Source organism: Megalopta genalis, chromosome 4 (assembly GCF_051020955.1).
Source record: "Megalopta genalis isolate 19385.01 chromosome 4, iyMegGena1_principal, whole genome shotgun sequence".
Lineage (NCBI taxonomy): Eukaryota > Metazoa > Arthropoda > Insecta > Hymenoptera > Halictidae > Megalopta > Megalopta genalis.
In genome coordinates, this window is record NC_135016.1 from 16,138,335 (window position 1) to 16,266,530 (window position 128,196).

Genomic DNA, 128,196 nt, shown 5'->3' on the forward strand with positions numbered 1-128,196 from the left:
CAAACGAGAAAAATTTGCAAAAGTTACCGAGTATGTAATAAAAAATTTCGGGAAGGCAGTTGATATCTTGCACGATAGAGATATTCGACGACGGGCCTTAAAATCATATGAGGATAATAATAGTAATAATAACATAGAATTTGCAGTTTCGAGAACATGGCTATACAGGATGTCCCAGGTTTTAATGTTCAAACTTTGTTAGTATATTCTATGACACAAAGTAAGAAAAAAATGTTCTATAAACATAGGTCATATAGAGCTTTATTAAGAAGTTATAACAAAAATTCAGAATAGGAATAGTAATCAACTAAAAAAAAATAGAAAAAAATCTTCGATCGATGTCAATCATGTATTGTCAACAACGGTTATTAATACACATTTCGAAATGTATTAATAAACACAGCTTACATAAACACACGGCATGTGCTGATCTATTCAAGCCAATGCTCGCAGTAACAGCAAGTTGATTACTATTCCTATTCTGAATTTTTGTTATAACTTCTTAATAAAGCTCTATATGACCTATGTTTACATAACATTTTTTTCTTACTTTGTGCCATAGAATACACTAACAAAGTTTGAACATTAAAACCTGGGACACCCTGTATAATTTTAAAGAAACTCATCGCATTGTTTCTGGAGAAGTAACTAAATTTGTTACACGAAAAGCAAGAAAAAGTAGTTTACCCCTTGTCAAGGATGACTGACAATAAGAGCAGTATTGACCCACGCAGATATGCAACAAATTAAGTTTATAACAAGTTTGATAATAATTCTTCAACTAACTGTAAGCGATCAACTTCGAGGGGTCGTTTCTCTCCCTAAAGAAGAAAACAAGTCAATATAAAAAAATACGTATGCATTATTTTCTAATACTCTATAACATATCCAAAAACCAAAGCAATCGGTGGCAGAAATCCTTCGTAATCTCATTTCATCGATGCCTAATCGAATCTTCCACGTTATTCGACAAAAATGACAACTATACAAAAGAGTAATTTAGGAATAGAGAATAAATTGTTGTTAATCTCGGTATTATTCAATTGAAAAACGTGCGGCTTTATGGAAATTTCGTACTTCGTTTCTTGTTGAAATGCAAAACTTTACGTTTTTTTCTATAAATAAATGTTACATCTATGAATATGATCATGCATGTAGTATTTTTATTAATCCTAAAATGCTATCATGTAGTAGTTTCTCATTACTATAGCATAATCATAAAATTTCACCAAAAAATCAAGTGGTTTTATGGAAATTTCGGGCAGTGTATAACTATGGAACCCAGCTAACTTTCCAATCTACGTACATGTTGTTTTGGGGGGGGGTCCTGATTCCCGCAGTAATGATACAACAGCTCAGTTTGTAAATTGATTGTAAAGTGGTGTCGAGCATAGCCCAAACACCATAAAATTGTTGCTTCATGAGAACAACAACTGACGATTCGTTCACCAATATATATGTTACCGTGAATGACCGAAATTGGAGAATGTCGACTTTCACCGGTGAATGTCAACAGATACCAAATACGTCGGTGAAAGATCGAATATTTCATTACATTGTTGTACATTCGGACCCTCTCCGGTGTGTGTCGACAATCACAGATATGCTCTGGTGGAGGTCCAAAACCTGTCGTTGCAAATGGAAGTGTTCCACAAATAAATGCAGTTGTAAAAGCAAGGGACTCTTGTGCAATTCAAAGTGTCATAATAGTTTAAGTTGTTGCAGTAAATAAGATTTGAATCACATAAGTAAGTAATTTTTTATTACTATTATTTTCTTTTTTTCATGTAGAATGTACCGTGTATTTTAAATTCTTGGTCATTCCTTTCAGAAAGAGAGGCGAAGAAGTTACGTCACCCTTGTGGCGTTTTATAGCGACTGAATTACGGAGAAGAAAATATAAATCTCCAACATGTTCAACATTCACCATTAGTGCATGGTGAATGTCAACATTTACCGGTGTAAGTCAGAAATAAGGGTATTTAGCAAATATTTCGGACATACACCAAGCGACTATGTGAATGTTGACATTCACCGGTGAAAGTCGACATTCTCCAGATTTCGGTGTTTCACTGTAACATGTACATTCACGCGTATGTCCGATAGTTTCGTCTGGTCCATTATTAGTTTTGTCCTGTAGCACATTCAGAAAATATTTCACAGTCTTTCAACGTATTTGGGTCTTAATACAGCATTAGGATGTTCACTGTCAATGTGCTAATTCCGGTAATTAATAGACTGGGACGTTGATGCTATTTGAAAATCAAAATTGCCTTGTTCGTTTATGTGACCGGCATCTGTCATTATGACATCACACAACGAACTATTAAATGTATCTTAATTCAAAATGTTATTGCTCGCGGTGCTCCTTGTGAGCTTCGAGCCTTGTAGTATCTTGCACGTGGTGTGCCGACAAAAAACTATATTCGCTAACCGGGTGTTCTAACAACTAGCTTCCCGGGAGACCTCTGTATCCACTGACGACTCAGGGTGGATGAACAGCTCAGGACTGGTGGAATAACCGTGTGGCATCCACGAGGTCACCTCGGTTATCCCTACCTTTACTTAACCTAGGGTGGGCGGCAAGGAATTACGGTCCAATCACGGCAATCCCAAATCAAGTGAGACTGCCCCAAAACGGTGGGCCGGGAGTGGCGGGAGAGTGGCAAAATGACTCCCGCTAGACCTCCCGCGCTGATGGGCCTACGTGCCCGAACAATGCCAGACCCAACCGTAGTTGACTGGACCGTACTTAAGGACCAGGAGACGTTATGACGGTGCCAGATGTGCCCGGGAACGGCCCGGGACAGACCCATACCGTCCGGGTACCCAAACACATGGCCCCTGCCATAAATCCTGGCCACTTGGCCGTAACATACCGCCCACCTTGAACTACCCTAGTTCAACAACAATTGATTATAAAATCGGCGGTGGCTCAACGGTACTCGATCCGGTGAGCTCGTCTTCGAGAGGCAGCAAGCAAATCCTGGTGGTGGGCCTCTTCAATGTCCCCTGGGCTGTACGGAGGGTGACCACCCTGCAGACACCATCCTGACCGGGATGCAGCTCCCAGATGCGACCTAGGGCCCACTTCATGGGGGGTAGATTGTCCTCCTTGATGAGAACCAGAGCACCGACCTTGGGAACAACAGCGCATCCTTGTCTCCATTTCCGACGTTGTTGGAGCCCATGCAGATATTCCTGGTGCCAGCGCTTCCAGAAGTGCTGAACCATCTGCTGTAACAACTGAAACCTATTCAGCCGGTTTCGCGGGGTGTCCAGGAGATGGACATGAGGCAATGCCGTCAACGCCTCTCCCACCAAGAAGTGACCAGGCGTCAGTGGGTTCAGATCAGAAGGATCGGACGACAAAGGATGGAGGGGACGGGAGTTAAGACAGGCTTCAACCTGTGTTAGTACCGTACACATCTCCTCAAATGTGAGCCTCTGCTCGCCTATCACACGTCTCAGGTGCGTTTTGACGGAGCGGACCGCCCGCTCCCACAATCCGCCAAAATGCGGCGCGCGAGGGGGGATCAGCTGCCATTGGATCTTGTTTTGAGCCAATGCCCCTTTAACCTTGTCGTTGTGAGCGGGGGATGCCAGTAAGTGACCCAGGTCCCTTAACTCATTTCGCGCTCCAATAAAATTCGTGCCATTGTCCGAGTGTATGACACGACACATTCCTCGTCGCGCAGTGAATCTACGTAGGCAGTTCAAAAATGAATCAGTGGTCAGATCCACTGCCAACTCCAAGTGAACTGCCTTGGTCACAAAGCAAACAAACAGGCATAGATAGGCCTTTCTACTAGTTCGAGAACGCCCGCTGTCCACTACTAGAAACGGGCCGGCATAGTCCACGCCACACGTAGAAAAGGCCCGAGCAGGAGTAACGCGATCGGCTGGTAAATTACCCATTTGGGGTTGCGCGGCGCCAGGCTTCGTCCGGAAACATATCATGCAACTACGCAGAACCTTCCGCGTGATTCGTCCGCCTGATGGAATCCAGTAGTTCGCGTGAAGAGATGCGAGAGTTTGTTGGCAACCGGCATGCAACAATCGGAGATGCTCGCGCCGAATTATCAGGACTGCCAGAGGACTGGAACTTGGTATTAAGATCGGATGTTTTCGCGAGAAGGCTATCGGAGCATTCCGCAGGCGGCCGCCCACCCTAATGATCCCGAGTTCGTCCACGAAGGGGTTTAGGGACAATAACGAGCTTGTTCGATCTAACGGCTGCCTAGCTCCTAGCTGCCTCATTTCCACGCTATGGTGATGGTTTTGCGTGACCCTGATTACAATTCGTTCGGCTGAGGAAAGTTCCGTGACTGACGGGGAACCCTGACACTTGCTTCGCGAAGCCTTATCCGTCCGTTGACTCTTGGAGCAAAATCTAAGAACGTATGCTAGGATTCGTAGCAATTTGCTGTAGCATGACTGCCCTTCAATCAGTTTCAAGACTGGGTGCTCCGGGCTAACCGAGGTTGTCAATTTAACTAACTGAACCGATCGCGCCTCTGGTACTTCTACGGTGGATATTTTGACCTCCCTATGGGGCCAGTCTCGTTCCTCTGATATCAACCAGTCGGGGCCGTGCCACCACAACTTATTGCCTTTCAGAACCGTGGGACTCGCACCGCGTGACAAAAGATCCGCGGGGTTGTCCGACGAGATGACATGTCCCCAACTGGTGATCTCAGTCAAAGTTTGCACCTCGGCGACCCTATTCGCGATAAATGTTTTCCACCTCGAGGGGCTGTCCTTGAGCCAGGCAAGAACCACCTGGCTATCGGTCCAGCAGTGGATCCTTAGCGCCTTGATTTTTAAAGCTTTTCGAACCCTCGCAATTAGCCTAGCCAATAAAACTGCACCGCACAGTTCTAAACGCGGTAGGCTAACTGTTTTCAACGGTGCCACCCGAGACTTGGCACACAATAAAAATACGACCCAAGAACCGTCACTTGCCCGGGAGCGCAGGTATACGGCAGCCCCGTATGCTCGTTCCGACGCGTCGGAGAACCCGTGTATGGATACGTCCCGCTGCACCTGCAACACGCGCCGCGGAATTCGCAATTCGGAGACTGCGGGAATCTCACCACGAAACCTTTGCCACTGAGCGTGCAAGGATTGGGGCAAGCTTTCGTCCCATCCAAGCCGAATCTGCCAAAGCAGCTGAATGAACATTTTTGCCTTCACGATCACGGGGCCAATTAATCCTAGCGGGTCGAAAATTTGGGCAATTTCAGCTAGTACATGCCGCTTAGTTATACGCGAAGGTTTCCCATGCCCTACGTCGTACCCTAATTTGTCATCGGATGTCGACCATAATAGGCCCAAAATCTTGGGCTCGCGATCTAGTGATTTGAATGTCAAGTTTTGGGCGTTGTCTACATTCCGATCTGCCAACCTGAGATCGTTGCTTGCCCATTTCCTGAGCGGAAATCCGGCCTTGGCTAACACCGAAGAAAGCTCATTTCGCAACCCTAACGCCTGCTCATAAGTTTCGCAACCGGTCAGCAGATCGTCGACATAGAAGTCGCTCAGGATGACTTCGCTAACATCTGGCAGCGAGTGCGCGCAATCCTTCCCGATCTGCTGAAGGACCCGAGTGGCCAGGTAGGAAGCGGACGCGGTGCCGTAGGTGACGGTGTTGAGGCTGTACTCCCCTATGGCATCGTGTTCTGAAAAGCGCCACAGGATGCGTTGGTAGCTTCGGTCTTTCCCTCTAACCGCGACCTGGCGATACATTTTGGCAACATCCGCGGACACAACAATGGCATGTTTACGAAATCGCAACAGGATGTCAAACAGCTCATCCTGTGTGGGGGGGCCTACCCTTTGTGTATCATTCAACGAAACGCCCGACGAGGTTTTCGCTGAACCATCAAAGACGACCCGAAGTTTGGTGGTCGTGCTATTGCCCTTCATCACTGCATGATGAGGCAGGTAATAGCTACCGCTGACCCCTCCTATGTCCTTCGGATCCAATCTTGACATATGGCCCAGATTTTCATACTCGCGAAGGAACTCCTTATACTGCTCTTGGAGGTCGGGCTGCTTCCTGAATTTGCGTTCTGGATTCAGAAGCCTACGTTCCGCCTGAGGACGGGACTCTCCCAATTCATGGATCCTATCGTTGAACGGAATCGCTACCACGAATCGCCCCTGCTCGTCGCGCCTAGTATTTTCAACGAAGTGCTGCTCGCACGGATCGTGGTCCTTGCCATTGACTTCCGCGTTACCGACCTCTTCGACCTCCCAGAACCGAGATAGGCCGATTTCCAAATCGGAGTTCGTCGCAGTGTGACACGACATTGCCCTATGCCGGGGCGTCGAACCCGGTAAACCACCACCTAACACCCAACCGAGCAGCGTTTTCTGCCACATCAGATTCCCCACGCCTACCCTAACACGGCCGATGCACAACAGGTCCCAAAACAGACCTGCCCCAATTAATAAGTCGACAGGGCCCGTGGTCTGAAAGTGGGGATCGGCCGGTAAAATACCCGGAGGTGTGGTGATCCTGATTTTATTCAACGCAACGTTGGGCAGCTCTTCCGTGATGGTGTCCATCACCAAGCACGTGAGGGCTGATTTAAAGTTCCCTATCCGCGATTTCATTGCCAGCTGGGCAGAAGATCGGATCGGGTTCTTCGTCAGTCCTAAGCTGCCGACCGTTGCGTCGATGGCCCGTCGAGGCAGTCCGATGCGCTCGCAAAACGCGGTGGTCACGAAATTGGCCTGGGAACCTACGTCTAACAGTGCCCTGCACTCGTGATACTTCCCCTTGCTGTCGCCTATCAAAACCGACGCCGTAGACAAAACAGTACATTCAGTCAACACGTTAGCGGCGTGTGACTGCAAGACATGGGCGTTGAATGACCCGGGAAGTTCCTCCTGGGGTGAACTCTCCGGAGCTGCGGAAGCTGCTTCTTTGTGCAGCAAGGTGTGGTGTTTGTTACCGCACCTTCGGCAATTTGAGCGAGTGCAGGCCCTTGCGCCATGATTTGGCGCCAAACAGTTAAAACATAGGTGCGAACTCCTCACAGCCCCGTGCCTTTGTTCGACGGACATGGCCAAGAACTCGGGACAGTGGCTGATCACGTGGATCCCGTCACATAGCCTACATTTTTCTGTCTGATTCGCGACGTGGGTCGCGGGGACGAAAGGCTTAAAACCCCCCTGCCGCCGTGGGGTGTTTTTTGGGCGGTCAGAACCTACATTGCCCATGACCGATTGGTTCGACTCCCTACGCTCGAGATATTGAGCCCGCTGCTCCAAGAAAGTCGCAAACTCCTTGAGAGTGGGCGACTCGCTTGAATGCATAGAGCGCTTGTCCCACTCGTCCAGGGAAACCGGGTCCAGCTTTTTCGCCAGGCATTTGCTAATAAGCGCGTCGCGGAATTGCTCAGGGGTAAGAAGAGACTCGAGGGCGCGGATGTTGTTGATAGCGGTGTCGGCAAACTCGCTAAGCCCCTTACTGCACGGCCTTTTAAGTTGCTCTAAGTCTAGAAGGGAGTTTAGGTGGTGGTTCACGAGCAATCTGGGGTTGTCGTACCTTTCCCTCAATCGCTCCCAAGCTAACTTGTAGTTGCTTGCCGACACGCTGTAAGATTCTATGACGCGCGCGGCGGATCCCGATAAGGCGGACGTCAAGTAATTAAAGCGATCGATGTCATTTAACCTGTCCGAATCGTGAACCAGCGAAGTGAAGGTGTCGCGAAAACGGATCCATTGCTCACAGTCCCCTTTGAACGTGGGCAATTTTATGGTAGGCAGACGAACCGCGGGGAAGGTGTCAGAAAGCGAAGGCGTGGCGCTATGTTGAGTATTGGTCGCAGTGACTGAGTTTCCGCGAGCTCTCAGAAGGAGTGTCTCGGCCTTGGACATGATCGTGTAATAATTGGTTTCAAAGGACTCGCGCTCGGCAAACTGCGCTTCCTCGTGTGGGGTGTCCATGACAGCACATTCTATTTGGGTCTGAATGCGGCTGAAGGTTTCGTAGAGACCCTCACTCGTTCTCACGCGTTTCTCAAAAGCTATTACATCTGCTGTTGCGCCTTCAGACTCGAGGAATTTTTTGAACATGGTGAGTCTGGCCTTGAGAGTCCGGCGCTCACTAACGCATGACTTTACAGTTTCCATGATGTGTAAGGCTAACACAGATTAAAATAATGGAAATGACTCACGGAATAGGCGGGTTGGATTAGCGTGACCACGTGGCTTCCTCAAATCGTCCCTTAGAATGCCTGCTGCGTCCTGGCGGCTAGAGGTGCGTCCAGAGTCCCAGTAGACAATGACGTCCTGGATGCTGTTGCCTCGACGATGGAAGCTTACGTTGCGTGGCTCTTGCTGCAATCTCGAGTGGTCTTGCGCTCGAAGCGTGGACCCTGATGACGACTGTCTCTTGCTCCTATCACGTCCAGGGGTGTGGTGAGCCCAGTTCTCACACACGGCAGCCGCACTGGATGTACAAAAGACAGCGGACTTCCAAGAGGTCGAAGTTCTTCCTTTTCCAAAATCCGTTGGGGGACCAAATGTTATTGGTTGTATTAACCCTTGAAGATGCACGCCGCTTGCTGCTATCACGTCCAGGGGGGTGTTGAGCCAAGTCCTCACACACAGGCGCCTCACTGGATGTACAAGTCGACGGCCAAGTCTTCCAACAATGTTACAGTACTGTGTGGACCTTTCCACACAGTATCCGGCTCGAAGGACCAAATGTTATTGGTCGTGCAAACCCTTGAAGATGCACGTCGCTTGCTGCTATCACGTCCAGGGGGGTGTTGAGCCAAGTCCTCACACACAGGCGCCTCACTGGATGTACAAGTCGACGGGCAAGTCTTCCCACAATGTCACAGCACTGTGTGGACCTTTCCACACAGTATCCGGCTCGAAGGACCAAATGTTACACTACTGTGTGGACCTTTCCACACAGTATCCGGCTCGAAGGACCAAATGTTATTGCTCGCGGTGCTCCTTGTGAGCTTCGAGCCTTGTAGTATCTTGCACGTGGTGTGCCGACAAAAAACTATATTCGCTAACCGGGTGTTCTAACAACTAGCTTCCCGGGAGACCTCTGTATCCACTGACGACTCAGGGTGGATGAACAGCTCAGGACTGGTGGAATAACCGTGTGGCATCCACGAGGTCACCTCGGTTATCCCTACCTTTACTTAACCTAGGGTGGGCGGCAAGGAATTACGGTTCAATCACGGCAATCCCAAATCAAGTGAGACTGCCCCAAAACGGTGGGCCGGGAGTGGCGGGAGAGTGGCAAAATGACTCCCGCTAGACCTCCCGCGCTGATGGGCCTACGTGCCCGAACAATGCCAGACCCAACCGTAGTTGACTGGACCGTACTTAAGGACCAGGAGACGTTATGACGGTGCCAGATGTGCCCGGGAACGGCCCGGGACAGACCCATACCGTCCGGGTACCCAAACACATGGCCCCTGCCATAAATCCTGGCCACTTGGCCGTAACACAAAAGTTCAAACATTTTTAACATTATTTAAATGTCACTTTTCTGATAGATCATTCTCGAAAGAAGCGAATCAGATGTTTTGCGAACGGCGAACCTCTGTAGCTTGCCTTTATTCCATAAAGTTTGAAGGTAAATAATTATATATTTCGAATTTGTTAATTGTCTACCATTGTCTTTTATAAATAACGTAAAGATATTAATACAGTAAAACAAAGGCAGGAGATAAGAATAAAAATAAGAATGGCGAATCAATAAATTATCATGGGCAAATATTTTTAATGTGTAGAATGGCAAGTTTTACAAAATCAGCATCTGCACTTATTTTACACACGTAAAACCGTCCTAAAATATTGGATATTTCGTATATAAAGCAAATTATTGTTCACCTCTATGCAAACTTGAAGGGCCAAATATAGTAAATTCTCTCGAATTGTCCCTCAGCTTGTAAACAAAAATGAATAATTTGGGAAGAGCAGATACGATTATTCGAGTCTCGTGGCTCGTTCTCATAGCCGCGGGGCTCGAGTAATCGTATCTCGTCTTCCCAAATTGTCCATTTTTGTGTACAAGCTGAGGAACAATGAGAGAGAATATATTGTATTTGTTTCCAGGATCTCGCTTGGTCAAATACTTTTTTCCCATCATCGTTTTCGTTACTCACTGTATTTTTCATATGAATTATGCGTCGCGTATTTATTCAATATATGTCCAATTTAAAATTGCCAAGACTTTTATATTTATGGTGTCGAATTTGAGGTCCAAACAATCTAGACTTTAAAAATTTATTCATTACTATTGCTTCTGGCTAAATATTTATTACCACGAGTTGTATTCTGTAAAATGTATCAGCTATTTGTCTTCAGCTACTTATATCATTGCTGTGTTAAATCTATTTAATCAACCTTGTAACATGTTCGTTGCCATTCGCCATTTTTTTTACAGAATTATAACATTCTAAATATTGACAATTAGTCAAAAATCGAAAATGCAGTGTACGAATACTTTTTACGCTGATTGTACATCTACAGGTTACATATTCTTTAAAATACAAAGAAACAATCCCAATTTGTAAAACGTATTAACACTATGCCGTCCGATGGCACCACGCTGGTGCCATGCAAAAACTATCTGTTGTATGCCGGTGGTACCACTTTGGTGCCATTTTAAAAAACTGAAATAACATTTGAACTATATTTCTTGGGTGTTAAAAGGCAGCAAACTAACTATAGCATTGTGCTTATTCAACTAACAATTAAGTACGAAAATTCTTGGATGACATATTTTAATTTTAGCAATTTATATTACCGCTATCTTCGAAATTTTTCTTTTAAATCTAAAATTTCCAAGCTATTATGCCGGCGTCAAACAAAAGAATCATATCTAAGATCTGCGGACCTAGTGTTAAAACGGATCTAGTGTTAAAAAAAAGTTGTCATGACATTAATCCTTTTAAACATGCTGTGTACTTTATATGTTACTTGGTATTACTTAATATTACTTTCTATTATTATATACTATTTTATTTTTAGAAGACCCAATATCGATACTAAACCTATACGCTGCTATATGTATGTAGACGAAGAATTAATTACAGTAGTGGCAGCAGTTTCTTTGTAAACATTCTCGGTAACTAAAGGCAAGTGACGGTAGGATGCATTAGGAAAAGTTATTCGAACTGATACCTTTGGCAGCACATTTCAAGTTCGTTCAAATTAGAAGTGGGTTTCCTACAGTAAATAATTACATCTCATTTAAACAGTATGTGCATTTATTCGTCGGTGTTTAAACTGCAAAACCTTAAAACTGTGACGAATCTCGGAAGATATTAAAACAAATATGGATCCATCGGTATACCTATGCCTAGACCGGCACACACGAAAATATTGTTCGTTATTTTGGTATTTGCTTTTTGTGATAGTTTATTTGGTGTTTGCGTTTTCGCATATACACTTCTGTAGCTTTCCTCTCAATACTGTCTGGGACAAGAAAACGAGCCAACAAATAAATACACGTAAAAATACAATCGGTAACAGAGGTAATGTTTGACGTATTGCATGCGTGTACGTATGCATATGTGTTAATATCAATAACAAAATTAGAGTGTGTTAAGACGCGATTAATTTTTAGAATTTTTAGAAGATAAATGGAGTGTGTTTTGTTTGAAGCAAGTAAGGCGAATAAATAACATAAATAAATTGCTCTTTCATGATGTTTCCAGTTCTTTACACAGAAAATAAACGTTTTACGTTATCGATCACATTTTCAGTCACTTATAAACGAAATTAATGTCTTATATTATCGAGAAAAGTAGGTACATCGTACAATAAAGAGTTAAAGAATAAAAACTGCTTATTTGCAACACTACCACTTGGAATAACATTATTCTTGATACTATTCTGTGAAATATTATTTTCTTATATTTTAATAAAATACTTATTTCAGAATAGTATTTCTGTGAGTAGCTAATATAAATAAAATATATATTTGAAATATATATTTTCACATGTAATTGCTATTTCGAAGAAAGTATATTTGCCAAATTCCGTATTACGTGTGAAAAGATACAAATACATATGTATAGTCTATTTACTAGTTCGAAAATCTATTTTTTCCCAGGAGCAAGATTCAAGAAATGTCAGAGACTCATTCATCACTCGTATAAAAAAATATATTGAAGTTGCTGGACATCATTTTGAGTATCTGTTAACACGTTGAACGCCACGTCATCCATATCTGGGTGACGGCTATATTTCCGCAGTCTTCGTCCAATTAAAGTAGGATTTTGGAGATAATTTATAGTAATTTTATTCGTAACACAACTATGACGAGTATAGACAGTATATGGTAACAATAAAGTATAAAATAAACAAAAACAAACATTAAAAATATACTTATAATAATAATAAAATAAAATAATAAAATATAAAATATACTTATATTTAAATTTGTTTTTAAAATATTATAACATTCCTGGACACTCAGAACAATACGTTATAGTCTTTTGCAAACTTTTTTTTGCTTCGTGGCGCCGGGAGAACCTCCACCGATTCACGCAGGGCGTTCAACGTGTTAAAACAAAATTTTCTTCATTCATCCTTCTACCAGAATTCTTTCATTATCTCCGTGAATTTCCTAGTGTTTATGTTTAATTTTTTGTACCCAAGATCACGCAAAGGTCACAATATTATAGATATTTGGATACCTTTTGATCACAGTTATCGCATTGCGATGATGAAAATATGTAGTTCCATATAAAAAAAACTTCGAAGACCTTGAAGTCTCGAAAAATATGACCCTGAGAAAAACGTATATCCTATCACAGAATTTTTTCCTTAGGACAAAATAATGTTTCTCTGTCATTTCTCCATATTATAAAAAATAACCGAAATACACAAGACAGTCAAGACAGTCAAGATATCGCACTGCATACTGGGTGTTCCAATTAAGTAGATCCTACTGAATATGTTTCAAACTATTGATAATACGAAATAATATTGCAGACAAACGTTCGATGGAAGAGACAGACGTTTGTTCGCAACAGGGCAGTTTCACATTACAGCGACTTGATTTGGAAAAGTCAGCGTAACAATACAATAATTAATTAGTAATTAATTAATACTATAAATAACAAATGAAACGATATTCATAAAGTGCGTCTTTCATTGCGCTATTTAATAAAAGAAAGCTATGAATGGTTGCATTGCTGCAATTTCGTACACAAACTGTATGAATTTATTTTAATAAATCGAATCTGTAATTTTACATTCCTGAATTGACTGTTTTTCGAAGAGTGCTTTATAGTAAAAAAAAAAAATTAGAAATATTTAACTTCGAAATTTTGAAATAGGTAAGTGATAAAAACGATCGGATCATGTAGTAAATAGCATTCATAACAACGAAATTTTTGCCAAAGTTATTACATTCAGAGTTGTCACTTCACTTTATTTCTTGGATATCTCTTCTACAAACATCCAAAAATTTTACGATTACGTATATTGATCTATTCTATTATTTTTTCTCGAAGTACGTATCAAAGTAACTGTAGACAGCAATTTTTTCTCTCTTAATATAATATAAAATTACAATCACAAAATATGAATAGAAACACGTTCCGTACCACGTGTACCACCGATGGTACACGTTAATCTTTCCATTCAGTCCGCCTGTACCACCGATGATACACGTTAACATATTTATCGAATGCTCTAACAAGATGTATTTTATAATAAGTTTAAGATATTTTATAGTATGTTCAAGATTGAAGAATATATTTCTACTAAAAGCAAGAGGCATTATATATGAAAAATGCAGTATAGAACAAGTCAAATAAGTTTTTTAATTGTAATATGTACAATAATTAATAACACATGTACAATAATAATATATCAATCTTTGACCAAAACATCAAATGGCCTGAATAAAAAGTCGAGATGGGTCGACAGGAAACTTATTAAAGCATTTTTTGAAAATGGACATACAGTTACCCACTAAAAAACTTTATAAAAATCAGACTAAATGATTCCAAATTTCTTGAAATGTTAGAGATTAGTTTACCAGACAATATTTGATCAAATATTTGTAGAAATTGGACTCATTTTGGATGACAACAAAAAAATTGTTTTTCAATTTTTGTATTTGACCGTAGAATGAAAATTTTAGCGGTGCATTTTGTAGGTCTAGATAACTTATAAACAGAGAGATGTATAAAAAAAAGTATTTTATGAAATAAATGACTGCCCAGAATAATTCATCACTGCTCGGCCTTTTGTAAATATATACGCAACTTAAACGACCATAATTCATTCTGCATTTTTGTACTGGTTTATGTATTTATTATTGCATTGCAAGGAAATTTAATTTTCAAGTAATGGATAGCATATAGGACAAAAACATAAGAAGTTCAAAAAGTCTATATTTTTTAAACATCATTTATTAAAACAAATAATGAACAAGGGAATAAATAACTGAATAAATAAACATACAACAGCTAAAGTTAGGTCGAAAAGAATCTGTATTCGACCCGCGGGGATTAACAATTAAATCGATTGACCCAATTATCGAACTTCACCAAATAAGTGACATTAAATTTGTCCCGACACATATAGAGGAAAGTTGCCAACATCGTACGCCTTGAAAAAATTGTAGGTCCGCGGATAAATGAATGCTCTTTTTTTTTAAAAAGTTACGGTTATATCTTCATATAAGACAAGAACTTGTCTAAGATAATGTTCCGAGTTCTGTGAACTCCCCGCGTTGCGGCATTTTATCAATAACAGCTTAAATGGTAACGATACGCAACACAGATTTCGAATTAAAGTTAATCTCTCGACGATCTATCACTTCCGCTGGACGGTCATGTATCGACTGCTGATTATCTGTCGGTACTACAGATCCGTGGCAACCCGTATCTTTTATTATTTCCTTAGGGATTGTACACCACAGAACAGTTTTATATTAGAGAGACTTAATCTGAACCAAGGCATCGTAAGATTAACTAAGTGATTCTACATTTTGAAACTGTCTAAAAAGATACGGTTTTTTCTACCGGTAACATAGATCATATCGTTTTGTCACAAAAATCGTAGCCGATTCTAAAGTAGGACAATTTAGTTTATGAACAATAACTAGTTGATAAAAACTAGATTACTAAATTGGACACTGGATTTTATGTATTCATAAAACATTGAATTCATAAAATTTTATGTATTCATAAAACATTCAGTGAAAACATTAAAAAATTTCAAAATACTATTGTATTATTTTCAATTCAACAAAATCATTAAGGATAAAAAGAATTGTGTATACAGATTCATTATCCCGCAATTAATGTAAACCATTTAAACAAAATCATCTGTAAAAAGAACAAAGACATGTTAACAGTAACTTGATTTAGATATTTAAGATCCTGTGCAGTACCCGTAATACACTGCAACTTGCATATTACATATTAACGTAGTACAACTTACATATTACATAATTCTTAACACATTCTTCCTGTGCCACTGATCGTAAATTTTTTCTTTGACTTGTTATCGTAAAAAGGCAAGAACTTTTAGTTACTCAAAATTTTATACAGAATTTCTCCACATTGAAATGATTTAAGAAATCGTATATACAGTGGGCGTAGAAAGTATTCGTACATCTTTTAAAACAGAATAACTTTTTTATAATTATATATAATTATTTTCATAAATTGTAATTTGTTGAAACGATAAAAGAATAAAAAAATGATGTTTTCTTTCAACTTCTTTATCTGAGGCTATAACGAAAATTTAAAAAATGCATTTTGTAGATCTCGGTAACATGTATGCATGCTGAAAATTTCATCAAAATCGGTCGACGCATCGTCTAGCTACAGTTACTGAAAGATGTAAAAATTTCTTGCTTTTGGTTGAAATTCGTGAAAAACTGCGATCTTTAATCCAGACAATTCATGTCAAGGTCAACCGATTTCGACGAAATTGTCAGCATACACATAACTTACCGAGATCTACAAAATGCATTTTTTTAATTTTCGTTCTAGGCTCAGATAAAAAAAATGAAGAAACATTATTCTTTAATTTTTTATCATTTCAACAAATTGCAATGTTTGGAAATAATTTTTTAGTCATTATCTAGTAGACTAATCCCATTATCATCCCAAAAACATTTAGACCGCTTGGCCTAATTATAAAAAAGTTATTCTGTTTTAAAAGCTGTACGAATACTTACTACACCTATTGTAAGTATCATGTAGGCCATATTTCGGAGTCTTATAAAATGATTAATTTACCTTGATATAAGAAATAATAGAAAATATCAGAAATTTAATTAATGTACAAGAAAATATAATGGAGACATTTTTGACAATAACATTGCTTATAATTAGGCTACGGATCTTCATTCAAATCGCAATTGTCATATATCATTTCATAAAAATCTGAATGAGAGGAACAAATTCAATTCACCAACTAGAAAATATTTTATGGTGAAAATATGATAGCTATTGTTATTAATGTTTGTTAACGTTAAAACTAATTATCCTATTTCGTGCAATCAAGGTTACAAATGTATCTTCGTTCTAAAGCATTACTTCTGAAATGATATTATCTTTATGTGTTTCTGACCTGTTCTATTTATTCGCTCTGTTGAAAAATCGACTACATTCACCACATTAATAAAGTATAATATTAATTAGAAAGTGTATTCTATGAGGCAAATATGTACACTAAAACTATCAGTGAATACGTACATCTTTCAATCATTTAAAAAAAGTGTAAATGTCATAAATGCACGAAGATCTGTAGTCTACTTATTCCACATATAATATACAGGACACTAATTACATTAGTCAAACGTGACCATTTGAATTCAATCTGGAAGGTGCGAAACAGTAGACTGTTAGGGACAAAATTGTTGTATTATGAAATCACTAGACTGTAAATGATATATACAATACATAATAATAAATTAATACACGGGCTACAGTTTAGGTGATTGATACACATTTGGCAAATTTCCTCTACTTAAATCCCTATAATATCGAAAATCAACTGTTGTTCACATATGTATATTTCGTTACATATGAACAAGAGAAAGGAGAACCTATCAGTAAGAAGCTCTTATCCCAACAATACACGATTTAACCACGTACTTTCCCTAATCAGAAACACTATTTTTATCGATATTTTATATGCATCTATTTTTATCAAATGATATTGATATCATGATTATTCAAAGTAATTTCAAATTAACATTTTAAAAAGTGTCTCTTAAACCTCTTCGATAAAAATAGTTTTACTAGTGAATTTAACAACAAAAGCTCCACAACCCCGTATCGTAAGATTTAAATACATTATAAACGCGACTACAGTTTATGCACTCCAAATTCATTTTTTGCGAATTATATTCATCGTTTTTCATACCAAATTTAGTCTTTAGCGGCATAATTCATTTCAAATGAAATAAATTCTTTTGCAAATCAAATTCATCCTTTTGTAAGTCAAGTCCACAATTTTACAAAACAAATTGACAAGTCGGAGTATCATAAATGATTGTCTTATATATATCCAAAAAAATGTATTTGATTTAGAAAAAAATGGAAAATGTGATAATGACCTACAAAAGCTGTATAATTAATTAACGTTGACAAAATAGTAACCACTTGGGCGTATTACGAGGACAAACTCTAGTCAATGTTATAATATAATACATTCTCTACACATTGATTCGGCTTTAATTCATCGAACAAAAAAAAGAAACGATCCGAACGGTTCGTATCTCTTTTAAGAATTTTAGTTCTTAATCCATTCCACTTTGAAACACATTTAATACTGTTGTTCAGGCCACGCAAAGTAATTGCTCGTACACGAGACACATGCCAATATTGTCCTCTAACGTGGTCCCTGTGTCCTGTCCAGGACCAAAAGCGACTCTTATGCGAAAGGGCGTTGCCCAAGTCTCCACGCGGCACTTTCCCTCTTCATCCAGCTCGTTTTGATCGCACAGAGAGTTACCGCAGTGTTCAAGATTGCAAATTCCGGCCTCGTTATTCCCTGGCTGTAACAGAGAATTTTCGTGATATTATTCACCGATCAAAAATGCAAGAGTAAGCCGCGCATTTAATCCACGTATTATACCTGGAAGGTATTATTTTAACCCTTTAACCCTTTACAGTTCTACATCAAGCCAAATCGACATTGGCTTTTGCTCTAATAAGGTAGATGTGTTAGTGACTGTGATTGCGTACTCTGACTATTATTGTGCACACACATACTCTGGTTACTCTTAAATCTAATAAGATTTAACCTTAAGAGATCGAAGAGTGTTAATTTTCTTCAACAAGAAGAGGGTGCAATTACTGTGCAGCCTTCCCCTCTCCACTCCACTTGATTACTGTGCCCTAACTGTAATTTTACTTACATTTAAAAATAACATTATTAAATTAAAGCTATTGAATTTGATCTATAATTTTTATAATTGTATCAAAACTTGAATTTCTTAAGACCCATGAAATGTAAAAATTGATTTAAAAAATTTCTGATATCGGTTTGACGGATTTTTGCCTTGATCTTGTCGAAACAGTTAAGAAGCATGTTGCACATATGTGTGCAACCTACATGTAATATCGTAGATGCATTTAAGTTTTATACATAACCATATAATTAAATGAATGTTTATTTGACTCTTGAAAATAATGACGTAATAGATTTTTATTTAGTTGCACATGTGCTCTTCTTTGTTGTTTCGTTTCGTAGACGTCTTCGGAATCTATTCGAATCACTGAGACTCTACCATAAAGTTCGAATCATCTCGAATAATGCAGAACCTCGATTAAACGGGACACAAATAATTGAGACTCTCATGTGATTCAACAACTGAAACTAATTTAGGACTTGTTTCTATTTTACTGTGTACTGTAACCGGATTAAGTTTTCATGTCTCTTTCGATGTGTGCGTTGATTACTGAGCCATCTCATGGCAAACCACGTATTACATCTAATCTTACTTGTTGGATCCGTAAAATATTTGTTCGTTTAGACAAAAGCAATCCGATGTTATAAACAGTTCACACCGAGCCTTCGACAAATAAACATGTTATAGCTTCGTTTTTGAATAATAAATTTGCCACATCATTACCTACAATGGGAATATATAATAATTAACATTTGAATAAGAATATATAATAATAAATAATGCTAAATTATTTAGTACGGAATATTTCATGTTTTTACTTTTAATTGTCATAGGATTAATTACCTAAAACTGATCACAGTAATTAGGTCAGTTATGAAAAAATTCGTACTTACATAAAAGACATCAACATATAATTTAAATGTTTTAAAAAGTGCGATATAGGTACGAAAGAATATTTAATTCCTCGAAAAATTCAGATTATTAATTATTATAGGTCTAAGCGTTAGAATGTAAGTCTAAAGAAACAAAAAATGTGTGCAGGATATTTTCAAGCGGGAAATACGGGTCCTTGAACCATTTTTATTTGATACACGATCGACCGCATCGCGAATCCCGATATCCACTCGATTCAAGATAAAACAATAGAACATAAAAATGCACTGGGATCACGAACACGAATGCGAATACGGATCTCACCCTCTGTGCTGGTTTTTCATTTTATTGTCCGTTCAGGCGCCCCTAAAGGCATACGGAATTGGAAGAGGCAGTCATACTGTATCACTGTATGCAGGCACAAGCTTCGTGATGCCGATACACTGTTCCGTTGACGATGAATAAAATCCGCAATAATAAAGTATATAGCTCGGACAATGACAGGGAAAAGCATTCCAAGCGGAACCTTGTCCACCATGGGTATGACGAATGAAGAAACATCAAATCAAATAGCAGAAAGTGCAGCTATAAAATTCTAGAACGGATTCTTGCACTTCGGATCTGTTGGCGCTGGTATAATCAGAATCTATATTATATTTAAAATATACAAAACAATTGCAGGTACAATAATACAAGGATATCAACGATCACAGATATAACGTCGACATAGTCAGCGATCCCGGACCCAGCAGCGTAGATTGCCAAACACAAACAATCAGATCAGAAGCTGTCGCACGAAAAACAACCATTAGAAATCTGGGACAAAGGGCCTGCCGATTTTTCGCCCATCCCCCTCCTTCGGTGACTTTTTAACATTTTTTAAAAAATGTGGCTTACTTCGCACATCAAGCTGCATATCAGAATTTTTTCGGATTTTTCGGTTGCAAACTGTGGATATTAAAAATGGAAAACCGAACAAAAATCAGAAAATTGAAAAAATCTCGAAAACAAAAATACTATGCCACTCTGATATCAATTCTCTGATAAGGTACTATCACAAGCAGTGTGCTCAATTTTTCTCAGATGTTTCGTAGAATTGTGTCATCGTCAAAAAAAGAAAATGAATACCGAATTTGTCGACGTTTTTGTTGTGAGGAAGAAGGTTATTACATGTTATTATACTCGATTTAAGAGAAAGAAAAAATTGTGATATGCACATTGCGATATATGTACACCTAAATATCGACGCATACTTCAACATCTTCGGTTGGAGGAGTAGATAAGATGGCCGACTACGCATACACTACGCTTGGGGTTCATCTCTCGTTGGAGATAGAATTTTTCTTCCTACATCACACTTCATTTTTCCAATTTCATATTACATGACTTTAGAAATATTTTTTCACTGTTTAAAAAATTTTCCCCTCATAGGCAAGTTACAAGGTTGAAACTTTGTACAGATGAGTTTTTCTTGATCAGCTATCGAACGGTATAATACCCATTAAAAAACCTCTAAGAGCAATTTTAATCATTTTAATCGGCTAGAATTCCCTTAAAAATCTGCTATCTAAGGGGAGAGGTGTCACGTTCCACGACTAAGACACTCTCGAAAACTGTCACAAACGAATTCTCGAGATTAAGTTGTCGAAAGCCTACACCCGCCTCCGATTTCAATGGTCTTGAAATATGTTTCAAAAGCTGATATTCTGAACAACTCTCTCCTTTTTCATTTAAGGCCGCTCAGTCTTAGTTTTCAAGATATTGTTGCGAATCACTCAGTTTCTCTCGCTTCGCGGCATTTTATTTACAATAAAGAATATAAACTATAATACAACTCAATTCAATAATATTACAATTTGAAACGTTGATCGTTCGACGGTACGATCTCGACTTCTCCAATGGAAACAGGAAGACGCTCTTTACCAAAAATCGGTAATCTCTGACCGGAGACTGAGAAAATCTTCACTCCTGTCATGCTCGTTGATCTATTCTGCCTTGCAGCATAATTTTACCATAGAAGGTTGACCGATGAGCCCCTATCGAAGATAATTTTCCTCTTCTTCGCTCCAACGATGCCTTCGACGAAGAAAATCCCTCGCTGAATAGATTCCAAACGCAGCACGACAGGGGGAAAACGGAAGATGAAGTCGGACTGTCCCCCTTTATTCCGACTTCTTGAAGTTTCTCTGCAAAGTCTCACTTCCTTGATTTCTTTAAACAGTCCCGTTGGAGGTGGACCTTCTTTCCACAGCTCCAGCAATGCGGCAACTCCCGTTGATGAAATGTTCAGAATGCCGTTCAGCCGCACGTTCCAGCATTCTCTCGGAGGTAAATGGACGTTTTAAGTTCCGTTCACACGTTTGTGTTTCTGGCGTTAATTTATTAAGAGCTTCCATCTCTAGAGCTCTGGTCACCGTAGCTCTGAGAGATGTAAAACCTTCATATCGCACCATTCTCCTTGAGGAGGTTGTGGATTCTAAATGTCCCGTATACGGAAAATTGACTCTCACTGACGACCAACCTCGTATTCCTCAATTATAATAATATGGACTTATATACGAACGTATAACTTAACCAAGACTCGACGTGGCCGCACTGTTCTGACCGAACTGTTCGAACTGACCCGCGGCATCCGATTTTTGCCGCTTATATCGCTCCGGCGGAAACATCGTCTGTCTCCTCTTCCTTTGTCACCAAGGTGACGGTTACTCCTAAGGGTAAATGCGCGGCCAGGTAGCCCTGTAGCGGTAAACGGCCGGTAATTATTTTCCAGCAACATCTGCTGTACCCGTGGGGTTGTTAAAAAAAGTCAATAAAATCATTTTCGACTTGCAACGGCCAGGGAAAGTTTATTACTTAGTCCTTGGCCTCTGCAAGCGAATCCTCTAACGGTTATTATTGTCACCGGCCGTGTACCGCTATAAAATTGAAAGTTTTTCTAGGCGGGCGCGTAGTTGCAGCACAATGGCTGCTACATCCTCATCTCTTCATTGGCCAATATCATCACAAACTGAGAGGCGGCCAAATGTTTTCGAACATCAATTGGACATTCCGAGAAAGCGCTTTGTGCCAACCTCTCAATTTCCATGGCCAATGCAGAGATTGACTCCCCTTGCCGCTGTTTATAATTTTGAAACAGCACATAATTTAGTTTCGAAAAATTTTTTTGATCAAAACGAAACTCAATTGCCGAAACTATTTCTCAGAAGTCGACATACTTATCGACGGGAAGAGAAGTCTGTACTCCTCGAGCCGGACCATCTAACTAAGCAATTAAGCTTTCTTTGCTTCGTCCAAGCCATTTGTTTTCGCGACCATTTCAAATTGTATACGGTGTTCTTCCCATGACGTGAAAGCGCCATAACGCGTCGGCTTCACAGAATATCCGGATTCAGTTACGAAGCGCGTAAATTCTCGTAATTCTCGACACACTATTAACATTATTTACAACAGTGTACGAATTATTTACACGCGCCTCCGAGTGTTCCACCGACGAGAATGCTGCAAAATTTAAAACAGAATTTCGCAATAAATCCAATAGCAGCTGACATTGATTCTCTCTTCCATGCGGCCTCTGGTTCGGACGCAGCAGCCTCTTCAAGTTCCTCGCGCTGAAGCCTGTCCGCTTCCAGTCGCGCCTCAAACTGCCTCTGCTGCTCTTGCAGTTGCTCGCATAATTCTTGTCGGAGGTTTACAAACAGGATCTCCAGTGCCGGTGTCACATTTCCGATCGATTCTTCGATCACGGCTGGGCCCTCAATGTTGCGAATCACTCCGTTTATCTCGCGTCGCGACATTTTATTTACAGTAAAGAATATAAACTATAATACAACTAAATTCAATTGTATTACAATTTGAAACGTGAATCGTTCGACGGTCCGATCTCGACTTCCCGATTGTCCGTTGGTAATACACTTCCTTGGCAACCCCTATCTTCCATTATTTTCTAAGGACTTCGTCACAATGGAACAGTTTCACATTACAGCGACTTGATTTGGACAAGTCGCCGTAACAATATTATAAAAAAAATTGTTGCTACTGCTATTAGGTTGGCCAATAAGTTCGTGCGGTTTTTGATAATGTTTATCTTCTTGCAGTCTAGTTCACAAGTAACTTCACTGCAAATCATTAATGTGCAACGCCAAGTAATAGTGAATGCTTAACCTGTATTTTCAACTTCAAATTGTTAGGATCGATTTTGATTTTTACAATTAATTATTGTATCGAAGATGGACGACTTCTGAGAGCATCTACGACATATTATGTTTTTTTATTACAAAAAAAGGGAAACGTGACCTAAACATGCAAAAAACTGTGTTATGTGTACGGGTTAGATACGGTTTAAAGAACGTAAATGCCAGAAATGGTTTGCAAAGTTAAGTGATGAAGATTTTTCTACTAAATATGCATCACACGCTGGCCAACCACAGGAGATGGATAATGATCAACGAAGGAATTTAATTGACTCGCTATTTAACCCTTTGCACTCCGCTGTCCCCTCTCTTGGCTAAAAATTCAATGGATGAGATTCTTGAAAAATGAACCTTATAAAATGTTTTATAAGACTTCTTTAGATGATTCTGAATTCCAAGTTTTGGATCTTTCACCTAAAAGAGGAAGACCAAAAATATACGAAAATATTCAATTACTTCCATTATACAACACACCACTAGACCAGTAACGGAAGAAAAACATAAAGATCTTATGTGTTTACTACCATACATCCCTCCAGTTTTTCAGGAACATTTTAAAAATCTTAAAAACTCGAAATTATGATAAAAATGGATTACTTTTTAAAAATGATTGATAAATGTTTATGAATTATTTCGTTGAAGTTGTTGTTTCAAATGGACCGTTTATTTTGAAAGTGGTATAAGTTATTTTTTTAAAAGAAATTCAAAATGCCGAATCTGAGCTTGTATTGTCTAAATACCCCACGCAACGCCACTTACAACTTCTTTCGATGACATTGGACTTACACCACTTTCAAAATAAACGGCTCAAATAAAAATCACAATTTTTTATTACTTTAAGTCAATTATAGGACATTCTTGAAAAATAATATATATATAGGACATTCAGTTAATTTTGAAAATGGTCTAAGTCAATTCAAGCTTTGAAAACAACATTTTCCTATGAAATTCACACAAAATTTCATATCTATAATAAATTTCCATTAATCAAGACTAATAAAATTATAAATTAAAATGTCGCATAATGTAAAAATATTTTTTAATTTATTCAAATGCGAACGCCTAAGGCAAGGGCCCGCTAGCGGGTCCCCGACGAAACGTCTTCCCCTCTCCTTTTTCTCCCAAACATCGTCACATTCTCCACCGCCAAAAAGTAAAGATACAAATCTTGGATCGTCTCTTGAAAGGAGAAAAAGCATCTCACATTGGAAAAAGCCTTAATTTGAATGAAGCAACAATTCGGACTATCAAGAAAAATGAAAAAGAAATAAGAAGTGCAGTTGCTGCAGGATCATTGACATTCGTAAAACGTGCAGCTCGCCCCCGGGCGCCAATAATTGAGAAAATGGAAAAGGCACTCAGCATTTGGATTGATGGTTGCTGTCAAAAAAGAATTCCATTAGATGGCAATATCATCAAACAAAAAGCGCTAAAAATTTACAAACATCTTAAAGAACAAGGAGAATCCTTTGTCAACTCAGATTTTGTGGCAAGTAAAGGTTGGTTCGAAAAATTCAAACAGCGTTTTGCAATTTATAGCATAAGAAACCAAGGAGAATCTGCGTCGGCTGATCATGAAGCCGCTAGGACGTATCCAGAAAAAATTCAAAACATTATAGAAGAGCAAGGATACACAGCAGATCAAGTTTTCAATGCCGACGAAACTGGGCTTTGCTGGAAAAAAATGCCCAGTAGAGCCTTTATACCGAAAAAAGAAGACACAGTACCCGTATTTAAGGTGTCTAAAGATCGTCTAACGCTTCTTTTGTGCAGTAATGCCTCGGGGGACTTTATGACAAAACCCTTGTTAGTTTATAGATCTTTAAATCCTCGTGCACTTAAAGCCGTAAATAAAGACCCTTACCTTATTGGAATGCAAATCCAAGAGCTTGGGTAACTGGAAATTTATTTGAAGATTGGTTTTTAAATTGTTTTGTGCCAAACGTTGAAGGCAGAAAAATTTGAGCTTCAAGGCGTTATTACTATTAGATAATGCTCCCACAAGATTTGAATCATCCAAATGTCAAAATACTGTTCCTACCACCTAACACTACTTCGTTGCTCCAACCATTGGATCAAGGTATTATTTATACCTCTAAAACGTATTACATAAGAAGAGCATTACAGTGGATTTTAGACGTAACCGATTCAAAATCAATTAATGTAATGGAAGCTTGGAAGAAATTTTCAATCAAGCACTGTATCGACATCAAGTCTTTGTCGCTGAAAGAAGAAGTTGACGAAGCGGATTTGATGGAAATGGCATCCGAAGCTGAAAATCAAACAGATTCTGAGGACACTAGCACTGATGAAGATTGTGCAGTTAACAGTTTAACATTAAAAAAATTACAAGAAGGCCTAAGCTTATGTCAAGGTTATCTGAAAGAAGCCGAAAATTCAAAAGGGAGCTGCAAAACTGTCTAGCTCAATACCGAGATATTTATAATGACCTGGTAAGAACCAGCAACCAAAGTACAATTACAGAATTTTTTAAGAGGGAAGAAGATGCAAGAACTTTCAATGAAGAAAAAAGTTCTGAAAGTGAAGGCGATATCATTCCACCGAAAAAACGTTCTCGGTTGATTATACTGAGCAGTGGCGACGAAGAAATTTATTAAATTAGAGTTGCGTGAAGTTAAAATAATATTTTTGGTTTTTGTTTTGTGTTGTACATACATTTATATTTTTAATAAAAATTAAGTTGTTTATGTAGAATTAAAAGAGATATTTGTTTTTAATAAGTTTTCGGAACGTAACCCTCTTTTTGTACTGGCTCTGGGTCTCATACAACACGGTTTCACACAACACGGCATTTTCTAGGAACCTATCTACCGTGTTATAGGAGGGTTACCTGTATTTATTTAAACAAGTGCAAGTGCCTTTTCTGTGTAACAAAATTCAATTATACCTACTAATAGTGACATTGAGATCATTATAATTCAAAACTTGAATTGAAATGCGGCACGGGTTGCCATTATCTAATTACGCTAAAATTTTGCAAGCATCATTTTTCCATCAACTATCAAATAGCTAAAATAGCAAAAGAATTTTTGAAGCCTAGAAGTAAGGATCACCCTAATGCATATATCTTGCGTAAAACATCGCTGCCTCTAATCACGACCCCCAACGTGTTAGAATCTGGTCAATCGAATATATAAGAAATATGTAGAAATAAGACAAATGTATGCAAAAAAATATGCAATATACAAAACATAAGTAAAAAGAAGTTATATTTTCTGGAAACCTCTAGTGCTAAAACAAATATCTGCCAGAGTCCTATAAATTTATCCCTTCCCTACAAACATATGCATTCGCATAAACGTCCGAAGTTTAGTCATAAGACGCAATGCATACTGTACTTCGCGAACAATAACTTCAAGTCAACGTTACACAACGATACCGACGAAAACGAGGAAACAGCTCGCGACGGTTAACACGGGACAACAAACTCTGTACATCTCGAGAAATGTCAGAACTTCAAAGAATACAACCTCGCATGATCCCGTAGAAAATAAAGCAAAATTTCGACTTCCACGCCCGATATTTGCTACCGCTGCTGCGAATAAACAGAAATATTACCGTAATAAATTCCTCAAAGTCGCAAGGGATGAGCACCCTGTTTCTGCACCGTTCTCGTCCGTAAGGCGATACATTCGAATCCATGCCTGCCTCCATGAGATTCGATACGTTCATCGAGGTACCGGTGTCCTGGTCGATGGGATTCGTTCCTGATCCTTCGATATCCGCGTCAGTATTATTCACGGAAGCCGCGTTGTTCGCAGGATTTTGCCCGAACGCGAATCCGGTCGCGTTTCCCGTCGCGTTACCGACCGATGATTCGGCGACGACGAGAGACGACGCGTTCGCGTTGGTGCCGTTCGCGTCGCCGATCAGCATTCTCGAAGGACCTATTCGAAATGAGTCCCTGGTGCAAGGTGCGTAGGAAATTCCGCACATTCCCCTCTCTTGGCGGATGCAAAGCAGATAATCCTGGTCGGCGAGGAATCTACCGTTCGACAAATAGTTGAGCGTTTTCAGGGTGCCGTTTGCCCCCTGAAAATACTGCAGACAGCCAGACGGTGCACGCTGCTCGAAAGCCAGCTGAATGATCCGGATCTCCCACATACGCGGCTGCAAGCTATTCGGCAGCCTGATGTCCAACGTCAAGGGCTGGTCGTCCTCGTTGACGTCGATGTACACTGTAAAAAAAAGCCGATCGGAACGGATCATTTCATGCCGGGGAGTACACTCTCATCGGTATTTACGTTGACACGAAAGGTTCTGTTATAAATGACTAAAAATAAAGTCAACGAGACAAGTATAAGAAGTTATTTATTGTGCAGATGTGTTTGTTGAAGATTAAGAAAAAGAAGAAAATACACGAAATGCATACTAATTCCTATACAGACACAAAATTGTGTAACTAAAGCCAAATTGTTTATATAACCGAAGACGGGGAATTCGTTGATATTGCAATTTAATGCACATCTTACATTATTGTAATTTTTTTAGTATGAAGTTTGATATAGTTTGGCACTTGTTACTTCTAAAAAGCAACTTGTCATACTTGTAATTAACTTTTTCAGCGCAGTGGAGCGTTCCATTTCTTCTTCAATGCTTCTACAAATTTTGACTTTGTGTATCTTTCAGTTATAATTATTCGACGATATAATTCCTCCCACAAATGCTCGATCGGGTTCAGATCGGAGCTTTGAGATGGTTATGGAAGCAAATTTATATTCTTGGTTTTAAAAAATTCTTTTACAACCCTTAAGGTGTGCTTTTGGTCGTTGTCTTACCGAAAGACGAACGACCTATTTCTATGAAATATAAGCATCAAGGGTAAGTTTCCCTTCAATTATTGCTAAATTTCCAATTCAATCGTTATTAAAACAGCCCCATGTCATAAACGCATCATCTCCCACCTTCCTTCAATTCAAATTTTGATTCATCGATCCAAATAAACGTATCCCTGAACCATATTGGCTTTTTATGATAATCCTAACCAAATATTAAATATAAATATAAATATTAAATATATAATATATATTATTATTATTTATCATTTATATTTAATATTTGGTTAGGAATATATATATATATATATATATATTATATTTATATTATATAATAAATATAAATAATAAAAATAATAAATATAATCAAATGCTTCGCAGCACCGACTTTCGAAATATATGGCCTTTTTCATATACATACTTTTAATGGGCAAATATAAATTTTTTAGTTATTCGTACGTTTTTATATCAAAAAATAATTTTATATAAAAATTATAAATTTATAATTATAAAATTATTTTTAGATATAAAAACGTACGAATAACTAACTACAAACCTAGTATTCTAACCAAGAAATGAAAATTAATACATGTCAACTTACTTTCCGACGGAAGAACAATTGAAGAATTATACTTTTAATTGAAAAATCTAAGAGTAATATGAACAGTTCTGCTTCGCCTTCAATACCGATGCATTGTCGATGCGGATGAACAAAAGAGTGATTGATACATAACAGAGATATGTAAGAATGCCAACAAATTGAAGGTGTCAACATAAATATCGACGCGAGTGTGTGCACTACGAGGAAGATTGATTAGCTAGGAAGCGTCAGATTTTCCTGACGGTCACGTCGGACCAACTCTCTGGAAAGTATCGTCTTCCAATACTCGCTGAACTTTACTCTACTCTTTCTTTCTTGCTCTTGCTTTTCTTTTTCAGTTAAGCACTACCCGGAGAGATTGATTGTTACACGCTTTCCCGGGGAAACGTTATTACCGAGATTTTAATCACAAGTTCCGAAGTACCTGCCGAGACTTAATCCGCAGTTCCAATGTATTGATTCCGAGAGGATGACGTTCGAATGTAAAACTAGAGAACTAACAAGAGGAAGAGAGTTCAGTATTAATCGATTCGGAGATTCGTCTGGATTCAAAGGTGTATTTTAGGGTTAAGTGGGTGCATTTTTAACTTTGTTAGGGAATTTTTTGAAGTAAATCCTTGGCGTAACATTTTCTTCATAGTTACAATGATTACAAGTATTTCGATTGTAATAATTTCTAAGAAGAAAACGGACAATTTATATTTACTATGTGTATCCATTTACTTGAATGTTTAAATATTGATGACAAGAAATCAGAATTTTGTTCAGATTAAAAAGAACGGAATAGCATTCATACCGAACAGGATATTACTAGAAATCTCAATTAGTATGAATTTGGCTATAGTAGGTACTAGAACAAAAAAAAAACTGTCGATATTTAAAAAAGTTGCGATACATTGAATTTTAATTATTGATTTTTGCATGTATTGTTAAACTTCGGAGGCATAAAAACAAAAGAAAAAAGAAAAATATTTGATTAATTTTAGTAGAGGCTGTAGTCACATAAGTACTAAATGCGTGCTTAAAATTTTCAGTCAGTGGACACCGTTCTGAAAAACATAGTTTCCGGAAAAATGCTTTTAAAGTTATATCGATAAAGATATAAGGTCGTCGCGTCCTTCAAACAACCATAACTTTGTTAATTTTAGGAGCTCGCATATACACTTACTGACAAAAATTAAGAAACAACGTGATTGTTTGATACATTTCGGTATATTCGCTATCTTCTAAGATACATAGGTTGGAACTAAAAATAACATAATGAGATAGCATTCCATACATCAATGATTAATGAGTTTTTTCTCAAACATACTTGTAGAAGAGCCATAATTAAATTGAATCGAAGAAATAAGGCAAAAGCTGCGCGGCATAAGTTAAGAAACATACATCGCGTAAGTTATATAATCACTTTTAATGAAAATCAGCGATGTTTCAATGTCTGTAGTTTTCATAACAGTCTAATAAGATGTTAGATAACCCTTGGATTTGAGGACTGCATTGCATCTGCGTGGTATAGATTCAATTAATCGAACACAAAGCTCAGTCGGTATTTCTGACCATATTTTCGTGATTGTTTCTGTTAGGGCCATACGAATGTATCGCACGGTGCACAGATTGAAGGTTGCTCCTCCAAATGCTGCGCCTCCAACGTCAACTTAATGGCGGTGAAGTTGATTTGAAAAAAAGGTTTAAACTATGTTGCAACGCAAAGCAACACAGTTTATTTAAAGAAGGTCCAGGGATTTACAAGTGTGTGTGAGAGTGTTTGACCATCTCTCGTGAGAGTTACCGAAATGTCAATAACAATAAAAACCGGCAGCAAGGCTCGATTAATAGTACCTCATTTTCCCAAATTGTTCATTTTTGTTTCTAATATTATCCTTCAAGAATATGCAAAAAAAGAATTGATTTTTTTCAAAAGTTCACAGTAGAATACCCCCCTAAGAATTAGTCAGAATTATTGCTCTTTATTATTAAAATACAGTGGACTCTTGTACAACGTGGGGAATACCAATTTATGTAACTTCAAGCACACCCAGCCTTGCTTGTCTTCAGTGATGCTTGAATAAAAATTTTTGTTCGGGGTTGAAACTATATATTATTGCTTATAGCCACTGTTCACAGGCAAGCCAATAAAAAAGCATGGATTACATGCAAAATATTTCGAAATTAGTTTTATAACTGTTTTGTACCGGTGCTGGAGGATTAATTGCAACGAAAAAGTATTAGTTTTAAAGATCTATTACTGATGGATAACGCGCCAGGACATCCTATAAATTTAAATTAGGCTAATGTTAAAGTGGTTTGTCTGCCACCCAACACAAGATCAATTCAGGAACCACTGAACCAAGGGATAATGCAAACATTTAAAACTTTTTATTTACGTCGTACATTTGAAATGTTTTTAGAAAAAAATGATTTTTGTTGAAATTTTAGCCTCGAACAAAAATTAATCTATAGTTTACTTAGTAAGATATCTTCAGTTAAGATATCGGTTTACATTTCGCCGGCTCCGTCAGCGGGCAGCGACGGTGATGTAAACTGTATATATTAGATGCCACGATACATCATCGCCGGTACCTTTTGATATACATCGTGCCCTGACTGTTTGAGGGTCCCAGCGTCACGTATACAATGTAAAACGCGACAAATAAAACGTCTCTGATTGGTGGACACGACGAACCCAAAAAGGGTATAAAAGAAGCGTTTCTTCTTACCGGACTCTCAGTAGAGTTTGGTCGCTCGATCGGTTTCGCTCATATACCTTCTCTCAATAAAGGATTAAAATAAAGTCTTCTAAAGCAAAGAATTAGAATCATTTCCATTCCATAATCCCAACAATTTTAATTCGAATGCAACGGTTCCGCAAATTTGGAAAGAATTTTCAATACTAAATTGCGTAGAAATAATATACAAAATTATTACAGCAAATTCTCCAACTTTGACAGAAACAGATGTAAATCGCCTAATAACAGTTTGACAAAATATTGATGGAGAGGGTTTTGTTGATATGACAGACAGATATCACCGAATTAAATAATTACGATAAAGATATTGATGAAATCGAATTAATTCAATTAGCAAATTGTTGTCATTCTAGTAATTAGGAGGAAAACTTAGTCCAGACATTTAATGCGCAAAAATAACCTTTGAAATTAGAATACATATATAAAGAGTTACAAATAGCCAAAACGTTAGAATACATTTTATGAAAATAGATCCGTCAATAGAGCGGCAAACGCACAACTGTTTCTTTCTCTTAGTACGACATTGACAGTAAGCATCGTTAGCCCGTCGACCGGATTTATGGCCATAGAAAACGAATTACGGTTTTCCCCAATTCATGCGACTGTCCACCGTGGGTCCTATCGGCAGACCAGACCACCCGCGGGCCACGTGAAAATATTGGAAATGCGGTCTAATTATCATAATACAAAATATTTAATTTTATTGCATAAAACTACTGAAAATTTAAATATTCTAAATTTAAAAGTCCAATTTTAAATTAGTATTAAAATAAATTTATCCAGTTAAGTTAAATTATATTACAACAAAGTAATAAAATTGTTATGAAATACAAATCATTTAATTTTACTGATTAATATTAATAAAAATATAAATCTTCAATTACCATAAATCTAAACTTAATTCTTTACACGACTTTAATACTTTATACGACAATGAACCATTATTTATTTCAATTATTATTGAATACCCTAAACTAACCAATTCAATTTGATGTAGGATAAATGAATAAATATATTTAAAAGTATGAAATAATAATATCCGTAAAAAAGAAAAGAAAAAAAAAAGATTCCAATAAAAAATGAAACAACTAACAATGCCAAAGTTAGGATTTTCTTCCAACATAAACTCATCAATTCATTATTAATAACTATTATGATACATAACAGAAATATTAAATTAACCCTTTTACTTTCGAGATAATTAAAAACACTAACTTTATTTTAATTAACCCTGATACAAAAAGTACGAAAAAATCACTTTTACTTATACTAATATTACTTTCTTCTTCTACAACACACGCACACACATTTTAAAATCATTAAATTTATTCGTAAATAAATACTATAACTTATAATCATGTAATTCCCTTTTTCAAATGTATTAAATTAAGAAATCAATAATATTTATAATTTGTGCAAATAATATAATTTTCCTCATTCAGAATCCTTTCAATGTAAATGAAACACTTATTGTTAAACTAAAATTTTAATGAAAACATTGTCCCATACTTTTACACCGTTACGACTTAGTCCATTTATAATGAAAGCGACGGGCGATTTGTACGGTTCGCATAAATTTATTCAACCTAGATAATTACTAAAATTTACCATCGAGATAACTGCAGCCCCCAAAAATTCTTAAAATTAACGAACAACAGCAGTCCAACCGTTGGTGCTGGCGCACTGAATTTTTACCATTATTTAATTTAAATTTCTTATTCAAACTTTCATGTAATATTAACAATTAATCTCTACTTGTCACTCGTATGAAGACTATCTAAATTTTTAGATGAATTCATAAATGGTATGTATGAAAAATATTTTGCAGCCAATTTTTTAGCCGCAATTAAAATAATATATATATATTCTCACTCCAACAAATCAAATTAATTCATAATTAACAGTTCAATATAATTCAATCAAATAAACCTAAGTAAAATAAATTATATTATTACAATCGTAGTACTAATTAACTATATAACCCAATTATTTATTTCTAAGAAAATTACCCCGTAACTGTATATTAGAAATCAAATTCAATTATTCAATTAGATAATTTCATATCTCTCGAACTGAAATCAAAATAAAAATTATATTCAACTCAATTATAAATTAATCCCACATATAAGTCTAAGCTCTAATATATAATATTATATTTTTTAAATAATAGATACGTACAATAAATTTTGATTGAGCTTAGATTTGTGCTACATCATTACTGAACTCCAATGGCGCATTAATATTATTTTACTTCGTGATAGTCAGAGATAACCACAGCTTGCAACCGGGTTGAAATTTTGCGCTGCTAGGTTTTTGTTGACCGGTGGGCCGTATTGCTATGCAACAAATCGTTGCTACTTGTATTGTCATCGTTATCATTTGCAAGTGTTCAATTAAAATGGAAAGATTGAACGGCTTACTCCAGGTTATGATTCGAAATGGTTGCAACGGCACAGTGACTGGCTCACATTATTTAATTAATAATATCAATCTATTTAGATCGAACGGTATAGTACTCATTTGAAAAACCTTTATTTTTGTTTGTATATTTTGCATTTATAGAACTCAACAAGCTGCAGCGGTAAGGAAGATGCGCACCGAGAAGATCGAAGCAGCGGAGGTCAGTCAAGAAATGCTCCATTTCATCATCGAGGCAGGAACGCAAGAGCAATCACGTGCACAGCCAATCATCGAGGAAGGATTAACCATTACGGACTTCCGGTTCGTGGTAGAGCAGGTACTACTGATAGGGTACCACTCGGCAACGTTCGAATGCACCACGTAACATTTGCAAGTGATCGGGATGAAGCGCTCGGGATTGTTAGCAACGATAACTCTGAAGTGCAAGATGTGCCAATATGAAGCGGAAGTGCACAGTCAAACGGCAGACAATAAAAGAATGGACTTGAATTATACTACGACCCTCGCTGCAATCACTTCTGGAGGTGGTTACGCAAAGATGGAAGAAATGTTTGCAACAATGAACATTCCATGCATGTCAAGGATGGAATATCGAAGATGTCATGACGACATTGTTGAAGATTTGTTGAGTCTTGCTGAAGCAGAAATGCTAGCAGCGGCAGAAGAGGAGAAACAATTAGCCGTCCGAAGAGGCGACGTTTCAGTTTCCGGTATCCCTTTCATCCCCGTCGTGGCTGACGGCAGCTGGATGAAAAGATCGTACCATACTGGAAGGCATGACTCCTTGTCCGGTATTGGTGCAATAGCGGGATACCACACAAAAAAAGTGTTATTTGCAGGTGTGAAAAATAAAGTGTGTTTGATTTGCCACAATGCTTCGAAGAGGAAGGAAAGCCCCAGAGAACATAGATGCTTCAAGAACTGGGGACGAAATGAGACATCCACGAGAATGGAGAGTGCTGCAATTGCTGAGGGTTTCCAGACCAGCATAGAAAAAAGAGGTCTGATATATAATATATCGATTGCCGATGGCGACAGCAGCGTATATAAAAGGATTTTGGATTGTAATCCATGCAATTTTTGCAACAAAATGAAAGATGTTGTAAAGAAGACTCCACCTGGCATTTATCGAAAAGCCGTGGAAAATAACATTCGCAGATTGCGCACGGATGTTGTGAAGGCTGCAGTTTACAGATCGAAGGAAAATCTACTGACCCATCAAAGAATAAAAAATTTGCAAACGGATCTACTAAATATTCCTAGCCACGTTTTCGGAGAGCACAAGGAGTGTCGCAGACTAGGATATTTCTGCGACCAGCCAGAAAACACGGGAGAAGACAACTTGATACCGCATCTCAAGAGAATCGGCACATATAACCGGATGCATGAGATCTTCCGTCCATTGATGGCTCATGCTGAAAGTTTGTTACATAATACTACAAACAATTCAGTTGAGAACCTCAATGCAATCATTGCAAAATATACTGGTGGGAAAAGGTTAAATTGGGGCCAGAGAGGGTCATATTCTGCGAGATGTGCAGCTGCTGTTGTACAGCACAACACGCAAAAACTAATATCAAAGGTAATAGAGGGCAAGGGTGTGAAGCCGCCGAAATTGATAGAACAATTAGAAGAAAGAAGGAAAGGCATTAATGAAAAAGGAAACGAAAGGAAAAGAAAGTCTCCGAAGAAGGTGAGAAACCCGTTTTGTTCAGCAACGGACCCGGATTATGGAGGTAGCGCAGAGAAACCGGATATGGAGCAACATCTATTTAGCTTTGAAAAAGAAAGGCACATGGAGATGCTGCAGGACTGGCAAGCGAATCGAAAGAAAATAGAGAGGGATACGGTAGAACAAAATAAAAGCCACGAGTGGCATACATACCGATCCAAATTACTTACAGCGTCGAACTTTGGCAAAGTGTGTCGGCGAAGGAAAACAACCAAGTGTGGAAATTTGGTAAAGTCACTGCTGTATCCAAACATATTGCGGCTGCCTGCCATTGAATATGGTCGGCAGTGTGAGAATATTGCCAGCGAACAACTTGCGAAGGAGGAAGACGTGGAAATCCGCAAATGCGGTCTCTTCATTGATGCAGAGATACCATTTTTGGGGGCAACTCCGGACGGCATAATTGACGACGACGGTATCGTGGAAATTAAATGCCCGAAGACGGCAGAAAAATTCTCGCCAGAGGAAGCGATAAAAAATATTCAACCACTACGAAGAATATTTGAAGATGATGCAGGTACTGCATTACGCAGAACCCATCACTATTTTTACCAAGTGCAGGGACAACTGCACATAACAGGTCGACAATATTGTCTGTTTTGTTTGTGGACACCAAAGGGTATGAAAACTATAAAAGTAACCAAAGACGACACATTTTGGCAGAACGAAATGAAATCGAAATTGTCGCGATTCTACGTCCATTGTATGTTGCCCGAAATATTGGACATCCGCTACATTAGGAACATGAGTATCCGAGAGGCCACAGAAACGGAGTACAAAAAACCAATTGTGATTAGCACAAAACTAATTAAAAAACCTGAAGCGAACCCACACAATGTCGGGTTGCACACTTAGTGTGCGCCTTCGCTGATTATTTCAGCGAAGGAAATTTAAAAAAGATCTGAGCTCGCGAGTCATTAGATTCGCTCGAGCGTACTCACGCAATGTCGGGTTGCACACTTAGTGTGCGAATTGTTCCTTGCATGTTGCAGATGATGTTCACGCGGATCGGCAGTGAGGTGTGCTTGCGATGCTACCATTGACAGCGCCACTGCGGTTGAGGGAACGACCGACAATGTTCTGGCCAGAAGGAAAGAAGTCGCTCTGGCATTCAACGCCGGGAAAACTGTATGTATTTGCAATATGTATGTCCGATGAAATGCTTATTCATAATGTATGTACTTCTAATTCCACGTCTATGTTACAGGCAAGTATGAAGATAGTTCTGGCTAAATTGGCTCGGTAGGCGGAAACCACCATCCATTTGACCGGAGGGAGAGAAGACGCTCTGGCATTCGACGCCCGGAAAACTGTATGTATTTGCAATATATATGTACGATGAAATGCTTATTCATAATGTATGTACTTCTAATTCCACGTCTATGTTACAGGCAAGTATGAAGACAGTTCTGGATAAATTGGCCAGCGGAGATTTCCTCGGCGCCGACAGCAGCAACCGCAGCAGCGGAAACATCCTCCGCGCCGTCAACAGCCACCGCGGCAGCGGGGAATGCAGAGGAGTCACTTGACTCTATTCTGACGCATACGAGTCAGGGAGGGCTGTAAGTATATGCAATATATGTGTACAAAATAGAATGTATATTTATAATATATATACTTATAATTCTGCTGTTATGTTACAGTCACAATGGAGGAACATACTAGGCCAACTGGCCAGAGGGGTGGCCAGGCCAAACCTGGCAAACCTTGTAGCGGCGAATGTAAGTAAATGAAAAATACTTTTATATATAATATAATATAATATAGTAATATGTATAATATCTAATAATAATAATAATACATGCTTATATGTTGCAGAGAGAGCTGAAGAAGCTACTGAAGAAGACTATGTATGGCCCCCAGAAGAGGGGGGAAAAAAGGAAAGGGAGAGGAGGAAGAGGAGGCAGAGGAGGGGGGGGGGTAGGGGGTAACTCCAAATATATACTCAATTTTTATTGAAATCGTTTTCATCATTTGTGTTCATTTTATTTACCAATTGCCCCATCGCCATCACTTCTTTCCTGATGTCCTATAATTATTCATCCTTACGTTTTTATATAAACGTAGTATATAAAGTACATGTCATTAAATTATTATTATTATAAAAAAATCCATTATTATTTTAATATATATTATTACTCACCTACCCGATTACTCGACGAGCGTTCTTGCTGCAACTGCCGCGCCGCTCACGACTGCCCCGCACGCCACCTTCCCCTGGTCAAGTAACCTAGCGCGCGGCAGAATATCTTCGTGACAACTGTTCGCATCAAGTAAGATGGACGTGCCAATATTCGAGTGAGCAGTTCGTAAGTGGAAAATTTAGATTCCCAAAAGGATAAACTGGGGTGCTTCGGATGTAGAAATGTCCATTTTTTTATTATTGTTCAGATATTTACAGTATTCGACGAGCGTTCTTGCTGCAACTGCTACGAGTATGGGGACTGCCCCGCACGCCACATTCCCCTGGTCGAGTAACCTAGCGCGCGGCAGAACGGGCTCATGAAGCAGGAATCAGTTTCATGAAACTCAGTTTGTGAAACAGTTTTGACGACATGGCAACATTGCGGGGAGGAATGAAATGTGGCAACCATGTTTAGTCGTCTTTTGATTCAAAATATTTTGGATGGAAGTGTAAAACTATGTAATTTGTCGAACTGTATTATCGACTGTAAGTAACTATAGTTACCGGCAAGCTCGCTGTGGTGCATCTTTTGCTTGGAAGAGAACTGTGACGCTAGTAGTGGAGAATGTCGGAAGCTCGAGATGGTGTTTCCGATACACAATTCACATCAAGTAATCGTGTGTCTTAATTAACTAAGTAATCTACTGAAAATACACTCCACTGCCTTTGTATATGCCTTATCTCGGGGTCTTCGGATGCGAATTTTCGATCCGAGCTCTATATCTCTCGATATTTACGAAAAACTGTTAGCGGCGGCCATCTTGTGTCGTCTTTTTTGTGAATTGTCACCACTCTGGCCGAATATTGCAAATATCTCCGCAATAACTGCAAAACGGATATTTCTACATCCTAAGAACCCCAGTTTAGTCTTTTGGGAATCTAAATTTTCCACTTACGAACTGCACATTTCGATATTAAAGCGTCAGATTTACTTGATAGAAACCTCTAAAACTAATATACGTATATGGCTTTCCTTCTATGGGTGGGTCGTCATAGTGTGCAGTCAGCCGCAACCTTAAGGCGTAAGAATGTTTGGACGAATGGACTGGGCTGCATGCTGTGCGTTAGCGTCGAGCGAATGTCTAGACGATTGGTTTGAGTGTCGCGTAGAATGAATGCGTCTAGCCAGGATAGAGTGAAAGCGAACCGTGAGAATGAGAAAGAATGATCTGGATGGGATGCATCGGTGAGCGAATGGTTAGTTCAGTAAGAACCCTCGTCGAGAACGGTACGCGAGCATCGCGAGTTTGGTTCCGACGCCAATTGTAAATAAAGATAGTCTAATTGTAACCGGGTTCAATTCTCTCTTCCCGTCGCCGATCCCACCTCCTCAAGACTATCTGGAAAGACAGTGACTAGTATGTCAGTGTATATTACTATGAATACATTGTAATGCTAGAATAAAAATACTATTTCTAATCCTTTATACATGAAAATTAGAACACATTTATTCATTGTATATAGCAAGTACCTTTTCCTACTGTGAAAAAAGGCACTAGAAAAACCAATTCTTAACTACATATGAAATATTAAAGGCAATGTCAAAGAAGATACATACATGTGTCGTTAATATAAAAAATATAAAATAATATAAAATATGAAAATAATACAAAATATACATAGAAAATATCAGTGAATGTATGCTATTCAGGTCTAACGTTTGACCGACATTCCTAGATCACATGCCTTTATTAGACTGACACTCGTGGACCAGATGTCTTTATTCGATGGACTCACGCAGGTCAGATGAATACTATCTGAAACTATCTGAACTATCGTAGTTCAGAATTATAATTTTCCTGCATACACTGAGCATGATATGCATGTTGTACCAGGGGCCGATAACGTTAGTTCATGCCATAGCACAAGTGTTGTATCAACGATCGGTACAGTGTTAAGAACAACAGAGAGACTGATGAGTCCATAAGAAGTATGAATGGCGGAGTGGATAAGGAGACACTACGCTGAGATTCGTATCCCACCCTTTCTGTATCACTTCCGACTCTCCTTTTGAACCCCGCTCTACGAAATACACATCTTAAATTTTCAGCAAGAACTCAACCAGAAATGCTTGCTCTTACTAAAAATAATCAAGTATGATTTCCTTTACAATAGTAAAATGACCTTTCCGAGTGAGAAAATGGGAGGGATACCTGCCAAGATTCCTAAAACAATGCATTCATACCTCAGGTAGTCGATACGGGTAACGGTATGGATCAGGCGCTGCGGTACAGAGGAAGCTAATGGTAAGCAAAATTTAAAGATATGATGTATTATGTTATATATTATAGGAAGCAATACATCGACGTTCCTAATATATATTTAAAAAATTGTATTCTTGTTTAAAATAGTAGTTCCATATGGTGACATCAACCCTACGATAATGGCATTCTCATTTCACAGTATGCGTGAATGCAAGGTTATATTTTTAAAAATTTTAAATTAATATGTGCAGTCGCGCGTAACCGCTCCTGATTGGTCGAGTCACCGAAGCGTGAAGCGTGACCACGACTATATATACCACAAATTCTGACAAATGGTTCATTCGACGTCTTGTATCTACATCAGCAACATGGAAAACTTCAGAACTTTCCTTGATGTGATTGGAGTGCTCGACACTACCAAGGTGGATTTTATTTCTGAACTTCCGCCGGAGGTGTCGCAGTTAATCCTACGCATGTTGGATCCTCGGTCTCTGCTTTGCGCTGCTAGAGTGTCAGGTAAGTGGCTGAATGTCTGCAAGGATGATCCTATCCTGAGACGAACCGCGAGACACTATAAACAACGCATAATGCAGAGACGAAGAGAACGTTTTCCTGCGGCAGCTGTTGAAGAACCAAGGAGGACGGTACGGAGGGCAGTTCCAGTTCCTGCACAGGTGAGAGTAGTTGCACCTCATGTACAAGCTCGGCCAGGTTCGAGAAATTCGACGCGTGGCAGATCCATTAGAATGTAATTTTTTGTATTAATAAATTATTTAACTTGACGTGCTTCTTCCAGCAAATAATTATTATTATGTTTTAGTTAAGTATCTGTAATATAACTTCTAATTTTTTTATGTATCTTGACCAGCTTCTTTAATAGTAGCAATATTTTCTTAGTTTTAACATAGCACAACTAATAAGTTGTATCTTGTATATTGTATCTTGACAAGCTTCTGAAAAAGTAGCAAGTTTTTCTCTAATTAGTTTTACTACGATGTAACTAAGAATAATTTAATAGAATAATACATTATATTTGACGATCTTTGCAGCTAATGCGAGTAAAGTACAACTATAATAGATTTCTACAGGATGTCCTAAAAATGTCTCGCAACAAGGAAATTGGGGATAGTCGAGGTCATTTGAATTAACTTTTTCCTCAGCAAAAATTCAATCTGCAGTTTTCTTTACGAGTTATTAACGAAAAACCAATGAGAGGCGAACGCGCGAATTGCAACGTGGTCGATCACTCGAGCACAATATGCTCCGACCGCGGAACTTGACAGAAGAAGGAGCGCACCGTGTCGCGTTCGAATCAATGAACAAGTCACGGAGCTTTAACTTTCTGATTTCTTTTTTACCATGTGACAATGATAATTTTAAGAAAAACTCCGTTTATCATTGTTTCAGAATGCCTGAAGAATATTTACTACTTTTTCAGACCCGAAATAGTAAGTAGTTTATATATATTATGTGACAGCCGTTTAAATCTCCTTAAATGCACACGACACCTTACGACGTCGACTGTAGGTTACTTAGCAAGTGTTTGATACTACTTGACGAATTAATTACAATTAGGAATTTGAAAAACGCGTTTCGTACGCTTATTTCGATCGCAGACATTCTGAAATTGAAGATCAGCAACGTCACAGATTTTAAACATAGCACCGATGGATGTCATCGATATGCTGTGGAACAAGCATCTAACGACCAATATGCATAGAGAATGTGTCACGATTGAAATATGATTCCTTTAAATTGGCGATAAGTAACATACAGTCGAGCAGATTTAATAAACTTGACATCAGATTTACCTGTTTGAAGGAATACACTTTTAGCTTGGGAAAAAGGACGTGACAGAAAAATGCTCTTTGCACTCCCCATGGTATGGAGAGAACCAAGTAATTGTGAAGCGGGGGCTTCTACCTGAAGATAATTCCTAGACCCTTACGTCACCTCCTGAATTACCTATAGTAATAAATTACCTGAATTACCTGAGTTACCTGTAGGGTTCAACCTCGAACTTGCACATCAGCTCTCTGGCTCACCACTCATAAAAAATGGGCTTTAAACCTCAAACTTCTTACATCCCCCACCCTGATTTGTCAATAACTATATAAGATCCCAAAAAACGCAATAAACAGAGTCATTTTAACCAGAAACCTACGCGCCTTAACTTCGCTCTCCGAACCCATCCCTTAACGTACGCGTACGTTACAAGTATAGTTTCGAGTGTCGCGTCCCGTGACACAATCATGTTACCGACTGTTACTTTTGCTTATGTCAAATCGATGGCTTTAATAATATAGTCAAACGCCAGATAAAATATCCTAATATTCTTTCTGATATTCGTCCTATCTTACATTCAAAGGAATTATCTGTGCCGGCACTAACACCAATCGACACAAATGTTAACAAAGATATAGAACCGGAAGATGAAAAAGAAACCGAATTTAAGATAGAACCAACCGCGTCAAAGGAGCCACATTTTATTACGCAAATCGATTTGAATGATCTTGTGCGAGATTTGAATTTAATTTGAATTTATTGCATAAATCGACGAACGTGACATATTATAGGAAACGAAACCAGGCACAGGAAGAATTCTTCAAAATGTGTGGAAATCTTTGCATATGTGATGATATCGATGCATTATTACATAGTCTTGGATTTAAACATGATCCACAAAAATGAAGATTGTTTATCGATGCATCGAGAAGCAGTTTAAAAGCCGTTCTATTGCATATTGGCATCATCAATTCCAATTGCGTACACCAGAGAGATGAGAGAATCGTATGATTCTCTTAAATTAATTTTGCAATATATAAAATATGAACAATATAATTGGTATACATGCGGCGATTTGAAAGTAATGGGTATGTTACTTGGCCTGAAAATAGGGTACACAAAGTATTGTTGCTTTCTCTGTGAGTGGGACAGTAGAGCAAGGAAAGACCACTACAGTAGAAAAAATTGGACCCCGAAGCAACAATTAATTTCGAGCCAAAAGAATGTTATGCACAAAAATTTAGTTGATCCTAAAAATGTTTATTTGCCCCCTTTACACATAAAGTTAGGGCTTATGGAAAATTGTGTCAAAGCCATGGATAAATCAGGACCTGGATTTGCTTATTTATCCGAAGCAAAAATAAAAGAAGGCGTATTTGAAGGACCTCAGATAAGAAACTTAGTGGCAGACAATGAATTTATAAACAAATTAAGTGAAATAGAAAAGGCAGTATGGATTTCAATTAAACTGGCAATAAAAAATTTTCTTGGCAAGCAAAAGTTAATTATGTTACCATCGTGGATAATTTACTAAAAAACTGTGAAAGACTTGAGTGTAACATGTCCTTAAAAATGCATATTTTACATTTCCATTTGGATTTTTTCCCATCGAATCTTGGTAATGTGAGTGATGAACACGGTGAACGATTTCATCAGGATATAGCCACGATGGAAAAGCGATACCACGGAAAGACACTAACTACGATGTTGGCGGATTACTGTTGGTGCCTTAGGACAGATGATAAGGACACAACGCAAAAACGAGAAACAAAACGAAGGCATTTTAACTATTTTTGCTACAGGTAACTCTAAATTTAACACAAAGTATTTTTACTTTGCGATACTAAACTTTAAATTGTAGCGGCACACGGTCGGCGATCGTAATAATCATTAAAACTGTCCGCTTGCAGATGCCAAGGGTTCGGCACAGAGAAAACGTCCTTGACGTTTGCAAGCATCTAATGTCTACGATTTTGAGCAACGGGGCCGAGGTCGGCTCTGACCGGGCGAAGCAGAGCTTGCTTATGCCGGTTGATGTTAAAGCAGCTGAAACCACTGCGAAGAGAGCGGTCCGCATCCGGAAACTGCGGACGTCGTGCTTGGAAAAACCCCTTCCTCACCGTTGACCAGTTCATCGGAAGGGAAGATCGTCCCTCGAGGGGGGTAACTCACTTAGCCACATTCCCCCGGCGACTCGGCCCTGAAGGGCGTCGGGCAGGTGGTGTGTGGTGTGTGGCGGGGGGTGGAGGTTTTATGGGCGAGACTGCGGGGGTTGTTGCGAGGGGGGTTGAGGGGGTCTGGCTCTTTTGCCAGTCAGGTTTTTGCCTGGAGTCTTCCACACATAACTCCGTCTGGCTCTGGGGATAGTCTGCGCGGTGCCCGGGTTTGAGCTGGCAGTGGGTTGTCTGCCACTGCGGGTGCTAGGGCCTAGGGTGGCCGGGGGGGGGGGGGGTCTATGGTCTATGGTAATGTCATCTCTGAGCTTCATTACTTTTACCGCGAAGCTGGCAAAGTGCGGAAAGTTTTCTTTGCTGACTAGCTCGTGGAGATGACATGGCCAAGTGGTATTATTTACTCGCAGTTTAGATGCGAGCTCTAGTCTATGGTCCTGAATGGTGGGACATTCGAAAATGATGTGTCTGACTGTGTCTGTGGATCCACAGAAACACACATCGTCGGATGCGATTCGGAGGGAGTGTAATTTTTTCTTAATGCGCCCATGCCCCGTTAGGAGTTGTGTCACATAGAAATTGAGCGGGATGGATTTGATATCCATTCTTCTATGGGTGCTGTTAAAGAAGTCATGGGTGATTCGACCGTTGGTCGACTCATCCCATTCCTTCTGCCAACTGACCAGGGTTTGATTCCTGATCGAGTTGGCTGTCTCGGAGGTGTCTGTCAGGGCTGCGTCGGGCGGAAGGGGGGTGAATTGAAGTTCGCCTATGGTGAATGGTTGGTTGTTTCGGAGGTGGAAAAAGGCTTTGCGTTCTCTTAGGAGGAGATCTATCGGGGGAGCTCCGGCAATTATAGTAAGGGCATCGAGCGAAGTGGTACGGTAAGCGCGGGTGGTACGAATTAGAGCGTACCTCTGGGATTGCCTGAGTTTCTTTGTGTGCCATTTGTTGAGCCTGTCGGCCCAACTGGCAGCTGCATATGTGATTATTGCGACAAAGAGACCTTTATAAAGGGTTGTCATGCTGTGGTGGTTAAGGCCCCAATGGGTCTTAGCGATACGAGAAAGCTGATTGAAAACGGATTTACTCTTGTTCGCGACGAAATTGACATGCGGGTTGATGTTAAAGCGGGGGCCGAAATGTACACCAAGATACCGGACAGATTCCGGCATCTTGAGTGAGCAGTTGTCTATTTTGATTGTGGGGGGTCTGCTGATATCTAAAAATCCTTTGGTGAGGAGGATTTCAGACTTGGCTTTTGACAGTTCAAGTTTGTTCTTCCTACACCAAGCAGATATGATACTGGTGATGATGGAGGACCTGTGCTCGATTTCTTTCCTACTATTGCCGGAAACGGTGACCGCGAGATCGTCCGCGTAGGCTGTTGCGTCGTAGCTGCAGCGGTGAATGGAACCTAGGAGGTCGTCGAAGACGACGTTCCAAAGGTAAGGGCCTAAGACAGATCCTTGTGGGCAGCCTTTAGAGACTGCCTTGGAGGAAACGGAATTATTGCTGATAATTTTGGCGGATCTGTTGGACAGGTAGTCTTGAATGAGTCTATAAATATTGCTTGGACAGTTTCTTGATTTTAGCTGTTGGAAGATAGCGGGCCACCAAACATTGTCGAAGGCGCCGCTAATGTCAAAAAGAAGGGCTATGGCGTATTTTTCGTTCTTGTTATGTTTGCAAGCATTTATTGCAAATCTGGCCACCGCGAAAGTGGCGCAGATATGTTTCCTCGCCAGGTCTGGCATACACAAGAAATTTAGTACCCACCCCCCGACGGAACACCTACGAGGGGTCCGAACGTGGGTAAACCAACAGCCTTCTCTTATCGGTCATTAGGCCGGGTACGGAAGACCCAGTCTTAACTCCGCGTCCGTGTAAGGAGTTTTGTGGTTTGCTTTGCCCCCAAAATGCCACACGACAGCAATTGTACAGCGTGTCAGGCTAGGGGGCAAGTAGATAGGGACAGTAGGGAATCTCGTTAATCCATTCACGCGCGTCACTAATTAGATGACGAGGCATTTGGCTATTTTTTTTTTGCCTAGGGGGGGGGGAGTAACTATGACTCTCTTAAGGGATGCGCAATATAGACCTCTTGTTAGGTCCATTAGCCTCTCCCGTCCAAGTCTTCCCCACCTCCTATAGGTACCTGCCGGGTCATGCCAACAGGGGTTCAGGCGAAAGGCTCGCTTTAAGGGCCTTTGGGCCCATGCACCTGCCCCCCGCCTTCGGGCCGGAGCGAGTCGGCGACACGATTTATCGGGTGGAGCTCTTTAGCTCCCCGGTGCGACGGGCTGCCACCCCGTCGCGCTGGTTTTGTCTACAGGCCCAAAAAATAGAGAAAGGAATTATAATCTCCGGCGAGGGCCTCGGCTCGCCGGACCATCAGTGGTATAGATCCAGGGCCCTCTGGGACGCGCGTCCCGCTGACCGGCACATTTATGTGTCCGGACTGTTGCCGCACCTTCCCCTCCAAGATTGGATTGGGGGTCCACCGACGTCGCATGCATCCGGACCAGATGAACGCGGAAGTCGACATTGAGCGAGTCAAAAAGCGTTGGAGCGCTGAAGAACTGCGCTTGATGGCGAGGGAGGAAGCACTTGCCGCCACCAGGGGAGTACGGTTCATCAATCAACACCTGATGGCCGTGCTCCCCATGGGACGCACCCTTGAGTCAATCAAGGGTGCGAGGCGTGGAGCGGACTACAAAAATCTTGTAGCCCAAGCACTCCACGCCCTTCAGGTAGCGTATCACCAACCAAGTGATTCCTCCCTCCGTTCTGACACGGTTGAGATCCGTGATGATCCGCCGCGGAACGAGGATGTGATGGGTCCAATACCACCTTCGGACCCATCACACCTGCCATCACCTCGCTCAATGCAGGGGAGTGAGAGCCCGCATGATGGATTTCGGGCGGCTATCCGGGAAGTCCTTCCCGAGGTCGTCCGTATCCAGGGGTTCGGCGCACTCGCGCTCGTTGGAGTCGCAAACAACCTCCTCCACGGGCGCGATGTTGCTGCCGGACTCCATGCGTGGCTCCAGGGAGTTTTCCCTGCCCCTCCCCTGAGACGACCGCGACCTCCTTGTCCGGATGCATCCATCAGGGTGCCGAAGAAGCGGCAGCGTCGCCGGGATTATGCCCGCGTGCAAACGCTCTTCAAGACAAATATGTCTAGAGCGGCCAGGGAGATCCTCGCCGGGGACCTGGGACACGTTCCCCAGATGTCGCGGCCATGGCTGCGCACTGGGGACCATTCGTGTCCCAGGAGTCCACCCCCGTCGAGCAGTCTAGGCGTTTACCACCAACGCCCTCCCTGGCGCACGTGTGGCACCCGGTGACCTGTGACGACATCACGTCTGTCACAGTTGCCAATTCTTCGGCACCCGGTATTGATGGCATCACGGCGAGGCAGTGGAAGGCAGTTCCGACGAGCATAAAAGCCGTCTTCTTCAACATCGTGCTCGCATCGGGTGGTTTCCCTCCGGAAATGCTAATTAGCCGGACCGTGTTCGTTCCCAAGAAGGATGGGTCTTCTGACCCAAATGACTTCCGCCCACTAAGCATCGCTTCAGTCACCATACGCCATCTCCACAAGATCCTGGCCAAACGTCTACGTGCGGCCAGGCTTGTGGACATTAGGCAGCGATGCTTAGAAGATGGGTGCGCGGAGAATATAGCTGTGCTGGCTTCCCTGCTCGAAGACGCGCGGAGACGTCTAAGAGAGATCCACGTGGTCTCATTAGACGTCGCCAAGGCGTTCGATGCGGTGAGCCATCACGCTATATCCTCCGTGTTGGGACGAACCGGTCTGCCGGAGGGATTGGTTAGCTACACCACCCAGCTATATGCGAATAGCACCACGGTGTTTGAGGTTGACGGCGCTCGTTCGGAGCCCTTCCACGTAAGCAGGGGTGTGAGGCTGGGGGATCCCCTCTCCACACTCCTGTTTTGCCTCGTCGTTGATGAGGTAATAAGATCGGTACCTAGCGACGTCGGTTACGAGATCGAGGGCTGTCGGGTGAATGCGTTCGCATACGCCGACGATATAGTCCTCGTCTCGTCGACCAGGTTGGGTATGACCGCAGCCCTACGTGAGGTTGAGGCCCGGGCTAAGGAACAGGGGCTCTCGTTCAATGCACGCAAATGCGTGAGTCTCTCCATCGTGCCTGCCGGTAAGCAGAAGAAATACAAGGTCCTGGTCGATCCCCAGTATCGTCTTGCCGGTGGCGAGGAGATTAAACAACTCTCGCCATCCGAACAATGGCGGTACTTGGGGGTCGATTTCAGGCCTGTAGGACTGAAGCGAGCCGGCAGTGTACTTAACACCGAGATGGAGAGACTAACGAGAGCCCCCTTGAAGCCGCAACAGCGGCTTAAGATACTTAGATCGTTCCTTATCCCGCGGTTTTACCATGCGCTTGTTCTGTCGGGGACAACCCTAGGGAAACTTAGGGCTCTCGACGGGCAAGTTCGCGTGGCCCTCCGTAGGTGGCTGCGGCTCCCGCACGATACCACCGTTGGATACTTCCACACTCCGTGCAGGATGGGAGGCCTCGGCATCCCATCCTTTACCACCACCGTACCGGGACTCATGTACACGCGCCTACAAAATCTGGCGGCCTCCTCCTCTCCAGCAGTGAAAGCTATTGCCGGGTCCAGCTGGGTCGATAAACGACTATGTCCAATAGTAATCATCAATCGTGATCATTCTTGTTTAGTGACACATTCTAAACCAAATATTTGTCTCTTTCTAATCAAACGGACAAAAATATTGCTCCACTCCGTCGCGCAGCGGACTCGGCATTACAACCCGAAGGATAATTAATATCGCGGAGTGGCAATATCGGGTGTGGATACGACGCACCCAAACACTCTTCAAAGAGTTAACTCGAAGGACTGGCTCAAAGCATATCAGAACGACGGCGTGCAACCCAGCAGCTAACGGCATGGTCGAAAGACTCCAGCGGCAATTAAAAGCCGCCATAAGGTGCTACGATACCGACGACTGGACAGAAGCCTTACCACTTATATTACTAGGGATAAGGACGGCAGTTGTTCCGTTCCGGAAGACCTCCCGTAGGCCGCCTTCGCGAAGGTTTATAGCGTGGACCAGCGAGGATCATAAAGAGACGGAAACCTTTTTCCCATCTGCAGAACATCGGTGCAGGGTCTTCCGTTTCTTTAATGACCGCGACGCGTCTTAGGCACGAACGGCCCGAAAAAACAACCCCGTCGTAAATTTGAGAATTTGACGGGTCTTGAGAAAGTTTAGTCCCAACCGTCGCGGGGACGATATCTCAGGCCCCAGGGGACCTCCCGACCACGCAACTACGCAACACCCCCCTCTCCTAGACAAGGCTCGTGTAGGACGATACGAGAGGGTGGTGACGAAAAGCTTAGAGGACACTGATTGGAAATTCGCAATCTTCGAGAAAAACCAATCAGTGCGTCCCGGCGTGGAGGTGGAGGTTCCTTCAGGGATCTCAAACGGGGGTGACCAATATAAAATAACGCGACCAGTCGGGGCGCGGACAGTAATACAGTAATACAGTAATACAGTAAAAACGCAGAAGTCACAGTCGAAAACACTTACACGCGCTCCTTTTTCTCGCCCGAGCTCTAGCTCTACCATACAATACAATCGGACACTCTCTCGAGTTCACGAGGCATTCCGTAGAATCCTCATCCGCGGCATTACTTCGCTAACGAGCGAACGCAATCGCGGGTCGAAAAAGCTCGACTCGCTTCGCACACATTTTCCGCGACACATTCGAGTCTTTCGAATCGGATAAGTGCGAAACAGCAGTGAAGGAAAATATACAAACAACCCCAGCAGAGATGGTCTACGGCAGCAACCTCCGACTTCCAGGAGAATTTTTCATATCAAACCCGGAGACCGACATCTCAGAATTCGTAAACCAACTACGACACAAAATGCAAAAATTAAAACCGCGTCCAGCAACACACCACGGTCACAAAAATATATTCGTTCACAAAGATTTAGGCACAACCAAGTACATCTTCCTCCGACACGATGCAGTAAAACTACTATTGCAATCCCCATACGACGGACCGTACAAAGTTTTTAAACGCGGAGATAAAAATTTTACCATACTAGTAGGCAATCAGGAGAAAACCGTCTCAGTAGATCGCTTAAAACCGGCGCATATAGTGAGCGATGAACACGACGATTGAAAGAAAAGCAAACAAGCAACCCACCGCGAAGTTGCTAACGCGCCGCATAGCATTCTAAAAAGCAGCTCAGCACTGATTACTACACGATTCAGCCGCACAGTTAGATTTACAGACCGATACATCACGCGTTAAATTATAATAAGAAATATCGCGAGCGGACACAAAATTTGTACTTTACCTTTAGTCATAATATAGCGTTTACACTGGCAAGGGGGTGATGTAGCGGCACACGGTCGGCGACCGTAATAATCATTAAAACTGTCCGCTTGCAGATGCCAAGGGTTCGGCAGAGAGATAACGTCCTTGACGTTTCAAGCACCGGAAATTGCTTTGTTCCTTTATTTTTTATCACCGCCACGTGCACAGCAGACCTAGCCGCGGAGACCTAGTCCCTATAACGAAAGTTGGAAGATAGCTGTTGTTGCGACGGCAACACCGAAGGTCGAACGTCCCTGGCCATCCCTTGAGCAATTAAGCGATACCTGCGACCGTAAAAAATGCACCCAAACGAAAATACCCTTCGACCCGACGAACGGACAACACGACTCATAAATTCCATATTTCCCAAAACGGAAAATTTACAACCCGAACTTTCGAACAGTTTCCCACTCCTCATTTCAAGTTCCTTCCGACACACCCATCTCCAATCAAAAACGCTTCATTTCCTCCACCAAAACCCACCATACACCAATCAACAGAATTGTCAGAACCACCAGAACTGTTAGAACTGTCGGAACTCGTAGAACTCTAAGAACGCAGATAACGCATCGCTAAGACTATAGCTGTACTATAATATTAAAGTGTACATAAAGGCAACCAGCGACTTCATTAAACTTAATTCCATTTGGAAACATCGCGCACATACAGCTGTTTCCCCCGCCAAACTGAACGGGGGTGAAAGAAAGACAGTAAGTCTCCCAAAAAGGCCACGCCTTTTGGGGGGAAAGAATATAAATAACGGAGGCATGAAACTGCACTAGCTTCTTCTTGTTAACTATTCCGTCGCACATCCGCACCGCGCATCATCCGTGTACCACGCAAAATAAAGACCAGTTGCGTTTTACAAACACCCTGTGTCCTTCCGTTGCAACCTCAAACAACACGTTACAGTGTATTTGCCCTCTTTAGACATAAAGTTAGGGCTTATGAAAAATTTTGTCAAAGCCATGGATAAATCAGGACCTGGATTTGCTTATGTACCAGAAGCAAAAATAAAAGAAGGTGTGTTTGTAGGACCTCAGATAAAAAATTTAGTGGCAGACAATGAATTTATAGACAAATTAAGTGAAATAGAAAAGGCAGTATGGATTTCAATTAAACTGGCAATAAAAAATTGTCTTGGCCAGCAAAAGTTAATTATGTTACCATCGTGGATAATTTACTGAAAAACTGTGAAAGACTTGGGTGTAACATGTCCTTAAAAATGCATTTTTTACATTCCCATTTGGATTTTTTCCCATTGAATCTTGGTAACATGAGTGATGAACACGGTGAACGATTTCATCAGGATATAGCCACGATGGAAAAGCGATACCACGGAAAGAAACTAACCATGATGCTGGCGGATTATTGTCGGTGCCTTAGGACAGATGATAAGGACACAACGCAAAAACGAGAAACAAAGCGAAGGCATTTTCACTATTTTTGCTACAGGTAACTCTGAATTTAATACAAAGTATTTTTACTTTCCTCTTTTTTCTTATTTTGTGCTATTGATACTAAATTTTAAACTATACAACAATTTTCAATACAAGTTTTGTTAATTGGAACCAATTAAAAGGTTCTTCACAGTTTGGTGATTATTATCCACAGAAATATGTAAAAAAAAAACAGAACATTGAAGTACTAAAAAAAATTCAAATATTATTTACGAAGAGTGGGTGCCCCATCGGATCCCTCCATCAGTGTTGATTACGCATAGCTTTGGCCCTGTCGGACAGAGAGAAGCGGGCAGCAAAGCACATGGCGGCAAAACATAGTGTACATGTTGCTCACGAACATTTTCTCGACCTACTCAAAATGTAAAACGTTCCGATACTTCTATCGGGCCGTTTCTGCTTCAGAAATGTCTACAGAATCCGATCCTGGACAGAGTTTTCGTGCTGAACAAAGAACTTTTCGTAAAAATACAAAAATATTGCGCAGAAACTGCACAATATCGTTGCGAGCACATTATCGTTAGAAAAACAAATGAGAACATAGCAAATTCGACGAATAGAGTGACGATTCGTCAAGAGTGTAACAAACGAACGTCGAATGTTCATTTGTTTTTCAAACGATAATGTGCTCGCAACGCGAGAAGAAGGGCCAGAAAGCATTAGACAGTGCCAAAGAACTCGTCGCGAGGTTTTTCAAAATGTATCAACCGCGGGAGCAGTATCAAATATTTTGGGTGTTCGCGCAGTGCGAAGGTAATGCTGCCGCGACAGTCAGGAGATTGCGGGAAGAATTCCCGAACTTACGTACACCAACGGAATATGCCGTACGTTCATTGGCACATCGCTTCTATTCCCGCGGCATTTCATCGTTAAATGACGAGGGGGCGGGTAGAGCATTCTCTGCGCGAAACCCCCGATCAGAAAATGATGTGCAGGCGCTGATAGAGGAGGACGGCACAGAAAGTGTGCGAGGAATCAGTCGCCGCTTGGGGTAAGTCACAATTAAAGTAACCATGATTTTTAATTATGTAAAAAAAAATGTTCTTGATCTGTAAATGTTTATGCATTTGTATGTATTTTTTTTCTAGTGTCAGCCGTAGTACCGTACACCGTATCCTGCAGGACAATTCTCTGCACCCATACAAGTTCGTACGGGTGCAGGAATTACTGGATACCGACTTTGATCAACGGATTCAATATTCAAGGTGGCTTCTGGGAGAAGTAGCGCGAAATCCATCGTTCTCCAAATACATTTTATGGACAGATGAAGCACTCTTCACAAGAGAAGGGTGTTTCAATGCCCATAATTTGCATCTGTGGAGCGACGAGAATCCGCATGTGCTTCGGTCACATCATGCGCAGGTTCGCTTCACGGTAAATGTATGGGCCGGAATTTGTGGCAATTTTATCGTTGGGCCGTACATCCTTCCTAACAGGTTGGACGGTCCAGCGTATAAAATTTTTTTAAAACATGTTCTGCCAGAGCTTTTGGAAGACATTCTTTTGGAGTTCCGGCAGAACATGTTTTATCAAATGGACGGTTCTCCGGCCCATTTCGCCACAGATGTTCGCGCCCATCTAGACGAAACCTTTTGAGACAGGTGGATCGGTCGTGGCGGACCTGTGCCGTGGCCTCCACGGTCACCTGATTTGAATCCGTTGGATTTTTATTTCTAGGGATACCTAAAGGTAATTTTAGAAATGAATATTTTCAAATTATTATTGCATTTTTTTACTGTTTCTTTAGATTAATTTTATCTACTTCTAGGATGCGGTGTACAAAGAAGCGGTAAACAATGTCGATGACATTGTCATAAGGATGCACACAACTGTCGCAATGATAATCAATGATACATTGGAAAAAGTCCAGCGACAAGTTGTAAGCCGTGCCGAATGGTGTAACGAAGTTGGAGGAAGACACTTCGAGCAGCATTACCGCTAATTGTAATCGGCCCTTTTCAGGGCCACCAATTTTTAACGAGGGATTATCCATAAAAAAACTCTACCCTTCCATAGGATACCTCACGGTGTTTGGAAGATCGGCGACGGGCATGGCGCCATATTAAATAAACAAGGTGTGTAGGAACGTAAACTGCGACCGACCCGCTGTCACCGACGGTACTCGGCGCTCTTAGGATATAATTAACGGCCGTTCAAAGAAAATGGTATCGGGTGTCATTTCCTCGGACGGCCGAACGACGAACGACAAGGGCCCACCCATGGTCGTCTAGGCTTGGATTTTTCGGCAGTGAAACGTCGACTCCCGAACGAACGAGTCGCATAAACGATTATCCGCGAACTAGTCTCAGTGATATTTCGTTATGTTTCCGGATTATCAGTGATTCATTAAGTGGTCAGTGTTTGGTGACCGTGCAGTGCAAGTGAATTTCATAAATATCCATACCAGAGGTTCCTCCGATAGTATCCCTCGAATGGTAGCTCATCAATAGGGTTGGCCTCGTCCCGGTTAGGAGTACCGGGGCGTTTACTTTCGAGCGGGGGAGTCAGCGCTCCCTCATCGACTTCATGTTTTGTGGCAGGGGCGCCTATGCTAGGTTGATGGAGAGCAGTATCCTCGACGTTGAGACTGCCTCCGATCATCGGTATATTTTACATAAATTTGTAGAGTGCGCTGCCGGGCGGGGACCGTACAGTGGCCCTCCGCGCCGGAGCGTAGATATCAAGCGTTTTTTGAAGTTGTATTCCAGGTTTGCGCATGAAGCTAACCCTCTCAGTATTGTTACTGTTGAGGACGTGGACGCGTACATAGACATGATCGTCGAACTGGCCGGACGGGCATCTCGCACTCTCCACCCCGGGCTGCGCGATAAGCGTCCCGTGTGGTGGTGGAGTAGCGAGATCGCGACGGCCAGGAAAATGGTATGTAAGGCCAGACGAAGCCTTCAGAGGGCCAGGCGCGGCCGGGACGCCTGTGTCCTGGAAGTAAGGATCGCGGCTTACAAAACACTCAAGAAGGACTTGGCCCGCACTATTGCGACAGCCAAGTCCGTTGCGTGGAGGTCCTTCACGGATAGCGTAGAGGCGGATGTTTGGGGCCGGCCGTACCTTTGGGTCAGGGGCAGGGTCAAGGGACGCTCCCCGCCAGCATCCCTTAGCGCCGACGAGGTTGCGGGCGTCGTCCGCAAACTTTTTGTAACGGAGCCTCCTAGTGGGGCTCCTTTCCCTCGAATTGAGGATTTTTATGTAGAGTGCCCTGCCTCTTCTAGGCAGTTTTTTACAGAGGATGAGGTCGAGGCGGCCATCAAAAAGGTCAGGAGGAAGGCGGCCGGCGTCGAGGGTATCGCGTCCTGCGTGGTCTGGGCTCTTGGGAGAGAGGCACTTAGCCACATTGCCCACCTTTTCAACACATGTCTCATATTGGGATATTTCCCTGAGGCATGGAAGGTGGGCCGGCTTGTGCTGATCCCCAAGAAGCCTGGACCCGGGGGCGGGGTGTCGTGGCGCCCGCTTTGCCTCCTCTCGAACTTCTCCAAGGCGTTCGAGTACTGTCTCAAGCAGCGCCTTGCCTCCGGGGTTACCTTCGCAAGCAACCAATTTGGCTTCGTCAAGCGCAAAAGCACGGTCGATGCCATGTGTCGTCTCATCGACACATGGGACGCTGCTAAGCGTACAGGGTTGCATTGCGTGATGGTGGCCTTTGGACGTCAGGAATGCCTTTAACACCGTACGGTGGGACGGTATTCTGGGCGCCTTGGCGGGGAAAGGGGTCCCGACTCCGCTGCTGCGCGTGCTGAGTAGTTATCTCAGCGGGCGCGTGGTGGAGGCGACGACCCCGACAGGACCTGAGCGTTTTTCAGTACATGCCGGGGTGCCTCAGGGCTCCGTTCTTGGCCCCTGGCTCTGGAACGCCCAATATGATGGTCTCCTCGAGATGCCTCTTCCCAGGCACTGTAGTGTTCTAGGTTTCGCTGACGACGTCGCCCTTCTCGTCGGCGCGCGTAGTGCTGACCGCGTGGTTGCGTTGGCCGAGCAAACGCTCGCCCGCATCCACGCGTGACATCCCTCGGAGGAGAAAACCGAGGTCCTGCACCTGACCAGCAGGAAGGCACCTGAGGCCCTTCAGCTGGCCCTCGGTTCGGCGTCCCTCCGTAGCGGCGGTTGCGTGCGCTACCACGGGCTGCTGATCGAGGGAAATCAGTGCTTCCGCGCGCATGTCAGGCGAAACTGCGAGAAAGCAGCCAAGTACGCGGGCCTGCTAGCCCGAATCCTTCCCAATATCCGGGGCGGGGGCTACTGGGCTCGGCTGCTCTACTATAGGGTGGTCGAGTCGGTGGTCCTCTACGCGGCCCCTGTTTGGGCGCACGTGGCGTCGAGGTGCGGCAACGACAAGGCCATCAACGCGGTCCAGCGTTCGATCCTGGCTCGAGTAGCCAGGTCGTACAGGACCGTGTCCCTCGACGCCGTTTGCGTTCTGGCGGGCGTGCCGCCCCTGGTGTTGGTGGCGGAGGAAAGGCTTCGTATCTTTCGCAGGCTGTCCGTCCTCGACATGGGCTCGGAGGGCTTCGTGTCGGAGGCTGGGCGGGTGAAGGCTGAGGAGAAGCGTGTCACGCTGCAGCGTTGGCAGGCGAGATGGGATGCTGCAAGGCATGGACGCTGGACCCACCGCTTGATCCCCGATATCAGCGAGTGGATCAAGTAGGGCCCTAAAATACTCAGCTTTCACCTAACCCAGTTTATCTCTGGGCACGGATGCTTCACTGAGTACCTGACGAGGATGGGCTTTTCGTCTAGTGATCTCTGCCTGGCATGTGGGCGGGGGCCTGATGGCCCCGTTCACGCGCTCCTGGAGTGCGGGCATTTTGCTGCCGAGAGGGGCGCCGCCGAAAAGGCAATGGGGATCGCCCTTAGTCTCGGGAGCTTTATGTCACTGTTGAAGGACGACGCTACAAGGACCACTCTCGTCAGCTACGTCACTGACGTGGCAAAGCAACGAGAGGAAATAGACAGGCAAGATAAACGACGGCACCGCAGGGTGCGAAGCAATCCCATGAGACACAGGCCTCAGCCTCAAGGCTAGGCGTTTTTCTATGTTTTAGATCTTTAGGTTTCTTTTTTTTTTTTTTTTTTTTTTTGTCTCTAGGTTTAGTATAGGCTTACCGTGGCCTTTGTTAAACGGTCCTGACTCGTGATCCAGACACCCACCGTGCAGGAATCCCGAGAAGGGACACCGCGGTGGGTGTTCTGCGCAAAGGCTGACGCCTGAGGAGGGGTTTAGTGGGTATACTTGGTATTGCACCCTTTTCGCCAGGGAGTCCCACACTCCCGCCCACCAACATCTTAGGGCGGCGTGCGCAATGCATTCCCCCCCCCTCCTCCTGAAAAAAAAGAAAAAAAAATCCCTCGAATGTTGCGGTCATCGACCTGGAATCAGCTGTGTGTTGTACGAGGTCAGTGCCCTTCGACATTGTGAGCCACAATTCCAGCCAGCAAATGCATCCTCAACTAAATGGGTGAGTGTCTTATTGATAATATTCTTCATATTTCTCTAACAAACATATCCCTTATGTCCTTTAACGCGATTATTATTTATTAAATTAGCTTTGCGCATCGTTCGTTGAATTCTGTTCGGACACGGAATTATTTAAATTCAAATATCATTTATGTACTTCGACTGGGTTGCTTATTGTTAATCTTCACTGTACATATCGCATACAAATTTCATACGGTACACGTGAGAAAATTAAAACGGTTGTCACGGTTAAACTACATATTATTTCGGGACCGAAAATTTAGTAAACATTCTTCAGACATTCTGAAATAAGGATGAATAGCGTTTTTCTTGAAATTATCACTGTCACGTGGTAAAAAAAAAATATCAAAAGTTCATGCTCCGTGACTTGTTCATTGATTCGGACGCCGCACACAGTCCCTCCTCCTTCAACTGTCAAACTCAGCGGTAAACGCACGTGCCGCTCGGCCGATCGATAACCATATGATTCGCGCCAATTCGTCTCATTGGCCAGTGTTTTTCGTTAATAACTCGCAAACGAAGCCGCGGATTGCATTTTCGCAAAGGAAAAAGTTACTTCAAATGACCTCAGCTACCCCTCATTTTCGGCTGTTAAAATAATTGTGGGACACCCTGTATACTTTTACCTAAAACTCTGCCTTCAATTATTTGCAAGCAAATAATCAACAGTTATAGACAACTAAAGAGAAGCCAAAAGTGGAACTGCAGAAGATGCAAGCACAGTTCAGAATGGGTACTGGCCAAAACCTCAGCTTCCACGCCAATAAAAAAGAACCAGTCGATTTTCTTAAACTGTTTTTCAACGATGAACTCGTGGCAAAAATCATTTGTGAGACGAATAACTATGCAAAAATGAAATTGGGAGGGAAGACGCTATCCGTAAATTCAATATGGCGAAGTTGGCGTGATGCGAAGAACACAGAATTCTGTGCATTTACTGCTGTTGTAATCAATATGGGCACAATGCCGTTGGCCAATTCGCATGAATATTGGTCGAGGAATAACATCAGTTATATTCCTTTCTATTCAGAAACATTTACAAGAGATAGATTCAGTCAAATATTCTGGATGCTACGCCTGACGATGCTTCCTCTTGAACATCGGCCAGGTGTCTATATACACTGCCGCATAATAAATAACGATGGCATTTATTAACGCTTCCCTGGGAGGTTTCAATTCGAGTATTATTCCGCGCCCTTGCGCCCATACGCTGATCGAAGCCGTGCTCCAATTTTTATATACAAATTTACGTGGACTCCGGCTGTTACTTTGCGCCGTGCGCGACAGAATGCGAATCCGGGAATACGCCTACAACGAGCAAGTTGCTTTTTAGACTACGTGAATTCAAAATTCTTGGATTATTTTATACCGGCCGAGCAAATATGTGTAGACGAGTCGACGGTAAAATTCAAGGGCCGAATTTCGTTCATCAGAAGAAACCGACAAAATTGGGTATCAGAGTTTATTCTCTAGCTGACACAAACGTTGGCTACATTTGTTGCATTTTACCATGTTATGGATCACTCACAACCGAGCTCTTAGTCAGACCTGAAGTGTAGTCATTCAAAATTCCAAATTTCTCGGTACTAGCTTTTAAATTTCCTTTAAGTATTGTGGCGTCGCATCGCTCGCCACTGCTCACCCGCTACCTGAGCGCGGCGGCTAGCAAAGTAAAGCATCTGCCTTCCTAGTCCTCTAGCGGATCCCGGACGAAACGTTTCCCTCTCTTTTTCCTGTCTCCCAAACATGGCGTCATAACCGCCAAAAAAGTACTATCCACGGCAGTTGTAACAGTTGAATAAAATTGCCTGTTTATATTTCTCGTTTTAGAACGTTGTTTAACACATTTTAGTTTTCATTCTAGTAATACTAAAAGCAGAATAAAGATCGCACGTTCTCATTTACCACGAACCGCCAGAACATATTTTGATAAACAAAATCCTTCCATAGACTGGAAGAAATTTCCTCCTTGCCCATTATCTTGATGAACGTTTATTTTAGAAATATTGTTTCGAGACAACAGAACTTTATATAAAAGAATATCCGTGGTATTGTATATCCCAAACGGTGCATAAAATTTTATTACATAGATCCGTGCATTCACGTCTTCTTATTAGGCAATTGTCAGAACAGGCGCAGGAAGCAACGAATAAGACAACAAAATATTATAGAGAATGTAATATGAGGAACTGTTCAAAAAAAGATTGTATAAAATTTAAAAATGTAATAACTAATTTCCGTCAGACGTATTAAGCTTGTTAAAAAATATAGATATAAACTAAATGTAATAACTTCGCTAATTCTATTAATAGTAATATTTATATCGATAAACGTAAATTATTTCTTGTATTTGTATGTATATAAATGTACGCGTAAAATTTTAAATTACACATAACCATAACCGTTACCATATACATAAAAAATTACTATATATTCTATATTCCATATTATTATATTATTATTATTTTTTACTCAGTTTATGCGTTATTGTCATATTAATTTACAAAATGTATCATTTTTATTTAATTATATCGTCACGTTAGTTTAGGTAGAATGTGTATCATTCTAACCACGTATTCTACCGTATTTTTTTTAAATTTAAGATAAGGTTAATTTATACTTTTACGACCGTTTCTAATGCTGTCATTTTTTAACATTAATATTTCAGTTTCTACTTTCTATATTTTAAATTTTTAAAGAAAACAATTCTGTAAAATTATAGTCATCAATAGTTCAACTTATTTTCTAAGATTTATTTTTGTCCAGAACTGTACATTCAGAGAATGTAACAAAATGTTGTGGAAATGTAGTGGACAATTACTTTTATTAATATTTACTATTAAATCCAATTGTATGTGTAAGTACTACATTGATCGATTTCGATTAAATTTTCGATGTGAGTGTAAGTTACCCTGATCTACAAAACTCATTTTTTAAAATTCCGTTATAACCTCAGACTAGAAAAGTTGAAAAAGCATTAATTATTATTCCAACCAATTAGCAACTTTTACAACAATTAGTGCACTTATTGTCTAGTAAACTAAGCAGTCTAATGTCTGAAAAAAATTCAAAAGTCATTCAGTCCAATATGTACTGCGTTTTAAAAGGTGTCAGCGCGCTTCCAAAGCCGCGCGCGCGATCAATACCCCCTTCGAAATCATTTTTTGTAGAAATATGTCTGTTGAATCCTTCCACGTTCAGTGAATATAAAGGTATTGAGAAATGCAAAATTGAAGCACCGATATCCACGTTACGTCAACATTCCTATTCTATGCATATTTGAACTACGTACATCCATATGTAACTATACAAACGATTTGAAATTTTAATTTATACAGAGATTTTACTTACAATGTTGGCCACTGTTCCAGCCGCACATTTGGAATACGCTCTTGCCGTTTCTGATTTCCATGATATCTCCGTCACATACGCCTGTCCTAGCGTTAGGTTGACCCTATAACGATCCACAAGAGCCAGCATTAGCTTTATCCAGATTGCACCATGTGGAGGTTGTATGGTCGGACTTTACACTGGCGGCACCGTAATTTCTAAAGATTATAACTCAGGCAATTTTTAAAAAAGTAAGCCATATTGCAGTTTTCTAGAAACACGCTGAAAGCAGTTTATATATCGCAGGATCAAAAGTCAGATGTTCCATCTAAAAAAAAATTGTTTACCTTCATGTGACATTCACACCCTTTCACCCAAGGATGGATGGAATATTGTAATGTTCCAATAGTGGAACATTCGAAACCTGAAAACTTTTGAACGAAACATTTTTTTTCTAAAATATCCTGTATTTAAAATATTTGACCGTTCCAGGACTTTTGGGATGCACTGCATATTAAATCATAGATAGAAATATTTATCTTTTTTTTCATTCTTCGCCTGTAAATAACATAATTTTTAATAATAAGGATTCTAAAACAGTAGTAGAACTATTGTGAAATATTTAACAATTTATCTAATTGCGCTTCACGGCACTTCTTGCATTTGTAAACACATGTGTTTGTATTACCTTTATGTTATTTCAGTAAGAAAAATATGTTATCAGAACACTACGCATTCTATCTTCTCGGAAAATACTAGTATTAAAACCTGAGATACAAAACAATTATCTCTATTCCATGTTTATAGTGATTACCACACTGGGGATTTTATGCGTTTATGACCAAACCTTTTAGTCACAATTCAAGCCAGTGGATAAATTAAAATAATTGATTAGTCACAGTTTTAATCGTATCAAAATTATGAACGAAACAATTAATTGTACGTCCAGAAATCATCTCTTGCAATGAATACAGAAAATTGATATTTTAGACAACGATCCGCAATCTAATGATTACAAATTGTAATTGCAAAGCAGGGTGTTCTATTGAACCAGGATCCATACCGTACTCTCTGGTCATGTTCTATAAGTGTGGGGAGATCTTGCCTTAATTGGCTGAACCGCAGGGATGACATCTCTATAAAAAATACCCAACCTCAAGCTGCCCGACGTGGCAACGGGATATCGTTCCGTCTTGCATCGGGGGATGGCTGGTGGGTGTACCAACTGTTAGCGTCCCAAACATGTGGACCTGACCCCCTCTCCACAACGGGATAGTTATGCTCAGAACTTTCAGACATCTGAACGCTTTACGACTATCTTCCAGGGAAATAAGAGTGGGAGAATTAACCATCAGAAATGGGATTGGATGATTCCTTCCACTTGTGAGGTTTCACACACCATGACTATACACCAATGGACCTATCAGTGGGTGGTGAACACCCTCAAGGGGCGACACCTGCCGACGGTCCTCGGCCCGGCCGAGGTCTTCGCCGAAGTTGAGAGGCTCTTCGCGACCTCCCCTCCAGCTGAGGAGGTTTTTCAGCCTCCCCCCGATTATTGTAGGGGCGAACACGACGTCGATCCTCCCATCTCCGAGGGGGAGGCAAAAGCGACCATTGCCAAAATTAAGAAACGGGCGGCGGGGCTCGACGGCATCCCCTCAGCTGTGGTCTGGGCTCTTGAGCGTGAGGTTCCCGGCCATATGGCCCACCTTTTCAATGCGTGCTTTTCTCTGGGATATTTCCCAGACGCTTGGAAGGTGGGTCGGCTGGTTCTGATCCCCAAGAAGGCCAGGCCTGGCGGGCCGGAATCGTGGCGCCCCTTGTGCCTCTTATCAAACCTGGCCAAGGCCCTGGAGTACTGCCTGAAGGATCGTCTGGAGTCCAGGGTCACCTTTGCAGAAAACTAGTTTGGTTTCACCAAAAACAGGTGTACTGTTGATGCGATGCTGCGCCTCATGAATTTGTGGGACGCAGCGAAAAACAGGGGCCAACACTGCATTGCTGTTGCCCTGGATGTAAGGAATGCCTTCAACGCGGTGCTCTGAGGCAATAACCTCAGGGCTCTGGTCGCTAGGGGCGTCTTTCCTCGGCTCTTGGCCCTGGTAAGAAGCTATTTAAGCAATAGATTTATATCCGCAGGTACAGCATGTTTCGCAGTATATGCTGGGGTCCCTCAAGGCTCGGTTCTGGGGCCCTTACTGTGGAACGTGCAATATGATGACCTATTAGTGGTTGACACTCCTCAAGAAGTGCAACATAATAGACTATGTTGACGACGTAATAATTGCAGTTTCTTGCAGGTCATCGGAACGGGCGGTGAGTCTCCTCACCATGGTAGTGAACAAGGCCCAGGGAGTGGTTCGCCTCGAACGGGTTGTTCCTGGCAGTGAAAAAGACCGAGTATATACATCTCACGAGCAGGAGGGCGCCGGATTCTTTACGGGCACTGATGAGTACGGGCGATATGTGCTGCGGATCTTCTGTCTCTTACTTCGGGCTGCTGCTCGAGGGGAGTCAGATGTTCTGCGCTCACGCCAGGCGGCATTGCGAGCGGGCCATGAGTTATGCGGGTCTGCTTCCGAACATGGGTGGCGCTGGGGGGGGGGGGTATTGGTCTCAGCTGTTCTACTATTACGCACACCGCCCTAAGGATGTAGAATGGATGAGAGTGTGGGACTCCCTGGATAAGTAGTGGAAGGCCCGGTATACCCACAGGGTGGTCGAGTCCGTGATCCTGTATGCAGCTCCCGCCTGGGCGCACGCAGCGAACGGTCGTGAGGTGCAGAAGTCTATTCTGGCTCGCGTGGTGAGGGCGTATCGTACCGCCTCCCTCGGGGCTGTGTGTGTTTTGGCTGGCATTCCCTCCTGGTGTTGGCGGCCAAGGAGATGCTTAGAGTCTTCCATCGGCTGTCGACCCTAGATAGGGACTCGGCGGGCTACAGGCTCCAAGTTGATCGTGTGAAGAGAGAGGAAAAGCTTGCCTCTGGAACTACGTGACAAGCGCAATGAGACTCCGGAAAGGATGGACGCTGGACTTAACGCCTGATTCCGATCATAGGCGACTGGGTTGAGTGGGGTCCGAAAATCCTTGATTTTCACACGACTCAGCTACTTGCGGGGCACGGGTGTCTCTCCGAGTTCTTGTGCAGGATCGGGAAAAGGCCTGACACAGATTGCCTGGTGTGTGGGCTGGGCCCTGACGACCCTGAGCACACTGAGGTGCGATGTGGGGGTTTCGCAGAGCAAAGGGCGACGCTGGAGGCGACTGTCGGTCCTATCAATGTTGACAGAATCGTACCACTGTTGAGGGACAATGGAACTAGGGGCTCTTTTATGGTATTCGTTAAAATGGTTATCTCACGTAAAGAGACCCTCAACCGCGAGGATCACAGCCGGCCAGCTAGACGCAGGCGCCCACCTGATCGCTCGAAGGTAAGGAGTAGTGGCTAGCCGCGGCCCTCGTCAAACGGCTTTAGGCACTTGTGAGTGCAGCTCACCCCTCCATGCAGGAATCCCGAGAGGGGACACCGCGGAGGGGATTTCAAGAAGCTTTGAGGGCTGATGCCCGAGGAGGGGTTTAGTGGGTATACCGGGCCTTCCACTACTTATCCAGGGAGTCCGACACTCTTATCCATTCTACATCTTTAGGACGGTGTGCGTAATGCATTCCCCTCCTCTTGAAAAAAAACTATACACCAATGGACAGAATATACAGCAATGCCCACACATAAAAAATCTCTTATGCAGCACAATATTAACAAAACCAAGAATAACAAAAAAGAGAGGGGGATGAAGAGGAGATGTGTAGTAAACACGACAAAACCAAGGAAAGGTAACACCTGCACTAAATAGATAGTGGTAGGTGGTAAATTCTGCAGCAGCAAGCCCAATACATGAAGAAGCCCATACATGAATTTATTTATTGCAACCTAGACTGCCTTTTTGATCCTTATGTTTATACTGCTTATTTTACCAGGTCGAGCGTGGCATTGCGGCAAAATGCATTCTGCAGTCACGATCATTGCAGTCAGGAAAATTATCTACGCAAAGCGATCCATGCTCAAGAAATCCTGCATCAGAGCCAGTTTGACTGTCGTTCAGAATTGCAATTGTTTACTTCACGGACACACCTCACGCTGCACACTGAGCGAAATTCATTGACATTCTGTTAAAAAATGAACTCTTTCAAATTGATAATAAAGAAATTTGTATTGCTTTACGAAGACCAATGGACCTCCGAAATGAAGAAATTATTGAAATTGAATAAATATTTTAGTTACTATAGCCATTTAAAGTAGAGCATTTTGAAAGTAGGACATTTCACCTGACAAAACTTCTCATCTTGCTCGTGATGTTCTGATTACTGTGTACCATACTTTGAGCCTTTTTATACAATGAAATATCAAGCCTTTCTAATAAGAGTACCTCTTTTTAGTGGTTATTAAGAATAATAAACGATACCACAACCTCTATCTACGCCGAACATGAAAATACCAAAATCATCATGTGTAGTACACAATAATACAGGAAAAAGTCATATTGTGAGTATTCTGCTGCAGAAAGAATTCGTAGAATACGAAACGTAGTAAATCATTCTTCTTTAAAAGAATTGTTAGATACAGCGAAGATGAGTTTTCGAAAATACGAAATACAAAAAGAGCACATCTTCTGAGACAGTTGCAAAATAGCAAACATTGCAATTTTTGTAATTTTTTCAAAGGATATAATAAATCAAAAGCAAGAACTTTTACAGCCGAAATAGTATTAACCACATTTATACCCAGTAAGCAGTTTGTCCTAAATTTGACATGAATTTGAGCTTACGTTATTATATCAAATTTCGGCCTCAAACGGCCTCAACGCCTCATACGTGCCAAATCCGAGCCAAACCATGTAGCACTATCTTTCGTTAAAAGGGGGCAGGTCAATCGCAATAAAAACTGTCCTCAACGTTACCCTGAAAGAAAATCTAGACCAAAATGGCAAGGTAAGCGGGGAAACAACATCTAAATTATGTATTTCTAAGTTTAATTTATTTGAAATAAAAATGTTTACGCATTACTATTATATTAAATTTCTACTTTTAAAAATCTGAAAGTTTTTATGTATGTCTAATTCTAAAACATTGAAGCTACGTCACAATTACTTAAATAATTTAGCACTATCAACTGTGCTGTTTTACTGCATATTATAGAAAAAGAAATTGGCAGGAAAGAGAGAAACATTTTATTGGATACTGTTCCGGCCGAATCGCGGACCGCGGGTCAACGCACGTTCGACTTTCGATGTACGCCGTCTCGCCGTTTTTGTCGAATAAACGGCGAGGCGGCAAGACAATAACACGATCGACGTGCGTTGGCCCGACCGTCAAACGCTCGCCTCGGCCTAAATGTATACGCGGTGTTTTTGCATTAGAAGGCAATGACCGGCCTTCGACGCCTGACGATGCTTCTCCTTGAACATCGGCCAGGTGTCTATATAAACTGCCGCAAATTTGATAACGAGGGATTCTCTAAGATATCGTTATCGTTAATAGTCAAGTTTTATTTAGTGCCCCTTGCGCCCATACGCAGCCGTGCTTCAATTTTATAGTTCACACGAAGCCGTGCTTCAAATCTTATACGTCGAACGCAGCCGTGCTCCAAAGATTGTAAACCGAAGGACTGTGGAGTCCAAATCAATAAATCGTGTCGTCTCCTCACGACTTCCGGCGGTTTAATTTTGTGCCGTGCGCAACAGATACAAAAATCATGAATGAGGATGTTTCCAGAGGAAGGATATTTAAATGAATAAGAAGAATATTTAAAATAGCACTTTTCAGTGCTACACTTTTAAAAAAGATTCACGCCAGGTTCAACGTTAAATAAACAACAATTATTAACCCCTACGACCTGAAATAGATAAAATAATTGAATTTTAAAGTCAATGTGTCATGAATTTTAATACTTTCAAATTATGCAGTTTCTCAATAATGGAGTTTTTATTTCACAATTTTTTTTTCATATATTCAAATTATTGAAAAATTGTATAATATCCAAATATTTAAACAAAAAAATGTATCATTTGCAAATTATTTCAATTGAAAATAAATGCAACTTACATACAAATCCCTTTTCCTTCCTAAAACAAATAAGGTTTACTCTGATTTCACCCTTACTCTTACTAAGCTTTCACTCTTACTCTTACAACTAACTCACAGTTGGGTTAGTTATAAGAATTCTCAATACAACAGAGAATATCATTTACATATGTCTATGTACCACATGAGTGCGCCGACCTGCTCGCTTCAAACGAATCGTTTCGCTACAAGATTTCGCCAGGTTTGCTATTGATTTGTAATTTGTCGATCTGTATTATCGACTGTAAGTAACTATAGTTACCGGCAAGCTCGCTGTGGTGCATCTTTTGGTTGGAAGAGAACTGTGACGCTAGTAGTGAAGAATGTCGGAAGCTCGAGGTGGTGTTTCCCATACAATTCAAATCAAGTAATCGTGTGTCTTAACTAACTAAGTAATCTACTGAAAATACACTCCACTGCCTCTGTACATGCCTTATCTCGGGGTCTTCGGTTGTGAATTTTCGATTCAAGCTCTATATCTCTCGATATTTACGAAAAACTGTTAGCGGCGGCCATCTTGTGTCGTCTTGCTCGTGAATTGACACCACTCTGGCCGAATATTGCAAATATCTCCGCAATAACTGCAAAACGGATATTTCTACAACCGAAGCATCCCAGTTTAGTCTTTTGGGAATCTAAATTTTCCACTTACGAACTGCACATTTCGATATTAAAGCGTCAGTTTTACTTGATGTAAACCTCTAAAACTAATATACGTATATGGTTTTCTTCTATGTGTCAAATTGATCCCATAAATTTTCAATCGGATTTAAATCAGGCGATTGAGGAAGAGGATGTATTTACTTTTCAACAATTGTAAAATAAATATTCCTGTACAATACTGGCCTTGTGTTTAGGACCATTGTCCTGATAAAACTTAACCCTTTGCACTCCGCTGTCCCCTCTCGTGGGACATCGTAATTCTAGCATGTCACTCGGATGTTCCCTCTCGTGAGACATTAAAGTTTATTAGTGATTACGGGGAATTGAGTTATTTCAGCGCAACTTTTTGAGACATGCATGTTTCCCTGAAGTTTTCTCTTGAAATGGCACAAGAAATCAAATCAAAATATAGTAAAATTACTAAGATATATACAAGAAATGTCAGCGAGTTTTGACGAGAACGTGAGAGACGTGCTCACGACGGTCCGAGCACTTCAAAGGCGCCACTTGAAAAGAGCGATAAGGCAAGTTTGTAGATGAAAGATCGGTATGCGAACATAGCAGGCACTGTATAGTGAGATTTATAATCATAAAATCTGGAGGAAAAGATTTTCAAAGCTGATCTCAGTCTGGTTTGAAGCGTCGAGCGGTATAGATAGATCTAACGAGTGAGAAAATCGGAAAAGTGATTCTTCTCTTGGTAAATAAATTGTTTGGTAAAAGTTTTTTTGGTAAATATCATCTTGTGAGTTAGTAATAACAATTAGAAATTTTCAACCTATGTATTTATTCATATTGTTTATTAGAACAATGGCAAAACGTTCAAACACGAATGAGTCTCATGACGCAAGTAGTAGTGAAGATGAGCTCCAGATAGACGTTTATACAGATATGTTAGAAATGTTACACAGAAATGTTACTACAAATATGTAGAAGGTTTTCTTCTACAGTTAGTCTATCGTTTTGATAGTAGTGATAGTGATATCGTCCAAGTAACAAGGCGACGAGAGAAAGAGTTCGCATAGATAGTAATTACAACAACAAAACGAAATTATAAAACAAACGATAACAAAATTATAAAAAATAAAATATTGATTTTTTTGCAAATTTCTCGATTTCAGGCAAATTCATATGAGTCCAATATCATTATAATATGTTAGTTAGTTCCAAAATCATACTAAATAATAAATACGAGGGTCTGTAGATGCCCGTTTCTGCCGAAAAGTGGCGCTGAATAGCTGGTAGCCAACGTCCAGAGTGGTTCGGAGTGCTAAGGGATAAAACTGTACGTATATCCATATTTATAGCACTTGTAATTAAACTTTTTTAAAAATGCCCAAATACTTCATTTTGTCGACAATACACACTATTACACTCCTACCACCGTGCATCACTGTCGGTCTTCGATTTGGAATGTTTAATTTTGTATTTACTTTACGCTACAATTTGCCCAGGATCTTTCTTAATTTTTCTTATTATCTTGCGTTGGTCGTGAGAGTCGAATAATTTTTGACGACCTTTCTGAGGCATTAAATCAATTCGATTCTCGCGAATGTACCGACGTAGAATATCTGTCACACTACTCTTGCTTATATTTAATAATTTGGCTATATCTCTGTATGATTTTCCCATTTTCTTGTGATAAATAACCAACTGTCGGCTTTCAAAAGACGTATTAAAAAATATCCCCATAATGCATAATTTATTCACTAGTAATTAATTAAACATGTGACTTATTATTTACTATGATCTTTTCTACCGTTATTTTATTGTTTATTATTACGATGAAAGTAATTCCGAATACAATAGTAAATCTACAGTTTAGAATTTGTCCGAAATGCGCTTATGTATCTAAACGCTGTATTTCATCATCATTTTTCTAATTGGTTTCTAATATCTGATATAAATGCCCAGACGAAGATGGATGCATTGGCGACCACCACGAGATCGAGACAGTCGCCCACTTAGATCGCCCTGATCGTTCAGATCACCCTGACTTAGGTCGTCCTGACTTACGTCGCCTCAACGATGATTGTCCTATCGATGGTTGCTTTAAAGCAGCCCATCTCCAAATAGTCCTAAACTTATACCATCGTTTATAAATATTTTGTTCTTCGAAAATAAATAATTTTTACAGAATTTGACGTACTTAGTGTGTACTTAAATTATGTCACAGGACACTTTATTATCTACCACATTTTTTGAATTATGTCTAATTGAATATGTTGAATCTTCATTTCATTTTTTAACCCCTTGACATACAATGACGTCTGGTAAACGACGTCATTTATTTCATGCGGCATTGTAAACTTTGTTAAAAAGACAATATTATAAATATCAACTTCCAGTATCAAGCCTCTTGATTTTCGAAGATTAGAAACAAATACAACACGTCTGTGTTATGATAATCAGAAAAACAAATAGATATGCAGCTCAAATGAAAATAGTACAGAATACGAAAATGAACGGAGAGTGGTTTCGAGTAACAACTGATGAAGTGAGAGCAAATTTTTTCTTATGCATTATAATGTAGCAGGTAAAAAACTCTAACTCTATAACGCACTTTCTTCATTTTATGGACAATGAGAGAGAAGACAGAATGCGGAAGGTTCGATCTATGGTCCACACAATAATTTCAACAATTATACATTCTAGAAAAAAATGTGGTCATGGACGAATCCCTAATGAAATCTAGAGGGCGGCTGAATCACGTACAATTTATCGCATAAAACCAAACGAGATTTCGAATTAAATTTTACAAATTATGTGAATCCAATTCAGTATCTGCACAGAACAGGATAAAACTGAAGGAAGTGATGTACCTGTATCGCAAAGTGTAGTCATGAAACTAGCCAAACATATTTTAGGAAAAAGTATTATATTATCAAATTGGAATTCGCTATCAAAAGTATTCCAAATTTTGAATAGAAATAATATAAATGTTATTGGAATGGTCAGAAAGAATCGAAAAAATATGCCAACGAAGCTGGCATCGTACAAACTAAAAAAGGGAGATATAAAAACATTATGTAATAAGTACTAAACATTCAAGTGCAGAAATGGTTGACACAGGAAAAATAAGAAGAAAGAGGGAAGGTAAGGAAGAAAATGTTTTAAAACCCAGCTGTGTAGTGAAGTACAACCGTTTGAATGTGTGTGAGAGGTGTCGACAAGCAAGACCAATTTCTTGCATGTTTCCCTTTCACACGAAAGTGTGTCAAAGAATATACAGATGTTCTTTTATATATGTTTGATATAGGTATCTATTATGCTTTTGTGAGCCGTTTATTTTGAAAGTGGCATAAGTCACTTCGTTTTTAAGTCGATATATTTAAGGGTTTGCATTTTAACACGTTTAAGAATATGGATGCTAACTTTCGAGAAGATTTACTTGTATTTGTTATCTCAGGATACTGATATTTTTCTCAGTATAAATAATTTCGTATAAACATTCAAAAATCACCACTTTTCATTACGGTAAAATGACTTATGCCACTTTCAAAATAAACGGCTCATATCCTATGTTCTAAGTTACCTAATTCACTCAAGCAAACAATTGTAAATTTTCAGTTGAATATATATATTGCAGAAGATATGCTTGATTGCTTTATTGCAGAGAATGCCCAACTCGATTACAAGCAAAACATTCAGCACATGTTCCTCGATATATGCTATCGACTGATAAAAAGAAACATCCTACAAAGAAATGCCACGTGTGTGTGAAACATAATTATAAGAAACGAAACAACTTGGCAGTGTCAAAAATGTCTAGTTCCTCCACATGTTCCAAAATGGTTTGAAATGTATCATACTTCAAAGAAACACTAAATTATTATTTTACAATATTACTCTTAATTATTGTTCATTAACATTATATATCAGTCTGATTGAATATTATAAAGCAGAGCACATTTCAAAATAAAACGCACTGTTTCTAAGCGTACGAAATTGCGTTTTATTTGTATATCAAGGGGTTAATTATAAGTTCGGAAGAGTTCAGTGTTCGCTTTGGTCGCATTTCGAAGAGCGATGCCTTACGCTAATAACAAAATAAAAATTGGCTGCTATTAGCTGCTATTGGAGAAATCATATAATAATAATGCCAAAATGATACGTGCCACAAAGCATATCGTGATATCTATGGGTTACCGACTTGCGCGAGATGTTTTGAATAGATCGAGTAAAATATCAATATTTCAACTATTCGCACTCTGTAGACACCAATATGGATAATTACAAATTTTTTTTTTATTATATGCAGACTATAACTCATGAGCCGTTCATTTTTCGTGTATGAGCAAAAGAACGATCAAGAAATCGAAACCATTTCTCAAAGAAACAATCGAACTACTGGTTTCGGATCAATGTTCACAACATGAAAATAAGGAGAATGTTCAATACAATTTAATCTAAAACAAAAATTGTATTTTAAAATGTAAGGCTTAAATATATGTAATTTTAGTTGTCATATGTCCTCTCCCGCTTTTTATATGGAAACTTTATATGGAAACCGACTACTGTGCGACGGTCGCCCTAACAGCGGCGATTGCCAATGTGTGAGAAATTGTCGGAAAATAAATAATATTAATTAACCAACCGATAAATTCGGTCGGTCTCACCAACACGTTCAACGAAATCCCGCCATTCCAACTCAGTACGATGTTGGAAAAGAGTAAATGAATAATAACGATAGTTATTCTTCGTAGAGTTATGTAAATTTTTACACTTTTACTGGTACTTAAATAAAGATCAAAAGGACATATATATTTGTATATTTTTATTTTATATTATTACTAACATAGAAATATACAAATCTGAAGTTCTGTTCAAATATCATTAAAAGTGTAAAATGTAGAGTGTATAATTATTCACATCGTTTTATACTTAGTGGCGAGCATATAAATAAGGAACTGCGTATATGTAATGCGTTTCGTAGACCTCGGTAATTTATACGAATGTTGAAAATTAAGCTCAGATAAAAGAGTTAAAAAATGAGTTCATTTTTTTGTCATTCTAAACAGTAGCAAAGCTTAAAACAAGCATTTTGTCCCTATATCATTTAAAAAAAAAATTCGAATCGTTATGTCCAACTCAAAAAAAGCTATTCCTTTTTAAAAAGAAGTGCCCCAATATTTTCGTTACCGATAGTATATCTGTGCCAACATTTCTGACAATCACTGCATGCCCGCGAAAACTAACAAAAACTACGTCGCCGCCAATATATTCAGAGACCACCAAAATCGGAGCTGTATATTCTGAAGTGAAGGACATTGATTTTTTCAAAGCTTGAGACAGGAATAGCCTTTTGAAGATTCACCTCCTCCCCAAAGATGTTCGGTTAATTTACAACAACGTAATTTCATGCGTCGTCACGCCTGAATTTTACATATTCCCCCACGGAGCTCTTACAATACGAACCGAGGGACATTGTCGGTGCAGCGGGAACGGTAATTTCGGTTGGTGAACCCTGTAGCCGCGGCAATTAAAGGTCAACACTTCCGTCCCGAGGACGCATTCGCTAGTCTCCAACGTTTACTCATGGCAGGAAAAAGGAAGAGGTAAAGAGGGCGGTAAAAGGTAGGTAAACCGGGAGGGAAACGGGGGAGGGTAAGGCGCAAGGGTGGGAAGCGTGTCGCTGAAATCACGAATGCGTAGTATTCCGGGGTTAATATGCTGTTAGTGGAGCAAAGAATGATAAAGCTGCGTCGCTTACTATGTTGAAGTGGACGAAATCGATCCTCAGCTGGCTGACCTGCCTATCGATCTTCTTTACGGCCACTGAACAGTTCATGGGCCAGTCAATGAGGTTGGGAAATCCGGGGCTGATCACGTAGGTGAGATTATTTTGCACCTCCTCCGCGCAACCTGCCGTGACTTGCGATAACAGAAAGAAAACAAAAAGAAATAATGAACGATGCCTACAAAAAAAAAAACGCCGCAAATCCTGAGAAGATCGCGAACCTGTTCCGCATGCAACGCCAGAAAATATTTGTGCTACGAAGAATACCGGCTCGAAAATATTGATCCAGTTTCAGCCTGCCCTATGACCGGGAAACAACGAATTCGAGTGCGTTCATGTGGTCAGACCGTGTCGCGAAACGACGCGGTCGCGCATCGATAAAGATACGCTTATTTCTTTTTTTTTATCTGTTCGCATCGAGTCCCCGTTTCGAGTCCCCTCCATGCGGTCGAAATTTCGCGGCTGGATAAATTCGTGAGTCGATTACACGAAGAGTATTTAGAGAACGATCGCGCGTTCCGAATGGGATCAAATATGTGTACTTTTAGGGCAGTGTAGTTTAAGGTATATAGAGAATTGTATACAAGGTGATATTAACGGAAACATATTTCATACACAGTATATAAATTAGCAAGTTTTACTTCAAGTCTAACTCATTTTCACGTGTACACGTGTAATTAATGTACACATGTTTTGATCCGTGGCATTTTTTGACACACGCGTACACGTGTATTCCACTAAAAGTGTATGAAAATATACATGTACACGCGAATTTCGGTACACGTGCATCCGTCTATTTCAATAACTAATTCAACATGTATGTGCTACTAAGATATCCACATTTTATTTTGTATGATTATTATGTGTAGAATAAACCTTCAACATTTTCAGGTACAGCGGAAGACGGAACCACAAAACAGAGTAATTTTTTTCAAATTACCTGCATAATTAAAAAATAAGTACTTGAAAAAGCAGGTTTTTGATTCTACACAAAATAATTACGCAAAATAGAAAATATTAGCAGTACACGTGTACTAAAATATACGTGTAAACATATATCGGAATACACGTGAATTACACGAATCTATACACGTGTATTATCAATTACACGAATCTATACACGTGTATAATCAATTTTTTTTAACATATTGCTGATAGTTTTCTGATTAAAATGAGACCAAACACGATATGACGTTTTTTTTACGCAGACTATTCCAACGTTCACTTTCACTGCATTATCACTAAACATTGATCGCATATCAATAATATATACAGAAGAACTTTCCTGGGTTAATATGTATGGCCCTGAAAAGAACCAATTTTTTGATGCTGCGCGTTCAAAGTTCGTATCGTTAACAACACGTACTGCGTACGAACTGCAGAAGATTGGCACGATGGACGACAATGTTTCGTTCTCTTACGAGCGAGTTTCAACTATTTTCCATCGAACGCGAACATTGTCGGCCATTCTGCAGTTCGTCCCGAGCATTAATATGAAAAGGACGTCGCGAGAGAATTTTCTTAATTATTCTTGTACGGTGCGATCAACTTGTTTACTCCAAGGATGCTGCAAAGGGTTCAGGAGAACATTACGAAATGTGTCAACGCGGTGCGTGTTGTTAACGGTGCGAACTTTGAACGCGTCGCATTAAAAAATCGGCTCTTTTCGGGGCCATATATATTGATGTATGTATTAGGTTGTCCCATAAGTTTCTTCCGCGCCACGCTATCAGTGACTCTAAGTGGCTGTGTTTATATAAACATGCAGGCTTATCTCTTAGCCGTTTATGGCATCGGTTTCAGTCGTCCCAGAGCTCTTTCAAAGTACGTTTCATTGGTGACAAAGTCTCTTTTAAAATCTTTTCTACACCGTTCAATATGGAGAGCCAAAAGATGTATTTGCGGCATGTTATGCTTCATGGCTTTAAAAAAGGCAATAGTGCAAAGGACACTGCAGACGAAATTTGCACCGTTTACGGGAGTGGTACTACCACTATTAGGACCGTCCGCGATTGGTTTAAGAAATTTAGAGCTGGCAATTTCAAGTTCAAAGATGAAGACCGCAGCGGCCACCCAGCAACGACTAATACGGACATTATCAAGACTGTGCTCACTGAAAATCCACGATATAGTGTGCGTGAGATAGTGGATGCCACTAATATTCCCAAGACAACGGTACATAAACATTTAATCAAGATGGGATATGCGAATCGATATGAAGTTTGAGTTCCACACCTATTGACGGAGACCGGCCTTATGAACCGTGTCTCTACGTGCGATTTGCTTCTCCAGCGACACGAAAGGGATCCTTTCTTAAAGAGGCTTGTCACTGGAGACGAGACTTGAATTTTATACCAAAATGTGCATCGAAAACGCACTTGGTCCAAGGAAAATAGACCTTCAACTGTTGCGAAGCCTGGACTTCATCCGAAGAAGGTTCTTCTGTGCATTTGGTGGGACTGGAAAAGCGTAGTGTACTACGAGCTCCTTCCTCAAGGTGATACGATCAATGCTGACAAATATTGCAATCAACTGGATCAACTGAAAGCCGCCATAACAGAAAAACGGCCAGAATTGGCAAGACCGCATGTTGCGTTAGCCGTAAGGCTATTATTACAGTTTGATTGGGACGTTCTACCTCATCCTCCATACTCCCCAGACCTTGCTCCATCCGATTACTACTTGTTCCTCTCCTTAAAAAATTCTCTTCGTGGTAAATTTTTCAAATCCATAAGCGAAATAAAAACGCACCTAGATGAATATTTTACAAGTAAGCTTCAACAATTTTGGAAAGAGGGCATAATGAGGCTTCCTGAAAGATGGAAGAAGGTTATAGAACAGAACAGTTCATATATAACATAATAAATCCATCTTAAACAAAAAATATCGTGTATTCATTTCGCATAAAAAAGGGGGAAGAAACTTATGGGACACCCTAATATGTCTGATAAGTGATCAGTGTGTACTGATAGTGTAGTAAAAGTGATCGTTGGAATAGCCTGCCTGGAAACATCCTTCTGTTCGTCGCCGTCGGATACAGATCAGCTATGCAGTTCATCATACATTGTACGAGGTCGATTTACAACTAAATGGGTCAGTTTCTCATTGATATTCTTCATATTTCTCTAACAAACATATCCCTTACGACCTTTAATGCGATTATTATTTATTAACCCTAGAAAGATAACCATATGACAACGTACGTAAAAGATAACCATACGCTTCAGAGGCGCATGCTTTTCTAAGGCGTCAATTTTATACTAACAATGGATATTTATTTAAGTTAATCTAGTCATTTTAAAGGTTTGGCATTATTGTAAAAATAAAATGCATTTATATTATATTTTTTTATATTTTAAGTAATTTTAAACTTAAATCACTAGACCTCGATGAAAAATTAACAAAAATCAACAGTCTTCGGTTTATGGGAACAAATCCCGTAAAATATCACAAAAAGTAGTGTTTTATCCTTACAAACTAGTAGACTATAATATAATCAGTGTAAAAAAAACTATAATATTATAAAAAATTTCTTTAGAGACAGTCATGACAAACGCCTTTCTTGTGTTCACCACAAACTGTCTTTTTGCATTTGGCACAGGTCATCTTTGACATTCTTTTCTTTTTAGACGTGCAAAGACTGCAATAACGCCTTTTTTTGGCTGAGGGTTCTTCTTCATCATCTGTGGAAGCCTGTACAGCAGATTTTGGAAGAATATTTTCAATGTTGCTTCGCACATAGCTTGGCAAAGTGGGTGCTTCCAGTCTTTGCGTCATCCACGGTGCAGTCAGTTGTTTATTTCGCAGGCGCCTCTGCGACGTAGGTTATCTTTCTCGGGTTAAATTAGCTTTGCGAATCGTTCGTTAAATTGTGTTCGGACACGGAATTATTTAAATTAAAATTTAATAAATTAACATATATATATCCGCAATCTGCTCCTTTGACTCCTCCTTTTTATTAAAAATCCTAAGCTCAAAAACAGCCGTGTCATAAAGAACATTAGTGTTGTGCACTAACAGGTGCAAAGGTGTCATTGTAGCCTATGCCTTCTCTCTGAGACTATCCTCTTGCCACCAAACGTGCTCTATATCTATCGATATTTTCTGTTGTATTTCCCTTAACTACAAATACCCATTTGCTGCCTATCACTCTCTTACCTGTCGGTAATTTTACCAGTTTCCAAGTGTTATTCTCCTCCAGGGCTTTTATTTCCTTCTCCATTGCCGCTTTCCATTCACTTGTTCCGGAACTCTTGATCGCTTCGGTATAGTTGATAGGCCCAGCATCAGCGATAAAAGTTACAGGGATGCCAAATCTATCTGGTGCAGAGATCTTACTCCTATTTCCTTTTTTATTTTTTTATTTTTTTTGCTGTTGCAGTCGTCCTGGCGAGGCAGTGAGCCGTCTAGAATCGAGCCGTATATGCTCTGTCCTAGCGTGGCCTCTATCATCTGTGAAGTGTCACGGCACCTCGTGATGTCCACTGATTTGCCGACAGATCCACGTCGTCGCAGGTCCAGGAATCTCGCCTAACTCCAGGCGATGGCCACACTAGGAGTGGGATTACGCAGTCTCGGCCTAGTTGAAATCCTCCCGGAATCCTCGGTTGTCGGGTGTCGTCTCCAGGCAGCGCCTCTGCCAGTGGATGACGATATCTAGGTGGTCGATCCTTTTCGTAGATCCCAGGAGGATGCTCGGATCCTCCCTCACTCGACAACGATGTGCTGCATTTTCTTACTATCGAGTGTCGCTCGTTAGTCTTCTTTTTTTCTTCCCCACCCCCCCTCTTTTGAGTTTTTCTTTATTTTCTGCTGAGCTGAGGCTTCATGAGGCTTCGATATTTTTCTCCTTCGGCTTCAGAGAGTCGTTTATCCTCGCGGATGAGCCTGGCAATCAGATTTTCATTCTTTTGCTCCGCTTTTGCAGTACATTCCCATGCCATTTCCCATATACGGTATGAGTGTTGGAATTTGCTAATTGTTTATTTACTAATAATGCAATACAAATATGATACAGTGTTTAATAAAGCATCTAGCGGATATAAAATGTACTTTGTGTGAAGAAGAGTGACTGTATGTGAAGTCGCGGAGATACTGTCTGACAGATCGTCTTCTAGGCTGACGAACGCCTCTGTAGTTCTATGGGAAGTAGCTTCTCGCACTGGAACGTGCAGTCCTTTTATACTATTCCTTCAGAAGGTCGGGCTTGTACCTGCATTTATGAAGCTCTGGGTTGTACCTTTATTTATTGCCCCTGTAGACATGTGTATGTGAGTATCGTTGTATATACCAACAATGAGTTTTCGTTTCTCCAGGCCGTAAAGTGTTTTCTCTCTGTAACATAAGCTTGTTATTATCTAAATGTAACGAGTCGTTTGTGAGCGAATAACTATAATTCTCGAGCAATGGCAGTCCGAAAATTCCATGCTCTATTATCGGAAAGTCTGACTCTACTATATAAAACGTGTTTTGTTTTCCGTAAAGTTTAATATTAGTTCGCTCGTTAACTTCATGTTTGTCGTTTCCCATAAAAAATACGCGTTTTTCGCAAGGTTCCGTCTTAGTGTCTCTGTGTCGTTTTATTAAATTTTTTGAAATTATCATATTATAAAGATTCATTATAATATAAAAGTCTGAGAATAATAAATACATATGATTGAATGATTGAAACAGATATTTCTAAAATGATTAATAAATTTTGTATGACAATTAAAATAATAATAGATGAAATATTTATAGCTGATCCTAGTAAGGATAATAATAAATGACCTGCTAGTATATTTGCTGATAATCGGATTGCATTCCTGAGCCCGAGTCTACTAAAAATCGTTCTCTTCGTCCACTAAGTCGGTTGACTCCATCTGTTGGCAATCTTCCTGTGGTTGTGTTGACTCGTTGGGGAATTGTCTGGCATATATATGTGGTACTAACTCGTTCGTACTGGCTTCAGGTTTGGCTATGACTCTTCTTGCACACCATGTAAGTCTGTAATTCAGACCACGGTGCACCTCAAGTATACTACCAACAAGTTGTGCCATCGTTCCAGTGACGTTATTGAAGTCAATAGTCTTTAGGGCACAACAACACTTGCGTGCGACACATTGCAGTAAGTCCTGGTACCTGACAACCATGTTGTCATAGTTTACCATCCTATTCTCGTCAACCAGTTGACGTTGTTCGGCTGGACAGACAAAGGGGTCACCGGCATACATATTAGAGACGTACATCCTAGATCCCCGATACACAACATCAGTTCTAGTGTATCCCTCGGGAACTTCATAAGTTGGTGGAACAAGAAGTTTAGGAATTAACTTCTGCTTTTCGTTCTCCACGACACCTAATTGTTCAAGGAACAATTTATGACTGGCTATGACCTGGGTCAGGTGCTTCGCCGTCTTTTCAATGTACGGATCATCACCTGCATATGCTGCAACCGGCGTAGTTGCTCTTGCTTTTGCCACCTTTGTACGAGCCTGGAAAATTGTGACTTGTTCCAGAACTTCACGGTCTTCAGGACGGATTTCTACCTTTTGATTACGTAGGTAGTTTATTGTTTCGTTCGTCAAATCCGGAATGACGTCGAGAGACGCCAAGACCTCCAAGGGTGGATGATTGATATCATCTCCGCTGATAATCTCACGGAGTGTCTTTTCATCCATTGGATGCAAAGATTCGCAAAGACTCGAGTCCGTGCTGGTGTACATGATCGACTGACGTGAAGATTTGTGCACTGGTTGGCTAAATGTCCGACCTGATTGCACTTAAAACATTTATGTTGAATTTTTACAGGCAACGCAAATAATTGTAACAGAGTTAATTTTTATTGAAAAAAAAGAAAATTAAACACACATAAAGCTAATCGATATTAAGAGGGCCGTAACGGATCGTCGCGCTGCAGTTGTGCGAACGGACATTAGACAAACCAAATTAGAAATATTTTCGATCGGCAGGTGTCACACGCATATGTTTCTGTGATCACGGGTATCGGTAAAAATGTAACGGAAGAGAGAAAGCAAGCTAAAAGAGAAGGATAGCGACTAAACATGGTTGCCACATTTCATTCCTCGCCGCAATGTTGCCATGTCGTCAAAACTGTTTCACAAACTAAGTTTCATGAAACTGAAGGTGGCGTGCGGGGCAGTCGTGAGCGGCGGGACAGTTGCAGCAAGAACGCTCGTCGAATACTGTAAATATCTGAACAATAATACAGAAATGGTCCTTTCTACATCCGAAGCCCCCCAGCTTAGACTTTTCTGAATGGATATATCCAACTCCCGAACTGCTCACTGGAATATTGGCACGTCCATCTTGCTTGATACGAACAGTTGTCACGAAGTTAGGGTGGATTGGGGTTTATTTCATCTTGTTTATTAATTTATTATCAAAATAAAAATTGATTAAATTCTGGGACTCTAACAATTTTAAGTAATCGGGTAGGTGATGTAGGAATTTTAATATTAATTGGTATTAATTCTATTTATGGTTCTTTACATTTATTATTGTTGCCACGGCAACACTGAAGGTCGAACGTACCTGGCCATCCCTTGAGCAATTAAGCAATATACCTGCGACAGTAAAAAACGCATCCGAACGAAAATACCCTTCGACCCGACGAACGGACAACACGAATCATAAATTCCATATTTCACAAAACGGAAAAATTACAACCCGAACTTTCGAACAGTTTCCCACTCCTCATTTCAAGTTCCTTCCGACACACCCATCTCCAATCAAAAACGCTTCATTTCCTCCACCAAAACCCACCATCCACCAATTTGTAAATAAAATAAACAGCAGATATGGTAAAAACGATCCTTTTATAAATAGAAATTTAAAATATACTTTGAACTCCCCCCTCCTCTTCCTCCTCTTCCTCCACTCCCTCCTCTTCCGCCACTCCCTCCTCTTCCGCCACTTCCACCACTTCCTTTTCTTTTTCCCCCCTCTTCTGGGGGCCATAAATATTTTTCTTTAGTAGCTTCTTCAGCTCTCTCTGCAACGTATAAGTATATATTATTATTATTATTTGTCATTATACATATTACTATATTATATTATATTATATATAAAAGTATTTTTCATTTACTTACATTCGCCGATACCAAATTAGCCAGGTTTGGCCTGGCCACCCCTCTGGCCAGTTGGCCAAGTATATTTCGCCATTTGGACTGTAACATAACAGCAGAATTAGAAGTATATATATTATAAATATACATTCTGTTTTGTACACATATATTGCATATACTTACAGTCCTCCCGGACTCGTATGCGGCAGCGATTTCTGGTGGCTGTTGGCGGCGCGGAGGATGACTCCGCTGCCGCGGTTGCTGCTGTCGGCGCGGAGGATGTCTCCGCTGCCGCGGTCGCTGCTGTCGGCGCGGAAGAAATCTCCGCTGCTGCGGTCGCTCTCTCCGTGGCGGAAGTTTCCTCCGCTGATGCGTCCGTAACTGTCTGCAGCGTAACTTCCATAGTTCTAAAAAAAAAAATAATATTATTTAATCAGCAACAAGCAACCAGCCGCAAATATTTCTGTTACACAACCATGGTAACGAAGCCTCTCGCAATCGTAAGTAATTGTAGCGAAACAAATGAATCATTCCAAGAATGTAAAAAATCTTATATAATAAACAGATATGTAAACTATGTATAATATATAGTATTATTTAAGAATACTAAATGCAAGTTAGAAATGTGCGTAAACGTTTGTAGAAATTTGTTCTAGTGATTTTAACACATTGCGGACGAGGCTCTGCGCATTTGACACGCCCTCAAAGACCGCACATTTTCGTACGGTCCAAAAACATGCTTGGCAAGTAACAGGAAGCGGATACGCGCATTTCTAATTTGCATTTAGTATTCTTAAATAATACCATATATACATAGTTTACATGTCTGTTTATTATACAAGATTTTTTACATTCTTGGTATGATTCATTTGTTTCGCTACAATTACGAATGCGAGAGGCTTCGTTACCATGGTTGTGTAACACAAATATTTGCGGCTGGTTGCTTGTTGCTGATTAAATAATATTATTTTTTTTCTTAGAACTATGGAAGTTACAAGTGAGATGGATAAAGTTACGGACACAGCAGCGGAGGAAACCTCCGCCACGGATAGAGCGACCGCAGCAGCGGAGATTTCTTCCGCGCCGACAGCAGCGACCGCGGCAGCGGAGACATCCTCCGCGCCGCCAACAGCAACCGCGGCAGCGGAGTCATCCTCCGCGCCGCCAACAGCCACCGCGGCAGCGGGGAACGCCGAAGAGTCGCTTGACTCTATTTTAGCGCGGCAGCGAGAAATCGCTGCCACATACGAGTCCGGGAGGGCTGTAAGTATATACAATATATGTGTACAAAACAGAATGTATATTTATAATATATATACTTCTAATTCTGCTGTTATGTTACAGTCCCAATGGCGAAATATACTTGGCCAACTGGCCAGAGGGGTGGCCAGGCCAAACCTGGCGAATTTGGTAGCGGCGAATGTAAGTAAATGAAAAATACTTTTATATATAATATAATATAATATAGTAATATGTATAATAACAAATAATAATAATAATATATACTTATATGTTGCAGAGAGAGCTGAAAAAATTGCCCCAGTAGAGGGAGGGAAAAAGAAGAGGAAGAGGAGGAAGAGGAGGAAGATGAGGAAGAGGAGGGAGAGGTGGGAGAGGGGGCGGAAACAAATATATTGTTAACTTTTATTAATTTTAAATGGTACTGAATAAATAAAACATCATTTTTATCATTCCTATTTCCTTATTTTACGTATAACATAAAACAAAACGTTTTTATATGTTGACACTAATAATATTCGTAAAAAATAAAAAACAATTGTCTTTGAAGAAATTCACTTTGATAACGTCTACTTTACTTCACGACTTGCTCACGAATAATACACTAAATGTTCACAAGTGCCATCCTAAAAGTGCATATTTTATTCCTGAATAAGCAAAAAATAGAAAGAGATCGGAGATAAGTGGAGAGTAATAAATAAATTAGTCATAACAAAACTCACAAAAGTGCCAACGCTAATTAGATACGCAATAATGGATATAGATAGATAGAAACAATTACCAGGTCAGAGATGCTTATAAGTGTCACCCTAAAAGGCCATATTTTATAATCCCAAATAAACAAACTTTACAGCTTACAATACAGAATTACACGATGAATATCAATAAATTGAATGTTTTCCTTGGTTTTTATTAAGTTATTTTTAATGCCCGGATATATTCGAATCTGAACATTTTAGCGACATAAGTTGCGACGCCGACCGTATATATACGGGCTGCACATTTTGGCCGGTTTTGCACGCCCGTGTTAATACGTTTCTGGGGTTAATTTTAAATGGTACTGAATAAATAAAAAATCATTTTTATCATTCCTGTTATTTATTTTACTTCCGCACGCCACCTTCCCCTGGTCTAGTAACCTAGCTCGCGGCAGAATATCTTCGTGACAACTGTTCGTATCAAGTAAGATGGACGTGCCAATATTCGAGTGAGCAGTTCGTAAGTGGAAAATTTAGATTCCCCAAAGACTAAACTGGGGTGCTTCGGATGTAGAAATGTCCATTTCTTTATTATTGTTGAGATATTTACAATATTCGACGAGCGTTCTTGCTGCAACTGCTACGAGTATGGGGACTGCCCCGCACGCCACCTTCCCCTGGTCAAGTAACCTAGCGCGCGGCAGAATATCTTCGTGACAACTGTTCGCATCAAGTAAGATGGACGTGTCAATATTCGAGTGAGCAGTTCGGGAGTTGGATATTTCGATTCAGAAAAGTCTAAGCTGGGGGACTTCGGTTGTAGAAATGTCCATTTTTTTATTATTGTTCAGATATTTACAGTATTCGACGAGCGTTCTTGCTGCAACTGCTACGAGTATGGGGACTGCCCCGCACGCCACATTCCCCTGGTCTAGTAACCTAGCGCGCGGCAGAACGGGCTCATGAAGCAGGAATCAGTTTCATGAAACTCAGTTTGTGAAACAGTTTTGACGACATGGCAACATTGCGGCGAGGAATGAAATGTGGCAACCATGTTTAGTCGTCTTTTGATTCAAAATATTTTGGATGGAAGTGTAAAACTATGTAATTTGTCGATCTGTATTATCGACTGTAAGTAACTATAGTTACCGGCAAGCTCGCTGTGGTGCATCTTTTGCTTGGAAGAGAACTGTGACGCTAGTAGTGAAGAATGTCGGAAGCTCGAGATGGTGTTTCCGATACACAATTCACATCAAGTAATCGTGTGTCTTAATTAACTAAGTAATCTACTGAAAATACAGTCCACTGCCTTTGTATATGCCTTATCTCGGGGTCTTCGGATGCGAATTTTCGATTCGAGCTCTATATCTCTCGATATTTACGAAAAACTGTTAGCGGCGGCCATCTTGTGTCGTCTTTTTCGTGAATTGTCACCACTCTGGCCGAATATTGCAAATATCTCCGCAATAACTGCAAAACGGACATTTCTACATCCGAAGAACCCCAGTTTAGTCTTTTGGGAATCTAAATGTTCCACTTACGAACTGCACATTTCGATATTAAAGCGTCAGTTTTACTTGATAGAAACCTCTAAAACTAATATACGTATATGGCTTTTCTTCTATGTGTGGGTCGTCATAGTGTGCAGTCAGCCGCAACCTTAAGGCGTAAGAATGTTTGGACGAATGGACCGGGCTGCATGCTGTGCGTTAGCGTCGAGCGAATGTCTAGACGATTGGTTTGAGTGTCGCGTAGAATGAATGCGTCTAGCCAGGATAGAGTGAAAGCGAACCGTGAGAATGAGAAAGAATGATCTGGATGGGATGCATCGGTGAGCGAATGGTTAGTTCAGTAAGAACCCTCGTCGGGAACGGTACGCGAGCATCGCGAGTTTGGTTCCGACGCCAATTGTAAATAAAGATAGTCTAATTGTAACCGGGTTCAATTCTCTCTTCCCGTCGCCGATCCCACCTCCTCAAGACTATCTGGAAAGACAGTGACTAGTATGTCAGTGTATATTACTATGAATACATTGTAATGCTAGAATAAAAATACTATTTCTAATCCTTTATACATGAAAATTAGAACACATTTATTCATTGTATATAGCAAGTACCTTTTCCTACTGTGAAAAAAAGCACTAGAAAAACCAATTCTTAACTACATATGAAATATTAAAGGCAATGTCAAAGAAGATACATACATGTGTCGTTAATATAAAAAATATAAAATAATATAAAATATGAAAATAATACAAAATATATATAGAAAATATCAGTGAATGTATGCTATTCAGGTCTAACGTTTGACCGACATTCCTAGATCACATGCCTTTATTAGACTGACACTCGTGGACCAGATGTCTTTATTCGATGGACTCACGCAGGTCAGATGAATACTATCTGAAACTATCTGAACTATCGTAGTTCAGAATTATAATTTTCCTGCATACACTGAGCATGATATGCATGTTGTACCAGCGGCCGATAACGTTAGTTCATGCCATAGCACAAGTGTTGTATCAACGATCGGTACAGTGTTAATAACAACAGAGAGACTGATGAGTCCATAAGAAGTATGTCAATTCCCAATGGTCCAAGGCATTGTCAACTGTCCGTACAGTTGTAAACAAGATCCCGCATGCGAGAGTTAATTTCCTATCTATGTGTTAGGTTTTAATAACGTATGTTCAGATAACTAATATTTCACGCATCTATGTATATTTGAATTATCCAAAAGTTATCTTGTCCCCTGGATTAAATTTGACACCTCCTGAGGTGTCAAAATTCGTAACCGCAATACATCATTGTACGAGGTCAATGAATTATCCTCAATCACACATTTGCGAGCATAAAGTGGATTCAGGATAACATAAGCTCCTTAGTAGTAATACGTAGAAAATGCGTCAGAATATTGTACTACTCTTCGCAGAAAATATTCAAATTTGGGAGAGAATTGGGAGAATTGGGAGAATTATTGATTGCTTTCTCATTTCACATCATGTCTGAATGCAAGTTTCTTTTAAATTAAGTTCAACTCAATAGAATTATGGGGAAATTATATGTCCAATCGTAACCGTTCCTGATTGGTCGAGTCACTGTTGCGGAACGGTCACCGAAGCGTGAAGCGTGACCATGACTATATATACCCCAAATTTTGACAAATGGTTCATTCGACGCCTTGTATCTACAGTTAATGTCTACGATTTGAGCAACGGGGCCGAGGCCGGCTCTGACCGGGCGAAGCAGAGCTTGCTTATGCCGGTCGGTGTTAAGGCAGCTGAAGCCACTGCGAAGAGAGAAGTCCGCATCCGGAAACTGCGGACGTCGTGCTTGGAAGAACCCCTCCCTCACCGTTGACCGGTTCATCGGAAGGGAAGATCGTCCCTCAAGGGGGGTAACTCACTTAGCCATTCCCCCGCCGGCTCGGCCCCGGGGAGGGCCGGGCCGCCGGGAGAATGTTTCCAGCGGGGGCCACGGGGAGGCGGAGTTACCAGCATGGCGCTCGATCTCTGACAGGCTCTCCATTCGAGAGTGTTTGCGGCGGCTATCGTCGCGACTCGCTGAATTGCGGCTCGCGAGGACTTTTGCCGCAGCTCGATCCTGGATCACCGCTTGTTGATGGACAAGGGGTGCCGCCTGCGCATCCAGGAGTGGGAGCCTTGTATCTACAATAGCAACATGAAGAACTTCAGGACTTTCCTTGATGTGATCGGAGTGCTCGACCCTACCAAGGTGGATTTTATTTCTGAACTTCCGCCGGAGGTGTCGCAGTTAATCCTACGCATGTTGGATCCTCGGTCTCTGCTTTGCGCTGCTAGAGTGTCAGGTAAGTGGCTGAATGTCTGCAAGGATGATCCTATCCTGAGACGAACCGCGAGACACTATAAACAGCGCATAATGCAGAGACGACGAGAACGTTTTCCTGCGGCAGCTGTTGAAGAACCAAGGACGACGGTACGGAGGACAGTTCCAGTTCCAGTTCCTGCACAGGTCAGAGTAGTTGCACCTCATGTACAAGCTCCTTCCAAGCTGTTTCCAAAATGAGGCTTCGTGAAGGTAATTAATCCACGCTTCCTCGTTGAACGTTTCTCGTGGGGTGAGTTCGTCCAGTTCTTGATTGGTCATGTTCACCCTGGACAGGGGCTCATCAGCCAGACCAGTGCCTTGTGGTCGGTTTCAATTTTAAATTTTCTTCCTAGCAGGTACTGTCTGAGGCGACGTATCGCCCATACGACGGCGAGCATTTCCTTTTCTGTTGTCGAGTAGTTAATCTCGGCAGGGTTCAGCGTTCTCGAGATGTAGCAGCACGGGTGTCCTTCCTGTGAGAGGACTGCTCCGATACCATAGTTGGATGCATCGGTTGTCAAAGTGAACTGCTTCGAGAAATTCGGGTACCGTAATACCGGGCTCTTCGTGAGATGTTGCTTTAGTGTGTCGAATGCGTGTTGGCATTCTTCTGTCCATTCCCACTGTTTGTCCTGCTTCGTCAGATCTGTGAGTGGTTTGGCTATTTTGGAGAAATCTTTAGTAAACTTACGGTAATATCCAGCCCAACCGAGGAAACCCTTTACTTCCTTTGGTGTACTGGGCTGTTTGTAGTTCCTGACAGCTTCTATCTTGACTTCATTCGGTTTGACACCATCTTTGGTTATAGTGTGTCCGAGGTATTCCAATTCGGGTCGCAATAGTTCGCATTTATCTGACTGTAACTTTAAACCGGTGGCTCGCAAGCGCTCCAGTAGTATTACCAGATTTTCGTAGTGTTCTTAGATCGTAGATCCGTACACCACTATGTCGTCGAGATACACGAAGCACGTCTTGCCAATTAAACCTCGTAAGGCTTGGTCCATCATCCTCTGGAACGTGGCGGGCGCGTTCTTCAGTCCTCGGCTGTTGAGAAAGCCGTGTATTTTACGCTTTCTTCGTGCATTGGGATTTGATGAAATCCGGCGGATAAATCAAATGCACTAAAGAATTTTGCGTTTCCCAGATGATCGAGAATATCTTCGATGACGGGCAGCGGATAGGCGTCTTATGCTGTTCGTTCGTTTAATCGACGGAAGTCTATGACGATTCTCCATTTTTGTTTTCCTGTTGCATCGATCTTCTTTGGTACGACCCAGAGCGGAGAGTTTTGTATGGCGACTCCGAATTCGCGATGATTCTTTTGTTCATCATTTCGCTCACCTGCTTCCTGATCTCGTGCTTGTGGGCTTCCGGTGGTCGGTAGCTCTTAATGTTGATCGATCTCTTGTCCGTCAACTCTATACGGTGCTCCGTTAGTCTCGTCTGTGGGAGTTCATCCCCAGGGAGGTGAAACACATCGGAATAGGAGGCCAATATCTTCCAGATGCTGTATCTTAGGTCGGCTTCTATGTGTTGTAACCGTGTATTGTCTCGTAGGAGCTTGACGCGTCCGGCTATGCTGGTGTCAATATTCTTCTGGTGGTCTTCTTTTACGTCTCTTTCGCAGTCACTGGCGTTTGTCACGTATGTGGAGATTTGTCCGTTCTTTGCTTCGTGAAGCGAGAGGTCTCCAGTAATTAAATTTTCGCACAGCACGATGCCGTTCTTGGTAGGCGTCGTAACGCAAACCTTAACGCTCGTGTGTGCCGGGATCTTGGCGTTCTCGGTGTGCAACTTCAGGGATTTATTGTCCAGCTGAAGGTTTTCCTTGGTTAGTTTCCCGTCTTCCACCAATGGACATTCTTTAGTAATGACGTGAAATTTGGAGGTCTTACCAAATATGGTCAATTCCAATGCCTCCCTGCAGGTGTAGGTGCTGTTACCCATCGTGAATTTCTTTTCCTCGGCGTACCGATAATGAGCTCGGATGGTCGTGATCGGACTGGTTGTTTAGTTGCAAGGTCTCATTGTTGATTCTGCTTTCTCTCACGGTTGCGGAGCTCGATTGTGAGCGCCTTTGTACGTGCCCCCTCGATACTACGCGGCATCGCGTCTTCCACACGGTTGGCGAATTCTTCGCGCAATCCATTGATGTAGGTTCGCACAGCAGCTTCTTCCTCGATTTGCAACACAATCCTGCGTTTAGTGGGTAGTCTGTGCTCCGCTTCGATGGCATAGCGAAGTTCATTCCACTTTCCATTATACCTCTGGGAGTATGAATTGTCCGATTCTGCATCTCTTTGGCGGATTTGTCTGAGCCGTGTTTTACAGATTTCGGTTGAGGCGGCTACTGTAATGGTGCGTCGTAACGCGGCATACAGGTTATCGTATGTTTCGATAGTTTCAAATCCAATGGCGTCCCAGGCGTTGTCTTTGATTTTCTCGACCAAGATTAGGTTAAGCAGTATGCATGGTCGAGTTGCTGGTGAGCGGGCTCTTCTTACCTGGCGGATAAAGTCCTCGACTCCCATATCACCGGTGTCTCTTATTTCTCTAATCGTTCGTATTGATTCGGATGGGCTCATCAACTCATTGTCTTGTTATGTTCCGGCGGGGGCCGACGATGCAAAACATAGGTTAGCGGTCGAGGCGTACAAGATGTGGCAAACCATGTGGAATTCTTCCCACAAGGGCCGCACCACCTACGCCTTCTTCAAAAGCATAGAGGAGAGAGTGGCGGCCAAGTGGACGAAACCGAACCACTACATCACGCAAGTCCTCACCGACCACGGAAACTTCCAGGCGCGCCTACGCGCGTACGGAGTTTCCGACGGTGAGGAGTGCGCGTGTGGTCACGGATCGGACACGGTCGATCACTTCCTCCTCGACTGTCCCAATTTCGACCCGCAAAGAGAACCCTCCGCGAGGTAGTACCAGCCGGAGACTGGAAATGGCCGGAAGCGGCACAACACTTCGTGTCGTCTCCAGAGGCATTCCAGGTCTTCTCCGACTTCTGTAGGGAAGCCCTTTGGCTAAAGGGCTTCATGTAGGCAACCCCGAACACCTGTACTCCCCAGGACCCGGAAGGGGACGACTTACGTCCCCATCAACAACAACCCCAAACCCCTACCCATCCTTCCCAACTCCCATCCTTCCTCCTAGGTCTTCGCTTAGTGGACGCGAGGCGTCGCGTCACGAGTTCGCCTCCCCGTGGTTCCCCGTGGGCGCTAGCGAAAGGAGGGTAAAACCAGAATTTCGCTAGCGGCTAAAGAACTCGTCCATTGCAAACGGCTCAATGGCACGTGCGGATTTTTCCTTGGCCCCTCTCCTTGACAGTGGTTGGACTGGGGGTAGATGGCCGCTAAGCTGTGTATGCCCGTAAGGGCGAGGTAACATATCCGCGTCACCCTCGCGGTGACTGGATTCACACTAGATGTCTTGGTATGTCTCAGCCCCGACCGCGGTAGCAGGCAACACCTCGGTGTTGATGCGGTGGAGCTTCGTCGGCAACAGTCTCGACTGAAGCCAACCTGCACGTCCGTATATATACACCTACCCTTACGTCTAAGGCAAGGGCCCGCTAGGATAGCCTTACCGATGAGTCCTCTAGCGGGCCCCGGACGAAACGTCTCCCCTTTCCTTTTCCATGACACACTCGAACCGCCGCCAAAGCCTAAAGAACTCGTAGCTGCAAAACTAAAACGTTCTGACGTGATATCACGCTCCTGTAATGGAATTTTGGTTGCAAAATGGAAAGACAAAAAAAGACATATATGTAATGTCCACGAAACATACAAAAATTGAGATGGTCGAAGTGGAAAAAAAGAGGTGGAAAAATAATAATAGCCTTACAACAAAGCCTAACATCGTTTTGGAATACAGTGAGGGTATGGGTGGAGTGGATCTGCAAGATAGTTATTTATCATCTTTTAAATTAATGAGAAAATACGTTAAAACTTATAAAAAAATATTTTTTTACATAGCAGATATGGCACTGCTCAATTCATATATTTTATATTGCAAAAAGATGGAAATACCAAAATGTAAAAAGTATTCTTTTTCGAAGTTTCGAATCGATGTAGCCGAACAGATTTTAGAAACAGTATGTCTTCCTGATTACCAAAGACGTGGAAGGATGTCTGCTGGAAATGCTCCGAAGCAATGGGGACATTTCCCAAGAAATATACCACCTACAAACGCCAAAAAAAATCCACAACGGAGGTGCGTAGTATGCGCTAAACATAAAAAACGGAGTGAAACTACATGGGAGTGTAAAACATGTCTTGTAGCGTTACACATTCCAAGTTGTTTTGAAAAGTATCACACCCTGCAAGATTATTAATAAATAAATTTAGTGTTGATACATTTTATCCTTCTGCCTCTTTATATTCTCTTCTGGAACCCACCCGCTGAACGCGTCGCGAAGTGATTCCCGCTCGATTGTTCTGGCACGCGCAACCGAGAATTTCTTTGTACCGCAAGTGGTTAAAGTAACCATGATTTTTAATTATGTAAAAAAAATGTTCTTGATCTGTAAATGTTTATGTATTTGTATGTATTTTTTTTCTAGTGTCAGCCGTAGTACCGTACACCGTATCCTGCAGGACAATTCTCTGCACCCATACAAGTTCGTACGGGTGCAGGAATTACTGGATACCGACTTTGATCAATGGATTCAATATTCAAGGTGGCTGCTGGGAGAAGTAGCGCGAAATCCATCGTTCTCCAAATACATTTTATGGACAGATGAAGCACTCTTCACAAGAGAAGGGTGTTTCAATGCCCATAATTTGCATCTGTGGAGCGACGAGAATCCGCATGTGCTTCGGTCACACCATGCGCAGGTTCGCTTCACGGTAAATGTATGGGCCGGAATTTGTGGCAATTTTATCGTTGGGCCGTACATCCTTCCTAATAGGTTGGACGGTCCAGCGTATAAAATTTTTTTAAAACATGTTCGGCCAGAGTTTTTGGAAGACATTCTTTTGGAGTTCCGGCAGAACATGTTTTATCAAATGGACGGTTCTCCGGCCCATTTCGCCACAGATGTTCGCGCCCATCTAGACGAAACCTTTTGAGACAGGTGGATCGGCCGTGGCGGATATGTGCCGTGGCCTCCACGGTCACCTGATTTGAATCCGTTGGATTTTTATTTCTAGGGATACCTAAAGGTAATTTTAGAAATGAATATCTTCAAATTATGATTGCATTTTTTTACTGTTTCTTTAGATTAATTTTATCTACTTCAAGGATGCGGTGTACAAAGAAGCGGTAAACAATGTCGATGACATTGTCATGAGGATGCACGCAACTGTCGCAATGATAACCCCTAATACATTGGAAAAAGTCCAGCGACAAGTTGTAAGCCGTGCCGAATGGTGTAACGAGGTTGGAGGAAGACACTTCGAGCAACATTACCGCTGACTTTAATCGGCCCTTTTCAAGGCCACCAATTTTTAACGAGGGATTGAACGATTCCATAAAATATATAGGATACCTCACGGTGTTTGGAAGATCGACGGCCGAACGACGAACAACAAGGGCCCACCCATGGTCTAGGCTTGGATTTTTCAGCAGTGAAACGTCGACTCTCGAACGAACGAGTCGCATAAACGATTATCCGCGAACTAGTCTCAGCGATATTTCGTTATGTTTCCGGATTATCAATGATTCATTAAGTGGTCAGTGTTTGGTGACCGTGCAGTGCAAGTGAATTTCATAAATATCCATACCAGAGGTTTCTTCGACAGTATCTCTCGAATGTTGCGGTCATCGACCTTGAATCAGCTGTGTTGTACGAGGTCAGTGCCCTTCGACATCGTGAACCACAATCCCACAGCCAGCAAATGCATCCTCAACTAAATGAGTGAGTTTCTTATTGATAATATTGTTACTGTTCGTTGATGCTCCTTGTGAGCTTCGAGCTTTGTAGAAATTCGCACGTGGTGTGCCGTCCGAATAATAAGGTTTTTTCTGTGTCTTGTGAGTCCCTTATGCTCTCGTGTCCAGTGAGTCCCTTGTGGTCTCACGAATGTCTCCTGTGTTCCGAACCGTGTCTCTGACGAGGTTCTTCTCTTGACTATGTTTGTCTTGTCTCTCAACTAGAGGACCGGGGTCATCCCTAATATCACCTCGGTCCTCCCTACCCTTCTTGACCTAGGGTGTCTCCGTCTCGTACAATAGGCAGGGGTTTAGCCCATTTGCCTATTTTTCTGGTTTTCCCCTTCCCGGCCTTACGACCGGGAGAGTCCCTCGACACGGGTGGAGCCACCACGTTACCGGTCTGCGGCGTACCTTCGACCGTGGCCTCGGTTTTCACCAATACCGCTCGCGTGAGTGTCGCGCACCTCTCCAGGGCCACGCGAAGATTGGCAATGTTAATCACCATCCCGGGCCTTGTTTTCTACACAGACGCAGTGGGACGGGAGCTAGTCCCGTCGATTTAGAACGCTTTACAGTTTTTTTGGTTTTTGTTACTGCGATTTTTAGAGCTATGATAAGTGTCTAGTCTTCATCCAGTGCGCTCCCCGGCCACCACCGACCCACACATTTTGGAACCCGCTGACTGTCGTCGACATCTCCAAGGCAGTCTCCCGCCAGCAGTCGCAAAGTACATAAAGACTATGTACGTAGATTGTTGGACGGAAATTAAGACAAGAAGCCAGAATATAAGAATAAGGTTAAACAGAGGGGTCAAGCAGGGCGACCCGCTATCGCCACTGCTGTTTAATACGATTATTGACCCAATAATGGATAACATTAACGAGACGACGGAGGGCAGAGAAATGGGAGATCAAAACATCTCCATTCTCGCCTTCGCAGACGATCTCGTGCTGATTGCAAAAGATAAGAAGCAAGCTACATGCCAAATTGACAAACTGTACGAATTTTTAAATAAACTTGGCATCAGCGTACCGACAAATAAATGCATGACGTTCCAGATCGTCTGCAAGAGCAAGACGTGGCACTTGCTCGACCCGGGTCTGCGGATGGGAGACGAGCATATCCCCACGACGCGGCCCGGGGATACATTTAAATACTTAGGCGTTGAAATCGGGCCATGGAGCGGGCTGCAACGCGCTGAGATTAATGGAATCCTGAGCGCAGCAGGTGACATTGATAAGATGGGGCTCAAGCCCCATCAAAAAATCAATTTAATTAGAACGCACTTGTTGCCCAGATACATCCACATGCTGGTCGCGAATCCAACATTGATCTCACCCTCACCACTAACAGCCTCCACAACCATATCTCAGCATGATCGGTCCAGCCCGACAGTACTACCAGCGACCACAACTTAATTACTTTTAGCATCAAAACCTCCCAACCCATCGCAACCAATCCCTCTCAATCCCGCTTCAACACTAAGAGAGTTAACTGGGAAAAATTCGAAAGAATTATCCCAACTCTCAGAGCAAAATATCTCCCCCTCTCAGACGACCCCTACGAAATCGACCCTGAAATCCTCAGCGCGGACATTCAAAACGTCATAACTTCAGCCTCCAACTCCGCGATCCCGAAGGAAACTAGATTTCCGCGATCCGTCCCATGGTGGACCCCGCAGCTGACAACCCTCAGAAACGAGGTCCGCCTTCGAAAAAAAAAATATATCAATCCGAGTCCAACCCCGCTCTTAAAGCAAACCTGAAAGCCCAGTACAGGCAACTCAGGAACAAATATACCGCCGCCATCCGCAAATCGAAACTCCAAAGTTGGAGAAATTTTGTCACGAAACAAGAAAATGCCAACCCTTGGGGCATTCCTTATAAATCCATCTCCGGTAAAATCCGCGCTGAAGATATCCCGATAACAATTACCACTGACAACGGACATACCACCACATGGGAGTAGGACCCTCCTCCACGCATTAATGCCCGATGACACCTCCCTGACGGACACAGCTTTCCACACGGAAATTCGTCAAAACGCGAATACCATCCCGGACACCCCGAACGCCCCCTTCTTCGAAGTGGAAGAAATGCAGCGCGCAATTAACCGCCTCAAAAACAACAAAGCCCCCGGCCAGGACCTGATGGAATCACCCATGACTTCTTTAACAGCACCCATAGAAGAATGGATATCAAATCCATCCCGCTTAATTTCTATGTGACCCAACTCCTAACGGGGCATGGGCGCATTAAGAAAAAATTACACTCCCTCCGAATCGCATCCGACGATGTATGTGTCTGTGGATCCACAGACACAGTCAGACACATCATTTTCGAATGTCCCACCATTCAGGACCATAGACTAGAGCTCGCATCTAAACTGCGAGTAAATAATACCACTTGGCCATGTCATCTCCACGAGCTAGTCAGCAAGGAAAACTTTCCGCACTTTGCCAGCTTCGCGGTAAAAGTAATGAAGCTCAGAGATGACATTACCATAGACCCTAGACCCCCCGTCACCCCCTCCCCAGGCCACCCCGGCCGTCGCACCCGCAGTGGCAGACAACCCACTGCCAGCTCAAACCCGGGCACCGCGCAGACTATCCCCAGAGCCAGACGGAGTTATGTGTGGAAGACTCCAGGCAAAAACCTGACTGGTAAAAGAGCCAGACCCCCTCAACCCCCCTCGCAACAACCCCCGCAGTCTCACCCATAAAACCTCCACCCCCCGCCACACACCACACACCGCCTGCCCGCTCCAGGAGGCGTAGGCACCCCTCGTCCACAAACAAGCGGTGATCCTGGAGCGAGCAGCGGTGAAAGTCCTCGCGAGCCGCACTTCAGCGAGTCGCGACGACGGCCGCCGCAAACACTCTCGAATGGAGAGCCTGTTAGAGATCGTGCGTCATGCTGGTAACTCCGCCTCCCCGTGGCCCCCGCTGGAAACATTCGCCCGGCGGCTCGACCCCCCTCAGGGCCGAGCCACCGGCGGAATGGCTAAGTGAGTTACCCCCCTCGAGGGACGATCTTCCCTTCCGATGAACCGGTCAACGGTGAGGAAGGAGTTTTTCCAAGCACGACGTCCGCAGTTTACATATCTGTTTATTATATAAGATTTTTTACATTCTTGGAATGATTCATTTGTTTCGCTACAATTACGAGTGCGAGAGGCTTCGTTACCATGGTTGTGTAACAGAAATATGGTTGCTTGTTGCTGATTAAATAATATTATTTTTTTTGCAGAAATATGGAAAGAGAAGTGGAAGAAAAAATGGAGGGACTCCAATTGGAGGAAGAGGACGCATTCGCCGCAGCAGCCGCGGCGCAATGTATATATATAGTATTATTTAAGAATTCTAAATGCAAGTTAGAAATGTGCGTAAACGTTTGTAGAAATTTGTTCTAGTGATTTTAACACATTGCGGACGGGGCTCTGCGCGTTCGACACGCCCTCAAAAACCGCACATTTTCGAACGCTCCAAAAACATGCTTGGCAAGTAACAGGAAGCGGATACGCACATTTCTAATTTGCATTTAGTATTCTTAAATAATACTATATATACATAGTTTATATATCTGTTTATTATATAAGATTTTTTACATTCTTGGAATGATTCATTTGTTTCGCTACAATTACGAGTGCGAGAGGCTTCGTTACCATGGTTGTGTAACATAAATATTTGCGGCTGGTTGCTTGTTGCTGATTAAATAATATTATTTTTTTTTTTATAACTATGGAAGTTACGATGAATACAGTTACGGACGCATCAGCTGAGGAAACCTCCGCCACGGAGAGAGCGACCGCAGCAGCGGAGATTTCTTCCGCGCCGACAGCAGCGACCGCGGCAGCGGAGACATCCTCCGCGCCGCCAACAGCCACCGCGGCAGCGGAGTCATCCTCCGCGCCGCCAACAGCCACCGTGGCAGCGGGGAATGCTGAGGAGTCGCTTGACTCTATTTTAGCGCGGCAGCCACCTTCCCCTGGTCAAGTAACCTAGCGGTCAAGTAACCTTACTCCATAACCTGGAGTAAGCCGTTCAATCTTTCCATTTTAATTGAACACTTGCAAATGATAACGATGACAATACAAGTAGCAACGATTTGTTGCATAGCAATACGGCCCACCGGTCAACAAAAACCTAGCAGCGCAAAATTTCAACCCGGTTGCAAGCTGTGGTTATCTCTGACTATCACGAAGTAAAATAATATTAATGCGCCATTGGAGTTCAGTAATGATGTAGCACAAATCTAAGCTCAACCAAAATTTATTGTACGTATCTATTATTTAAAAAATATAATATTATATATTAGAGCTTAGACTTATATGTGGGATTAATTTATAATTGAGTTGAATATAATTTTTATTTTGATTTCAGTTCGAGAGATATGAAATTATCTAATTGAATAATTGAATTTGATTTCTAATATACAGTTACGGGGTAATTTTCTTAGAAATAAATAATTGGGTTATATAGTTAATTAGTACTACGATTGTAATAATATAATTTATTTTACTTAGGTTTATTTGATTGAATTATATTGAACTGTTAATTATGAATTAATTTGATTTGTTGGAGTGAGAATATATATATTATTTTAATTGCGGCTAAAAAATTGGCTGCAAAATATTTTTCATACATACCATTTATGAATTCATCTAAAAATTTAAATATTTTTCATACGAGTGAAAAGTAGAGATTAATTTTTAATATTACATGAAAGTTTGAATACTGATCCGTGGTTTTCCACAGATCAGTTTGTTTTTCCTTTAGAGAATCGCGGGCCTCGGGGCAGACCAGATTACTGCAGCCCCTAAAAATTCAACGAATGCCCCGAGGCCCGCGATTCTCTAAAGGAAAAACAAACTGATCTGTGGAAAACCACACGACAGTCCTCGGCCACTTACCCGGCAATATATATATATTTTGTCTGCGATCCAGGAAACCAAACGCTATTGGGGCGTCGAGTGCCTGGTCGTGTGTATATCGTCAGTCGAAGGCGCGACACAATCGCCGCTCGCACTCAACATAATTTACGACAAACGCACAACTGTTTCTTTCTCTTAGTACGACATTGACAGTATGCATCGTTAGCCCGTCGACCGGATTTATGGCCATAGAAAACGAATTACGGTTTTCCCCAATTCATGCGACTGTCCACCGTGGGTCCTATCGGCAGACCAGACCACCCGCGGGCCACGTGAAAATCTTGGAAATGCGGTCTAATTATCATAATACAAAATATTTAATTTTATTGATTAAAACTACTGAAAATTTAAATATTCTAATTTTAAAAGTCCAATTTTAAATTAGTATTACATTAAATTTATCCAGTCAAGTTAAATTATATTACAACAAAGTAATAAAATTGTTATGAAACACAAATAATTTAATTTTACTGATTAATAGTAATAAAAATTTAAATCTTCGCGTTTCACATTGTATACGTGACGCTGGGACCCCCAAACAGTCAGGGCACGATGTATATCTAATGGTACCGATGATGATGTATCGCGGTATCTACTATATACAGTTTACATCACCGTCGTTGCCCGCTGACGGAACCGGCGAAAATGTAAACCGATATCGTAGTATCTTAGTACTAAATAAACTATAGATGAATTTTTGTCCGAGGCTAAAATTTCAACACTAACCAATTCAATTTGATGTAGGATAAATGAATAAATATATTTAAAAGTATGAAATAATAATGTCCGTAAAAAAGAAAAGAAAAAAAAAAGATTCCAATACAAAATGTAACAACAAACAATGCCAAAGTTAGGATTTTCTTCCAACATACTCACTCATCAATTCATTATTAAGAACTATTATGATACATAACAGAAATATTAAATTAACTCTTTTACTTTCGAGATAATTAAAAACACTAACTTTATTTTAATTAACCCTGATACAAAAAGTACGAAAAAATCACTTTTACTTATACTAATATTACTTTCTTCTTCTACAACACATGCACACACATTTTAAAACCATTAAATTTATTCGTAAATAAATACTATAACTTATAATCATGTAATTCCATTTTTCAAATATATTAAATTAAGAAATCAATAATATTTATAATTTGTGCAAATAATAAAATTTTCCTCATTCAGAATCCTTTCAATGTAAATGAAACACTTATTGTTAAACTAAAATTTTAATGAAAACATTGTCCCATACTTTTACAACGTTACGACTTATTCCATTTGTAATGAAAGCGACGGGCAATTTGTACGGTTCGCATAAATTTATTCAACCTAGATAATTATTAAAATCTACCATCGAGATAACCGCAGCCCCTGAAAATTCTTAAAATAACGAACAACAGCAGTTCAACCGTTGGTGCTGGCGCACTGAATTTTTACCATTATTTAATTTGCATTTCTTATTCAAAGTTTCATGTAATATTAACAATTAATCTCTACTTGTCACTCGTATGAAAACTATCTAAATTTTCAGCTGAATTCATCAATTGTATGTATGAAAAATATTTTGTAGCCAATGCTTTAGCCGCAATTAAAATAATATATATATATATATATATATATATATATATATATATATATATATATATATATATATATATATATGTTCTCACTCCAACAAAGCGAATTAATTCAAATAATTAACAGTTCAATATGATTCAATTGCTATGCAACAAATCGTTGCTACTTGTATTGTCATCGTTATCATTTGCAAGTGTTCAATTAAAATGGAAAGATTGAACGGCTCACTCCAGGTTATGATTCGAAATGGTTGCAACGGCACAGTGACTGGCTCACATTATTTAATTAATAATATCAATCTATTTAGATCGAACGGTATAGTACTCATTTGAAAAACCTGTAAGAACAATTTTGACCATCTTGAATCGGCTACGCTCTTTGCAGAAGATTGAAGAGACAATGTTTGTTGCGAACAAATGCAGAATACGTATTGAAATAATATCTGCAGTGGGCCCTCACCGTGGGAGGGAATGAATTGTAGGACGCGGAAATTGGAACCTTCCCATCTGCGTGCCGTACGCGGCCGGGTCTCAAGGACCGCTCGTAAAAGCAACGAGTTCCAGATCCTCGGCCTTCTAATTTCTTTCTTTAGGGACACACGAAGGCAATCAGCTTTCTTTACGACAATAATCATACAATTTTCTTTCGACCCCATCTGTTCGTCAAACAATACGAACATCCGTCCATGCAACCGGGAAAGCATTTGTACGTGACGAAGATCCCAAAAAACGGAAGGGATATCTCGATGTCAGTGTTTACGATGATACAGAAATTTACGTGAAATATAAATGACGTATAAATGACACTAATCAGCAACTTCGACCCGTTGATTTTGTTTTGCAACTTCATTCTAATGATTGAGTATGGACTACAGCATATGTCAATATCATAAAAATCCGAGCAATGGAAGTACAAAAGCAAAAAAGCGAAAAAATGTATTTCCAGCAGTAACGAGAACTTTTGCTCTTACCATATCGAAACATATTACCGAAATCATAGTAACGAAACAAAATGCTCACTTACCTCTCCTTCATAATTTTTCTTTTGCTGTATCTTGGTGTGGTCAGGGTCAGTTTTTTCGATGCACCCCCCTTCATACGTCTAAGCAATTGGGAAGAAACCACATCCTCCCAATTCATTGAATTCACAACCTTTGGCATCGTTTCGCTACACTTTTGAAATTGTTAAATTTATCTGTTTCTATTGTTTACAATGAAATGCAGTAGAATAATGCCGAATAGAGTAGAATATAAAAGTAGAATCAAAAAGAATAGAATTGAATAAAATAAAATAGAATGAAGTAGAATGAAATAGAATGAAATAGAAAAAATCTAAAACTATAAGAAATAATAATCGCGCGCTTTGCACTCCTAGACCGTATCACTTGGAGAACAAATCACGACTGAACGCGACGTAAAAACGCAGATAACAGCTGAATGCGAGTCACGTTACGATAGTACTAATACATGTAGCATCATCGTCTACGAAAGTGTAAAACAATCATTTTCGAACTGCAAACAGCGATAGCGGGAAATTCGAAATAGGGAAAGGAACCGTTGTGTGGGATCATGATTTGGACCAGGGTATGCTTGCGATGCTACCATTGGACATTGCCATTGGCAGACAACCAATGATAATATTTGAACCATTGGCAGACAACCAATGACATTATTTGAACCACTGGCCTATCATGTAGTCCCATTTAGTAAATCCCCCCACCACAAACACGGCTCCGAGACCGACACTGGGCCTAACTTCGAGCTGCGAAGGGTCGCAGTTTCATTCAACGTTCAAGTCTTGAAGTGATAGCACTAGGACGTGACGAACACATTGCATGTAAGTACATACAATTTCTGTTACACAACCATGGTAACGAAGCCTCTCGCATTCGTAAGTAATTGTAGCGAAACAAATGAATCATTCCAAGAATGTAAAAAATCTTATATAATAAACAGATATATAAACTATGTATATATGGTATTATTTAAGAATACTAAATGCAAATTAGAAATGTGCGTATCCGCTTCCTGTTACTTGCCAAGCATGTTTTTGGACCGTTCGAAAATGTGCGGTCTTTGAGGGCGTGTCGAACGCGCAGAGCCCCGTCCGCAATGTGTTAAAATCACTAGAACAAATTTCTACAAACGTTTACGCACATTTCTAACTTGCATTTAGTATTCTTAAATAATACCATATATACATAGTTTACATATCTGTTTATTATATAAGATTTTTTACATTCTTGGAATGATTCATTTGTTTCGCTACAATTACGAATGCGAGAGGCTTCGTTACCATGGTTGTGTAACAGAAATATTTGCGGCTGGTTGCTTGTTGCTGATTAAATAATATTATTTTTTTTTTAGAACTATGGAAGTTACAAGTGAGATGGATAAAGTTACGGACACAGCAACGGAGGAAACCTCCGCCACGGGGAGGGCGACCGCGGCAGCGGAGGAAAGCTCCGCCACGGAGACAGCGACCGCGGCAGCGGAGGAAAGCTCCGCCACGGAGACAGCGACCGCGGCAGCGGAAACATCCTCCGCGCCGCCAACAGCCACCGCGGTCGCAGGGAATTCGGAGGAGTCACTCGACTCGATTTTGACGCGGCAGCGGGAAATCGCTGCCGCATACGAGTCAGGGAGGGCTGTAAGTATATGCAATATGTGTACAAAATAGAATGTATATTTATACTATATATACTTATAATTCTGCTGTTATGTTACAGTCACAATGGAGGAACATATTGGGCCAGCTGGCCAGAGGGGTGGCCAGGCCAAACCTGGCAAACCTTGTAGCGGCGAATGTAAGTAAATGAAAAATACTTTTATATATAATATAATATAGTAATATGTATAATATCTAATAATAATAATAATACATGCTTATATGTTACAGAGAGAGCTGAAGAAGCTACTCAGGACAACGATGCATGGCCCCCTGAAGAGGGGGAAAAAAAGGAAAGGGAGAGGAGGAAGAGGAGGAAGAGGAGGAAGAGGAGGAAGAGGAGGCAGAGGAGGGGGGGTAGGGGGTAACTGTAAATATATACTTCAATTTTATTAAAATCGTTTTCATCATTTGTGTTCATTTTATTTACCAATTGCCCCATCGCCATCACTTTTTTCCTGATGTCCTATAATTATTCATCCTTACGTTTTTATATAAACGTAGTATATAAAGTACATGTCATTAAATTATTATTATGATAAAAAAATCCATTATTATTTTAATATATATTATTACTCACCTACCCGATTACTCGACGAGCGTTCTATTATTATGATAAAAAAATCCATTATTATTTTAATATATATTATTACTCACCTACCCGATTACTCGACGAGCGTTCTTGCTGCAACTGCCGCGCCGCTCAAGACTGCCCCGCACGCCACCTTCCCCTGGTCTAGTAACCTAGCGCGCGGCAGAATATCTTCGTGACAACTGTTCGCATCAAGTAAGATGGACGTGTCAATATTCGAGTGAGCAGTTCCGGAGTTGGATATTTCGATTCAGAAAAGTCTAAGCTGGGGTGCTTCGGATGTAGAAATGTCCATTTCTTTATTATTGTTGAGATATTTACAATATTCGACGAGCGTTCTTGCTGCAACTGCCGCGCCGCTCACGACTGCCCCGCACGCCACCTTCCCCTGGTCAAGTAACCTAGCGCGCGGCGGAATATCTTCGTGACAACTGTTCGCATCAAGTAAAATGGACGTGTCAATATTCGAGTGAGCAGTTCCGGAGTTGGATATTTCGATTCAGAAAAGTCTAAGCTGGGGGGCTTCGGTTGTAGAAATGTCCATTTCTTTATTATTGTTGAGATATTTACAATATTCGACGAGCGTTCTTGCTGCAACTGCCGCGCCGCTCACGACTGCCCCGCACGCCACCTTCCCCTGGTCTAGTAACCTAGCGCGCGGCAGAATATCTTCGCGACAACTGTTCGCATCAAGTAATATGGACGTGTCAATATTCGAGTGAGCAGTTCGGGAGTTGGATATTTCGATTCAGAAAAGTCTAAGCTGGGGTGCTTCGGATGTAGAAATGTCCATTTCTTTATTATTGTTGAGATATTTACAGTATTCGACGAGCGTTCTTGCTGCAACTGCCGCGCCGCTCACGACTGCCCCGCACGCCACATTCCCCTGGTCTAGTAACCTAGCGCGCGGCAGAACGGGCTCATGAAGCAGGAATCAGTTTCATGAAACTCAGTTTGTGAAACAGTTTTGACGACATGGCAACATTGCGGCGCGGAATGAAATGTGGCAACCATGTTTAGTCGCTATCCTTCTCTTTTAGCTTGCTTTCTCTCTTCCGTTACATTTTTACCGATACCCGTGATCACAGAAACATATGCGTGTGCCACCTGCCGGTAGAAAATATTTCTAATTTGGTTTGTCTAATGTCCGTTCGCACAACTGCAGCGCGACGATCCGCGTGATTTACTTGAATATACGTATATGGCTTTTCTTCTATGTGTGGGTCGTCATAGTGTGCGAAATCCCAGCCCCTTAAATTCATTTTATCCCGCGCAGACCGGTGCGCAGACTCGGCCTCTCGTCGCGACGCGAGCCCAGGCGAGCCGAAGCATCAGGCTGCGGCGAGCGCCGGCTCAGGGACGCGCGGGGGGAGACGGGCTAGACGGCCAGGATGACGTAGCGCTAAGACCGCGCAACACGGGACGCGCAGGCGGCTGCGCAGGCGCGGCCGAGCGAGGCGGCGGAACACGACCGGAGCCGAACGGCTCGACAAGCAATACGGAACAGGGACGTGCGGAGGGGGCCGGCCCTCTTCGTCAAATTTCGAAAGACGAGGCTGACGTCACGTAACGCTCGTGACAACACGCGACGACTCGGCCAGTTTTTCTGTTCGTTTTTACCAGAGCGGAGTTTCTTGTCGGTCTTTTTGTCAATCTTTTTCGCCTCCTTTCGTTTCGTTTCTTTTTCTTTTCCGTTTCTTTTTCGCCTAATTTAAATAACGTCAGCTTATCGGTCAATAACCGATAAGCTTGAAATTTAATTTTAATTTAAACAGTTAAAGTACAGTTAGGTGTACGCGACGGATACGCCGATTTAGTGGGTGCCGTGCTGGATTTCTGTTGGATTCTAAGTGCCGCACTGATTATCATCGGAATATTATCCGGCTGCATTAAAATTTACCCGGCTGCATTGGAACTTTATCCGGCTGCATCCGTACTTTTGGCTCTGTACAGGCGCCTTGCCAAAGGTACTACTTCTAGTCAAGCTAAGTTTATTTTATTTTATTTTATTTTATTTTATCTCTTACATCAGCGTACTGCGATGGCCAGCACGGCCAATTCGCAGAGAATCCGACTGGGGGGTCTGAACGTTCTCCAGATCAACTTGCATGGGTGTCGGCTAGCCCACGACCTGCTCCAGCAGGCCGTGCACGAGCTCGAGGTCGACGTTGTCCTCGTGTCGGAGCCCTGGACCGTTCCAGGTGACTGGCACAGGGACGAAACCGGAAAGGCGGCTGTCTGGGTCACGGGGAGGGGCGCCGCGGGGGCGGGAGCTAGGCCTGTTGGTGCCGTTCGGGGGGCGGTGGCGGTCGGTGTGGGTGATCTCACCCTCGTTGGCTGCTATTTCTCCCCGAATATCCCGCTCACCGAATTCGGTGCCCTTCTCGGTGAGCTTGAGGCCCTAATTGGAAAAGTTCCTTTGGGCCAGATTGCAGTGGGCGGGGACTTCAACGCGAAGTCCCCGGCCTGGGGATCGGTCTGCTCCGACGCAAGGGGGCACGCCGTCCTCGAGCTTGTTAATAGGATTGGACTCGTCCCGGTGAGAAGCGCCGGGGCGTTTACGTTTGAGCGGGGGAGCCAACGCTCCCTCATCGATTTCATGCTTTGTGGCGGGGGCGCCTATGCAAGGTTGACGGAGAGCAGAATTCTCGACGTTGAGACTGCCTCCGATCACCGGTACATCTTACACAAATTTGTAGACTGCGCTGCCGGGCGGGGACCGTTCAATGGCCCTCCGCGCCGGAGCGTAGATATCAAACGTTTTCTGAAATATTACCACAAGTTCGCGCATGAAGCTAACCCTCTCAGTATTGTTACTGTTGAGGACGTGGACGCGTACATAGACATGATTGTCGATTTGGCCGGACGCGCGTCTCGCACTCTCCACCCCGGGTTGCGCAATAAGCGCCCCGTGTGGTGGTGGAGTAGCGAGATTGCGACGGCCAGAAGATTGTTATGTAGAGCCAGACGGAGCCTCCAGAGGGCCAGGCGCGGCCATGACGCCTGTGTCCTGGAGGTTAGGGCCGCGGCCTACAAAGTTTTAAAAAAGGACCTGGCCCGCATTATTGCGAAGGCCAAGTCCTCTTCGTGGAAGTCCTTTACGGACAGGGTGGAGGCGGACGTTTGGGGCCGGCCATACCTCTGGGTCAGGGGTAGGGTCAAGGGACGCTCTCCGCCAGCATCCCTTAGCGCCGATGAGGTGGCGGGCGTCGTTCGCAAGCTTTTTGTAACGGAGCCTCCTAGTGGGGCTCCGTTCCCGCGAATTGAGGAATTTTGTTCAGAGTGCCCTGCCTCTTCTAGGCAGTTTTTTACAGAGGAAGAGGTCGAGGCGGCCATCAAAAGGGTCAAGAGGAAGGCGGCCGGCGTCGACGGTATCGCGTCCTGCGTGGTCTGGGCTCTCGGGGGAGAGGCACTTAGCCATATTGCCCACCTTTTTAATACATGTATCACTTTGGGATACTTCCCGGAGGCATGGAAGGTGGGCAGGCTTGTGCTGATTCCCAAGAAGCCTGGACCCGGGGGCGTGGTGTCGTGGCGCCCGCTTTGCCTCCTCTCAAACTTCTCCAAGGCGTTCGAATATTGTCTTAAGGAGCGCCTCGCGTCCGGGGTTACCTTCGCAAGCAACCAATTTGGCTTTGTCAAGCGCAAAAGCACGGTCGATGCCATGTGTCGTCTCATCGACACATGGGACGCTGCCAAGCGTACAGGTTTGCATTGCGTGATGGTGGCCTTGGACGTCAGGAATGCCTTTAACACCGTACGGTGGGACGGTGTTCTGGGCGCCTTGGCGGGGAAAGGGGTCTCGGCTCCGCTGCTGCGCGTGTTGAGTAGTTATCTCAGCGGGCGCGTGGTGGAGGCGACGACCCCGACAGGACCTGAGCGTTTTGCAGTACATGCCGGGGTGCCTCAGGGCTCCGTTCTCGGCCCCTGGCTCTGGAACGCTCAATATGATGGTCTCCTCGAGATGCCTCTCCCTAGGCACTGTAGTGTCTTAGGGTTTGCCGACGACGTCGCGCTTCTCGTTGGCGCGCGTAGTGCCGAACGCGTGGTTGCGTTGGCCGAGCAACGCAGGTTCCGGGAACAACATCTTGAGCTGGCGGAGGAGAAGACCGAGGTCCTGCACCTGACCAGTAGGAAGGCGCCGGAGGCCCTTCAACTTGCCCTCGGTACGGCGTCCCTTCGTAGCGGCGGATGCGTACGCTACCTCGGGCTACTGATTGAGGGCAATCAGTGCTTCCGCGCGCATGTCAGGCGTAGCTGCGAGAAGGCAGCCAAATACGCGGGCCTGCTAGCCCGAATCCTCCCCAACATCCGGGGCGGGGGCTACTGGGCTCGGCTGCTCTACTATAGGGTGGTCGAGTCGGTGGTCCTCTACGCGGCCCCTGTCTGGGCGCACGTGGCGTCGAGGTGTGGCAATGACAAGGCCATTAACGCGGTCCAGCGTGCGATCCTGGCTCGAGTAGTCAGGACGTACAGGACCGTGTCCCTCGACGCCGTTTGCGTTCTGGCGGGCGTGCCGCCCCTGGTGTTGGTGGCGGAGGAAAGGCTGCGTATTTTCCGCAGGCTGTCCACCCTCGACAGGGGCTCGGAGTGCTTCGTGTCGGAGACTGGGCGGGTGAAGGCTGAGGAGAAACTTGTCACGCTGCAGCGTTGGCAAGCGAGATGGGATGCTGCAAGGCATGGACGCTGGACCCACCGCTTGATTCCTAATATCAGCGAGTGGATCCAGTGGGGCCCTAAAGTACTCAGCTTTCGCCTAGCTCAGTTTATCTCCGGGCACGGATGCTTCGCTGAGTACCTGTCGAGGATGGGCTTCACGGATAGTAATCTCTGCCTGGCATGCGGGGGGGGGGGGGCCTGATGGCCCCGTTCACGCGCTCTTGGAGTGTGGGCGTTTCGCCGCCGAGAGGGGCGCCGCCGAAAGGGCGATGGGAACCGCCATAAGTCTCGGGAGCTTTATGTCCCTGCTCAAGGACGAGGATACTAGGACGACTCTCGCCTGTTACGTCAACGACGTGATAAAACAGCGAGAGGATATGGACAGGATCGAGAAACGACGGCACCGCAGGGTGCGAAGTATCAGACCGAGACGCAGGCCTCAGCCTTTAGGCTAGGCGTTTATTTTATTTTAAATTTTTTTATTTTTTTATTTTTATTTTTTATTTTTTATTTTTTAATTTTAGGTTTTTCTTTTGTCCCTGTTTTTGACTCTAGGTGTAGTATAGGCTTACCGTGGCCTTAGTTAAACGGTTATTGACTCATGATCCAGACACCCACCGTGCAGGAATCCCGAGAGGGGACGCCGCGGTGGGTGTTCTGCGCAAAGGCTGACGCCTGAGGAGGGGTTTAGTGGGTATACTTGGTATTGCACCCTTCGCCAGGGAGTCCCACACTCCCGCCCACCAACATCATAGGGCGGCGTGCGCAAAGCATTCCCCTCCTCCTGAAAAAAAAAAAAAAAAAAAAAAAAAAAAATTCATTTTATCAGTAATTTAGTCACGTCTTCAATTTAATAGTGTTCGGGCTAGTGGCTCCTCCTTTCAAGAGGAACACCTCAATCTTCGCCCGTGGTAAACCGGGCGATCGGTATGTCAAGACCCTGAAGCGAGTTAAATCTATAGCCAGATATAGTCCAACCTTGGAAGCCCTTGGACTACACAGCCAGTCCTGTCACGAGGACGATCCGTCCTCCTTCGACGATTAATTCCTGCGCACGGACTTGATGCTCAGCTCCGACGACGACTCAAACACCTCGCAAAAAGCTGTGAGTACGCCCAACATCACTGCATTAAGTCTACCCCTTATAGATGTGAACCCCTCTGGTACAATTATTACGGGGCCCAGCATGTCGGACGCGGGTGCGTCTAAATTTCAGCAAGGCTTTGCGTTGTCTCTAACCAATCGTACCCCGAAGGATAGGACTAGTGTCTTATCTCGGTCCGCTAATAGCCTCTGTGGGAGGAAAAATCCTGTGGTTTTTTTTTGGGTTAATTCCAAAATTGTTGTCAAGGATGATCCGGGCACAAGCCGGGTCAATGACAACACCGATTATGACGTTAATTTTCCCGTAATTAAACAAGTTCCAAGAACAGATTCGAGTTCTTCTTCGCGTTCTTGCCTGATGACAATGACCCTGGCGTGTCGTCAGTTCAGGGCACGGGTGATCCGTTGGTGCTACCCCCTTGGGCCCACCGGCGGTTGAAGCTAGCAAATCTCACAACAAAACACGGGTTGGCAACGTTAGAATACAGTTAAACTCGGTTTAAGAATATAAGCTCTTTAACCCTTTCGCTCCGAACGACGGATATATCCGTCATCCACATGAAAACTCGCCGAGCCGAACGCCGGATATATCCGACTGTGGGGTTCGGTGTGAAATTAAATACTCCAGGTTCCCTACTATACGTGTGCACACTTCGAGGTTCAGAGTCGGAGAGCCACGAGGAGAAAATGTGCTCCTCGTGATGGCGGCTTAAGAGCCGCCGCGCCTGCGCCATGCGGTCGGAGTGGGGGAACCACGTCTCTACAGACCCCCCCCCCCCCCGAGTGTGAACGTACTCATTTTATTAACAAAAATATAAAAATTTTTACATCTTATGGCGTACTAATTCTACCGGGATAATGTCTCGAACGCTTATAATTAACTTATGGACTTATAATTAAGTTATATTAGATACTAATATTAAGTTATATTAGATATATACTTATAATTAACTTATATTAACTATGTACAGTGAAATTTACATTTTGGTGGTCGGCGCAAATCTCACTCTACGTGAATAAGTCCTGATCGCCGGACCAGGGTCTCCCACGCACTTTGAGGGCAAAGCAAACCACAAAACACGGACGCGGAGTTAAGACTGGGTCTTCCGTACCCAGCCTAATGAACGATGAGCGAAGGCGGCGATTTACCCACGTACGGACCCCTCGTAGGTGTTCCGTCGGGGGGTAGGTACTAAATTTCTTGTGTATGCCAGATCTGGCGAGGAAACATATCTGCGCCACCTACGCGGTGGCCAGATTTGCAATAAATGTCCTCCTCGAGGAGGAACGCCGGTTTAACCGTTTGAGTGCCACGTGTCTTTGCTGTTTTCCCGTCCAAAAGTGCCAAGCGGCGCGAAAGCGATTGTCTTATTTCCTCTCCAAGAATGCCAAGAAGCGCTATTGCGCTGTTTTCAGATTTATACAGTAGCTGTAATTGTTTCAATTCATTGATGTTCTGCCATCTTTCTGAACGTAAGTACAGATTTATCAGCGTCTGGGTTACGTCATATAATATAAGAATATAATTTAAATATTTTATTGCATATATAAAAGGTATGTACAGTAAAATTTTCACTATTTTTTTGTATTCTACAGTATAATTTTTTTATATTTTTATTTGATGCCCTTCAGCAATTAAATGCCTTCTAAACGTAAGACGAGCAATATAATAGAGGATTCGAATTACGATAGCGATGATAGTGAAGTTATTTTTAAAAGAAGAAGGATTAATGTTATCGACGATTCTGTTTCTGACAATAATATTTCTAATACTGGAGACATTTCAAAATATATCATGGTTACGGGAAATGAATATATTGACCAAGGCAATTCATTGAAATGTCGGGACCGCGATGCCGTTTATCTAATAGAGCCAAACCGATTGAATATTTTAATCTTTTTTTCACAAATTCTCTTTGGGCAATGATGGTTGAGGAAACAAACAAATATGCAGAAGAAATGTTATCAAAATCCACAAGAACTGATAACTCTAGAATGATAAATTGGTATCCTGTCACTATCCTGGAACTGAAGGCATTTGTAGCCGTACTATTGGAAAAGGGGATAACAAATAGACCAACAATATATTCATATTAGACTGAAAGTTCTAGAGCAATTCCTTGGTTTAAGAAGATATTCTCAAGGAACAGATTTCAAAATATTTTAAGATGTTTTCATATCGTTGATAATAAAAAATGTTTTCCACCGGGGCACGAAAAATATGATCCATGTGCTAAATTCAATCCGATTGTTGAGCACGCCAATCGGATCTTTCAAACATACTACACTCCACACAAAATGTTATCTATCGATGAGTCTTTAGTGGGTACACTCTGTCACTCCAGTATTACACAATATTTACCCAACAAGAAGCATCATAAATGGGGTATTAAGTTTTGGATGTTATGTGATGTAATATCAAAATATTGTGTAGCATTTTATTGTTATAAAGGTGCATAATCAAAGAATTCGCAAAATGGGCTTGGTTATGACGTTGTAACAAAATTATTGCAAGATGCTGATTGTTTAGATAAAGGATATCACGTATATGTTGACAATTATTTTACAAGCACTGCGTTAGCCAAATTTTTCCATTCAAAAAATACTTATATAACGGGAATAATCAGGAGAAATAGGAAAGATATCCCCAAGGAAGCTAAGGAATTAAAAGTTGGAGAAACGAAATATTTTCGCAATGCCGAGGTACTTCTATGTGCACATCGTGAAAAAAAGAGTTCAAAGAACCCCGTTTTGTTAATTTCTACAGAGGCATTGGCAGCGAATGTAACATTAATTCAAAATCGCTATGGAAGAGAAAGACAAAAAACAAAACCACAGATTATCAATTCATATAATAATTATATGGGTGGTGTAGACGAATCGGACAAAATGTTATATACCTATCTGGACGAACGTCGTACAGTGAAGTATTGGAAAAAAGTGACCTTCAATATATTTACAAGAATGGTATTAAATTCGTATTTGTTGTACAAGGAAACTGTGGGAAGAGAAGCAATGTCACGACTTCAATATATATCGAATATTATTTCGGAAATAGAACATGAATGGTTAGGAACCAGGGAAAATGAATTAAAAACATAAGGGGGAAAAAGGTATACGGACTAGAAAAACTACCAGGACGCAACTTGAGGCGTTGCGTAGTTTGCAGTACAAAAAACAGTACTAGAAAAAGGTCTAGACTAATCTGTGTAGAATGTAAAAAAGGTTTGCATGCATTATGCTTTGACAAGCATATTTGTGCATTTTAATTATATATTATATATTATATAGTATAACTGAAATTAAAATTCGTTCTTTTACTAGTATCATTCATTACTTTTACCTAAAATGGAGTGGTAACCGTAAAGTCGCGCATCGACAAAAACCGAGCGTGTCGCGGTTATCGGTTTCGCAGCCTAGAGCGTTGGCACTGTTCGAGAGACAGATGAGAAGCGCAAAATCGCTCCGTGGCACTCAAACGGTTAAGAAGTTCCGTGGAAACGGTGCGCACCGTCCCATTCACGTCGATTTGATAAACTCTCTCGGAGTTGCGTTTGACCACCTTATGTGGTCCCGAATAGGGCGGTTCCAACGACCTTTTGGCAATGTGCCGCAGGAACACGTGCGAGCACGAACTTAGTTCTTTGAATACGAATGATCGTTTAAGACTTTTGTGAACGACGGGAATGGGGCGCACTCGTCGCATGTACTTCTTGAATTCCTCGAGGAAGATATTCGGATCGGGCTTGTAATCGCCCGAGAGGAAGAATTCCCCGGGAAGTCGTAAAGTGGTCCCGAACAAGAATTCGGCCGGAGAGGCTCCAACATCGGTTCGGACGTGCGAGCGCAGTCCTAACAGAACCGATGGTAGAACACGTGTCCAGTCCTTAGTCGCGTGGCACATTATCGATGCTTTCAAAGCTCGATGCCACCGCTCTATTAGTCCATTGGATGTCGGATGGTAGGGAGAGGTCCGGACTCGGTCACACCCGATCAGCGTCAGCAGGGCTGAGAACAGTCGCGACTCGAACTGGGCTCCTTGGTCCGTAGTAATGACCTTGGGAGCCCCGTAGCGCGACACCCACGTCTCGAAGAACGCTCTTGCCACCGACTGCGCCGAAGTGTGCACACGTATAGTAGGGAACCTGGAGTATTTAATTTCACACCGAACCCCACATTGGTGACCCCGACGTTCGATTAAGAACGCGTTTCTTGTGTGCATCAATGCGAACGAAATAGAAGCCTACTGCCGCCGGCCAATTGTGCAATTGGAAGGGACTGCGTGAAGCCATCGTCACCGGCGCCTTTTCAACGATTTCCAGCCGGAAAACCACCTGTGGCTTCGACCACGTGGAAGACGACGCTGGCTCCAGAGGTTCCCAGCACAATTCCGTGACGGCCTGCTCCCTGCCGAGGTAAAGCGCGAAGCCACCGTCACCGGCGCCTTCTCGACACCGGTCCGCCCGTAATCATACAGGCCAAAAACCGCAGAATTTCCTGGGGTCCGGAAGATCGGGTAATACGCAGTTGCGGACGGAATCTACGCCACCGGTGCATATTCGGCGAGGTATCGCCAGTAATTTTACCGTCTGAAGCTCTCGGAATTCACCTAAACCCCAGAAACACGCGTGTCGAATTTAGTGCCGTGACTCAGCACTTTTGCGTTGTGCGGCGGCCATCTTGCCGTGAGTTAGCATTTTTGCGCGGTGCGGCGGCCATCTTGTTATAACGCGGCTGGTGTGCGTGCGCGTCGGCCATCTTGGTGTACGTGTGCGAGAAGGACAGCATGGCAACCGACGAGGACGCGGGCGCCACGTTATTGGACAAAATCGAGAGCTACCGCGCTCCCAAAATCCCCGCGTTTTATCGTGAGGGCCCGACCTTGTGGTTCTCAATCGTCGAGTCCACATTCCGTGCGTGCCATATTACCGCAGAATCTACCATGGCGGACAATGTCGTGAGGGACCTCGACTACGAAATCGCGGCCACGGTGAGAGACTTATGCTTGAAGGTGCCGCGCCCATCTAATTTATATACACTCATTAAGGAACGTATAATAGCGTTGTATGGCCAGTCCCCTGAGGCTAACCTACGCCGCTTGCGAAAGGGTCAAGTGCTTACAGACGGTAGACCCTCACTTACCCTTGCGAGGTTAAAGAACTTGAACAACGGTGCGTGCGACGACGGTGTAATAACGATCCTATTCATGGAACTCATCCAACCGGCTCACCGCGCGATCCTAGCTGCCACGGGGGTCTCCGACCTCGATAAGCTCGCGGCGACTGCCGATCGCTTGTACGAGTACGCCGGCCCTGAGGGCCCTTACATTTCAGTAGCCCGTGCACTGGCGCTTGGAGGACCTCCCGTTGCAGCAGCCCTTGCACCGGCGCCTGGGGGCCACTCTACCGCCGCGGAACCTGCGCCGAGGCCAACGGCGGTGGAGGAAAGGCTGGACCCCGCCTGGTCATCCAGATGGGCGAATTGACGGCCAGGATCGGAGCTTTGGAAAGGCGTCGATCAAAGTCGTCGGGATCATGCGGCCGTTCCCCACACGACATCCACATGATCGCCCTCTGGTGACGAACGCCGGATATATCCGACATGCTGGTAAAATCGCGACCTAATTTTTGGACTGCACCGCCTCTTGTGACTATTGCGTGAATCTTTTGGCGAAACAAACAAACGACAGTCCGTAGTACTAACTTTAGGATAAAGAATTTCACCGAAGTTTTGTATTGGTACGTCCACCTGTTGTCAAAAAATATCCTCATTTCTTATAAGTATTATAAGTTGCTATCATTTAAATAAAGTATTTAGAGATTTTGCCCTTCACAAAATGGCATCAAGAGAATTCCATATGGCGTACAACTTGGCTAGATTAAGAATTGATTTGGATGATTGCAATGAAAGCGAATCAGAAATAGTTCCTCGCAAAAAAAGACGTCTGAATGTATTAAGTACCTCAGAGTCTGAGGAAATCGAAGAGAATTGCGTAGAAAGTGCGCGGCCGTATCAAATATAGTATGGACAACAGAAAAATTCAAACCCAAAGTTCACTATTCCAATCCACGGAATTCCGGAATACAAACAGGGATAAGAATATGGTGGAAAATTATAGACTATTTCCAATTATTTGTAAGCGAAGAATTAATGGAGTACATTGTTGAAAAAACGAACAGCTATTGGCAACAAAAGGAAAACAACAATGAAATATTAACTGGTACAGATCTAAGTGAACTATACTGTTTGATCGCAATATGTTTTTTGATGACCCGCAACAAAAGGCTATCATTGGCAGAACACTGGAGCAGAAATAAATTATTGAGAAGCGATATTTTTAGCGATATAATGAGCAGAGACCGGTACTTCTTACTTCTACGAATGTTACACTTTAGTGATAATCAAGTATCCAGTTCCGATCGATTAGGTAAAATCCAAAAAATCATTGATCAGTTACGAGCAGCATTTTCGAACGTCTTCTATCCTTATCCTAACCTATGTATCGATGAAAGTCTGCTACTGTACAAAGGCAGACTGTCTTTCAAACAGTTTATCCCATCGAAAAGAAATAGATTCGGCATAAAACCGTTTATCCTGTGCGACTGCAAGATAGGTTACATCCAAGATTTTATTGTTTATACCGGGGGTAATACCACTATAATGTCCCTCCTAGAGCCATATCTGGGTAAAGGCCACACCCTTTACGTGGACAACTGGTATACAAGTCCCGCATTATTTGATATCTTGCATAGAAATCATACAAATGCGTGTGGCACTGTCAAAAAGAGAAGGAAAGGAATGCCAAAAATGAACGAAAAATTGAAAAAAGGTGAAGCGTGCTTTCGCTCGGCAAGAAATATGTTAGCCATAAAATGGCAAGACAAAAAAGAAGTGTGGATGATTTCTACACGACATCATTCAGAATTTGTGGATGTAAAAAAACGGTACAGTACACAAAATATCGTACAGAAACCACATCTTGTGTAGTTCAATACAATAAATTGATGGGTGCCGTAGACAAGACCGACATGGTCATAAGCACCATAATTCTACGAGAAAAACGACGAAATTAATATTTATATATTAATTAAATTAATATATGGAAATTGGACTTATACCACTTTCATAATCAATGGTTACACGCAATTTCTTTTACTGGCCAATTCAAAATTGAACAAAGCATTGGAATTTAAGATATTAAATACTAACTAAAAGTTTACACTAAATTAAGCATAAATTACGTCATATCTCATTTTTTTTCAAAAAAAAAGGACTTACACCACTTTCAAAATAAACGGTCCATATGTCTTGTACCAGACGTACTCAGTGTTACAGATGTCAGACCTTTAGCCACTCGGCTGCCAACTGTAATCTCAGCCCGGCCCGTGTGAAATGTGCTAGAGCTCACTTCTCTAAAGACTGTACCAAACCTTATGAGGTTTCTCCTGCATGTGCAAATTGGAAACCAAAGTGTGTCGTCGAATATAACAAAGGGATGATAGGAGTTGATCGACAAGATCAAATGTTAGCGTGCTTCCCTGTGATGAGAAAGTGTATGAAAGGGTATCGCAAAATGTTCTTCTACCTGTATGACATGGCTTTATTTAACTTTTACCCTTTACATAACAAAATAAATATTGAAAAAAGACAGGGATACGCAGAATATAGGCTTGAAATAGCCGAATTATTATTGAAAAATACAACATTACCGAACTACAACCGTAAAGGACGGTTGACAAATGTAGATTTACCACAAAGATTACAGGCTCAACATTGGAGTCATAGTTTGCAAAAAGCATAAACAACGCAGTGAGACAACGTGGGAATGCAAAAAGTGCAAAGTTGCATTACATGTACCAACATGTTTTGAGAGATACCATACCATCGAAGATTATTAACTTTTTGTATTAAAATAAATATGTTATTATTAATTTGCAACAATAAATCTTTTTTTGTTTAATAATCAACTAATCGTAATTATTTATCAAACATCCTGCAAAGTTAATTGTATCGCGCACGTGTATATACAAATCATAGGAAGTTTGCGATTTGTACATTTTCGAACGCTGAACCAAGCTGTTTACGACCGTGCGCGCGATTGACCTCGGTGTCGCTTTTAGCCCGCACAGTTGGACATTCGGTCGTAAGGGAAAGGGTTAAAATCCCGGAGTCGTCCCTGCCCGCGTCTGGGGAATTGCGGGGATCGGGGCGGCATCGCAGTGGATATCTCGATTTGACCTTCGCTTTGGAAAAACCTGACAAGGATACCAAAGTCGCGATTATTTAACGAATTCTCGCTTATAATCTGTGCGTCTCATCTTCGTACGACCTCTCGTCATCCTTAAGGTGGAAATGGAAATGGTAGAAAGATTACTATGACAAGTAAAAACTACGATCTAATGTCACGAGACGGGAAATTGGGTTGATATATCACCAATTGTTCTACTCGACATTCGCACAGTCCTTAAGGAGGACTTGGAAGCTTCTTCAGCGGAAATAGCTTATGACTACTTGTCATAGTAATCTTTCTACAATTCCATTGGCTTTAGGATGACGAAAGGTTGTATGAAGATGTCACGGGACGGGTGTACTTGGTTTCATTTATTACCAATTGTTCTACTCGGCATTCGCACAGCCTTTAAATTGTTAACTTATCAACCTCGGTTTGTCTCTAGGAGATTCGACTTTTATCCTGAGTGGACCTCTCGCGCGCAACCGCATGCGACCCGATCCTTCGCGTACATAAAACCCGGAGTCGTGCATTTCTCGGGCCCCGTAAAACGAGCCAAGGGGGCGTACGCGGCGTGACACCATATAGACATAGTGTGACTAGTGCTTATGTCCATGGATGTAGGTATTATTTCACATGTATCGACCGGTTTTCTCCCTGGCCGAAAGCAATACCAATCACGGAGATCGGTGCGAAAACGTTTACGAGAGCTTACGAGAATACGTGGATATCTCGTTTTGGCCTTCTCTTCAGAAAAATCACTGATCAAGGACGCAAAGTCACGGTTATTTAACCAATTCTCACTTATAATCGGCGCGTCTCATCTTCGTACGACCTCTCGTCATCCGAAGGCCAATGGAATGGTAGACAGATTACTATGAGAAGTAAAAACTGCGATTTAATGTCACGAGACGGGTGATTGGGTTGATATATTACAAATTGTTTCACTCGGCATCCGCACAGCCCTTAAAGAGGACTTGGAAGCATCTTCGACGGCAATGGTTTATGGTTCAAACATTCGTTTACAAGGAGAATTTGTTGTCGCGAGCGCTACGAATTCGCAAACGGATTTCGGGAACCGGCTGCAGCAACGTTTCCGGCAGTTAAAGTCGCGGGACATGTAAACCATTTGTGTTTAGGGAGCTTTCCTCGTTCAATTTTGTATTTTTACGGCACGACGCGGTAAAAAAATCTACTGCAACCACCGTACAATCGGCCATTTCGGGTAATTAAACACGAAGAGAAAAAGGTTCGTTATTTTCGTTAATGACAGGAAAGTCAGGGTTTCAATAGACAGGTTGAAACCGGCTTTCGTTTTGAACGACGAATTGAACGAAACTGCTCCGTAAACAACTGACTGTACAATGACTGACAATATTGTTATAACGCACAGTACGGCTGCAATAACTGTATATCCATATAAATGCTTGGGACGAACTGCAGAAGATTGGCTACATTTAAAAAACAGAAGAACGTCGATCTGTGTCATGGCCGAAGACGATGCAACAACGTTCATCTGTTTTTCAAACGTAGCGGACGTGGGAAGGAAAGCGAGAAAGCGTTCAACAGTGGTACAGAATAGGTCATGACGTTTTCGAATGTGCATTCACGGTGAGAGCAGTACCAAATATTTTAGGTATTCGGGCAGTTCGAAGGAAACGCAGCTGCTACCGTTAGAAGGTTGCAGGATGAATATTGTCTAGCATGAAAATTAGATTTAAGATCGAGCATCGCTGCGGGCATAACATGGGTCTGTGGACAAAAACTCCAGCACGGCGTCTGTTTTTCTACCTCTCCTTTCAAGTGAATTCGCTTGTATTACGCTTGTAATTTATCGGCTCTTGCAGCCTGTCTTAGTTCTATTCTATCGCGCTTGCAATTATAGATACGGCTTAGTAGCTAAACAACGATCGCTTGATAGTCGCTTTCGGTAATACCTCAGCACATTTCGTCATTTTGTTGTACATATCCTTCGTCTGTATATTTTATCTATTTAGTGCAAACCCTAATAGAGGAGGACGGCTCCAAGAGTGTATGAGTTATCACACAATTAAAATATATAACCATGATTTTTTTAATTACGTAAAAAGAAATGTTCTTGATCTTTAAATGCTTATGCATTTGTATGTATTTATTTTTTCTAGTGTTAGCAGTAGCAATGTACATGGCATCCTCAAAAAGAACCTGATGCACCCATATAAATAGGGGTGCAGGAATTGCAAGATTACGACTTTGAACAACGATTCAATATTTGAGGTGGCTGTTGGGAAAAGTAGCGCGAAATCCATCGTTATGCAAAATTCATTTAGTGGACAGAGAAGGCACACTTCACAAAAGAAGGGTGTTTCGATGCTCACAATTTACATTTCCAGAGCGATGAGAATGAAACGAAAAGTGGCCGAACGCGTGCGCTTCGGCCACTCCAAGCACAGGTTCGATTCAACGTCTCGATCAATGTATGAACCGGAATTTTCGGCAATCTTATCGTTGGACCGTACACCCTGCTTGACAGGTTGGGCGGTCTTCTTGGAACATGTTGCTTTGCTTCTTGATAACATTCTATTAGAATTCCAGCAGAACGTATTTTATCAAATAGGCAGTGCTCCGGCGCATTTTGCCACACAAGTTTACGCCAAATCTAGAGAAAACCATTCGAGACAAGTGGATCGAACCTGTAACGTGGACTCCACGTTCGCCTGATTCAAATTCATTGGATTTTTATTTCTGGGTCTATTTGAAGATAATTTCAGCAATAGACATTTTCAAATTATCGTTGCATTTTGTTTACTGTTCTTCTAAATTAATTTCGTCTATTTTCAGGATGCAGTGTACAAAGGGCCAATAGAAAGCATCGATGATGTAATAACTCGAATTCGCGGTGCAGTTGCAAACATTGCCGCGGGCACATTGGGAAAAGTACAACGGCAAATTGTGAGCCGGGCAGAGTGGTGTACCGAGGTCGGAGGGCGATATTTTGAACAGTATTGTCGATAACATTAATCGGCCCTTTTCAGGGTCACCAATTTTTAACAAAGGATTAAACGATTCAATAGAAAACGCTTCACCCCTCCATAGGATACCTCAACGATTTCGTTGAGGTTACAGGATCTTCGGTGTGTGGCGGCCACGGCGACGGGCACTGCGGGATGGTATGACCAGCTTTGGTCGTGTAGGTCGACGAGTTCCGGCTGCTCCTACTGTATCCCGGTCGGACCCGAGTCTCGCATCATTCTACACAATCGTTGGAATGTGCTATCGAATTCCTTCTGCGTGTCGACGTGGTAGTTCGCATGGGTTTCGGTTTTTATCAAGCTCGTTGCGACCTAGACGTCGACCCTGCACCCCAGATTGGTCCTTGGTCGAGTGGTGGGAGTGCAGAAATTCGGCAGCACGATCTTCGCTGATTTTCGTATCTCGCCAACACTGGAACGGTCGGAGATCCCGAATATGCACGTCACGTGACAGCTTGTCATCCTCTTCTCGTAGATAGAATATGGCCAGAGTCACCAGCTTACCTACGCGAAGAACAACCCTATATATTCTTCTGAGAGTTTCGTGTTCCAATCCTCGGCGCGGCTTGGAACCGTATAGCCTCGCTTGAGGACATGTTCGCCAACTCGAAGCACCCAGCTGCACGGGCTGCGGTCGTAGTACCGCTGCTGTTGCTGGAAAATGCGGACAAGTTTTGCTCTCGCTGGCTCGATCGCTTCGGAAATCCGCCACAATCGAGTTTCGAATCCGGAGCTCGGGATGGTGTCGCAGAATTGTACGAATCATCGTCATGACGACTGTGTTGACTCGCTCCACCGAGTTTCACTTGGGGGGAGTACGGTGATGCTTGAGGCCGCATTCCAGCAGAAGACGGTTCACATTCTTCGAGATGAATTGCTGGCCATTGTCGGTGATGAGCGCCTGCGGGTACCCATGCCGGAAGATTATCAGCTCCTCCATTTCCCGTGTCACCGCGGATCCTGTCGCTCTCCGTAACGGCAGCAATTCCACTCATTTCGCGAAACGATCCTGCGGCACCAGGAACGTTGTGTTTTCGGCGGATGACGGAGGCAAGGGTCAGATCAGGTCTGCTGAGACCATTTCCCATGGCTGCTACACCAGAGTCGCCTGCATTTTCCCGGCAAACGCCTGCTCAGCTGTCTTGTGTTTTTGACAGCTCTCGCAGCTTCGAACGTAGCGCGTGGCATCCTGCAGCATTCCAGGCCAGTAATATGATCTGTAGAGTCGGGAAGCGAGAGTGTTCTCGATGCCTAGGTGGTCCATCGCGGAATCGTCGTGCGTTTCCTGTAGTACGAGATCTCAGTCACGTGCGACGATGCGCAGCTTCCATTCCTCCTGAGAATCGGACTCGGTGAAATCGAGTGTGTGGAGCAGGCACTATACGATGGTATAGACGTACTCCTAGGATTTTGTACTCGGGGAATTCGTCAGGCCTAGGCAGCTAGGATGGGCGATACACCGCATGGTTGCCGTCAGCATGGGCTGCCTTATTATGTGCGTCGGCGACCGTATTATTTGTCCTGCGACGGTACTTGATTTCGAAGTCCCATTGTCCGAGTTCTATGGCTCAATGGGTGAGCCTCCCCGACGGGTTGTCGATGTTTTCCAGTTATTTAAAAGACTGGTGGTCGGTGAGGACGATGAAATGGTATTCTTCAAGATAATGTCGCACCTTCTAGACCCCGCAGCGAACGGCCAAACGCTCGAGCTCCGTGATCGAGTAATTCTTCTCCGCTTTCGTTAGCGTGCGACTCGCGTAAGTGATCACGAGCTCGTCATCATCGCCATCCTGTGCCAACACTGCGCCAGATGCTCAAAACTAGCATCTGTTTGCAGTATGAAAATCTCGTTCCAAGTCGGCAAGATCAGTACCGGGGCTTCGAATGCCCGCTGCTGTTGGTAAGAACCATCGATACAAAGACAGCAGCCCGAAGAAACGTCGCGTCTCCTTCACGTTTGTAGGCGGTTGTAAATTAGCGACAGCCGCGACCTTCTCTGGATCGGTATGGAGCTGGATAAGGTCGACCAGATAAACGAGGTACTTTAGTTGGTGGCGTGCGAAATGACATTTTTCCCATTTCAGCCGGAGGTTCGTTTCACGCAGGCGACGGAAAACTTTGAGTAGGATTTGACAGTGGTCCATGAACGAAGTCAACACGACTACCATGATACGTAAATGCATGCGTCGCAAGGTCCTTCGAGATGACGCGGTCCAGAAGTTGTCCGAACGTGGAAGGGCGGAGTGCAGACCGGAAGGCATCACCGTGAATTCGAAGAACCATTTCCCCGGTACAGTAAATAACCTTGATATAACCCGGCATAGTAAACGTGGTGAGCGGTCGACTAGCTGCGGTCAGGGGTGCCTGCCAATAGCTGTTATTTAGGTCAATTGTCGACACGTGTCTGGTCCCTCAGAGTTTGTCCAGTGTTGCGTTGATTTATGACAACGAGTACGCGGTCCTTCTTGGTAACAGTGTTCAACCGACAGAAGCTGTATAACCATAACTGAACTGGATAACCGCACCACGCCGTCGGCCAGCATCTTGGCCATTTCATCGCTAATCATCGCCGGATTGCGTGGACGATACCTCTGCTTTAGCGGAGTCGGGTCTTCTAAGCGGATTTCGTGTTTAATCAACGCCGTGGTTTTCATGTCGTCGAGCAGTTGCTTCACGGTCCCTCGTACAGTGAGATTTACGAAGCCCTTAATCGTGTCGAGGGTGCACGCCACTGGCTGCCTCAAGTGTTCCTCCGGCTACACGGTGTGGTTTCCGAGGTACATTGTCAGTCCACAACGCGTCAAGAGGTCCATTCTGATCAGGAAGTCAGGGTCGAGGCGGTCCAATACGTGGAAATAATGTCTAATAAAATAATAGTGACTAGGGTGAGCACCCCGCGAAGCAGACCGGACAATTTGGTTCCGCTCCCATCCGCGACCGTCCGTCGGGAGGCGATCTTCTTCCATCCGTGTATCGGGCAAGCCTTCGCCACAGCCTTATTTACGAAGGATTCCATGGCCCTTGCGTCAAGCATTGCGTCGAATATCTGATTCCCGATCCGAGCCTCCACGTTGTTTTCGCTGATTGTGAGGGTGAGCAGCCAAGTGTTTACTTCACGCGGGATGCTGGTCCGTTTTCTTCTCTCGACGGCATTCGCATCTTTGTGCCGGAGTGCCTTGCTTCCCGCAGCATGAGCAGTTGGCGTTGCAAAAATTGTTATCGTCGATGGTAACCGGCTTCCCGCATTCCCTGCAGCGCAATCTCACCTCGTGACTTCCGGCCACGGCGGTCAGTCGATCTTGGTGTCGATCTGGCATTATGGCTGTGGTGCTCGTGACATAGCGTGGACAATCCGTAACAGCTGATCGGCCTAATCGGCCTTCTAAATTAGTTGAGCTGACTGAGTCACGTCGCGACGCTTGACGTCTTAGCCTTCCCGGCGTCGCATCAGCGAGGTTAAAGTCATTATGTATTCTCGTATCAATTCATGGGGATCTTGCACTTGGGCTGACGATCTATGAATCGAGATGCCACATCTAGTCCGACGGTAGGAAGTACTTCTTCAAGGCGGCTTCCAGGTTTCTTCAGGTCCTGAATTTGTCCGCGTTGTTGCGGAACCATAGCTGTACGACCCCTTTAATAATTCAGGGAACTCCTGGAGGAAGTCAGCGTCCGACAGTCGGTACCCCATCTGGAGCTCCTCAACACACAGTTTTCGCCCACAGTTTTCTACCGGCCGAAAGGCAACAGCGTCGACGTGCGTAGTCCGGTTTGATCGGCGACCTCGTCGTGGAATCTTTCCAGGTCGCCTGTGCAGTTAGCCTCTTCATTGTAGTCCAGGCTGTCCGCCGGTTTATCCAGGTAGAACGGATGGCTCCGCAGATACCAAACCCAAACGTGTCGACAGCATCTTCCTGTACGCGTTCTAACTCCAGGACCACCTGCTCTTTATTGAGTTTGTAGATTCACGAGACCGCCTCCATGATGATGAGATGTACCTAAAAATATAACAAAGTCCGCCTCCGCTGGCGGTACAAAATTCTCCCGGTGACGTACAGTGTCTTCGCGACGCGTCTGACTCGCGGTAATTAGCCTAAATTGCAAACGCACTAAACCACTTAAAACTAAACTATATTTGTAGCTAGCCCGCTGGCTGCTTAATGATCGTCGCTGCTAACGCGACGTAACCTCTGGTAACGGGACCAAGTCCGCATGACCGCAAAAAAAAACGCAAGGATAACCTCTGACAAAATTCGCGTACCCTACCTTCGCCGAGAAGCGATGAAACTTGTGCGCTCGCAACCAATTCCGCGAAAACGCACTCCGCGTAATCGCAACAGAAATCGCGACCTAAGCCTCGAGTATCTTACAAAATTCCACGAGACACTCCGAATTCGCATGCTCGTGACGCGATTCGCGAAAACGCGACGCGATTGTAACAGAAATTCGAGACGTAAAGCGCGCGATCGTAGCACAGGTCGATGCCGTTAGCGAAAACACGCGTACCATCTACTAAAATTGAATGTGCGAGGCCAGCTATGAGAGTCTAAACACGCGTACATACCTGATAGCCAAGGGATTTTTCACTAACAGCATCGGCCCGGGCCAGACGTGTATCCAGGTAAAAGCTGTACGATTCTTTAATTGCTTTCTACTGTTCATCGAGTTGAGATCGCGATGAACTCGTCGCAAGAGCAGTATCAAATTTTCTAGGTGTTTGTGGAGTGCGACGGTTGCGGGAGAAATTGGCCAAGAGGTAGAAACACCATCGGAGTACCGTGAGATAGGAGCTGGCGGCCGCGTTTCGCGTGGACGTTGCAGACGGAAAGCGCGGTTATCGAGACAGTCGAAACGAACAGCAACCGTTTTGCACAACACGTATCAATACTTTTTAAAACCAGATCCGACGGAGCGGGCGCACAATGGGCTGGATCGAGAAATTCAGTGACATTGTGTTATATAACTTTTGAATCATCAAAAATATCACAATGAAATTTTCGTCAAAAATATTTTAAAAAATAGTTATTTTCAACTATAGGTAATTAAGTATTTTTTTCATTTGTCAAACAATAATTTTTAATTAAATTTCATTGACACTTTTTGGAAAAAAGATTGTTTAAATATAATGTTACAAACTATTTGTAACATTGAGGTTGCAATGAAATAACACAGGATGTTGGTAAAACATCCACCTCTACATTACACACACAAATAGTAAATTTCAACAGTTCGAACTTTTGATAAAATGTAGAGTACATCTTACCATTTTATTATTGTTTCAATAAATCTGCAGTGGATCCACATATTTCAATGATACGAATAAAATCCTACAAGAAGAAAGTTAAACAATTTTGTCCTGAAGCTGCAGACTTATTGAAACGATAACAAAATGGTAAGATTAATTAACATACTCTACATTTTACCAAAAGTTCGAACTGTTGAAATTAACCAGCTACATACGATGCATACAGAGAGCTTTTTCTGGGACGCGAAATTGAAATGATGGAAGTGGAGAAGAAGACATGGAAAAATAATAACACCATTACAAAGCCCAATATCGTTCTGAAGTATAATGACGGAATAGGTAGGGTGGATCTTCAAGATGGCTACTTATCTCCTGTTTCACTTATGAGAAAATACGTAAAAAGTTATAAAAAAATATTTTTTTACTTAATGCTACCCCTTATTTTCGGATATTAAAATAATTGTGGAACACCCTGTACGTTTACAATCGCAACCTCTTTTCAAAAAGCAAAATAACCGATCGTAAGTTGGCTAAACGGCAAATAGAAATATTAACTGAGAAAGTTTATGAAGAGCTTGCAAGTATTGCACTTTTTAATGCTTATATTTTATTTTCGAGTTGAGATCGCGATGTATGTACTCTTCGCAGGAGCAGTATCGAATTTTCTGGGTATTTGTGGAGTGCGATGGAAATACAAGTGAAACAATACGTAGGTTGTGAAAGAAAATCGCCGCAGATAGAAATACCAACGGAGCGCGACGTGAAAAAGCTATCCTACGATTTTTGTAGTGAAGGCATTGAGGACTGCAGTGAGATAGAAGCCGGGCGGCTGCGTTCCGCGTGGACGTTGCAAACGAAAAACGGGGTTAACGAGACCGTGAGGTCGAACGGAAACGCGAGCTGACGAGATATGAGCCGCCACGTGGGCTAAGTCCGATTGATATCACCGCAGTGATTTCTAATTATGTAAAGAGAAATATTCTTTTATTGTGAATGTTCGTACATTTTAATGTATTTTTTTCTAGTACGACGCTGCACCGGATTTTGCAGAATGAATCGACGCGCCCATACAAACTCACTACTTGATACGGACGTCCCAAAACGGTTCGAACGGTCAAGGTAGTTACTGGGAGAACGAAGTAGCACAGAATCTGACGTTCCCTAAACACATATTATGGACATACAAGGCACTCTTTAGAAGAGAAGGGAGTTGCATTGGTCATAATATGTCTATAAAAAGCGACAAGAATCCATGTGCTCTTAGGACATGTAACCGCATTTACAAGTTCATCATTGGGTCGTACATCCTGCTCAACAGGCTGTACGGTTCAGAACTCTTGGATAACATTCCATTCAACAGAATTTTGCCAACATGTTTTATCAAATGAATCGTGCGCAAGCATATTACACCACGGATGTCCGTGGTGTGATTTAAACGAAGAAGCCTTTGGAGATAAGATGGATTGGCCGTCTCGGATCTGTCGCGGGGCTCCCGCTGTCATGGGGGCCGGATTGCATGTATGACAACCCACACATAGAAGAAAAGCCATATATGTATATTAGTTTTAGAAGTTTACATCCACTAAAACTGACGCTTTAATATCGAAATGTGCAGTTCACAAGTGGAAAATTTAGATTCCGAAAAAACTAAACTCGAGGGCTTCGGTTGCAGAAATATCCGTTTTGCAGTTATTGCAGAGATATTTGCAATATTCGGCCAGAGTGGTGCCAATCTCACGAGCATGACGCCACAAGATGGCCGTCGTTAACAGTTTTTCGTAAATATCGACAGATGTAGAGCTCGAATCGAAAATTCACAACCGAAGTCGCGGAGATAAGGCATGTACAAAGGCAGTGGAGTGTATTTTCAGTTGATTACTTAGTTAATTAAGACATACGGCTAGTGGATCTAAATTGTATCCGAAACACCACCTCGAAGTTCCGACATTCTTCACTACTAGCGCCCACAGTTCTCTTCCAACCAAAAAGATGCACACCACAGACGAGCTTGTCGGTGACTATACTTACTTACAGTCGATAATACAGATCGGGAAATTACATAGTTTTATACTTCCATTCAAAATATTTTGAATGGAAAGACGACTAAATATGGTTGCCACATTTCATTCCTCGCCGCAATGTTGCCATGTCGTCAAAACTGTCTCACAAACTGAGTTTCATGAAGCTGATTCCAGCTTCGTGAGCCTTAGGGGAAGGTGGCATGCGGGCATACGAACAGTTGTCCCGAAGATGGGGATGGATTAGGCTTTATTTCATATATTGTTTATTAATTTATTATCAAAATAAAAATAGATTAAATTCTGGGACTCTAACAATTTTAAGTAATCGGGTAGGTGATGTAGGAATTTTAATATTGATTGGTATTAGTTCTATTTATGGTTCTTGATATTTATGTTACTTATGTTTATTTATACAGCAATAACTGCACTTACTTCATCTTTAGTTCATTCATCAACATTAGTTACAGCTGGGGTATATTTGTTTATTCGTTTTAATAGATTTTTTTGTAATAATAATAATTTAATAAGACATGTATTTATAATTTTTAGATCTACAATTAAATTATCATATTAGAATGATTCATTATAGTATAATAAACTAAGAATAATAAAAACGTAAGATTGAATAATTATAGAAAATCAGGCTATAGGAAATCAGAAAAAAGTTTGATTTTGTCGGACAGTGCTAGTGGGATAGGATGTGATATGTAGATAATGCACTCCTAGACCGTATCACTTAGAGAACAATTCAAGACTGAACGCGACGTTTACGATACTACTAATACATTTTGCTTTATGGTCTACGAAAGTGTAAACAAATCATTTTCGAACTGCAACCAGCGGTAGTGGGAAATTCGAAATAGGGAAAGCAACCGTTGTGTGGGATCATGATTTGGACCAGGGTACGCTTGCGATGCTACCATTGGACATTGCCATTGGCAGACAACCAATGATACTATTTGAACCATTGGCATCATGTAGTCCCATTTTGGAAATCCCCCCACCACAAACACGGTTCCGAGACCGACACTGGACCTAACATCGAGCTGCGAAGGGTCGCAGTTTCATTCAACGTTGAACTCTTGAAGTAGTAGGAAGTAACCAACAAATTGCAAGT

The 128,196-nt window shown here is 42.3% G+C and overlaps 3 protein-coding genes and 1 long non-coding RNA gene across 4 annotated transcripts; 2 read left to right on the top strand and 2 right to left on the bottom strand.

Moving 5' to 3' along the window:
• Positions 1-2,916: 2,916 nt before the first annotated feature.
• On the bottom strand, positions 2,917-16,228 carry LOC117220354 (uncharacterized). The gene is made up of 4 exons (XM_076521016.1): positions 16,199-16,228; positions 8,635-8,843; positions 8,217-8,464; positions 2,917-8,156 (listed from the first exon to the last, which is right to left on the bottom strand). Exons 1-4 carry the CDS (start codon positions 16,226-16,228, stop codon positions 2,917-2,919), a joined length of 5,727 nt encoding a protein of 1,908 aa, XP_076377131.1.
• LOC117228270 (uncharacterized) lies at positions 14,400-73,434 on the bottom strand. Its single transcript, XM_076520714.1, has 4 exons — positions 73,274-73,434; positions 60,798-60,900; positions 27,028-27,647; positions 14,400-18,025 (listed from the first exon to the last, which is right to left on the bottom strand). The coding sequence occupies exons 1-4, from the start codon at positions 73,349-73,351 to the stop codon at positions 17,807-17,809; spliced, it is 1,020 nt and encodes a 339-aa protein (XP_076376829.1). The 5' UTR covers positions 73,352-73,434; the 3' UTR covers positions 14,400-17,806.
• LOC143259279 (uncharacterized) lies at positions 36,218-37,282 on the top strand. Its single transcript, XR_013033090.1, has 3 exons — positions 36,218-36,873; positions 36,953-37,057; positions 37,137-37,282. It is a non-coding gene; the product is annotated as an uncharacterized LOC143259279 (long non-coding RNA).
• Positions 73,435-75,178: 1,744 nt separating the features above from the next.
• On the top strand, positions 75,179-77,834 carry LOC143259346 (histone-lysine N-methyltransferase SETMAR-like). Its single transcript, XM_076521017.1, has 3 exons — positions 75,179-75,475; positions 75,689-75,901; positions 77,682-77,834. The coding sequence occupies exons 1-3, from the start codon at positions 75,179-75,181 to the stop codon at positions 77,832-77,834; spliced, it is 663 nt and encodes a 220-aa protein (XP_076377132.1).
• The last annotated feature ends 50,362 nt before the right edge of the window (positions 77,835-128,196 follow it).

Excerpts from the sequence above, each read along its gene's own strand:
- LOC117220354 (XM_076521016.1), bottom strand. The coding sequence starts at position 16,228 with ATGGCCTACATGATACTTACAATAGGTGTA. Across the intron at positions 8,844-16,198 it reads TGATACTTACAATAGGTGTA|ACTTGCCCGTCGACTTGTAC; the intron begins GTAAGTATTCGT and ends CATTGTGGGAAG. Across the intron at positions 8,465-8,634 it reads GCCGTCGACTTGTACATCCA|TGCGGCTGCCGTGTGTGAGA; the intron begins GTGAGGCGCCTG and ends TTGTACATCCAG.
- LOC117228270 (XM_076520714.1), bottom strand. The coding sequence starts at position 73,351 with ATGAACTGTTCAGTGGCCGTAAAGAAGATCGATAGGCAGGTCAGCCAG. Across the intron at positions 60,901-73,273 it reads ATTTCGTCCACTTCAACATA|GGTCAACCTAACGCTAGGAC; the intron begins GTAAGCGACGCA and ends GGATCGTTATAG. Across the intron at positions 27,648-60,797 it reads CTGGAACAGTGGCCAACATT|TGTACATCGACGTCAACGAG; the intron begins GTAAGTAAAATC and ends TTTTTTTTACAG.
- LOC143259346 (XM_076521017.1), top strand. The coding sequence starts at position 75,179 with ATGGAGAGCCAAAAGATGTATTTGCGGCATGTTATGCTTCATGGCTTT. Across the intron at positions 75,476-75,688 it reads CTAATATTCCCAAGACAACG|GAAAATAGACCTTCAACTGT; the intron begins GTACATAAACAT and ends ACTTGGTCCAAG. Across the intron at positions 75,902-77,681 it reads GACCGCATGTTGCGTTAGCC|TCGTCCTGGCGAGGCAGTGA; the intron begins GTAAGGCTATTA and ends TTGCTGTTGCAG.